Source organism: Chanodichthys erythropterus, chromosome 22 (assembly GCF_024489055.1).
Source record: "Chanodichthys erythropterus isolate Z2021 chromosome 22, ASM2448905v1, whole genome shotgun sequence".
NCBI classification, from domain to species: Eukaryota; Metazoa; Chordata; class Actinopteri; order Cypriniformes; family Xenocyprididae; genus Chanodichthys; species Chanodichthys erythropterus.
The window spans coordinates 17,082,552-17,203,841 of NC_090242.1; the positions used below are offsets into that span (position 1 = coordinate 17,082,552).

The 121,290-nt window shown below is 36.7% G+C and overlaps 8 protein-coding genes across 12 annotated transcripts in view; all 8 read right to left on the reverse strand.

The window, feature by feature from the left end:
- arrdc1b (arrestin domain containing 1b) overlaps positions 1 to 6,623 on the reverse strand; it is a 47,126-nt gene extending 40,503 nt beyond the window's left edge. The window contains exon 1 of one of the 2 annotated variants that reach the window (XM_067376328.1): positions 6,422 to 6,623. In XM_067376328.1, the coding sequence (XP_067232429.1) occupies positions 6,422 to 6,539 (118 nt within the window). In that variant the 5' untranslated portion in view covers positions 6,540 to 6,623. The remainder of the gene's footprint in view (positions 1 to 6,421) is intronic. The other variant, XM_067376327.1, reaches the window with a different exon arrangement.
- Positions 6,624 to 10,251: 3,628 nt separating this feature from the next.
- LOC137012239 (glutamine synthetase-like) lies at positions 10,252 to 13,637 on the reverse strand. Its single transcript, XM_067375373.1, has 6 exons — positions 13,469 to 13,637; positions 13,240 to 13,383; positions 12,916 to 13,062; positions 11,883 to 12,010; positions 10,724 to 10,923; positions 10,252 to 10,597 (listed from the first exon to the last, which is right to left on the reverse strand). The coding sequence occupies exons 1-6, from the start codon at positions 13,635 to 13,637 to the stop codon at positions 10,252 to 10,254; spliced, it is 1,134 nt and encodes a 377-aa protein (XP_067231474.1).
- Positions 13,638 to 25,729: 12,092 nt separating this feature from the next.
- On the reverse strand, positions 25,730 to 29,851 carry LOC137012517 (glutamine synthetase-like). The gene is made up of 6 exons (XM_067375801.1): positions 29,683 to 29,851; positions 29,417 to 29,578; positions 28,684 to 28,830; positions 27,931 to 28,058; positions 26,180 to 26,379; positions 25,730 to 26,042 (listed from the first exon to the last, which is right to left on the reverse strand). Exons 1-6 carry the CDS (start codon positions 29,849 to 29,851, stop codon positions 25,730 to 25,732), a joined length of 1,119 nt encoding a protein of 372 aa, XP_067231902.1.
- Positions 29,852 to 51,919: 22,068 nt separating this feature from the next.
- On the reverse strand, positions 51,920 to 71,756 carry mamdc4 (MAM domain containing 4). Its single transcript, XM_067376162.1, has 28 exons — positions 71,614 to 71,756; positions 69,809 to 69,904; positions 69,551 to 69,712; positions 68,116 to 68,241; positions 67,073 to 67,306; positions 66,256 to 66,381; positions 65,931 to 66,086; positions 64,996 to 65,096; positions 64,680 to 64,835; positions 64,469 to 64,559; positions 64,231 to 64,347; positions 64,044 to 64,145; positions 63,824 to 63,961; positions 63,604 to 63,743; positions 63,401 to 63,503; positions 61,559 to 61,663; positions 61,320 to 61,451; positions 61,049 to 61,176; positions 60,597 to 60,810; positions 60,296 to 60,433; positions 57,152 to 57,276; positions 56,821 to 56,911; positions 54,741 to 54,890; positions 54,496 to 54,621; positions 54,034 to 54,158; positions 53,842 to 53,941; positions 53,533 to 53,720; positions 51,920 to 52,869 (listed from the first exon to the last, which is right to left on the reverse strand). Exons 1-28 carry the CDS (start codon positions 71,666 to 71,668, stop codon positions 52,831 to 52,833), a joined length of 3,564 nt encoding a protein of 1,187 aa, XP_067232263.1. The 5' UTR covers positions 71,669 to 71,756; the 3' UTR covers positions 51,920 to 52,830.
- Positions 71,757 to 72,107: 351 nt separating this feature from the next.
- Positions 72,108 to 74,316, reverse strand: phpt1 (phosphohistidine phosphatase 1). Its single transcript, XM_067376277.1, has 3 exons — positions 74,086 to 74,316; positions 73,129 to 73,256; positions 72,108 to 73,045 (listed from the first exon to the last, which is right to left on the reverse strand). Exons 1-3 carry the CDS (start codon positions 74,300 to 74,302, stop codon positions 72,953 to 72,955), a joined length of 438 nt encoding a protein of 145 aa, XP_067232378.1. The 5' UTR covers positions 74,303 to 74,316; the 3' UTR covers positions 72,108 to 72,952.
- A 2,199-nt stretch (positions 74,317 to 76,515) lies between these two features.
- On the reverse strand, positions 76,516 to 81,458 carry noc4l (nucleolar complex associated 4 homolog). The gene is made up of 15 exons (XM_067376161.1): positions 81,305 to 81,458; positions 81,068 to 81,188; positions 80,799 to 80,905; positions 80,511 to 80,618; positions 80,274 to 80,423; positions 80,041 to 80,143; positions 79,347 to 79,381; positions 79,209 to 79,259; positions 79,001 to 79,112; positions 78,621 to 78,681; positions 78,418 to 78,528; positions 78,139 to 78,302; positions 77,129 to 77,211; positions 76,861 to 76,974; positions 76,516 to 76,739 (listed from the first exon to the last, which is right to left on the reverse strand). Exons 1-15 carry the CDS (start codon positions 81,443 to 81,445, stop codon positions 76,623 to 76,625), a joined length of 1,578 nt encoding a protein of 525 aa, XP_067232262.1. The 5' UTR covers positions 81,446 to 81,458; the 3' UTR covers positions 76,516 to 76,622.
- An 889-nt stretch (positions 81,459 to 82,347) lies between these two features.
- On the reverse strand, positions 82,348 to 85,857 carry pus1 (pseudouridine synthase 1). 3 transcript variants are annotated; one of them, XM_067376504.1, is made up of 6 exons: positions 85,585 to 85,857; positions 85,284 to 85,451; positions 85,068 to 85,205; positions 83,834 to 83,936; positions 82,762 to 83,444; positions 82,348 to 82,458 (listed from the first exon to the last, which is right to left on the reverse strand). In XM_067376504.1, exons 1-6 carry the CDS (start codon positions 85,648 to 85,650, stop codon positions 82,426 to 82,428), a joined length of 1,191 nt encoding a protein of 396 aa, XP_067232605.1. In that variant the 5' UTR covers positions 85,651 to 85,857; the 3' UTR covers positions 82,348 to 82,425. The 3 variants fall into 3 exon arrangements, with proteins under 3 accessions (XP_067232605.1, XP_067232606.1, XP_067232607.1); XM_067376505.1 differs by having other exon boundaries at positions 85,284 to 85,501; XM_067376506.1 differs by having other exon boundaries at positions 85,284 to 85,492; positions 85,581 to 85,857.
- A 2,505-nt stretch (positions 85,858 to 88,362) lies between these two features.
- ulk1b (unc-51 like autophagy activating kinase 1) lies at positions 88,363 to 111,796 on the reverse strand. 2 transcript variants are annotated; one of them, XM_067375917.1, is made up of 28 exons: positions 111,196 to 111,796; positions 110,696 to 110,788; positions 110,565 to 110,606; positions 105,714 to 105,746; positions 105,202 to 105,238; positions 102,774 to 102,947; positions 102,572 to 102,645; positions 102,393 to 102,494; positions 102,196 to 102,254; positions 101,998 to 102,080; positions 101,810 to 101,860; positions 100,096 to 100,184; positions 99,474 to 99,642; positions 99,292 to 99,352; positions 98,509 to 98,598; positions 97,385 to 97,519; positions 96,360 to 96,502; positions 96,152 to 96,229; positions 95,708 to 95,937; positions 95,106 to 95,248; positions 94,716 to 94,831; positions 94,028 to 94,150; positions 93,756 to 93,940; positions 93,487 to 93,665; positions 93,151 to 93,269; positions 92,335 to 92,492; positions 91,070 to 91,205; positions 88,363 to 90,974 (listed from the first exon to the last, which is right to left on the reverse strand). In XM_067375917.1, the coding sequence occupies exons 1-28, from the start codon at positions 111,283 to 111,285 to the stop codon at positions 90,919 to 90,921; spliced, it is 3,048 nt and encodes a 1,015-aa protein (XP_067232018.1). In that variant the 5' UTR covers positions 111,286 to 111,796; the 3' UTR covers positions 88,363 to 90,918. The 2 variants fall into 2 exon arrangements, with proteins under 2 accessions (XP_067232018.1, XP_067232017.1); XM_067375916.1 differs by having other exon boundaries at positions 93,756 to 93,943.
- Positions 111,797 to 121,290: the final 9,494 nt, after the last annotated feature.

Below are 121,290 nucleotides of genomic sequence, written 5' to 3' on the forward strand. Positions count from 1 at the left end.
CCACGATGATGCAATGGCATGAACCCATTTAAAGACTTAAACGGATTGGCAGCTCTAATAATCTATTAATTTAAATCTAATTTTGGCTAATGATTAATAGTAATACAAATTAGTGCAAGTACTTTTATAAAATTATAAGCTTAACTTGTCTGTCTTAAATTCCATTGTAAATGCCTCACTGTAACCATTGTTGCTGTTGTTTTTTTGTTTTTGTTTTTAAAGAAAAGGAAGGGAAAAGTTTTGGTAATCATCATTATGCCACAAACACTGTCAGCTGAACCCAGAATAATCCTATAATACAATGGCTGAATCCAAAAAAATAAATAATGGTTGAAAAATGACCAGAAATGTTCAGAAGACATTCAGTAAAATTATGATACTTTCACAAAGACACTTTATTTCAATCCATGACTGCAGTGTGCAAAGTGTTAATTAAAAGGTAGTTACATTTTGAAAAACAGCCCCCAAGTCTAGACACATTAGGGGCTGGATGCCCCAGAGTATATTCTCACCGTGACTCAGAACATTTGCTATTTGCAGCTGGCAGAAGCGGTCATGGAGTTCTTGTTAACTCTACGATATCCTATATACCTGCTGAGACACGCAGTAACGTCAGAGTTTATACCCTTGAATGAACACAGAAATGTTTAACTCAAAAGTGCAATGAGACAACAAGGGCTGGCCTTGGTTTGAATGGAAAGGTTCATTACTTTTTTTTCATTATGAATCTGAAATTAAAACTGAATATGTGGTCAGGATGAATTTATGTCACATCAAGAGGTTTCTAGGTGCTCAATGATGTATTCTCATATTGGAACATAACTGAACATGAATGAGATTTGAGATTTGACAAAGAGTAAGATTTTGAGCAATTAAAACAGGGTGAAATATAGTGCAAAAGTCATCAGACTACTTTCATAGACACTTTTTGTCCTTTTTGGACTTCTCCAAAATATCTTTAACTTTAAAAACCATACTAGTTTGTCCACTAAACTTCCATTTGAAGCTAAACATATCATGTTTTGTCCTTCGAAGGTTCTCAGAAACTCTCTAACCTGCTCTAAACTCATCCTGGAGGTATTGAGTGAATACTCAAAAAACACCTTCTTTCATAAAGTGTGTTCTATTAATAAATAATGGTGTTTGAGGCCTGAGATTCCCGTTATGAAAGGGACAAACAGCTGCAGGCTGAACTTAATATTTGTGTTCAATAGTGTGGCAAATATTTAAACACAAACAAGGGCGTATGTGCCATACTGCCTGTAATTGTGGTGAATGCCCTGTTATAATAAGGGATAGGCAGTGAGCCTATATTCACAAACACTCACACAGAGCCAGCGTGAGACAGAGTGGCATCATGTTGATATCAGTGGTGTTGCCTTACAAGACAGTCAGCCCATTGCTAATGAATAGACGAGCTTGTCTACATGAGTGTTTTTTGAGACACAGAAAGACAAAAGGCTCTGGAGCATTACAAACAAGCTTATCATAACCATTAATATACACTTGATACCACCAGACTGGATGTATTAAAGCATTTAAGTTGAACATGATACCATGCTCGCATATCTAACATTTGTTAGATAGGTAGGTGGTAGTTGGTAGCTACCAATATCAGTACAATTTCGAGGTTCTCAGTACTAATTTTAGGACCAGAGCAAAGCTGTTGAATAAAGGACTTTTTTGTCTCGTCTGTGGTTACCATTGTCAATCATCACAGTTTTCGCTTCAAATGTGCATTTAAATACAGTTGTTAATCCAGAAACTTTGCAGTGTTAAAAACTAAACTTGTATTCAGATTGAGAATGGGTAATAAACAATAAGCAAGAGAACTAAGCCTATCAATCTCTAAAGCACAAGCTCACTGAATTCTGCACTCTTGCTATCTTAATTGTACAATAAAACTCTGACACTTAGTTGGTTATAATGAAAGGATTGAAAAAAACAAAACGTCATGCACTTTCAGCAGTGTTAGGTGGATTCTGACACCTCTGATAGGCTATTGCATTCACACGCTCAACAGATATGGTTGCGATTGGCTACAATGCTCAACGCTTGTACAAACATGCTGTAAATAGAAACCTTTGATACACAGAGCACTCAAAAAACATGAACAAGAGCATTTAAAAAAAAGCATCTATGAGCAGGTATCGAATATACCTTGTACTCGGTAATACTGGTATCCTTTTTTATACTACCAACTAATACCGGTAGTACAGTATGTTTTATAGCCATATTTCCTATTTAAAAGGAATTTGGACAGAGGACTGCACCATTACTCCAAATTTCATTTTGGAGATTTAATTCATTAAATATATGCAGTGCATGTTTCAGGATGAAGCGTAACACTGCGTTTATTTACACGCGTGCAGCTCATGATTGGGTGATTTCAGTATGTAATGCGGCTAGGTTTGAAGTAAATGCTGCTCCACACAAACTCATCTCTGGATCACCTCTGAGTTTGTTTCGCTTTAACATGCATTTAGGAAGTCAACATGTGCCAACCATCTTCCCAAACTTGTAATAAGAAGCGCTTATTAACTGCCTATTCTCAACAAAAAACAAGCTTTAAGGGCAAATTGATTTTTACCCAAATTGTGCATTGGACAGGACATAATCTAAGGTCTTTTTGTAATAGCTAACAGTCTATCCACATCCAGGCAAAATTTCTGGTTGTCTACTGCTGCTATTCTAGAGAATTTGGTTGGGCAGAAATTTGCATACTCCCCTGCAACAAAATGAGGCATCGTCTAATTTCCTAGAAGAAAAAAAAAATAAATTAAAATGCATCTACGTCAGCTAAAAGTTGTCAAAGTTGCTACCATATACATTTTGTTTTCATTGGGCTTTCAGTATCCTGTGCAAAAAACAATTTTCAAGCATGATGGGACAAATTTCAATGTTTACATCCTAAACAAAACACCAAGGATATTTTCTCTCCAGAAATCACACAGGTCTCAAAGGGTCGAATAATAAGCTTCACAGTGCAAATTCATGTACAGGTACTTATGACTGTAGAGTTTTACACTACAATACTAAAACAGTTTCTAACTAAAGTTTCTAACCATTTCAGATTCAAGCAATCATGTCTTCTTTGGGGTTTTCTGTAACTGACTGATTAAAAACAGTCTAAAGCCCTTCTTTCATAGTTAAGAAGGATTATACTTGTCTTCTGCCAAAGCTGAGACTGTCTTGCCTGTTCAGTCTGCTAACCAGTAACCCTATACATCGGGTGTGATGTAAATAAGAGGAAGGAACACCAATGGAAGGGTGTTTGTCTATGCACTCAAAAAAGACATTCACATCACAATTTTCATCAAATAAGTTAGGCAGAGCAAGGCTGAAAAAAATTCCACTGTTTCTCACAATCATCAGGTCCATGACAGGACTCTTTATCAAAGCGGCCAGACTAAAAAAAAAAAAAGAAAAAAAGACAGATAACACCGCCAAAGCATGAGTCAGCTGCTTTTTAATAAAACATACTGAGCAATGTGAACTGAAAAGCACAGCTGTTCACGACTTCCACTTTGCAGCAAGACTCTAATGAAAGTATCTAGTTCTATGCTGAGCACACTCTTAAAAATGAAGGTCTTTATTGGCATCTATGGTTCCACAAAGGACATTTAACATCCATGGAACAAAAAGTTCTTTATAACGGAAAAAATGTTCTTTAGATTATTCAAATGTTCTTCACACTAAAAAAAATGGTTCTTTTAAGAAGTGTTCACTGAAAAGTTCTTTGAGGAACCCAAAATGGTTATTTTATGGCATCACTTTGAGAAAACCCTTTTGGAACCCTTTTTTAATTTTAAGAGTGCAGGATAATATGATGTTGATTAGGCACAAGTTTTAACAGAAACAGAAAGCATGACTTAAAAAGCATGGCTTATTTGGATTTGGTCGTTTTAACATCTAATTAAAGAAACAGGAACTAAATAGTCATTTCTAAAGTAATAAATTGTCTTGTTCTAAAAAAAAAAAAAATTTCATCATTTACGTAACTTCATGAAGGTGATGTTCTTCCATGGGACATAAAAGGAGAAGTTAGACACAATATATTTACATTTTGGATGAACGATTCCTTTAACACCCATGACTCAAATCATCTAGCCATTTTGTTATGCTACACTCTTAAAAATAAGGTTTCAAAAGGGTTTTGTCAGAGATACCAATGAAGAACCACAGGGAAGAACCATTTTGGGTTCCCCGAAGAAACTTTAATTGAACAGTTCTTAAAAGAACCACTTTTTACTTAATGTGAAGAACATTTTAATAATCTGAAGAACCTTTTTTTCACTCTAAATAACCTTTTGCATAAAGTTTTGTTCCATGGAGGCATCTGTGGTTCCATGAAGAACCTCAGAATTTTTTAAAAGTGCAATGCACAATGCCTGCTGGAGGGAATGTCACATTAGAGGAGTGTTTTTTAAACATTAAAAGGATAGTTCACCCAAAAATTTGTTCTACTGAACACAAAAGAAGATATTTTGAAGAATATGGGTAACCAAACAGGTCCACTGACTTTCATAGTATGGGAAAAAAAAATACTATGGAAGTCAATGTCCTTGGACCTGTTTGGTTACCCATATTCTTCAAAATATCTTCTGTTGTGTTCAGCAGGCAATATGCATTACACTTTTAAAAATTCAGAGGTTCTTCATGGAACCACAGTAGATAAACCATGAAGAATCTCCATTGAACAAAAACATTGTACAATAGGTTCTTTATAATGGAAAAAGGTTCTTCAGGTTATTAAAATGTTCTTCATATCAAGAAAAAAGTGGTTCATGGGCCTCACTGACTTCCATAGTATGGAAAAAAAAAAATACTATGAAAGTCAAAGTCCATGGGCCTGTTTGGTTACCCATATTCTTCAAGATATCTTCTTTTGTGTTCAGCAGAAGAAAGAATTCCATACAGGTTTGGAACAACTTGAGGGCGGTCCAAGCAAATTCCCAAAATACTAACATGGGACATGCAGGAAGACCTAATAAATTAAAGTGAAAATGACTAATCATACCGGTCACATGACCTCATCCTGTACAACAGTGGTGTCATCTGTCACGCATTCCACCGATAAACACAACAGCGGGCAAAAACATCATGCCAATCCACAGTGTGATTGAACGCAATAAGACTCTCACTGTTGACAGGAACAACAGAGAGGAACAGAAACATGACCACAGAGCGTCAATCATTTTTCATAAGTGTCACACTAAGGGTGGGGTCCTATAGAGTGGAGTGGAAATGCACAACAATTTCATGCATCAGATTAGTCTCCAGACTGAATGCATGCAAACAATAATGGAAAATAACCCAACTGAAAATAAGGGTTGTTTCATTGGAATCTCTTTCTTTCTCTCATGTTTCTATCTGTACTGTAAGTCTCGCCTACACACTAAAGCCCAACAGTTCAGTGAAAACACTTACAATGCATTCTTTGTACACATTCACACAATGTGAAAAGTACCTTGTCTAACCTACTTTCTTATCTCTTTCCCCAATGACACGCACTATGCAAAAATTTCATTAGTGGGGGGAAGAAAGGGTGTTGTGAAAACTGGGTCTTGACCAGGGCTTGACATTAACTTTTTTTGCTCACCACCCACTGTGGCTAATGGTTATCAAAAGTTACTAGCCACTCAGCATTGTCACTGACCACGTACAATAGATACAATGGGGAAAAACTGCCATCTATCTATCTATACATAGGTTGTATAGGTGATGTTAGTATGAGTCATACTGTATGATACTGTATGACTAAACGCTGGTATAATACAGTTAACTTCTTGAAGCACTCTTTTTTTTATGATAATTGTTGGTATTTTACGCGTTCTTTCGTTTTGGTTTACGTAGGCTACACTTCGTTTCGAAGCGTTTTAAGACGTAAAGTTAAGTTTAGCAGTTTTTGAACGCAAGAAACCGTCCTGGACGTATCGTTTCGCCTACTACTTAAGAGTGGGCATATTTTTGGACGTTTTAAGATGGAAACCAAGTGATGAAAAACATCAAAACACACCTGTTGAAACGCAAAGGATATATATAGGCTATACGTTTCATCGATCCAGAAGCGGTTTTGTGCAATGGGACCGAAACCAGCATTACAAAAGAAACAGGATGTACATTGACGTTCATGACAACAAGAGTCTAGACGTCGATACCCTCTGATCACACGTCCTTTTTTTCCTTAAAACGCACATCTGAAGCAGTATTGCACTGTATATGAAATGGATCAGCAACGGATGCTGAATGTCAACATGCAACGTTCATATTGCGACACGTTCATGTTAACATGCATTATTTTAACACCCTCTTTTTACTTGAACTGGGGAAACCCAAGAGCTCACCATCTGTGCTGTTCTTTCAAATCATTTTTCCTAATATAACCACATGTAGCCCAAGACATGCAAGCGTCGCTTACCTTTAAACTGTAAGGAGTGGCTTGTTTTAATTCTCACAGTTCCTGATATGGATTCGCCGGGGTTGTAGACCACTTTGTTATTAGTGAAAGTAATCTCGAATTCCTGAAGCTTCCCCATGTCTTTCAGAAGCACCACTCACACACTCGCGAGGATGAGGTTGTCGGTAAAACTAACGGGTAAAATCGTCCAGTTTCACGTCCCACCTGCGGCTCTCATCTCTCCGCCCATTCACGAGCGCTGACGTCATCGGGATTGTCAGTCAGGCTCCCCCTGTTCTTCATGATCCTCGAGGTAGTTGCAAAATTAATCGTATGATACTTATGTATTTAGTTTTTTGGGGAATCTTCTTGAAAGTTTGTCACCAGCATCCAAAATATTAAATAAAATTTAAAAAAATAATAATTTTGTTGGAATCAGATTTGGGCCAAAAACAAACAAACAACAATAACAACAAAAGGTTTATATAATTTTCAACAGCAGAAATGTAATTACTATAGTAGGCCTAGGCTATTGAAAAACATGTTCAGTGTTGCATCAATTTAAAAAAAAAAAAAAAAAAAAAAAGCCACACCTTGAATACATAGTAAGTCTGCGCATTTCCCCTAATCTTTTTATTGTATTTCCGGTTTACTGTAAAGCATAGTAATACACATCAAGTGAAGTGAAAAACAGTCAATAACAGATTGTCTCAATATAGGCCTAAACCCACCCACAACCCATATTTACAGTTTTTCTCAGTCGCTTTGGTACATTTCTCAGATCAGAATTGAAATTCTCACAACTACCTGTTCAATTCTCACATCATTGTGTCACTTGTGCACATCAAAAAAGCATATTCTCATTTTCTTTTCCATGCAAATGATTATGTACAATTCTCTGTTGTTTCCTACATTATCAGTTGCTTATGTCATGTTGATCAAAATGTATTATATTGGGTCTCTGTTGAATAGTCTCACCCCCCACAACATTTAGGCACAAGTCTTTACATGCAAAATGGTTGAACAAGTTATCATAATATTTCAAGCATATTTCTATACTTTCTATATTTCCATTAGACTTTTTCTAAATCTGTCCTGAATTGGTAAATTGCTCCCAGGTGAATCTTGACGACATGACATGACTCAATAACAACATGACTCAATGACTCAATGACATGTTCTGTCAATAAAATACAGTACAAACAGAAAGAGAGTAAATTTGAATCTTTTCCATTCTCTTGCAATTACACTCACACATACACTAAGATGTAACTTATAATTGACAATAATTGTCATCAAAACTTTAGCCATAGTTTCCATCAGAACGTCCCTCCAGAGTAAACAGTTATATTGAGAACATGACTAAACAATTTGACTTTCTTATCCGTACACAATGACACAAGGACTTGTCATTCTGATGGCACTGACATGTTCATTGACACAGATATTTACTTTTGAGAGATGAACTAAGGATTTTGAGTAAGAGAGTGGCTTTTGCAGGTTATCCATGGTGTTTTGCTATTTGTACAAATTGTTTTGAGAAATGCACTTACTGTTTTGCAAATTGTGAGTTTGATTCGAGAAATGTACCAAAGCGACTGAGAAAAACTGTAAAATCAAGATTATTCCAATATAGATAGATAGATAGATAGATAGACAGACATAGATAGGTAGACAGATAGACAGACAGATGGATAGATGGATAGATAGATAGACAGACAGACATAGATAGATAGACAGAAAGACAGATAGATAGACAGACAGACAGACAGATAGACAGATAGATAGATAGATAGATAGATAGATAGATAGATAGATAGATAGATAGATAGATAGATAGATAGATAGATAGATAGATAGATAGATAGATAGATAGATAGAGTGGAATAATCTTGATTGTCAGTCAGGCTCACCCTGTTCTTTATGATCCTGAAATTTCATAGAATTTCATATTTTCCTGTTTACACGCTGCAAAGTTACACCATGAAGCACCACAAACATATACAACATAATTCTGAATTTAAAAGCATGTTTTAAAGCATTTGTATTTAGTCTCTCTGGCATGTATTCAAGAAATTATTTGATCTCTATTGTAATTCTAATGTATTTTTTTAATAATTAGAGCTTGACAAACAAAAAATGAGTGTCACGTCATTGACCCACATGCTGTGATCTAAATGTGCAAACAGCACCACACTGTGCTTTCTCTACAACCAACAAGTAAAATCAGCAGAACACAGCAGAGATCCATAACTCCATCTGTCTAGCGAGCGACACAAGCACTGATAAAACTGAACAGACATCCCTTTTGCCATTGTTCTGGGAATAATAAATTCACCTCATGACGGGGAATGAACACACTCCCGCGCTCCACACATCACTCATCTGCTGAAAATAGAAGCCACTTTAAATCCATCTCCTGTGCATGCTGACAGTCTTGTTCTGAGAGGTCTGCTTTGTGCAGTCCATATTCAATTAGGGCCTAATGGAGAAAAATAGCAATTTTATTAAAACCATTCGAATGCATGAGTTTTAAAAGAATTGTGTCAGATTGGTATTTGTTCGAATACACTTGTGTGAAAGATGGAGAAGGTCAGTCATTGATTTATTGTAGGGCCTAGGCATTATCGGCATCTACAAGATCCGTATAGTCTAAATAACATTGCAAGAATTAGCTGTTATAAAATATGAAACAATAAATGATACATTTTAAGTTCATGCTTTAAACAAGCGAATCGTCTAACTGAATAAGGGAACATACATTCAAAGATATAGGCAAGGCCTACTCTTGAAAAGACAAGTAGCCTATTAATATAATTTACAAATTTATTCTGAGGTACATATATCTTGTTTAATGGATGTATATATATTTTTTACTAGAAAATAACACTAAGATATTGATTAATAAAATTGCGTTATTAAACATTTGAATAAAAAAGGTTTCTTCTCCTGAATCCTGAACATTTGCCTATTACGCCCTCTTATGGACAGCCAGAAAAAAGGCAATCAGACCAAACGACATTTGTGTACTTTTCCTTTTCTTTTTTGAATATAAAATTACCCAAAGTTTTTGGAGGGAATTGGCAGAATTTATTTTTAATTTAGTAATACTGCTTTTCATTAAAGGATATTATTGTGTACTATGAAAACAATGTTAACAAAGGCCCTGAATGCATTCATTTAATTATATTACTGTCAAAATTGTACATACATAAACAAAAATGCTTAAATTCATCCCCAGTATTTAAGGTATTTTTTAGTGGAATTTGATTGTTTTATGTCTTCTCTGAAATTAAATAACAAAAAGTCATTAACATTTAAAATTTTATGATATTATTTTCGGAGCCCCCGTTATGTCACAATGCACTATTTTATGCTATGCTGTATACTTGTTCTATTTTAAATTTACTTTTTAAATGTAAATAAACTTTACAATAATCTCTCATTAGTTAACGTTAGTTAATGCAATCAGCATTTATTAATCTTTGTTAGTGTTAGTTAATAAAAATTCAACTGTTCATTGTTAGTTCATGTTAGCTCAGATACAACTTTTGATTTTAGTAATGTATTAGTAAATGTTGAAATTAAAATGAACTAAAATCAATAAATGCCTTAGAAGTATTTTTCTGTGTCAGTTAATGTTATGTAATTAGCTAATTTATGAAACTTTTGTATTTGTAACTATTGTAAGTGTTACCAGACCATGTTTCATTAAGTTCATTAGTGAAAGAATTCAAGCCACATTTTAGTGCATATATAGTTTTATTTTATATTGATCTTTATTTTATTGATTTTTATTTTAAGTCTTAAATTGAAAGAAATATCAAGTATATGCAATATTAGATGAGTATTCATTCTAACATTAAACAACCATTATTTTTGTTTCCAAAATTCCATTTAAATTCTTCCTCCTCTTCCAGCATGCATGTGCGGGCAATTGCGCAGGTCACAACATATGGGTCACAGTTGGCGGCAGGACGGCGGTCCTCAAAGTAACCACGTTTGTTCTGAGCCACCCGTAGGGGAATACGGACACTCACCCTGCGGTTAGCAACACCTGCTGAGAAATCATGGATGCTGGAGAACACCCGAAGACCCGTGAGGCGCTGCTTGTTATTCTCGCAACAACTTGGGTCGTAGACTCGAATATGCTCTGCATGACGCTTACTCAGTTTCTCAATGGCTTTCTCAATGTGCCTGATGCAGAGAGGAGGAGGATGGAAGTCAGATGACATGTTAATATCACAGTAACAGCACTCACAATCTCCTGTCTTTAGTGTCTCTGAGTTTTATGATTGTTTGTATGCATAAGTCAGTACATACTCAATTCCTCCTTCTTCTCTCATTTGCACTGTGCTCACATTGATGTGGCAACCAGCTCCATTCCAGTCTCCTGTCATGGGTTTTGGATCCAGGGTGGCCACCACTCCAAAATCTTCACACACCCTGTGTAGCAGGAAACGTGCCATCCACAGATGATCTCCCATCTCAATTCCTTCACATGGACCCACCTGAAACTCCCACTGCAGACAGAGTAAGCTATCCTCATTGGTCATCCAGAACATAGATAGGCCTATACATAAAAGAGATCTAATGACATTGTTTTATTTCACAACTGATACAATAAGTAGAAAAGCATGAATATTGGTTGAGAGTCTCCACAAATATTGGCACCCTTGGTAAATATGAGCAGAACTGGAAAAAATTGTTTTTGCAATTTTTCCTCTTAGTCTTTTATTCAAAATTTTCACAAAAATCTAAAGTTTAATTACGGTCAAATAGTTGAAAGAAAAAAATTTGTGAACAGCTTCCGTTGGCATTTGGACGTAGAACATGCACTATATTCACTGCGTCAACTGCATACAAGACTGACAGGGAAGAGGGAAAATAATTGAATAAAGTCATTATCTTTGTTTTGTTTTTGTGCATAAAAAGTATTCTCGTGGCTTCGTAACGTTGAATCACTGTAGACTATTATAACAACATTTTCACTACTTCTCTGGACCTTGAACGTGGTAATTTTGTTACTTTCTATTGGAGATAAGAAAAAAAAACACTTGGATTTCATCAGAAATATCTTAATTTGTGTTCCGAAAATGAATGAAGGTCTTACGGGTGTGGAACGACATGAGGATGAGTAATTAATGACAGAAATTTCATTTTTGGGTGAACTAACACTTTAATACGAGGTGTAAACTGGGCCAAGATGAATGGGAATAAATTTAGATTTTTAAATTTAGATTTTTGAATTTAGATTTTTAGAAAATTTAGATTTTTACTGATTAGAGTTTGTAGAGGTGCTAATAATTTTGGGGGAAAAAAACATATATTTTTTAAATTTATTCTGCAATTATATTTTGTGTAAATTAACTTTTATGAATATTTTGAATGAAAGACTAAAAGAAGAAATGACAAAAACAAATATTTTCAGTAATGTGGAGCCCACTGTATCTGTAATACCTAATAACTTCATGGTAGTTACCTGAGAGGGCATGGTCTCTGCATTAGTGCCACTGATTTTGATGCCCGCATACAGACAGGCTTTATAATGACACTCCATAATGTCTCTGCCAAAGGCTCTGTCAGCACCAACACTGCAGTAATATGGACCTGAAAGAAGAGAGACACAAAATTTAAATTTCTATGATTCAGAAAAAATGATAGACACATGTACAGTTGAACATAAGCCATAAAAGAATGTGCTACATACTAATACTTAACCAATATCTGTTCCTCAGCATCTTAAGACATGTATTTTAATTTCAAGTAATAAAAACCATCTGCTTAAACAACCACACAAAGATACAGTACTTTTAAATGTTTTGTGAATGGTGTGATGAATAACAACATTTCATTGTTTGTCTGTTTAAGCAGACTGTGTTTATGACTTACTTGTAGGCCAGAACCTCAACACATTTTATGACCAATTTATGCAGAAATCCATGATAAAATTAAACACATTCTTTTTCCTACAGCTGAAGTGAATGAGAAAGCAGTTAGGCCTACTATGGTTCCTGTCATATTGGTGAGAGTGAAAAACTCCCACAAAGTTCAGAGGGAAAATGACAGTAGACGACCCTCTACTATTTCCTATTATTCGTCGTTACCCATGGATATTTGTTGTTTATTTATTTGAGTTACTTTTTTTAAACTTCTAAGGGTTTATTTTATGAAAATGACCATCTGAACTCTTCCACAGAATTTTAGGTTCTACCGCATTGCGATACTTTATGACAGAATAGATTAAACATAAACTGGACTGGGGCAAATATACTTATAGTACATACATACATACTTACATACATACACACACAATAGCATATATTTGCTCCAGTTCATATATATATATACTTTATATTATTTTTGACTGAATTGTTTGATGTTTAGATCAATGGTTGGTCTCAACCACATTTACAGTTATGTTAGAGAGGAATTACAGTATTACTGTTTATACTTCAAATTGCACCCTCACCCTAGACTGTAGATGTAACAACTCATGCTAATATTTAGATAACCTTGTGGTTTGGGGAAGCCAAGTCTGGGCCAGCCATAAGGGTGTCCGTCCACTCCCAGGAGAGTATATTCCTGCTCCATACCAAACCAAGGGTGGAGATCTTTGACCTTCTCCATGACCTTGTTACAGCTGTTACGATGATTCGATTCTAGGATTTAAAAAAAAACAAGGCACGAGGATGAATGTAAATATGTAGATGTTGTAAAACTTGTCACTGTGTCGGCATATGCTCTACCAGTCGAGCAATGGGGAAGTAAGAGATAAATAACCCAATGTGTGCCAATATCTTGAAAGTATTTTTACACATCATTTCAGTCCATTTTACCTGCAGGTTCCCGGTTGTGGTTGAGCACCTCACAAAGAATCAGTTTGTTAGGGTCCAATAGGAAGGGGTCCCTGAACATGCAGATGGGAACCAGTAGCATCTCAGCACAGGATCCTTGCTGACTGAAATCCCATTCTGGTATATCTACCAAAAAGAAGTAAAACAAAACAATAAGCATGAAGCATGAAAAACACAAGAAACCTCATTATATAGATATTTCCGTAGTTACCGGCTATGATTTTTGGCTCATAATCCATGGTTCGAGTCTTGCTAAACAGGTCCACACCACAACTATCGATCCAGACATAAGTGACTTGACAGAAGTCTCCTTGGGGAAGGCTGAGATATCTCTGCCGCAAGACCTTGTTAAGTTGTGAGCTTTCAGATACGCAAGACATCCTGGACCGGATATAATGCAGCAAATCCCAGTGAAAATATGAATATTTTGGTATGTTGATCGTTTTTTAACTCTCTCCTGTTTTTCCAAAGCTGTGACTGGTGTGACAACTAAACAGATCCACATCTGCTATCACCTGAAGGAGGTCCTCAAATTTTACCTACAACCTTAGAGTTGTAAGACTGGTTTTCCTGCTAAAATAGAAATAAAACAATAAAAATCACTAATCTGGAGAGAAAATCTCAAAGAAAGGGCTTAGGACACCGCCTTGCCCAAATTTCTCTCCTCGCTTGTGCATCCCCCACTACCTACTCCCTCTCCTTTCCACCTGACTCAAGTCACTGAAAGTCCACTAAGAATGTCTATATACCGCATATGATTCCTTTTCATGTTTGGTATCATTTTAAATGTATCAGCGCAATTGGTAAAATGCTCTCAATTTTGCAGAAGTCACTTATATTATAAGAAAGATTGAAAACTTAAAAGAATTCTGTTCTCGTGTTATGGGTGGTGTCCCTTCAAGATATCTGATAATCATTGCTCCTCTCCTCGAAACCATGTGAAACCCTTTGGGACACATCAACAGGCCCTTTACAATTCCAAAAATATTTGTGTAGTAAATAATTACAACTCTTTTGTTCTGGTCTGGGTATTTAAGGGAAACTGGTAGAACAGTCAGGGGGACCAGAAACCCATGCATTGCTGTGTCAGTTTCTTCAGTCGTGCACTCAGAACTCACACACCATTGTATGTCTCTTCACTGTCAGGTGTGCATTACTTTGTATTTTAGGGGTTTAAGCACAAAGTGCTGAAACCCTATTGTTTTAGTAAAGATTATTGTATCCATTAGTGATCCTATTATTTTTAGTATTCTTCAGTCTTCTTCTTCCTCTCAAGAATTCTATGGCCGCCCATAGAACCGCTTGTGGGAAAGTTATGAAATTTGGCACATAGATAGAAGAGGGTCCAAACATTAACCACAGCAATTTTGGAGTCTCTTTATACCATTGGAATTCTCGGCTCAAGACGAACAATTAATCATTTCTTATATTTCGAATTTTATGCTTACTTTTTTTAACTCCTCATTGGCTGTTTGTCTGATTTGCTTGAAAATTGACATGCATATGATTTATAAATCGAGGGAACTAAGTAGTAAATCGAGGGAATGTATGAATTAGTGGTGGGCATAGATAAAAAATTTTAATCTAGATTAATCTCATTGTAATTTTGGAATTAATGTAGATTAATCTAGATTAAAATGGCTCATTTGAATTCTGCCGAAGACATTCAGAATATGTGAGCTACTCAAATAATGACTAAAAGTAATCCGCCATTTTGTCCGACAAAGCAGTCCGGAGTTAGAAGATTAACTTCGGTGGAGTTAAGCTTGAAAAATTGTGTATATTGACGTCTTTCCGCGTTTGAAACAACATTGATTCTCATATTCATTCATGTTTATTTGATGCTATAAATGGACTCGTAGTAAGAGATGATCAGTTTACGAGCCTCTTGAGCTGAGGCGCTACACTAAACTACTACCACGGCTTGTCGGACAAAGCAAAAGTAACTAAGGGGGGGGGTCTTTGCGAAGGGTCAATTCGGCTAGGTATACATCCGCGCTAAAATATCAAGGTGAAAGTCATCATAGCTTGCGTAATATAGACCCAGCTCCCAACCCAACTTTGAGAATAGATTAATGGCGATATTTTTTTTATCGTCCGATAAGAGTCTCGCGTTAACGCAGCACGTTAACGCCGTTAACGGCCCACCACTAGTATAAATAAGTCGTGCGCACGATTTAGCCTGCTATTTTTTTTCTGCATGCCATGTCCGGGGCTCTGTACATTTGCATTTAAAGGGAGACACACAAAAATTGAATGTTTTCACCCAAATAAGTTTGCACATGACGTCACAGGTGGTGCGAAACGCAGATGGAGGGCAGGAAGTCATTTTCTATATAGGAATGTTTTTAGCATTGTTTATGGTTGCTCTAATCTATGAAACGGAAAAATCACAATGAGCCTTTATCGTGTACCAAAAGTTCTTGTTCATCAGGGGGAAAAAAAGTTAGAAATTGCCTGAAAAACACAGAAAAAAGTGGCTTGTAATCCTGTGTCTGCAGTTGGAACTAACCAAGTCACATAATGCTTGTGCAATGGCCACTTTGTCAAAAAAGAACACAACTCGCATATGCAACCACTAACATAAAAATAGCACACCTCCAAAGTATTGCATGCTTTTACTCATTTTCTGAAATTAAAAAACATCCACACCTCAAACCATGACCAGATATCATTTAACAATTTGACAAAAAAAGATATGAGCAATCAGCATATGGATCTCAACAATGGTGACAACAAAATATTCAGACAATCAGATCAACTCTGGAAAAAACCACATCAAAAAAATAAAAGCAAATAGTTAGAATTAAAGAAAAAAATAGGATAATTCAACTGCATAATTTGTTCATGCTGTGATGCACGCTGGGAGTTTTGTACTATTGTTCCCAGCATGCACTGCGATATGACACTTTTGATTGTCACCATTGTTGAGATTAATTTTTTTTTTATAATTGTTTATATTTTTTTCATTTTCATTTTGTAGTAATACAGGGCTTGTAATGTTAATGTATCACACTGCAAAAAAAGCTTAGTGTTTCTGCCTTGTTTTCAGTCTAAATAATTAAGAAATCTTAAATCAAGATTCTTTTTCTTGTTTACTAAATTTTTTTTAGATTTTTTGTTTAAAACAAGCAAAATTATCTTGTTTCTTGTTCAGATGTAGTCAGTTCAGATGTGGAGTTGTTTAATCCTCCTCTGCTGAGATCTTGAAAGATTTGATTTATATAATAAGACTTGGTAATGCATATTTATAAGTTTGTTGAACATATAAGCCAGTGGCCTCAAACTCACTTCCTGGAGGGCCACAGCCAGCTCCAACTCACACCCACTTGGAGGTTGCTAATAATCCCGAAGACCTTGATCAGCTGGATCAGGTGTGTTTGACTAGGGTTGGAACAAAACTGTGTAGAGCTGTGACTCTGAATTGAGTTTGAGAACACTGATATAAGCAGTACATACATCGATATATAAGGCACTATACTTTCTATGTGTTCTGAGTTTTAAATTTATATATATATATATATATATATATATATATATATATATATATATATATATATATATATATATATATATATTATACATTTAACTAAGAAGAACACAAGCTCACCAACACATACTAAACCATTCAACAAAAAGTGTTGTAATCTTTCACATCTTTACCTAAACACCAAGTATTTCAACCTACCCACAGGCTCTACTCTTCAGCACAATGGTAACCCAAAAAACTCAGACATACCAGAAACCATTTTAAATTCCAAAATAATAGAACATTAAACACTAACAGATTTCCTCCTATATTAATATTGAGCAAAACACATGAAATAACACAACTTTATGAAGTTTACATATAATGCTATTTTGTCTTCATGTCTAAATATCGTATCAATATATAACCATATATGATCAATGTATATATTGCAGTATATTGAAACATATAAGCACTAGTTCCCCATACATGGAAATGTATTATTTAATATATCACATTATACTTTGCAGTATATTCCCATATGATGCTACGTAAGAGGGTCTATGGTTGGAAAGATGCCTCAGGTTGACCGCCTGAAGCGGCCTTCAACCTGAAACTTTCACTCTATAGTCCCCTAAACATTCCCAGAACGTCCTGAATGTTCCCTGAAGGTCCACCAAATAACGTTCCCCACCCTTAAAAGAACTCCACATTGTGACAGTCTCTGAAATGTTCTGGGAACGTTACTAGGTGACAGGTTACCCTGCTAGAAATTTTACGTTCCCAGAACATTCTCAGAACGTCCACTGGTATTAAGGACGTTGTCTAGTAACGTTCCCAGAACATAAAAGAGAACGTCCCCCTAAACTCACACAACGTTTTTAAATGCCCAACAGAGGACCATGTTGGAATGTTCAGTTAATGTCCCAAATATCCTCATTTTAACGTTCTTATATGGCCATAAAATTAACCAAATTGGAATGTCCCCTTTAAATCATATAAGGAACCTTCAACTGCAGCACTTTCATTACCAAAAGAGGACGTTTTATATCCCAAATGTTCTGTAAAATTTCAGTCCTAAAATGCTAACTCGCTTCCAGGTTTTGCCTACAAAAATGCGTCATCCCTGAGGTACTCTATTGCGACATTATACTTCACCTGAGTGACAATGTTGTCAAAAGCATTCACACAGATTTGTGAAAACAACTAAAAATGCTGTATTATGCTGCCAAGCCAGTAGTTGGCGATGTCACTTTGTAAACACACTCAACGGGTTATAGACTGAATGTGTAATAGAGTGCCCCAGGGATGACGCATTTTTGTAGGCAAAACCATAGACAGTAAAAGAAATGGACACAGCGACCCCATTGGAACTCAATTGAGTCAAGTGAAGCCCATTTTTAGCGATTTTTAGCACTTCTGTTACTGACGCGCAGACTCACACTAAGCTTGATGACGTCCGCAACCTGTCTGACAGATGTAAATCTTCTAGTAGCTGTGCCTGCCATCGTTAATCTTGCAGAGACGGCGAGCTTGAGCGGGGAGTTCTTTGGCGTGAGTGACCAGGAGTAAGTATTCTGATTAATTATTTTGTATAGTATTTTAAAATGTAACGCCAGTACGCCATATTAAGATAATCTCCCCGATTGTCTGCGAGCTTCTCCTCCTGTCTGTACGGTAATTTCTGTACTGTGCGACAGAGAGTCGAGTGGTTATGACGCAATCGTTAGCTTATTTTTACAAAAACTGTTTCTACGGGGCCATAATGTAACATAGAAGGTAATGGAGCCCTTTATACATTGTCGTGTATGTTTAGAAATAAATTATGGACAAATGGAGTCTTTAAACGCCTCAGATGTAAAGTTATTCACTGTCAAAGTGACGCCAAAATGAATGGGAGTCAATGGGGATGCTAACGCAAGTGAAGTTCTGCTACAAGATGGCAGCACGCGGCCGACTTCAACTTCCGGTCGACTTCCTTGGGCACTGGGCAAAACCCGGAAGCGAGTTAGCATTTTTGGACTTCCGGTTCCAACGCTGTAAAGTCTATGGGTTTTTTGAATGGGTTTTTGCTAAATCGCCTGAAATAAGGTCTGTGGTTAACAAAGCCTCTAAATACTTTCACGTTTTTATCTATGATATAAAACACACCAGTTATAACCCACTTGTGATTTTTTAAACTTTTACTGTGTCTTAAAATCAGCGGTTGCTAACAAATTAAAAGGGACTACTTCCTTTGGCGGGGACTTTAGACGTCATCATTAAAAACGGGACATTTGGACAGCATTTCTCATGAAAAAGTGAATAAGTATTCATACACAACACAGATCATAATTAGTGAGCATATTTGTAAATAAAGTTGTTTTTTAAATACAGTTTGAGGACGCTTGGTGGTGACTACGTTGATCCGCGACCATGGTGTGCTGTAGTCCGTTTATAGCCTACTGTTAGCCTTTTATATCTGACGACTTCATTTAGGCTTCAAAATCTATAAATGTTGTGTTAACTTGTAAAGATAATCTTGATGGATAAAACGTGTAAGTGTCATAACCCTTTGTTAAACACAGAGCTTATTTTCTGTGATTTTCCAAAAGTCTATGGGAAAAATGCAGAGGCTTTCAACCGAGGGACTGTAGGTTGGCCTACAAAAACGCGTCATCCCCGGGGCACTCTATAAACTGTACTGTATAAAAGGTTAATATAAACCTCAGAATATAAGGGTTGTAACCCTGGTGAAATCTAGTCCCTACAGCACATTCACATACCGCCCAACGCCCCAGTACAGTTGCCATAAACTGTACTGAATAAAGGGTTAAAATAAATCTCACAAAATAAGGGGTGTAACCCTGGGGCAAAAATAATCCCTACATTAGTTAGTTAGTACGGAGCCCCGGACATGACATGCAGGAAAAAATAGTAGGATAAATCGTGCACATAATTTACTAATTCGTTCCCTCGATTTACTAAAACGTGTGCACGATTTACTATTTAATTCCCTCGATTTATGCACATGATTAATAAATCGAGGGTACGAAATAGTAAAACGTGGGCACAATTTAGTAAACCGAGAGAACGAATTAGTAAATCGTACACACGATTTATTTTTTTTTTCTTGCATGTCATGTGCAGGGCTCCGTACAATGGGTCTCATTCATGAAACATTCGTAAATATACGAGTAAATATGTGAGTGATTTGCGCGTAAACAGACTTTCCCGAAAACTCTCCTCCTAATTCACAAATACTTCGTAAACGTCAGAAGTGATAGTGAAATGTGTGTGTGTGTGTGTGTGTGTGTGTGTGTGTGTGTGTGTGTGTGTGTGTGTGTGTGTGTGTGTGTGTGTGCTTTTGTTTATATTACATTGTGGGGACCAAATGTCCCCATGATGTAATATAAACCTGAGTTCACCTACATCGTGGGGACCAGCCAGCGGTCCCCACAATGTAAATGGGTTTATAAATCATATAGAATGAGTTTTTGTGAAAAAGTAAAAGTTTGCACAGTTTCCTGTGAGGGTTAGGTTTAGGGGTAGGGGCAGGGTAGGGGGATAGAATGTACAGTTTGTTCAGTGTAAAATGCATTGAAGTCTATGGAAAGTCCCCACAATTCACAAAAACAAACATGTGTGTGTGTGTGTGTGTGTGTTAATGAATCCAATCAGTTGTATATGGGACGCGCGTACACGCTCATTCTCAATTACCATAAATCCAGCCCATTAAATCCGACTGACAACTATATATGGGCATCATATTATGACACCAAACGAAGGATTTTGGCCATTTGGGGCCATTAGTTTGCCCAGCCCTATTGAATCAATTAATTATTTGATTAAAGTGCTCCGTTTGCAGATGCTATTACTGGCTCTCACAATAAAAGTAAAAAGAAAAAAAGTATGTATATATAATATATTTTTAAAATGCTGTGTAAATATGTACCTTATTAAGGTGAATTAAAATGCAGCCTTATTAATGAGCAAAACGTTCGGTTGTTAAACGCACTATTTACGCGTGGCTGGGAGCAGGTGTAGATTTCTTTCGTACCAACTAAAATTTGGAAAATACGAACATTTTAATGAATCCGAAAATTTACACCAGAACCACTTTACACATGATTTACACAAAAATTCGTTCTGCTCGTGTTTCATGAATGAGACCCATTGATGGTAAAACTAAGTAAAACTTTTAAATATTAAACTAAAACCACCAGTAGGTGGCAGCAGGTCACTGTTTTTATGAGTGAGTCATCGAGTCATTCATTCAGTAATGAAGCAAGTGGCTGTGAATGAATCATTGAATCTCACGATTCGTTCAAAGCCGCAGAATTGTTCGCGAAACACAGACGTGTGTTGTAGTTCTGCTGTGGTTTTCCTTAGAACCAGGGCCGTGCAGAGACCTTTGGAGGGGCAGGTGCTCAAAGTATAAAAGGGGCACATGGAACAAGGCTTTAGCGCTGCTCAAAATATCAATACAGCAATATATTGTGATGCATTCCTTGCTGATTCAGTGTATTGATACAGCAGCAAATGCTGTGATGCAGTTTTGAAAAAGAAACAGAATGGGAAAGTTTAAAAGTTAAAAAAATATTTTCTTTCCACCTAATAATAACTCTGGGATTAGAAAGTTGTCTTAAGTTGTCCCAACCTGATGGCTTTTTCTTCTCTGTTTTACAGAATAATTAAGAACAGCTGTTATAGTAAAAATTATAGAAAACTTTATAGTAAAATCGACATGGCCCATGTTTCGTACAGTACAATATAGTTTTATTATCTGATTAAAAAAAAAAAAAAACATTAATTATAGGATGATGGTGGCCATGTAAGGGGTAAGAGTGAGAAATCATCAAAAATATAAATAAAGAAACTAAAATGTGTGTGTGTGTGTGTGTGTGTGTGTGTGTGTTCATTCTGATGGCACCCACTAAAAATCACAGTGTAGCATTAATCTTATAAGTGGAGGATGAGTGGTTGTAGGCACTTATAACAGAAGTTTCCTGTTGGACATGTCCCTAAAAATGTTAATGACATCATTGTCACTAGGGTCACATATCCTTCACACTGCACTTTGATGTCAGGTCAGGTATATTATTCATTTTATATTGACATTGATATTTTTACATTTATTTCCAGAGAGATATTATTGAGTTTACAGGCTAAAGTGGTCTTGCTGTTGTAAACAATGTTGCTATTGTAGGAAAACAAAAATGTGTGTCACATTTAAAATATAATTATATTTTAATTCATTTCTGAATTGTTTTTATTTTTATAATGATAATTCAGAGAATGAGAAAATTTGAATAAGTCTTACCAGTGTTGTGATAATTATTTTTAAGGCACTGTACGTTTAAAATATATATATATATATATATATATATATATATATATATATATATATATATATATATATATATATATATATATATTGTAATATAATAATAGTTTAGTCAAATAACATAAAAACAGAACAGACCCCTCGATGCCTGCCTGTGAAACTTTTCTCCCTCAAACAGCACGCTAACGTTACTACTACACTACAGACTACACAACGCAATATAAACAACATATCTGAATGTTCTCACATCACATCGTTCTTGTAAAATAATAATAAGTAAATAAACTTCAAAATCACTTCGCTGAGAATGAAACACCATTTACCAGCTGCCGCGGTGTTGAAAATATCCCCTGGCAATTAAAAATGCGCGTGCGGCGTGGGGAATCGTCCCGGTCGGATGAGGTTGTCGTCGTCAGGTAAAATGTCATCATGTGGGTCATTTTATTTACGGCTAAATTATTATTAATACATTTTACTAATATTTAGACATTCACAAAAGGTCATAATAGAGGAAATTTTTGCTTTGACAAAAGGGCACTTTGAGCACCAAGGGGCAAAGGGGCACACACACACCCAGCGCCCCCCCCCCCTGCACGTGCCTGCTACACATTGACATGTTTTTCATGCTGCTAAGAAGACCATCGGCCACTTACACACTGCGAAGTTTCAGGAGTGTCAAACGCATTAAATTATGCAGAAATAAAGTTATTTCGGGGTTCTTTTACACGCAGAGTCTCAAAAGCATTTGATAGCGTGCGCGAACACAGGTGTTCGACACATGCGCACTAGAAAGATTCATTATTGTCCAGTCTCTGCGTTTTTTTTTTTTTTCGCTCCAAAACTTAAGATAAAATGTCTTTGTACTCATTTAAAATAGAGTTGCTGGTATCTGTAATGCCCTCACACGAGCGCTAGTCAAACAGGTGGCTATCCTGTTTGTTCCCAGCTAACAGAATTTTGTTAAAGGTCCTAAAGAGGAGAGAAACCAAAGACTGTAGGCGTTTCTCAATGTCAAGGATACTTCCTTGGCAGGACTGGTCCTTCCAAGTCACTTCCATCAGAGTCTAGGAGAGGCTCCTCTTTAGCATTCAGAGAACACGTAAATGGAACAGACTAGCAAGTGCACGTCATTGCGTCATTACCCCCCGGTAAACAGCTGCTTGTTTTCTACACGGAGACGTATGAACGCCTCCGTTTGTTCCTTGGTCCCTGTTAAAAAATACGAGAAAGCTATGAATAACGCTGTGAATGGTATAATGGTATAATATTAACGTTAAATTACTTTAGACAACTTAACTAGTTATTTATAAAGGATGCCGGTGATGGCAAACAAGCTAACAACAGTCCGGTTCAGTTAGCCATCAATAACGTAATTTATATTTGTATAATTTATAATATCAATACGGTAGTAATTTGTACTGGCATTTAAATGTTAAACTTTATTTATCTGACATATTTACTACTGTTATAACAAATGTTTGGTAACGTAAATATACTTACATTTGAAGGCATATTGCCCGCTAACGTCCAACATTTTTTTAAAATTTTTTTGAACAAGATCGCAAAGCTGCGTGCATAGGATTGTGGGTGATTTGAGAGCGCGAAGAGCTAGTGGATTGGTTGTTACTCCTGTCTCCGGACAAAAACATTGAATGCAAAAACATTGAATGCAGCGCTCTAAATATTCAGTGTTGGTTCTGGGATCGTAAAAAACGTCCAGTTTTCTTGATGTTAGAGGAACGTTTTTGTAAGGTAGCCTATAATGTTCCTCAAACATTCTTTCAACCTAATTTTGATCTAAAATTCAACATTCTAGGAACATTGATTTGCAACATTCCAAGAACATAATGTCTAATTTTCTTGTTAGTAGAATGTTATTTAAAGGTTAGAATAAATGTTCCTGAAACATTCTTTCAACTTAATTTTGATTTAAAATTCAACATTGTAGGAACGTTGATTTGTAACATTCCAAGAACATGAAAATGTACAGTTTCCTTAATGTTAGTAGAATGTTATTTAAAAGTTAGTATGATGTTCCTGAAACATTCTTTCAATCATTCAAGCACATGCTGTGAACAAGCACTGAAAGAAAGAGAAATAAGAATACAAACTACAACTTTCTTCAGCCACGGCCTTAGATGAACTGAAGATAAAAGACATTGAATTTCTGGAGACCTGATTAAACAACTCCACAAACAGCATTACCAGCTTCACTTATTACTAACCAGACTGACTTTATTTCTGTCACACGTCTACAGAAGCTCTTACTGAGAATTAACAGGTTTAGATGTTTCGTTTGAGGTCACCATCATGGAGGTTGGTTGTTGCTTTGGTTGAGCTCTTTACCCCTGACAATTATAGAGTTAATTCTTTATCAGCAATGATATGTTTTCAGAAAACAGTTTTGCATTGACAAAGTAGATCAATATCTTTGTTCTAATATCATACAAATGTCTGCATTAAACTTGTAGTAGCTGTCTTTACTTTTCATATTGAAATGTTACGTGAAGTAAATAATACACTCAAATGTGATATAAACAAGTTTTAACACGGATTTAGAAGCTAAAAATGACGCACTCATCAAACAAACCTCAACAATTGGTGACAATTTTTTATTTATTTTTTGTTGCAATTTTGTATGCTGGCATAAAGGTGTCACCATTGTTACGTTTCATATGCCGGATGTTGATGTCTGTGAGTGTATGACTGATACCAAATGTTTTAAACAAATAGTTATCAATGACAGTGTTGTAAATGATATTTTTCACATTGGTTGAGTTTGATGCAGTATTTCAATTTCTTAAATTAGCAATTACAGACAAAAGCAGTTGTTTAAACCATTTCAATGCAGTCTGTTATTAGACCCTAAACTTCTGTTAATTTGTAATAAGAACTTCTGTAGATGTGTGACAAAAATAAAATCTGTCTGGTTAGTAATAAGTGAAGCTGGTAATGCTGTTTGTGAAATTGTTTAATCAGATCTTCATAGATTTAATGTCTTTTATCTTCAGCTCATCTAAGGCCGTGGCTGAAGAAAGTTTGTGTTTTTATTTCACTTTCTTTCAGTGTTTGTTCACAGCAGGTATTTGAATGATTGAAAGAATGTTTCAGGAACATCATACTAACCTTTAAATAACATTCTACTAACATTAAAGAAACTGGACAATTTATGTTCTTGGAATGTTACAGATCAACGTTCCTAGAATGTTGAATTTTAGATCAAAATTAAGTTGAAAGAACGTTTGAGGAACATTATACCTTATAAAAACGTTCCTGGAACTGGTTTAAATGGAAAATTTTTTGTAAAATGTGAACCCTTGGAAATTTGCATATTATAAAAGCCTGTTCATATTGTTGCACATATTGTTGAACATCTGCATTGCTGTGGCAATTAACTTGGAATGTGGTCTTTTGATTTTTCTTTTCGTGATGAGTAGAAAGACAGGTCAGAGTCAATGCTGTTAACCCTGGACAGGTTATAAAGAGATCTATACAGGCAAACTAAGGTGTATGATCATTTGGTACAGCATATCAAGCCTGTCTGCAAATCATGAGCCATTAAACATTCTTTTCATTAAACATTCTTTTTTAATTTAAGTATAGAGTATGATTTACATACAAATATAACAGGTTAATGTGTCCTCTACCCAATATTCTAAACCACTTCCAAAAGTGTGTCATTCCAGTTCATGGACATCTTCCTCCTCTTCCAGCATGCATGTGCGGGCCATTGCACAGGTCACGGCATATGGGTCACAGTTGGCAGCAGGACGGCGGTCCTCAAAGTAACCACGTTTTTCCTGACCCACCTGACGAGGGATACGGACACTCGCCCCTCGGTTAGCAACACCTGCTGAGAAATCGTGGATGCTGGCGGTCTCGTGACGACCCGTGAGACGACGTTTGTTATCTTCTCCGCCGTGTGGGTCGTAGACTCGAATATGCTCTGCATGTTGCTTTCCTAGTTTCCCAATGGCTTTCTCAATGTGCCTGATGCAGAGAGGAGGAGGATGGAAGTCAGAACACATGGCAATATCAACGTAACACAACTCACTCTCTCTGTTTTATAGATGTCTTTAGTCTCTCTGACCTTTATGACTTGTGTGTATGTAAAAGTCAGTACATACTCAATTCCTCCTTCTTCTCTCATTTGCTCTGTGCTCACATTGATGTGGCAACCAGCTCCATTCCAGTCTCCTGTCATGGGTTTTGGATCCAGGGTGGCCACCACTCCAAAATCTTCACACACCCTGTGTAGCAGGAAACGTGCCATCCACAGATGATCTCCCATCTCAATTCCTTCACATGGACCCACCTGAAACTCCCACTGCAGACAGAGTAAGCTATCCTCATTGGCCATCCAGTATAGGTATAGACAATAGATCTACAGTTTTTTCACCATGGATACAATGATAATCTTTTTTTTTTTTTTTTGGTAACTGATATGCAGAAGTAGAAAAGTGTGAATACTTGTTCCCACATTTATCTGTCTACTGTATCTGTAAAGCTATTTTTTCTTTAATGTCTTACAAAAAAGGCTCTTCGGAATTATTATTATGAAATCTTTTCTTTAAAGTGCAAATCTCTTGCAGTAAGTCATTAGCTGACAACAGGACATGCATGAGTTAATGTACTGCATCAGCAACTACACAGTTACTGCAGCCTTTAAATAAAGCAACATGCAGCGGAACATCAGTGCTTCTGGATCATCACTGACTGAAGAAATCTCAGATAACAGAAACATTAAACACTAACAGATCTCTCTAGATCTCTGCATCTTCACTTATTACAAACCACTCTGAATTTATTTCTTTCATACAAATCTTCTTATTGAGCTGTTGATGTTTTATCAAAATTTATAAATGTCACCGTTACGGAGGTAAGTGCTTGCTTTAGTTGGGCTCCTGACCCTTGATGTTTTGACTTTACTTTTTCTGTGGTTGTTGTAACCTTTGTTACAAAAAAAAAAAAAATCTGATCAAATGGGTTTGGTTGTTCATTGTTGGTTATTTTATCATCATACAGCATCCATATTCATTGATCTCTGAATACATTATTTCTTTCATGTTGTTGTAGACCTATGATAATACATAAAATCCTGTCCTGCTTTGATATTTTGAACGTTTTTTTCATTGTTCAGACAGCATCATGTAGACTCACACAAACATCGAGATTCTGCATATGAACCTCGAACAATGGTGACAAAAGTTTCAGATAAACAGATCTCTGAACATCACAAAACAAGCTACTAAAGTCACAAAAAAGATTTTTGTTTATTGTCACAATTGTTGAGGTTCATATGCTGATTCATAATGTCTGTGTGAGTCTAAAAAGACAATACTCAAAACTCTGTCTATAATAAATTAAAAAAAAATTAAACTTGTAAAAAACTAAGTGTTAATTAATGCAAAAATAGCAGTAAACACACTCATAGTTTAGACTCTGGAGAGGATCAGTGAACCAGGAAACTCCATAATGATCAAATCTAAATAACCAAATTCACCTGATCAGAATTTTTCTTGCATTTTTTGCTATAGTGATCATGTTTTGAAAACACAGTTAAAACAGCCAGACAAAATCTAATGTTAAAATATCAAGAATCAAGAGCCCATCTAAAGCAAACGCTCGCCTCCATAACGGTGACTTCAAACTTGATTATTTTCTATAAACCCACGTAGATGGCGACATTCTCATGTCCTTGTGCAACGTTCTCTAAAAGTACTCTATGATGAAAATTCTGAACCTTTACAGAACGTTCGGGATGTTCCTAAAACGTCCTCTTTTGGTAATGAAAGAGCTGCAGTTTAAGGTTCCTTATATGACTTTAGGGGGACGTTCCATTTTGGTTATTTTATGGTAATAACTTCATGGTAGTTACCTGAGAGGGCATGACCTCTGCATTAGTGCCACTGATTTTGATGCCAGCATACAGACAGGCTTTATAATGACACTCAACAATATCTCTGCCAAAGGCTCTGTCAGCACCAACACTGCAGTAATATGGACCTGAAAGAAGAGAGGCAAAGAGTGTTTTCTCATTGGCTAATAGAGTGTGTGCCAAAAAATCCCTCACAGCACTTTTAAAACTAAAGATCATTCTCATTGCATTTTATAAGGTGTTACCCTGCTAGAAATTTTACCCAGAACATTCTCAGAACTCAGAAACTGGTGTTAAGGACGTTGCCTAGCAACATTCCCAGTACGTTCAGAGACGGTCACGATGTGGAGTTCTTTTAAGGTTTGGGGAACATTATTTGGTGGACCTTTAGGGAACATTCAGGACGTTCTCTGAACGTTTAGGGGACTAGGACGTTCTGTTAACTTCCCAAATGTCCTCTTTGTAACGTTCTTGCATGACCATAAAATAACCAAAATAGAACGTCCCTCTAAACTCAAATCGGGAATGTTATTAAATGACCAATATTGGACAGTGTGGGAACGTTCTGTTAATGTCCCAAACGTTCTGTAAAGGTTTGGAATTTTCATCACCTTTTGAGAACTTTTAGGGAACGTTGCGCAACGTCCTGAGAATGTTGCCTTCTACGTGGGTACAAATTAGCATTATGTTTATACTTTATGTTGCACCCTCACCAACTGTAAATGTAACAACTCATGATAATATTCAGATGACCTTGTGGTTTGGGGAAGCCAAGTCTGGGCCAACCATAAGGGTGTCCATCCACTCCAAATAGAGTATATTCCTGCTCCATACCAAACCAAGGGTGTAGATTTTTGACCTTCTCCATGACTTTATTACAGCTGTTACGATGATTCGATTCTATGAGAACACATAAAAGTAAAAGGGATTAGATCATTTAGATCATCTTTAAAAGATATTACATTATCTTTCTGTCACAGTGCGACACCTGCATGAAATGCTTCTATATAGTGTTTTTATATAAGCAGTGTTAGTCATCAAGACCTGATGTGTGCAACAAACAAACCCATTAACATCTTAAACATTTTTCAGTTTAAAAAATATTGTGCTTGTAGAACTTAAAATGCAAACGAGGCAACAGATGATATTTTGATAATGATATTTTGCAATCATTTTGAGTTGAAGAACAAACTCATCCTGATATCACAAGACAATAAGTTGATAAATGTGACCTTGACAATTTAGCAAACTGTTAAACAATGCATCATTAATGCACCAGTGCATGCTGGAAAGTGGGTGAATGAGACTGAATAATATTTGTTTTCTCAATAAAGGCCTACTTCAACTAAAAATGCATAAATCCAATTTACCTGTTATATTAGTTTGAATTTAAAAAATCTCCTCTTAGATGCATTGTGTTCCTCTTGAATGTGGTTCAAAACAGTAAGTTTAAAAAAAAAAAAAAATAGCATTTTCCCAATCATACCTGCAGGTTCCCGGGTGTGCTTGAGCACTTCACACAGGACCAGTTTGTTAGGGTCCAAAAGGAAGGGATCCCTGAACATGCAGACGGGAATCAGTAGCATGTCGCTGTTGCGTCCTTCAGACTGACCTGTGCTGGAACCATCGAAGTTCCATTCTGGCAGATCTGAAGAACAAGAAAAAACAGCATTAACCAGAAGCTAGAGATAATTTGGCCAAAGACCAAAAGGTGAAAGTGAAACTGCTCAATCAAAAACAAAACTTTGCTACCAGTTATGCTCTTTGGCTCAGAATCCATGGTTCGAGTCTTGCTGCGCAGACCCTCCCCAGAGCCATCAATCCAGACGTATGTGACCTGACAGAAGTGTCCCTGAGGCAGACTGAGATATTGCTGCCGCAGGGCCTTGTTGAGACTAGAGCTGTCAGATACGTAAGACATGCTGGACCAGATTTACAGTAAATAATGTACCTGGAGAAACAAAACAAGTAGAACAGCGACTATGCTGTCAAAATCCAGCATACACATATTATAAATTAAAAAACAAACAAACTCTGAAACAGTTAGCTATTTTTTACAGTGTGATATAATGATAGTATTTAGACTGCTAACTCTTTTTTATTTACATTTTTAAGTTATTATATTTTTTGATTACACAGTGGATAATAAAAGCCAATCATAATTTTACTGCTCAATAAAGCACCATAATATAGGCTACTACTTACTCAGACAGGTGTATATGATGTAATCGTTTCTCTCCACACATGAAGACTGATGACCTGCGTGCTGAAACAGTCAAGTTTAAGGAAGCTGAAGTTATGTCCTGTTAGAGATGTGACGTAAGGTAGGCGTGATTTCCAGATGACAAAACAAAATAGTCGTTACACCCTAAAGCATTAATTGCTGAGATACTGCTGCTGAGATTTATTATTATTTTAAAAAATTCATTCATTGGTTGATTTTTTTTTACATTACTAATAGATCTTGATAAGCTGAATATACAAATATAGATTTCTCTTGAGGCAATTAAGACTTGTGCATGACCAGTATTTTCAGTGACGAATACAATCTACTCAACAGTTTTCTCACCTCAGCTCTCCTGCAATTACACACTATATGCTTAATGAGAGTTTTTTTTTTTTTTCCACTGACATCAGTGCAATAAAGGCACAGAGGAACAGAGCTTTTTTACTTTGATATGAACAGACACTTGCTGAATATTAAAGCTGATTCAAACCCTTGCTAACATGCTCATAAAGCAAACTACATAGAAAGTGCTTGTTTGCATCTTATGTAGATTCACCAATCACAGTAGTTCATAGAACAGACATAACACCTAAATACACTTACATGAACAACCTCTTCGAATGAGTTTGGCTGTTAATTCATTGAAGGGAATTCTTAATCCTACAACATAGAGTCACAAACAGGCAAAACCAGATGCTAAGCATAAACAGGGTGTTTATGAAAATAAATAAAGTGAAACAATTTAACAAGTGAAACAATTTTCCTGTTGAAACTGTAGTACCAGCTACCAGCTTTTGCGTAAGAATGGGAGCAAATCCCTGCATCCATGTTCTAAAGCTTTTCAGAAGTTATTAAAGAGCATTAATCTTTTTAAAATGTCAGTGTTTTTTAAATAAAATGTTTTATACATACAAGTACATAAGGATTCCATGTTTGGGTGTCTGCATACTTTTGGCAAAATGTTGACCATAAAAATGTAAAATGTGATGCAACCTGTTCATCCTTGTAAGGCCCGCCTAATAGGTCCAATGACGGTTTCCCACAGGACGGGGAAGGTTTAAGCGTGTATGCCTTTTCAGCGTCTCTGTGAAGTTCACTTAATTTCACTCGTTTAATCTGACTCCAATTTCAAATGATTCTTATTCTAAGGGTTGTGTCTCCAATTAGAAATTAATCATTTGTTATGTATTAATTTAGATATTCGATTATTCTGATTACCTTATATCTTAAATTATTTCGTTCACTGCAGTCCCAGTATCGCTTTAGAAGAGTTACTTCGGCCGATTTGAGCACTCTTCCCGGACACAAACTCGTCAGTCTGACCTTAAACATTGGATGCAGGGTAAATATCTACCTTTAAGTCGGTCGCGCTCTGCTTACTCGTAACAAAAAGCATAGTTTTGATATATTTACGAAAACTGCAACTTATTTAAGGCAGTGATTGTCAGAAATCGAAATGGACTTAATTGACGTGCCCTATGCTCCATCTATTAAACCTTTCGTATGAACAATCCTGAACACAGATTTGAGGTAATACCTTCGCTTTGATCTACTAGAAATAATGGATTAAGAATAATACAGAATCAACCAAATATAACATTTTATTTGTCAAGTAAAAATATATCATGCCAATTACATTACAATTAGACAATTAGAAGCCAATTCAGAAATGATAAATGCATAACATCGATTACTCAAAGAAATGCATATACACAGGGATGGGTGAATGTCCTCAGACATTCACCCATCTCTGGGGGGCCTCTCCTACAGATGATCCCCCCTGACTGCTTTGCTCTTTACCTTTTATACCAGAACCAGAACAAAAGGATCGTAAATGTTTATTACACCAACACCTGTTTTGGGGGAGAGGAGAAGAGACACCACCCAAAAAGAGGACAGAATTTTCCTTAATTTTCCATCTTCTTCATAATTCTAGTGACTGCTATGAAATTGAGACCGTTTTACCAATCGCACTGAGACAAATTAAATGATATCAAACATGAAAAGGGAAAATAGATAAACAAGTTACATTATATGTTTTGAATAACTTTCAGTGACTTGAGGCAGGGGGAAGGAGAGTTTGTGTGTGTGGTGGGGGGAGGCGCTGTCCTTTTGGGGTTAGGGCGAGGCGTTGTCCATTGCTACTTCTTTGAGATCTTCTTTCCAGATTAAAGTTTTATTACTTTATTGCAGGACGCTTGATCTCAGTTTTTGTTTAGCAGGAAAATCAAGCCTTACAGATGGCCCCTGGCCCCTTGGGGCAAATTCAATGAGTCCCTGAGGGGCCACTTTTGAACATTTCCTGCTTCCAGAGTGTCCATAGGCTGTCACCTAGCAGCGTCAGCTGATTGGTGAATGAGTCAAGTCGTTACCTGAAATAATCAACATTAAGGCAAGTTGAACATTAAGATGAAAGTACTGCAGGATGCATCTCTGTGACACACAGTCCCTTTAGTTGTGTACTGTGCTGACTGGATGCTGTAGCAGCTGGAGATGTCTGTGATCCTCTTGGTCAGGTTTGCTTCCACCTGCACTTGGCTGTGGTGGTATTCTGACTGTAGAATGACTGGTTGTACCAAGTCTGTTGTGTTGGTCAGCACGAGCAGAACGTGTCAGGAAAGTCTCATTGCACTTTTCGGAAACACCTGTGTCCGCCCCAGGTTTAATTGATCCTGTGAGAAATCCTCGGTTACCTTTAAGTAGAAGGTTTGGTTTGCCGGGCAGGTCAAATCTCCATGGGTGAAGGATTCATTCCACTGATAATGCTCCATTGCGTGCAGGACACCTGAACAACTTCTGAGTGACCATTCAATACTTGAACACTGATGAATTTGGTGTCATTGTAAGATGAGGAAAAGGGTTGTTGGAGAAACAGAATAACACAAAATAACACATGATGAACATATCAAAAGTGCGAATGGTAAACAAGGTCTCTCTTTCAGAGTGTGTTTGTTTGTGTGTGTTTCAGAGTGAGCAGGTCTCATTTAATCACCAGATTCTTCACTATCATATATGATAGTGGAATTTAGACTTGGTCTGGATGAGTTAAAGGTAAGTAGCAAAGAGTCTAAATAACAGGTATATTTACCAGTGGTATGCATAATTAAATATATCACATACTTAAACATGGAAATACACAATTTCATAATTACAATTATAAAACTGTCTCTAATAGTTGTTTTAACTGCACATCCTTAATGCAAAACTAAGGTTTCATTCAAGTCAATTAGAGAATGGAATTTACAGAAACAGAGATTTAAAATCTTTTGTTTAGCTTTTTCAACCATCATCTGTGCATTTGATGTACAGGCTAAGTCACACTCAAGAATACGAATCTGACTGGAAATTACGTAACAGATTGACAGAAATGCCTGCATTTCAATTCTAGCTGTTTATTTTAATTTGTCATTAGTCATATGTTGGAAACTAGGGGGCCCTCCTAGTTTGCAACAATGCCAAGGACTGAAAAAGACCAGTTACATCACTGAATAGGTCTCATTTAGATTTCGAATTTGTAATTTGAATGATCAGAAATTCCATTAATTGATGTGTGACTAAAGTCATGCACATGTCCTGCATATTACAGTGCTTCCATTATACCCCAAATTGACACAGTTAAAAGGAAAATAAATTATGACAATAATTTCCCTTGTCCTATATGTATGAAGGTGAATGATATGTTAGGTTTGCCTTATGTGAATAATTTTAGCCTAGATAGTCTTATGATCTATGCTAGGGAGAGATGTTGTGAGTTTGTAGTGTGTGTTCTGTATGTTTGTGTAGAAGATGGGTGGTGTCTATATTACCATAATTGTGTTGCATAATTTAGTTCCAGTTCTACACTGGGAGGCCATGTCTCTATTAGTGTCATGAGATGTGGATGGCCCCGTGAAGTTTCTACACCCCCATCTCCTGCGTGTAAAGTTGTGTATTATGGCCCTTAAAATGGCAGCTGTCAATCCTGAAAAGGAAACAGACACACAGGAAAAACAGTTTATCTTGAACCTTTAAACAAATTATGTTAAGATAGATAGTGCTATCTTAATTTTTCTTAAATGGTCTTATCCAGGCAGTTGTTGCAAATGGCTTTAATCTGTTAAGATTGTATGCCATTAGAAGAAAATGTGTTTTAGATTACAGAGACATAGATCATTATTATGATTTTGTTTCTGCAAAGAAAAGGCCAGATAAAACTGAATGTTAGTGGTCAGATCTGACTGCTGGTGTTAAGCGTTGTCAGAGAATCTTACACCTTGAGTTGCTATTGCAGCTGTGCTTACACACACTGTTGTGTTGTGAGTTTTATCACACCCGGGTTTCCTGGGGGAATCTCACACTTATCAGATCTGTGATTAGGACACCAGATCACCTTTTGTGGTGCTGTGCTGTTTGTTTAGCAATTGGCTTTTATGGTGTCATTCAAATACTTGACCATTTGGACCTCTGTGGTCTGTAAAAACAGAAGAGTCTCTGCCTGATATTAACATTTCACACAACTTTAATTACATGTCCAGTAAAATAACTTCCCTGATCAGATCCCATATGATCTAGCGCTCTCAGAGAGGAGTTTGCTAACACTTGTCCACTTTGTTTATGGTGGTTGCAAAGGAAAATCAAAACTTGTACATCCTCTTGTCACTGGGTTACAGATCAATAGAATCGATTTTTTTTTTTTTAATTCAGGTTTTGATCTTGAATGGATTTAGCCTATTCAAGATATGACAATCGGGTTGATTGTTTTAGTTAATAAATACTGGGCGTTGTAATTTTCTCATTAAAGATTCTTGCACAGATAGTAGATAAAGAAGTTATTTTCCATTAATTTGATTCCTTCCTTCCATTTTTCTTTCTTAACAGTTTAATGCAATTGTGAAGCACATTGTAGCCTTATGGCAATTCTATGCTCCTGTACATGGTGTAACTGCAGCTATATGGAAGATAGCTGAGTGTTCCACTTAGGAGACTAACAAATTTAACACAGACACACATGTTGTACAATTTCAGTACTAGTTATTCCAACTTACACAAGACACATGGCCTAGAATGCATAACATCTTCTACACCCTTAAACCTAAGTGTGTCACGCATCACTTACAGTAAAGCAGTCATGTGTTTTAAAGAATAAACTCAACTAGTCTAGGTGCACATGTAGTAGCACAAACAACTAGAATGTGTGTTCTATGAGAACAATGTGTTTAACACAATTACAAATTTGAATCCTTCCATTGATTCCTCATAATTCTCTCAGCACTAATAGTGCTTCCAACTTCTGTCTACATTCTGGTTCCATCTTACTACATTCTAATTCCTTCTGCTCCTCTCCAAAATCCTTTCTTCTTCCAAACCATTGCTTGAATCATCATGAGATTAAAGGCCATCCTTGGCCATCATAATATAATATATCATGATGTGATCATAATATAAATTATATTATATTAAAATAGTATAAATTAAAAATAATTTTATTTGCTGGTATCAAAGGGTCTTGGCTGAGTAATTTGTGAAGAGTGACTTGTTATCACCTCACTGATCTTTTAGAAGGCATCTGGCCCTGCAGCTACAGCTGTGATGGCATTGCACTGTGTTCACAGCAACAGGCTAAACTGGAAACAGTTACAGACTTTGATACTGTGAATATTGGGTCAAATCATTTGCTCAATTAAGATTTTTGTGACTACAATATAGAATTGGACACAATTTTCTTATTTTTGGGCTAAGATGTCATCAATTACACTCCTCTGAGAATCTATTTGGATATGAAAAGAAAGGTTGGACAAACACGGGTCTGATTGAGAGCACAAAGATTAATTGTTGGTCTGTTTGTTTTTTCAGTTTCTTTTGAGACACTGAACAACATACAAGAGTGCAGTAATTTTTTAATTCTGAACTAAGACCAAGGTAAAAGATATGTTTTATAAGACTGAGCATATCCAGTACTGTTTACAAGATTTATGACATCAGTCGTAAACTTTCTTAGCACCTCTTGAAATTTCTTTTATGAAACAAAGACAAGCTGGGCATTTCCTCTGATTGGGTGAAACCCTCAAGCTTGGTTACAAATCTCTCAGTGACATCATAATTATCATTATACACATCAATTTTAACATTTAGTGTATTTTCCCAGATGCAGTCTCTAGGACTTCTGCATGGCAGCAGTTCTCCAGGACTGAGACAGAATTATGCCCAAATCTTTTCTTTTGAAAACTTTTTAGTTTTACATTGTTTTGTCCAGCTTTACATTCCACACACAAAGGATTCCAGTGAGAGATTTTTCTCCCTTGTTATCTTTTGGCTTATCCAATCACAAGATTTTTTCACAACGTGACCATTTGCTTATTTTCAGCATTGCAACGTCGTTGCAGCAAGACAAATAAACATGTAGCTGGGCATTCTTTACCTCAGAATTTACAGCCCTCTGTTGAATACCAGAATAAAATTTGGATGATGTTATTCCAATTTAAGGTTAATCTCTTGTTGCGTGAGCAAACAAGGAGATCTTTAAAGTTTTAAGCAAGGGATATCATTTCTCACCTACGCTGCTGCTATCATGTCCCTGATAACATGTGGTTGTATAATTCTCCAGCCCCACCGGATTTCGGTCTCCGGTCTTAAATCTATGGGTATGCCGACCCATTCTACAAATGTGTAGGATGCAATTATCTTTCCCTCAACACTTCTAAAAGGCAAATAAGAATGGACTTACCACAGCTGAAGAAAGAGAAGATGATCAAGCCTCTTACTTGTTGCAAATCCCAATTTTCCACTGAAAAGACACTCGCCAACAAGATATGGGAGATCACGGAGGGAACGTCACCACTTTGTAAGGCCCGCCTAATAGGTCCAATGACGGTTTCCCACAGGACGGGGAAGGTTTAAGCGTGTATGCCTTTTCAGCGTCTCTGTGAAGTTCACTTAATTTCACTCGTTTAATCTGACTCCAATTTCAAATGATTCTTATTCTAAGGGTTGTGTCTCCAATTAGAAATTAATCATTTGTTATGTATTAATTTAGATATTCGATTATTCTGATTACCTTATATCTTAAATTATTTCGTTCACTGCAGTCCCAGTATCGCTTTAGAAGAGTTACTTCGGCCGATTTGAGCACTCTTCCCGGACACAAACTCGTCAGTCTGACCTTAAACATTGGATGCAGGGTAAATATCTACCTTTAAGTCGGTCGCGCTCTGCTTACTCGTAACAAAAAGCATAGTTTTGATATATTTACGAAAACTGCAACTTATTTAAGGCAGTGATTGTCAGAAATCGAAATGGACTTAATTGACGTGCCCTATGCTCCATCTATTAAACCTTTCGTATGAACAATCCTGAACACAGATTTGAGGTAATACCTTCGCTTTGATCTACTAGAAATAATGGATTAAGAATAATACAGAATCAACCAAATATAACATTTTATTTGTCAAGTAAAAATATATCATGCCAATTACATTACAATTAGACAATTAGAAGCCAATTCAGAAATGATAAATGCATAACATCGATTACTCAAAGAAATGCATATACACAGGGATGGGTGAATGTCCTCAGACATTCACCCATCTCTGGGGGCCTCTCCTACAGATGATCCCCCTGACTGCTTTGCTCTTTACCTTTTATACCAGAACCAGAACAAAAGGATCGTAAATGTTTATTACACCAACACCTGTTTTGGGGGAGAGGAGAAGAGACACCACCCAAAAAGAGGACAGAATTTTCCTTAATTTTCCATCTTCTTCATAATTCTAGTGACTGCTATGAAATTGAGACCGTTTTACCAATCGCACTGAGACAAATTAAATGATATCAAACATGAAAAGGGAAAATAGATAAACAAGTTACATTATATGTTTTGAATAACTTTCAGTGACTTGAGGCAGGGGGAAGGAGAGTTTGTGTGTGTGGTGGGGGGAGGCGCTGTCCTTTTGGGGTTAGGGCGAGGCGTTGTCCATTGCTACTTCTTTGAGATCTTCTTTCCAGATTAAAGTTTTATTACTTTATTGCAGGACGCTTGATCTCAGTTTTTGTTTAGCAGGAAAATCAAGCCTTACATCCTGTTTCAGAACATTTCCGAGCAGAAAACAAAAGCAAATGTAACAATGGCACAAGATAATCATGGTGACATGTAACCTTAAAATAAAATAATAAAGTAACCTATCTCCTGAACCATCAGCATTCCAACTGAGTCTTGTTCTGGGCGTTTCTTACTAAGAAAACAATAAAAGCCAAACTAAAAGTAAACATTCGATGGGTCATTTTTGAGTATGTGTCATTTTGAGTAGAAAATGAACTCCATAAAATGGCAAGTTACTAAACCTAACAACAAAAGCAATGACAAAACAGCTGAAAATCAACCTCGTTAATTATTCAAGGCCCAGTGCATTATGGGAACACCAGTGTAAGAACTGTGGACGAACCAGACAAATGAATCATTTAGATGATTCTTTCAAAACATAATTCTAATTCAGAATTGAGGTTCCGGCTCCGGACCGTCTGCAGATAAAGCCAGGCTGATTACTTTTACGACACATGCTTCCTGATAGCAGAAGCGACATACCAAAGGGTCACCCAAGAAGACAGAGAGACAATCCAGACCCTTTTGTTTCCTTAATTCACAAGAAAGCCAAAGAGACTGTTGAACAAATAAAACTGCATCAAAATTGTTCCAACAATTTTAATGGACTTATCAAACATCTTTTAACTACATACATTTTGCATTATGTGTCCACAAGTACTACCTGTAAACAGTTAGGCTTTAGAAACACTCACAATTCATGTAAATGTGTTAACTCTTGACTGAATGATTGAAAGTATGCCTTATTTGGACTTGATTCTTTCCCCCTTTCCTATATCCTTACTTGAATGAAATCTGTTTAAAATGTATTGTATTCCATTTAATAGCAATTATGTTAAAATGGCACTCTGCTAAAGCAGAGACAGACCGGGATGTAACACTTAGGTTTTATTGGGGGCAGAGGAAGGCCCTCTTGAAACGGGTCAATGTCTGATTGGCCAAGACTCCTCTGAGGTGTGACAAACAACTCAGTTTAAATGATCATATGGCAAGATAGTGAACGAGGGAAGTTGGTTAGTAAACGAACTGGGTTTGGTTAGTTCTGGTAAGAGAAACCATGACCAGAGTACCAAGAACAATGGAGTAACAAGAAGAACAGACCAGCCGCTCATTCAAGCCATCCAACCTTCACTCACTTTTCTTTTCTTTACTTAATTTTCCTTTACCGCTGAAAGTCTCGTGTCCTAAGTTTCGCCGCAAAGTTCAACCAACGACTTTTGCCGCTTCAACTCCAGCGAAAAAGAGACTTCCTTCATTGTTCCACACGGACCTGATCTGGACCAATCATTGAATTGGGAAACCCCTTTCTGCACGACGAGGGAAATTCACCTTTAAGTCAACGAAAGCAAGTACCTCCAGACCAAAACTGAACTGGTGCATAAATGAATGATTCATGGTTCGTTCTGGTCCTTGAAATGCATTGATAGGAATTCGGTTAATCAGATCTCTCTCTCTCTCTCTCTCTCTCTCTCTCTCACTCTCTCTCTCTCTCTCTCTCTCTCTCTCTTTCAAAACTCTTTCTCTCTCATTTCCTTCTTACTGCAACGCGTATGAATGTGTGTGTGTGTGTGTGTGTGTATGTGCGTGCCTTTGTGTTAGATTAGTTTGTGTTAGAATAAATAAAATCTCTTGTAGATTTTAAAAGGAAAGTGTCTTGTATTATGTGCTTTATGATTTAATGTCTTAAACTGTGATCAAGTTACCGTGCTCTAATCAGTGTTTTCACGATTGTTGGATATTTATATCCGTTACAAGTTATTACGGCTCGAGCAAATGAACGCTGGACGAATCAGTTGCTCGGTCGTAATCTAAACAACTCTTTATAATTCCCTAAATATTTCATTTGAGCTAATTTTACTTCCTAGGGTGTTTTCCCTACAGTAATGGTGGAGAATTCGGGGCATGAATAAACAAAGGTTATGAGCTTAAACCACTGTCAACTTAAAAGTGTGCATTTGATAATTCCAGTCAGAATATGTCAGACGATGCGCATTTTGGTCACTAATTGCTGGCTTGTTAGATGCTGATAAAGTGATGGCTTGAATTGACATCTCTACTGTAACTGAAAGAGTCTACTCTTGACACATTTTAGCATATGTTCAAATGGTATCAGTGTAAAGCTAATCTGATTTTAGCGAAGAAATCCTAATCTCAGCATTAGAGCGTAAACCTGTGTTGACGAAGGAATCTCAGCTCAGCGGCATGTAAACTGTACCAGAATTGATTATTCTGCTTTGGTTGGAGAAATACCAATTGCAGTATTGCTTAACCTGTTTCTGATGAATGAATCTCAGTACAGTGTTATATAAATGTAGATTTGGGTAATGCTCCCCTGTTATAGTTAAGATTGATGTCATTCATCTAAACTTTGCCTGCACCTACAACAAGCATAGCTACCTTTTGACCAAAACTGTGTTTCACTCGCTGAAAGGAATATCAGTATACCTGCACCAGACGGACTTAACTAAATATGCTTAAACAAGCTTTGACTTACAGCAAACTGCGTAATTACCCTTTAAACAAGTACAAGACGTTGTTTAAAGTAGAGAGAAGAGTTTACATGAGTAAAATTTGCAAATGCCAAAACATATTTGCAGTTTACTGAATGTAATATCAAGTTTTTGAAAATCTGAAAGTATAAGCGTCACATTGTAACTCTATACGTAACTTGTTTGAAATGAGCAGACAGTCTCAATAAACGGTTTGAATTGCCCTGATGTGCATTGGTTCCCATGACAACGACTTGTCACAGGAAGTGCTAACTCATCACCCTGTGATGCCATATTGTAAACAAACCAGGCTAGGTGGCTAAGCTAACCTCACCTAGCAGCCCTGCACCTCAGGCTAAGCTAACTAATAGCTTCTACAGTTAGTGGTTAGCATCATTTACGTGAAGCCTTTAACTATAGCTTGTGTGTATGCAGTGTGAACTGATCTAAACCAATTTCCCTTAACCACATTCCTGGTTTTCTGATTTCTCTTTCCTTACCTTTAATTCTTCTCAGCTAATTTCACCTGCACTTAGGTGCATTTCTCCCTGAACACTGTTCAGCTAAATCTGCAGTTACTAGGGTAATTAAATCTAAATTTAATTACATGTAAACTGTTTAACTAAAGAAGAATTCTAGGATTTATTGAGATATTTCAATAACACTTTGACTAAACTTCTGGGAGGGACACACACATGGTGTGGTCCTGAACACGCTGCAGCTGTGACCAACTATAGAGTGATTTCCAAAGCTAATCTAATTGTTAATCACTAGTGCTATTGACTATTCCCAATACCAGGTCATTCTGCTGTTTTAATCACTTCTTTAAATATTTTATTGATTTTAATTATAATAGCAGTCAGCTATTTGTTTTTACTAGTATTATTTCTTTCATCTATGTGATTTATTTACATTTTCCTGTTTAGTCTTGTGTGGTTTAATTTCCCAATATAATCACAAGCAACTAGACATACTCTCCTTCTTGATTTTGTTTATTTACAACAGTTGCTTCAATTTTATGAGCCAGTTACAAAGGAATCTGAATGATTGCTATGGCATAATTTTGAGCACCACTAATAAGCACAATCTAATAGGAAAGCTCTCCTCTTCCTTTCTCTTTCTCTTTTCCATTTGTTCGGAGGTCAAGCCTGTTGTGAGCCATCAGTAAGAAATACTAAGAAATAATCTGACCACAAGAACCATCTTAAGTCATTTGTTGAACCTAGCTGTATTATATACACCTGGCTGCTCACTGTGCCTTTAGCCCCAAATTCTGTTTGATCTTGCAGTAGTCTCTTGCCCTTACTCTCACCACAAGTGTGCCTAAATGTTGCAGATGCTCAGCCTAACTGCCCAGATGGCAGACCAAAAGGACTGGCTATGTGTCGTGAGGAACACCCTCCTAACCAGTGCTGCTGAGCAATTACGGCACCAGAGCCAAAAGCAACTGGACAAAGATGGAAGAGAAGTAAAGGCAGATGACTCAAACCAGAGGTGTGATCACAATGATCTGACTGAAGTCAACTTTTTCTTGGCCCACATCCTCGCTGTTTTGAAACAGGAGGTGAACAACCTCAAACTCCAGATCACAGAGACTCACAAGGAGCTTATGCATGCTAAAAGCCACATAGACCAGCTAGAGATGGAGGCTCGGGACAGACACAAGGACCCTGACAGAATAGAGACACAGAAGAAAAGAGAACTGAGACTCTCTTACCTGCAGCAAACAGAACCACTGCAGGAGAAACGTCTCACTTCACCGCATGGAGTCAGCAGAAGAACCTCCCCCAGCCAAGCACAGAGTGTCACGGTTGCACACAAGAACAAGATGGTAGATCCAAGTGCAGCATAAGTATTTATTGGGGAGTCCAGAAACGTAATTCCAAGGCAGGCAAGAGGTCAAAATCCAGATAATCAGTCCACAAAACAACAAGCCAGAGATACAAAACAGTGCACGTAACAAATACAACACTGAGGACAAAATACCACAACTGAGGACAGAAACAACTGAGATTAAATAGACAGACACTAATGAACAAACACAAAACAGCTGGGTGCAAAGACAATGAGATAATGAGTCCAGGAGTGAGTATGGTTATTGTAGTCCAATAGGTGAAAACAAGAGTCCAAGATGGAGTGCCCTCTAGTGGCTGATAGGGCACTCTCACTGGTGATCATGACATTACCCCCCCTCAAAGGAGCGGCTACCAGACGCTCCACCAGACAACAAAAATGAAAAACACAAAAACTCAGGAGGGAGGTGGACAGGAGGAGGATCAGGGGGAGGGATGGTGGGCCAGGACCAGAGCCCTCAACCGAAGGCCAGGGGGGAGCTGGTGGAACAGACCACGGGGGCTCTAAGAGGGTCGGGGTCCTGGCTGAATGCCAGGGCGGCACTGGAGGAACTGACCAGGCGTGTTCCCTGGGGTCTGGAGTCCTGGCTGGTTGCCAGGGCGGCGCTGGAGGAACTGACCAGGTGGGTTCCAGCGGTTCCAACGGCCGGGGCAGTGGCAGCAGGGCAGGAAGCCTGGACGACGGCGGCAGGACAGAAGGCTTGGTTGACGGCGGCAGGACTGAATATCTGGGCGGTGGCGGCAGGGCAGAAGGCTTGGACGGCGGCGGCAGGGCAGACCAAGGGTGCTCCGTGACCGTATCAGGGAGAGCGGGCAGCTCGGTGACGACCTCCGTGGCCGTATCAGGGAGAGCGGGCAGCTCGGTGACGGCCTCCGTGGCCGTATCAGGGAGAGCGGGCAGCTCGGTGACGACCTCCGTGGCCGTATCAGGGAGAGCGGGCAGCTCGGTGACGGCCTCCGTGGCCGTATCAGGGAGAGCGGACAGCTCGATGAAGGCAGCGGGCTCGGGCTGCTCCGGGACGGCAGCGGGCTCGGGCTGCTCCGGGATGGCAGCGGGCTCGGGCTGCTCCGGGACGGCAGCGGGCTCGGGCTGCTCCGGGACGGCAGCGGGCTCGGGCTGCTCTGGCGACGGCGGCAGGGCAAGGTGCTTCGGAGGCGCCGGCAGGGCAAGGTGCTTCGGTGGCGCCGGCAGGGAAAGGCGCTTGGAGAACCCACGATCAACCACTAGAGTGGTCTCCAGGCCTTGTAGGATGGAGGAAGCCCTTTTCCTCCTTCTCCTCCACTTATGAGGGTGAGGCGGTGGCTTACCCAAAATGGCCTCACTGGCTGGAGCGGACTTACTGACTGGAGCGTACTCTGGAGTGGACTTACTGACTGGAGCAGGCTCTGGATTGGACTCACTGACTGGAGCGGACTCTGGAGTGGACTCACTGACTGGAGCGGACTCACTGACTGAAGCGGGCTCAGGAGTGGACTCACTGACTGGAACGGGCTCTGGAGTGGACTCACTGACTGGAACGGGCTCTGGAGTGGACTCACTAACTGGAGCGGACTCTGGAGTGGACTCACTGACTGGAGCGGGCTCTGGAGTGGACTCACTGACTAGAGCGGGTTCTGGAGTGGACTCACTGGATGGAGCAGCCTCCCTGACTGGAGTGGGCTCTGGAATGGACTCACTGCCTGGAGTGGGCTCACAGGCTGGAGCAGACTCCGGGAAGGCCTCCAGACCTTGAAGGATGACTGAAGCCTTCCTCCTCCTCTTCCTCCTCTTACGTGAGTGAGGCACTGAACCTGTGCCCACCTCCTCTGTAGACTCTGGAGTGAATTCACAGGCTGGAGCGGGCTCTGGAGTGGACTCACTGGCCGGAGCGGACTCACTGGCTGGAGCGGACTCACTGGCTGGAGCGGGCACTGGAGTGAACTCACTGGCTGGAGCGGACTCACTAGCTGGAGCGGGCTCTGGAGCGGACTCACTGGCTGGAGCGGACTCACTGGCTGGAGCGGACTCACTGGCTGGAGCGGACTCTGGAGCGGACTCACTAGCTGGAGCGGGCTCTGGAGCGGACCCACTGACTGGAGCGGACTCACTGACTGGAACCTTTCTCCTCCTCTTCCCTTTCCTCTGTGTGGGAAGCGAAGATTCAGCGTCCACCTCTTTAGTGGCCTCAGGAACGGATTCATGGGCTGGAGTGCATTCTGGCTGACTATCTGTTGCCCACTGGGCTCTATGAGAGAGATAGCTAACAAAACCCCAGAAGTCCAAGATTTGAAGACCCTTCATCTCCCATTGGGGCAACGGGTCATCCAGACCTGCATTTAAAATCTCCTTAAGCGCCTCATCATTGTAGCCCAGCCCCACCGTCCTCGTCCAGAAGGACTGGGCAAAGCACCCTACCTCCCAGCCGTCCTGACGTTGGGCCGTCAATGCCCGAACTCGAGCCATCCGTTCCCTCGTGGTGGCTGGCGGAGAAATCCGGAAGCTCATGCTGCTGGATCTGTTAATGGTGGTTTGTTCTGTCACGGTTGCACACAAGAACAAGATGGTAGATCCAAGTGCAGCATAAGTATTTATTGGGGAGTCCAGAAACGTAATTCCAAGGCAGGCAAGAGGTCAAAATCCAGATAATCAGTCCACAAAACAACAAGCCAGAGATACAAAACAGTGCACGTAACAAATACAACAAACCACAACTGAGGACAGAAACAACTGAGATTAAATAGACAGACACTAATGAACAAACACAAAACAGCTGGGTGCAAAGACAATGAGATAATGAGTCCAGGAGTGAGTATGGTTATTGTAGTCCAATAGGTGAAAACAAGAGTCCAAGATGGAGTGACCCAGGTACCAGACCTACCACAGGGAGAAGCCAGGGATGGGAGCGTCCTCTCCCTGCAGACACAGCAGGATCTCCAACAGCAGGCAGCCCAAGGACGACTGGACACGCTTGCATCGGACCTGCAGGAGCTTCTAACGCTAGTAAGATAGCTCCTTGAACAGTTCTTACCTGAGGAGTACTCAGCAGTTCAAGCTTCTGACCACTCACACAACACCAGCTCAGAGACCTGAGCTTGTCTACTGTCTACATCAACCGCAATGGAACGACCACCACTCCAGGAGACACATACAACCAGAGCCCATCACAGCCTTCCAGCCTTGTGTGCCAGTGGTGTGTCTGATCTCTCTACACCTTCAACGTCGTTCGCTGTTGTCCATAGAAAGAACAACAACGATCGAAAGGGGGGGATGTAGCGTCTGGACCAATCAGCCACACAATTATTCATGGTATTCAATGAATTACCCATAAACTCACTCTCACTATCAAAGTTCTCTGAACTCATCCCCCTAAAACTGTAACCAGCATCCCAATGTTGCTAGAACAAAGGCCAACCTAGGTGTCCTTTTACAGTTATATGGTACTTTTATGATCCAGAAGAATTCTGGAGAGACTAGTGACTCATTCTTCCTGAGAAGGACAAATAAACTCTCTTAATCCTATGTATTCTCTATATAACCACTTGGGAAATGTATAAACATGTATCCAAGTTTCCCATCTCATGACTTTCCTTTTATAGGCTTTATTCTATGTATTAATTCTCTCTTTTGAACTATTTTGGTATTAATGTTCCATAGTTGCAAATGTATAGTTAACTGAGATCACATTGGCAGCATGCTTGGTATCTACGGACTCCAACTTTCATTTCCTATTTGGTAATTTATGTTTCATGTTACTAACTCTGTGACACATTAGTATTATAAGAATCTAGAAGGTTATTCTCTCATTCATCCAATCCAGTGTCTTATGCTAATATCTTGCTACAGAACAAAGACTTGTAAAACTTCCCTCTGAAAGGGGAACTCCTTATTGGCTCAGACACCTCAAGAGGGTGTGACATCTTCACCCCTTATATTCACTGATCACAAGGAACCCCCTCTCTTCCTGCTCGTCCTTCTCTTCTTTTCTTTTACTGACAAATGCTGACGTCAAGATGATGCTGTAAGAAGCTAGAAGCTTCTAAGGAACCCCAAGCTTGTGCCAGGCCTCGGCCTAGACCTTCCATTCACCAAAGATCCTCTGAATCCAACTGGTTCTCTTCATCAAGGCAATATCAGCAAAGATTCAATGGAAGCCTCCACAAATTGCATCAGGACCGTTTTAATTCAACTTGGAGAGACATGCAAGTATCAAACTTAGTCTCATTATCGGATACATTGAGTATCCTTACCCCTTTTAAAGAAGGGCCTGTTAAAACTAAACTGATGGTTTGCTCAAGGTTGTTGATCTGCTGAATGTCCAACAATGCTGTAACTTCTTGCTTCCTGTACTCTGCTTTCTCTCTATCTCTTGGTAAACTGTATGCATGTATGTGTGTGAATGTTAGAGTAGTTTAAGTGTTTAGTCTAGTTAATAAAGTCTTGTTCATGTCACACGTAAGGTTGTCCGTGTTTTGCTCTCATGTACTGGAGTCCCTATTCATGTCGGTCCTGACTACAGGCTTTTAGTAGAATAAGATTGTTATTTCCCATAACCTGGAAATGAACATTTCTCAGTTAATAAACAATTAACACTGTGCGTTCATTGAACAACAGGTTAATTGATTGTAATATTAAGTTTATTACATTAAGTTAATTTTATTAACTGATTAAAATATTAATAATTAATTATAACTAGTTATGATTAATTATTCATATTTATTTTGAGCTAATTTGCTACACCAGTATCAGAAAAGTTCAGTTGGTTTTTAGGTAATTTTATTTCAATCATGACAATTCTCTGAAGATTTTTAGCATGGTAATGGATATGACAATGTTAATGTATTTGGTCTTGGTGGAATTGATCTCCTGAATTGCTGCTGCTGTAGATTATTGCTGCTGCTGCTGCAGAGCAAGTACAGTAACTTGCTACTGCCAATACATACTCCGATACGCTGCCGAGAGTAAGACATAGGGCTGCTGCACAAATAGCATATATCAATAACCCACAGCAGATCTATACAGGTGGAGCTGGGGAAGGTGGAGGGTTTTAGAGGAACTCTGAAGCGCGCTGCAGACTGCTATAGTGAATGTAACCAGACATTTAAATGTGTGAGCAACAAGCTCATTGGCTGCATAAGTGACATGAACCAATCAGCTTGTGCCAAGTAGTTAATGCTGTAATTATCATCAGCCTGCACCATCTAGTGTTTTATGACTGAACTGTGTAAAACATTGATAAGCCTGAATTGAGTACTAATATAGAATTTACTTTGTTTTGAATGTTTTACTGAATGTTTTTCTAAATTCTTACCTGAACTAACTTTTTCATGTAGAAATTATATAATTTTTTTGTAGTATTTACTTCATTTACTAGTATTAACAGCATTGTTTTTATCAGTGTTCCTCAAATGTGAAAAAAAAAAAAAAAAAATCGCTACTAACATGAAATGCATGTTTAATTAAAGTACACTGGTTAAGCACTTTTAACATCTAAAACAAGAAATTGCATGTTTTAAACAGTATAATGGCAGAAAAAAACATGCAAATTATATTTTCAAACCTGTTTGACATTTACCAAATGCTTTCATGCTAGAACAGTCCATTTTCAGCAATCCAGGATTAAAATCCATGCTTAAGTGCACAGTGATATCAGATTGTGATTGTTCAGAGCTCCCAAATCCCCTCAGGTTTGGACTGAACATTGTGTGTTCGGCTACCACAACTCATATAAAGGCAATACTCAGTTTAAGGAAATAAAATAGCAGCTTTCAAATTACACAAACATCCTTAAAGGAACAGGTAATCCAAAAATGAAAATAATTTACTCACCCTCATGCTGTTTTAAACCTTTATGACTTTCTGTCTAAAGCCTGTTCCTTACATAAAGCTACTGTATGCATTCAGAAGACTTGGAATACTGCATGAGACATTTGGATTGCTTTTAACACAACCCTAGAGGATGAATCAATGTCTTCTGAAGTGAAACATCATCTGTAAGAAAAAAGTATTTGTAACTTTTTTTTTTTAGCTATAATACTTTGCTTCCAGTCTATTGTCATACGAGTGCTCAAGCTGAACTTGTGAACGTGCCTATGCAGTTGGTCGGAAGTAATGATTTATAGTTAAAAGAGTTTAAAATATTAGTATTTTTCTTAAACACACATCATTTCACTTCAGAAGATCCATCCACTGGGGTCATACGGATTACCATCACGATTGCTGTGTGTGGTTTTTCATGCGTCAACCAAGTGGCACCTATTCAGTTGCATTATATGGACTCAGAGATGGAATATTTTCATAAAAATCTTACAAAAGTCATACATCTGGATGGCATGAGGGTGAGTGAATGAGAGTGGGTGAACTATCCCTTTAAGAAAAGATATTCAGAATTACAGTGAGAAGGAAAACTGTAAACTTTGTGCATCACAGCTGCGGTTACTATATAATCATGAACGGCAGTGAGCGGTCCAGCATAGCTTCAGTGAGTGATCACAGTGCAGAATGGATGATATTGATCATATGTCCACAGCAGCCCTCATGTCACGCTTTCCTGACAATACGTCCAGTTTTCTTCGAGTCTCTTCTCCGGACCGGCTGGCTACTGACTCGCCACGTTCCATGACAGACATGGGGACTGTGGGTAAGAATAAGAACCACACAGTTATGAATGAAGGCATACACACACATGCCCATATTTAATTAGCTGTCTAAATAGGGGGTGTTGATTAAAAACAAAACATTTATGGAAATACTGTCTCCTATGAGACATTTATAGGCTGATTTCCCAGAAAAAGCAACAGTGTGAATATTATGGTAGGATTTACGTTGCTTCAGTCATATTTAGTGATATTTATTTAGATGTAAGGTAACCTAAATGTGCTTGTGGTAACAAAAACAAACATTTTAAAGGGTTAGTTCACCCAAAAATTTTAATTCTGCTTCCCAAAAAAAAAAAAAAAGACTTATTTAGTGATGGCCGATTTCAAAACACTGCTTCATGAAGCATCGGAGCACAGATGAATCAGTGTATCGAATCTACTGTTCAGAGCGCCAAAGTCACGTGATTTCAACCGTTGGCAGTTTGACATGCGATCTGAATCATGATTCGATACACTGATTCATTTGTGCTCCGAATCTTCCAGTGTTTTTAAATTGGCCATCACTAAATAAGTCGTTATTTTGGGGGTTTTTTGGCGCAGCAAAAATATTCTCGTCGCTTTATAATATTAATATTGAACCACTGTACTCACATGAACAGACTTAAATATGTTTTTAGTACCTATATGGATCTTGAGAGAGGAAATGTGATTGCTCCCTATGGAGGCCTCACAGAGCCATCGGATTTCAACTAAAATATCTTAATTTGTGTTCCGAAGATTAAGAAAAGGTCTTACAGGTGTGGAACGGCATGAGGGTGAGTAATAAATGACAGAATTTTCATTTTTGGGTGAACTAACCCTTTAAGACACAGGCCTACAGAATAACTCTTAAAGGGATAGTTCATCCAAAAATGAAAATTCTGTCATCATTTACTCACCCTTAGGTTGTTCCAAACCTGTATACGTTTCTTTTTTCTGTTGAACACAAAAGAAGATATTTTGAAGAATGTGGGAAACTGGGGCACCATTGACTGCCATAGTACTTATTTTCCTACTAAGGAAGTCAATGGTGTCTCAAAGCGACCTGGTTACAAACTTTCATCAAAATATCTTCCTCTGTGCTCAGCAGAAGAAAAAAATTTATACAGATTTGGAACAACTTGAGGGTGAGTAAATGATGACAGATTTTTCATTTTTGGGTGAACTATCCCTTTAAATAGGTTTGGTCACACTTGCTGAACATTTTTAGTAAATGTGCGAAGTAAACACAGCACATATACATCTTACCTGGAGGACCACGTTAGGCGTTTATGTGGCTTGGCTGCTTGTCTCCTGTACTGCATCAGTCCACACACCAGCTCGTGAGCTATCATCACGTAAAGTAAGAATATGAGCACACCAGGGTCCATCCTGCCGGTAAGTGCAAGTATTCGCTATCTGACAGGTCTTTGCACAGCGATGCAGTTTGCACGGAATTTAGCTAACGTACAGCATTACTGTCGATGAATCTCAGTCACGCGCTCGTCTGTTATCCCTCCACGAGTCACCGCTCGTGTCTCGCGCTTCAAAAATTATAAATTAACAGCGACATTTTACTCCCCATCGCTGAGTTTATAATCCGACCTTTAATTTTGACACAGCAACGCTTTTTATCTTTTACTGCTGGCGTACTGTGAGGATGTTGCTTGAAATATCCTATTGAGCTTTTCGACAGACGGATCGGGAGGATGATGTTGCCGTGGAGACTTCGCCGTTGCTAAGAGACCTCGTAATTCAGTTTCGCTTTAGCTTCTGTCAGTAGCCTAATGCCGAGTTCGAAAAAGAAAATATATATCATCACTGACGTGTGTATGAAAACCCCCCACTAAACATTGTTTCATGCTATTCAAAGGATTTGTGTGTGTGTAAACAACGACATTAACAAGTTAACCGCTACTTTTACTGGGAGCAACGTTTACACTTTACTTAAAGGGTTAGTTCACCCAAAAATGAAAATTCTGTCATTTATTCCTTACCCTCATGCCGTTCCACACCCGTAAGACCTTTGTTCATCTTCGGAACACAAATTAAGATATTTTAGTTGAAATCCGATGGCTCCATGAGGCTTCCATATAGGGAGCAATGACATTTCCTCTCTCAAGATCCATAAATGTACTAAAAACATACTTAAATCGGTTCATGTGAGTACAGTGGTTCAATATTAATATTATAAAGCGACGAGAATATTTTTGATGTGCCAAAAAAAAAAAAAAGAAAAAAAAAGACGACTTATATAGTGATGGCCGATTTCAAAACACTGCTTCATGAAGCCTCGGAGCATAAATGAATCAGCGTGTCGAATCATGATTCGGATATATGCCAACGGCTGAAATCACGTGACTTTGGCGCTCTGAACAGTAGATTCGATACACTGATTAATTTGTGCTCCGATGCTTCCTGAAGCAGTGTTTTGAAATCGGCCATCACTAAATAAGTCGTTATTTTGTTTTTGTTTTGGCGCACCAAAAATATTCTTGTCGCTTTATAATATTTAATATTGAGCCACTGTACTCACATGAACCGATTTAAATATGTTTTTAGTACATTAATGGATCTTGAGAGAGGAAGTGTCATTGCTCCCTATGCAGGCCTCACGGAGCCATCGGATTTTAATAAAATATCTTAATTTGTGTTCCGAAGATGAACGAAGGTCTTACAGGTGTGGAACGGCATGAGGGTGAGTAATAAATGACAGAATTTTTGGGTGAACTAACCCTTTAATGCATACAAAATCCATTACTTATTTTATTAATATATAATTTTTTTGAAATATAATATAAATATAATTTTTGTAGTACATAAGACAATCAGACAGAAAGTAGTAGACAATCAGTGTACAAAAAACCTTATGAATAAATGAACTGTAAATATTTTTAAGGTAGTCATACATATACAGACACAGATTGAAATAAACAATTATGAAATTAAGATGAGTTTAATAATATTTATTTTAAATGCATGACACTTTTTAAAATAAATAATGTAATTTTACATTTTAAAATATGCAACATGTAACATTATTTATTAAAAATTATACTTAATTGTCTCTTCATTTTAAAACCCCTCTTATCATTACAAAAGAGACCTCAAATGGTTAATTTAGTTCACATTTTACCTCTACCATAACAAAAACTGTGCATTGTACCCATTAAAATGTAGTGCATTATTTTGGAACCTCTGTTATTCTGCAATAGAGAGAATCCATTAAATGGAAGCCTATCCACAGGCTAGATCTTTCTCACTGATGGCCATGATGAACCCAAACCACTTAAACCACAAAAACAATTGTTGATTGCTTGCTTTTTAACATCTGTTCTGTTTATTGTATCATATATTAAATTATATTGTATTGGACTACTTGTAAATTTGATCCTGTTACAGCATATAGTCTATATCAACAGCTAAGTGAAATTAGTAATTGTAAGAAGCAGATTTCTGGATTATTTCACCCCAATATTTCACTCATAGTAAAGACAACCCTGTATCTTTTGGTTAGCATTAGTTTTGGCATGTTGGGTGTGTTTTTGCATGTGTTATGACCGGGCAAGCCCTGCCATGACGACACAAGCAGTTCTCCTGCTGTGATGTCGACTGTTTTGCTTGAAGGCTGCCAGTTTGTGGCGCAGTCACCACAAAAACCTCCTATGGCCCTGTATTCTCATGCACCTCCTCCAGACGTTCCTGTAACAAGCAAACACACAAAAAGAGATTTAAATATTACAGCACAGTTTACAGTAAACCAATATGACTTTCTTTCATCTGTGGATTACAAAACGTGTATTTTTGAAGAATTTGCGGTTGTTCTTTTCCATGCAATTACAATGAATGGAGCTTTCAAGCTTTAAAATATTATGCAAGAGCACCAAAAAAGTATCCATATCATAATAAGCCTTCAAGCCATATAATAGCATCTGGGTGTGAAACATACCAAATTTAAAATGTATTCCTTTGTTTTCTACAACAGAAATAAAGTCATAAAGGTTTGGAACAAGAGGGTGAGTAAATTATTGAAGCTTGTTTCATGCCAGTGAATTACAAAACAAAACAAAAAAACTCACAATTGCGAGTTTATATCTCGCAATACTGACTTCTTTTCTCATAATTGTGAGATTTAAACTCACAAATTGCAAGTTATAAAGTCCAATTCTGAGGAAAAAAAGACTCAGAATTGCAAGTTTATATCTGTGTGAGAAAAAGTCCCAATTACTATTTTTATGTTGTATTCAGTAGCAGAAACAAGCTTACATAGCAAATAATGTCTGAATTTTAATTTTGTTGGTGGACTATCCCTTTAAGGTTAAAGCTTTTACACAAAACAAAAACATGTACAGCCAGGAAACTTACAGCATCATACAATTCATTGTCAAAGCCAGTGCAGCTTATATGAGATATGCTTGAAGACCGAATTGAGGCATTGGCCTTTGGTTTAGTCCTCAGGTAGAACACCAGCAAGGCAGCGAGAATCAATAAGAGCAGAATGACGAATACAACGGAGGCCACAATGGTTCCTGTGTTGTTAGATGATGATGGGGCTGAAAATATAAAGATGTCCTTCACATATATTTCTTTCCAATTCACACATAATTAAATGTATATATGACACTAAGGTAAAAACAAAGTTTGAACAATTCTTGCTAGAAGAAGAACTCTTACTTTTGTCAGTCGTCTGGCCAGCACAGTTCACCCCAATCGTGTACCGTATGTCATCCAGGGCAAGAACACCCTTCTCTCCTTTAAATCCTTCTAGTACAATCTGCCTCCCATTAAATCACACACAATCAGTATAATCACACTTAAATTCATGCAGAACCAATAAGAACAGAGAATAAAGTAGAGTTTGGTCACCTGGTACTCGGTTTCTGACGTGATATTGACACTAAAGTAGTCCCAGTTTCCACCTCCCTCATGCAGCGTCAGCAATTCTTGTCTGGATTTTTCAGACAGCCTCCACACTGTGAGTTTGCTGTCATCTTCAGAAAAGAGAAATATAAATGATTATTATTAAATTATATTTTTTTTTAATCCAAAGCAACTTACAGTGCATTTTTACAGGATATGTAATAGCTGGATGCTAGTTTTAAGTAAACAGAAAGTCAAAAGAACAGCATTTATTTTAAATAAAAAATCTTCTGTGACATTATAAATGTCACTTTTGATCAATTTAATGTGCCCTTACTAAATGAAAGTATTAATTTCCTTAAAAAAGAGCGGTAGTGTACATCACTGACATACAAACTTAGGCTTATCAAAGACTAAATAACTGAGATAATAAACAACTAAAACTAAACATTTGATGATATGGCATACATATGGTTGGCTGATAAACCCAGAAGCTCATGCAGGTTCCTTTGGTTGGTGCCAGGTGAGGGCTCAGGAGCCAGGCATTCTGGGTAGCGGTGTCCCGATGGGAATTAGGAAGGACCAGGAAGTGTCCTAGAGTCATAAAAGGAGACTAAATAAATGAATTGGTGACAATGAGGACTTACATTCTATTTACATTCTCTGCTTAGCTACAAACACTGTTTATTTTGAGTGTAAATCGCATAAATCACCTTCTTCTGTGTGCAGTGTGTGGTCATATGGTGGAGTGCTGTAGAACATCTCTGCTTGTGCACTGGTCAGGTCCCAGTCTAACCAGTCTACAGATGGGTTCTGAGTGTTGGACCACCCACACAAACCTTTCTCGAAATCACAGACACCATCTGAAATTCACACACAAATACAAATAACCAAACAACCATCATGAAAGAAGAAGATCAATCTAAGTTATTTTACAGATCTTGTAATAATAACAGCAACAATGACAATGTAATAAGTATAAAAAGTATTATATATATATATATATATATATATATATATATGAACAATTATATATATTTATTCAGTTACATGTATTTATTTATTATTAATTAATAAAGATTATATATAAACTATTGTTCAAAAGTTTGGGGTCAGTAAGATTTTTTTTTTTTATTCATTCAGCAAGAACGCATCAAATTGATCAAAAGTGACAATAAAGACATTTATAATGTTACAAAAGATTTCTATTTTAAGTAAATGCTGTTCTTTTGAACTTTCAACATATTACAATGATTTCTGAAAGATCATGTGACACTGAAGACTGGAGTACTGATGCTGTAAATTCAGCTTTGCTATCACAGAATATATTAAATTAGAAAAAAATTATTTTAAATCGTATTAGTTTCATAATATTACTTTTTTACTGTATTTTTTTATTAAATAAATGCAGCTTTAGTGAAAAAAGAGACCTCTTTCAAAAATATTAAAAAACATTACCAACCCCAAACTTTAAACTGTACTTTATGTGTGTGTATTTATATATATATATATATATATATATATATATATATATATATATATATATATATATATATATATATATATATAAATTACAGTCCAAAAGTTTGGAACCAATAAGATTTTTAATGTTTTTAAAAGAAGTTTCATCTGCTCACCAAGGCTAAATTTATTTAATTAAAAATACAGTAAAAACAGTAATATTGTGAAATATTATTACAATTTAAAATAACTGTTTTCTATTTGAATATATTTCACAAATTAATTTATTCATGTGATGGCAAAGCTGAATTTTCAGCATCATTACTCCAGTCTTCAGTGTCACATGATCCTTCAGAAATCATTCTAATATGCTGATCTGCTGCTCAAGAAACATTTAATGTGTACAATTGTACAAAATATTTGTGTACAATATTTTTTTTTTTTCAGGATTATTTGATGAATAGAAAGTTCAAAAATCTGAAATTTAATCTTTTGTAACATTATAAATGTCTTTACTGCCACTTTTGATTGATTTAATGCATCCTTGCTGAATAAAATTATTCATTTCTTTCATTTCTTTTCAAAAAAATAAAAATAAAAATTCTTACTGACCCCAAACTTTTGAACGGTAGTGTATAATGCTACAGAAGCTTTGTATTTCAGATAAATGCTGTTCTTTTGAACTTTCTATTCATCAAGGAATCCTGAAAAAAAAGTACACAACTGTTTTCAACATTGAAAATAATCATAAATGTTTATTGAGCAGCAAATCAGCATATTAGAATGATTTCTGAAGGATCATGTGACACTGAAGACTGGAGTAATGATGCTGAAAATTCAGCTTTGCATCACAGGAATAAATTACTTTGTCAAATATATTTAAATAGTACACAGTTATTTTAAATTGTAATAATATTTCACAATATGACTGTTTTTTACTGTATTTTTAATGAAATAAATGTAGCCTTGGTGAGCAGACGAAACTTCTTTTAAAAACATTAAAAATCTTAGTGGTTCCAAACTTTTGGACTGTACTGTATATAAACAAAATGTTGAAAGCCCATTTTATTTCCAATATTCAACAAGAAAAAACAAAGAAAAAAGTAGGACAGGACTTTATTTTATCATGAAAAGTGGTTTATAGATGACAGGTGTGTGAAGGGGAAGGTGCATCCGAAAAGGAAAGTCATTTCAGGGCTGGAGTAAGATCATGATAATTTTTTCCTTTTGGAATAATGTGCACCGATTCATTCACACACTCAGGAATGAGTATTGTAAAAAATTAAATGAGGTTAATTTTGATTTCATGTTGACTTTGGTTTTATTTCAAACCTGTTGTGGGGCAGCTGTGGGTCGAGTAGGTGATGTCATCAATGGCAATAAAACTGAATATGCCTCCTTCACCCTTCACCTCAAACTGCAACTGAAACACAAAGATGCATAAAACCTTTACACACAGCCAGAGTCACGCTAAGACCATTTATTAAGCATAACAAGCTAACAACTCAGACAGCAACACAATGTGGCCCAGATCTGGCCCACATGTGGATTACACGCGGACCAGATGTGGGCCGGATCTGGGCCGACACTATGTTGTGTAAGGGAAAGCAGGCGTAACTGCGTTACTCATTTACATAACAAGCTAAGGCAGAAGATCACTTACCTGCCAGTCCCCATGTGAGCTGACATTTCCTTGGCCATGTCGCCAGGCATGTCCCTGCCTCACACTGCTGGAGAATAACTGTATCCTGTCTCCCTCAGATGGCTTCACATAAACATTCAGTGTGCCTGTGTGAGGATAAACATACGGTATTTACTTGAAAATGAATAGGTGTTTGGGCATTATGGGCAGAATATCAGTAATTAAAATGACTATACTCCCTAAATTAAACTATTTATTTACAATGACTCCAGCACTACCCACCCTCACCTGGTTTAAATCACTAGATTCAATTATCACTAAATTCTATTGGAAAAATAAGACCCCGAGAATCTACCGCACGCATTATGATAAATCTATAAAAAAAAATATTTGACTCTTTTTCTTTTCTTAGAATGGATTAACTTAAAGTGCTGTAAAAAAAAAAATTGGAAAAAAATATTATTTTAAGGTACTTTATGATACGTTGCCATATGGCAACAACGTACAATAGTGGAAAAACTTAGAATAAGTGTAAGTGTATATAGTTCATATTTTTCCTCAGAAATGTTGTTTGTATTGAATCAATTAGTGCTATTATAAGTTTTAGCAGTAATTATAAACAACACCTTATACTTATTTTCCAACATCTTGTGTTTTTCCATTCTCTTTTGCTGAATAATGCTTTATATTCTTTAAATTTCACCTTTTTTCTGTATGAAACTTCAAAAAGCATTTTTTTTTTCCAAAGGTGAGACACATGTAGACATCACATTTGGTGCTCTTCACACTTACAGTACACTTACATCCACTTACACCTGCCTTTTTGAGACACCATTGTAGGACAGTGGTAGGTCTGGGCCAGTATACATGGCTGTGATGGCATATCTCTGATGTTGATTTAATCCATAATACAAATGCCATGGCAGTCCTTAACATATGACTAATCAACATTATATCACTAGCATTAATGTTTTTATTGTTATAGCTTAACAGACTGCAGCTGATCTTTGCTAGCTATCTAACCTATTATAATAATGCCATTCCATTATTGCGCAGTGTTGCCATATGGCAACACAGACATTTTCTCGATTTACCAAAAACTAATTTCATAAAAACTTTTTTGAGTGGTGAATATGTCATCATACCTTACCTGAGATGATGTTAACATTTTTTTTGTGAATGTGACATGGGCGGATCCTTGTTTGTTACTGACATTTTAGTTTGCTTTCAGCAACTACCGACAAGAGATGGCAGTCTGTCAGATATCCCGTCACAGAAAAAAATTGCATGTCATGTGACTTAACCAAAGCACATCATTGGCTAAATTAAGGTCTTCTCTTACGAATAAAAAAAACTAGAATGTTCTCTTAAAGAGACGGTGGCAAGGAAATGAACATAAAGAGTATGTTGCCATATGGCAACACTATGCGGTAGAGGGTTAAACTGACTACATTACAGAAACCAAAAACACAAGGAGGACTGGAAGCACCACATTTCTACCACTACTTTCTGGCCAATCAGCTCCAAAATATACACAGATGGATTCATCCTAACCCATCAGAAAGCACATGGCTAGATGTTGAACAGTCAATTTGTAAGGACATTAACATTTCAGATTTACCTTTCTATAATCAGACAATCAAAAAGCATCACTGTTTTAAAACGCCGACAATAGCGGCTGCTCTGACAGCCTAGTGGAAATTTCATCAAATCACAAACACCGTTCTGTCACCATCTAAATACACCCCGATTTGGAATAACCCAGACTTCATAGTCAACAAGAAGCCACTCAACTTACGCACATGGATAGATAAGGGCATCACACAACTTCAGCACATCCTCCTTAATAACAACTTGGCACCATTTTCCCACTTGGTCCAGAAATACGGCATTGGGAGTAATTGTTTTTTGGAATATTTACAAATAAAATCATCTATTTAATCAAAAATCGATATTCAGACAATCAATCTAGAACTGCCCCCTCCAATCTCAGAGCTAATTAATATAACCTCCCCAAAAAAACTACTTTCCAAAATATATAGAATAATATCCAAATCAGACAACACATTAAGCTTACCCAGTGCTAAATGGGAATCAGATTTATCTATTGCTCCCAATGCCGCTTTCTGGACACAAATCTGCAAAAATATCTATTTCATGACAAAAAACGCCAACTTGCAACTTATACAGTATAAAGTACTTCATAGATCTCATCTTACTGGACAGAAATTATTTAAAATGGGTTTTACTTCAGAAACATGCTCACATTGCACACAAAACACCCCAGACACCTATTTACACGCTATTTGGGACTGCACTTCGGTTAAAAAACTCTGGAAAAATGTTACTGACTCACTGTCCAAATTCATGAGATGTCACATCCCGCTGTCTCCCTCCCTCTGTATATTAGGTGATATATCCATAATCAATTTAAGCAGTACAATTACTCCTATTGCCAAGAAAACTATCCTCATGAACTGGAAATCAAGGAACTCCATACACATTACAACTTGGAAAAATTTACTAATAGAATACATCTCCATGGAAAACTTGTCTACCTCCACTCACAATAATACACCAGAATTACATCCTTCTTGGTCATCTCTCTTAAACTTCATACAGTCATGAATCCACTGACCTTCTTCTGAAGGACGTCTGAAGCCATCCTCAATGTTATACCATAAATATTCACACAAGGGGGAGGGGGGTCAGGAAGAGTTATGAACACTTTCTAATATCAAATATAAATGAAATACTTTTAAGATTACATTTAAATCTCTCTCTCTCTTTCTCTTTCTCTATCCCTTCCTTTCTCTGCTTCTGGACCCTGGCTAGCTATGGCGTGCTAGTCCCTGCCATGTGAGGTTCTGATTAGTTGGGGGTGAGTGGGTGTGGGTTCAGGGGCCTTGGGCTTTCACTCCCCGGCTTGTACCTTCACCTGGGATTTATTGTCTCCGGCTGGTTTGGCACATGTCTCGCTATTTTAATGCACTACATATTAATTAAGATGCACACATGCATTCATTTGGATTCATTCATTTCATTATTTTGCATTTAATGTCTCAACTGTAAATATTGTAATTGTCTGTTTGCATAATAAAAAAAAAAAAAAAAAAAAAAAAAATTAATAGGTGTGCAAACACATATGAGATAATGTTTTCTTACCTGGATTGTCTCCTCCTGTGTGGTACCAGAACTGTACACATTCTGTGTGAGTCAAACCTCTGCGCACAGGGGAGGTCAAGGTGGTCACACTACCCTGGGGAAGGACATCCACACTGCTGTCGGCCAGCATGTAGAAACCTAGTCACAACATACTATATATCATTCATTTCATAATCCAGCTAAAATAAAAACATAGCTAGTAATCTATATCTTAAACAGGTTATGCAAGATCGCGAACACTGCCGCTGCAACGGTATAGTGAATTCTCCCCAATTTACTTTCATTTTCAAATTTTCCTCACCCTTTTCTGTTCCCAGGCTGTGGTCGGTCTCGGGTCCAGATTTGTCTAATGCCCAGCTCCGGTGTGTCCACCTGGCTCTTCCAGAACTGGTATAGCCACAAGTCTGACTCTCAAATGAGCACATAGAGGGCAAAGTACATGGTCCCGTCACAAATGCCACATCATCTAAAGCCAGCTGACCATCAAAACCAGAGCGGGTTGCCTCAAACACCAGCTACATAAACGAGAAGAGTGAATGAAAAACAAAGATGATAAGAAAATTAAATGAAGATTAAAGCAATTCTCTTTAAAAGTAAAAATGTTAAACATCAGAATTTTCAGTCAGAAAAGAGTTAATAGAACAAGTTTATTCACTAATAATCTTCTAAGCAAATGTATGTGGCCATTTACACAGTCATTATGTGTTTTGCTGACAATTATGCTTTAGTCATGTAAACAACTTTTGTGTGCACCTGGAAAGCAGAGAGCTGAGGAGGCACGGGGCAATGGCCCTCATGCCAGACGTTACCATGGGCACCGCTGCGCATCCACAACAGCTCTTCTGAGCCATCAGCAAATAGCAGCTTTACACTGAGAGCGCCTTGGATAGAGAACATGAATGATTAAACAAAGAAATTATAATGAAGTGTAAAGTTTGAGTCAGTTTTTCAGCACAAGCTGTTCACTGAAAATGGCTGAGAAACTCATATTCTCTGAAGCTGGGAATAAGGTGTTCAGATCCACCTGTGTTTGGCCCATAGAGTTTGTAGAAGAAGGACAGACAGTACTCGGTGTTACTTTGCTGTCTGACTGAGAGGAGGCGTCCGGAAAGACCTCGCAGTGAAGTGTCCCACATTTCCACCACCAGACTCCTACCTGAGAAAGAGAGCGATAAGTGAAGAAAGATGTTTTTGTGATTATGATATAATAACATAATCAAATATAATTCACTCAAAATAAAACTACATCAAAAGTATCCTGACCAACATGGACAGTGTGGTCCATTCCACTATGAAGCTTCCAGTCATAATTATCTGTTTGGTCCTGGTACCACCCGCACAAATTTACCTCAAAATTACATGATACATCTGTTAGAGGGAAAACAAGAGATGATGATGCCAAGAGGGAATTTAAAAAAAACATTTAAAGGGTTAGTTCACCCAAAAATGTCGTTCCACACCCGTAAGACCTTTGTTCATCTTCAGAACACAAATGAAGATTTTTTCATAAAATCCCATGGCTCAGTGAGGCCTGCATTGCCAGCAAGATAATTAGCACTTTCATATGCCCAGAAAGCTACTAAAGACGTATTTAAAACAGTTCATGTGACTACAATGGTTCAACCTCAAAATTATGAAGCGACAAGAATACTTTTTGTGTGCCAAAAAAAAAAAAAACTCACGACTTACAATATCTAGTGATGGGCGATTTAAAGGTGCCCTAGAACTTTTTGTAAAAAGATGTAATATAAGTCTAAGGTGTCCCCTGAATGTGTCTGTGAAGTTTCAGCTCAAAATACCCCATAGATTTTTTTTAATTCATTTTTTTAACTGCCTATTTTGGGGCATCATTATAAATGAGACGATTCAGGGCTACTGGCCCTTTAATTCTCCTGCTCCACGCCCACGGAGCTGGCGCTTGCCTCGAACAGTGCATAAACAACGTTTACAAAGCTAATATAACCCTCAAATGGATCTTTACAAAGTGTTCGTCATGCATGCTTCGGATTATGCGAGTAAAGTATTTATTTGGATGTTTACATTGATTCTGAATGGATTTGAGGCTGTGCTCCGTGGCTAACGGCTAATGCTACACTGTTGGAGAGATTTATAAAGAATGAAGTTGTGTTTATGAATTATACAGACTTCAAGTGTTTAAAAATGAAAATAGCGACGGCTCTTGTCACTGTGAATACAGTAATAAACGATGGTAACTTTTACCACATTTAACAGTACATTAGCAACATGCTAACGAAACATTTAGAAAGACAATTTACAAATATCACTAAAAATATCATGTTATCATATATCACTGTTACGTAACAGTCGGTGTTATGTTGAGATTCGCCTGTTTTTCGGAGGTCTTTTAAACAAATGAGATTTATATAAGAAGGAGGAAACAATGGTGTTTGAGACTCACTGTATGTCATTTCCATGTACTGAACTCTTGTTATTTAACTATGCCAAGATAAATTCAATTTTTCATTCGAGGGCACCTTTAAAAAAAATGCTTCTTGCAACGAAGCTTTACGAATCTTTTGTTTCGAATCAGTGGTTCGGAGCGCGTATCAAACTGCCAAAGTCACGCCCCCCAGTGGTGAACCATTGAAATTTCAAAACGCTTATGACGCAACGAAGCCTCGTTTACTGAAATTCACGCGACTTTCAGTTTGATACGCGCTTCGAACCACTGATTCGTAAAGCTTCGAAGCTTCATGAAGCAGTGTTTTGAAATGGCCTATCACTAGATATTGTTGAATAAAGTCGTTATTTTGTTTTTTTTGCCGCAAAAAAATTATTCTCGTCGCTTCATAACATTAAGGTTGAACCACTGTAGTCACATGAACTGTTTTAAATACGTCTTTAGTAGCTTTCTGGGCAAAAAAATTGTTAATTGTCTTGCTGTCAATGCAGGCCTCACTGAGCCATCGGATTTTATGAAAAATATCTTAATTTGTGTTCTGAAGATGAACGAAGGTCTTACTGGCGTGAAACGACATGAGGGTGAGTAATTAATGACAGAAATTTATTTTTTGGGTGAATCAACCCTTTAAAGACAATAAAAAAAAGCAAGTAAAATAAAATTGATTATTCATATCCACTCACCACCAGAGGGGATAAACATAGGAGAACAGTAAACAAAGTACACATCCTTCACTGCAATCTGGTTACTTGGGGAGAGCTCTTCAGCACGGGCCCTGAACTCTAACTGAGAAAGACAATAGATAGATAGACAGACAAACAGACAAAATAACAGAGAGATAGATGATAAGATATATGACAGACAGACAGATAGATAGATCGTCTACCTGAAAACGATTATCTCTTGCTCCAACATAGACTTCCTCCTTTAGCCATGTCCCTGATGTCTCATTGGTCCTTCCAGCAAACTCCCACAGCACAGGATGAGTCCCTAAGACACTGTCTACAACATACACTGCCAGATCACCTGCAGAGAGACAAAGAGAATAGTCTAACATCATACTGACTAACAGAGGGGAGACAGGTGTATTACAGCTGATGTTGTACCAATGTGTGGGTTACTGCCACTGAGACTGTAGGAGAACTGAAGGGTGCACGCTGGACCTGATGGACCCAATAGAGGGGTACGAGTTTGGGCTTCACTTAACTGCTGCCCGGGAGCACCAGTCACAAACAGGAACTCCTCTAATGACACACACATACACAAATTAAAGCAAATTATCAAGCATTTTCTTAACTCCATCATAAATAAAAAAAAATTTTTAACCTTGGATGATGGTGTCATTATAGTCCACTTTTATCTCCCAGGCCTGGCTCCCTATACTGGTGTCTGTCCAGCCAGAGCTTCCCATCTCATATGAGAAGTCCCCTATACACAACATTAACATAGACCCCCAATGTGTGATTAAGATACATAGTTGTATCATATACATGTTTGTATAGGTGGTACTCACCACACTGAGCTTCATCTTCTCCAGCAGGACAATCCTGATGAAAGTCGCAGATTTTCAGACTGTCCTCGATACAAGGGTCAGCGGGAGGCTTTGGAAATTGTGGAATGGGCATTGATTCTGTATGCCAGGAAATGAAAGAGAGACACTTTATTGAATTGTTTTTTAAGTTACAAACAAATAGTCAAACGGAGAGTTGTGGTCTATAATTGACGTAGGCAAGCATAAAAACAGAGAGTACCATTGGATAAGACGCACTCAGGGGACAACACAATATCATCAATAGCGATCCCTCCATAAGCATGGTCTCGAATGGCAGCAACGAATAGTATCTGATTGGGGAAAGTTCAATACATCAGACAGCTTTTATGACTGCAGTGCAATAAAAATAAATAAATAGAAAACTTCTGTGATCAGAGTGATGATGTCAGAGGAGCAATGAGTTCATGTACCTGGAACGTGGTATTGACGACAAACTCCACCTCAGCCTTTACCCACAAGTCCCCGAGAGCACCTCCACGTTCCCACACAGGATAAATCTGCGTTCCGGCCACCAACACAGACAGTCCACCAGACACTTGGCCAAACTGATGTGTGTACATTATCATCTGTAATTATGAACAGTGGGTGTAAAATGTAACGCCATAACCACTGTAGACATTCAGACACCCCCTAATCCTCATTATGCAGTTACAATCCTGATAAAACGAGTGCCTTTTTTTTCAAGTTACTGCGTCTTATAATAAGCATGTGGTAGTATATACATACCCGACAAGGATGCGTGTCATTGGTTGGTGCAAGGGGAGGGCTTTGAAAAGACGTCCAATCACTCCTCAGGATGTCCGGCTTGGTTACATACAAGAAATATCCTGAAGAGTAATTATTAATTGATGCTTATTTTGAGAGTTCAATGCAGTCAGTGTTGTCTTTAATAAAAACTAAAATGAAAACATTTTTGTAAACAGCAATAAAAATTAAAACATAACTAGGGAAGTACTAAAAAAAAATACTAAATACTAAAAAAACTAAATAAAATACATTTCCATGACTCTAAAACTGACTAAAGTAAAATAAAATAAAATAAAAGTTTTTGATACACTATCATTCAAATGTTTAGGGTTGGTAAGATGTTTTAATGTTTTGAAAAAACTCTATTATGTTCACCAAGGCTGCATTTATTTGATCAAAAATACAGTAAAATATTGTGAAATATTATTATGATTTAAAATGTATTCTTGTAATGGCAAAGCTGAATTTTCAGCATCATTGCCCCAGTCTTCAGTGTCACTTGATCCTTCAGAAATCATTCTAATATGCTGATTTGGTGCTCAAGAAACATTTCTTATTATTAAAAATATTGAAAACAGTTGTGCAGCTTAATATTTTGTGGAAACTGCGATACAGAATTCTTTGTTGAATATAAAATTCAAAAGAAAAGCATTTATTGGAAACAGAAATCTTTTGTAACATTATAATTGCCTTTTCTGTCACACCTGATCACTTTAATGCATTCTTGCTAAATAAAAGTATTAATTTCAACAGTACTGTACATGACATATTAAAACCTGAAACCATTATAACCCACCTGCATTAAACATTGAAATACAACTAGACGAAATAGAAATAAAAAACAAAATAAATAAATAATAATAAATGAAAAATATGAAACTAAAATAACCCTGCTCAGATTGGCCCACACATACCTTTCATCGTATTAGTTGAGTGATCTCTGCCAGGTCCTTTAAGAGGCTCAGAAAATGATATATTCATCTGATTGGTCCTTGTCCATTTAAGGGATGATAACGTCCTTATGTCCCATCCACAAAGACCATCCTCAAAGCTACAGCTCATGTTCTGCTCTGTTCATAAGTAAGTATACACACCAATATAACAAACATAATCAGTGATTATGACTCCAGACCAGCAGTGGGCGATCTAACACAAGAATTAAATGCACTGAAGACTAAATCAATTGAATGAACCATCGATACATCACTGATTTCTCTCACTAGATTCATGGTCTCTCACCACAGTTCTCTTCATCCGTTCCATCACCACAGTCATCCGTGCCATCACACACTTTATAGTCCTCCACACATCCCTCCCGCTTACACTTCACATAACCAGGACCGCATGTTCCACTTTCAGGGGGAACTGAAAGATAGAGAGAAAATAAACATCCTTATTACTCTAAAGAGTGTTTCCCAGAAGCACCAGGCTCATTTGTGAGTGAGAGGGCACCCTTTTTAGATTTTTAAGTAAAGCGGATTTTAAAAGCAATGAATGAATCAATAAAATAAAATAAAATAAAATAAAATAAAATAAAATAAAATAAAATAAAATAAAATAAAATAAAATAAAATAAAATAAAATAAAATAAAATAAAATAAAATAATAAAGGAGCCTGGATGACCACTGTTGCCACCTCAATAAAATAATTTGCAAAAAATTTAGGGCAATTACGTCACTAAAAATATACACTAACATTCAAAAGATTTTAAAATGTTTTAGAAAGAAGTCTCTTATGCTCAAATAGGATTTTCCCATTTTTTAAAATGGAAAAGCATATTTAGAAATGTGCATTTCCACTCTGCGTTGTGCCTAATAACTGCCCTTAGCTGTTGTAAATTCACTGTAAACCGTGGCTTCTTGGGGCTTAATAAAATAAAATAAAATAAAATAAAATAAAATAAAATAAAATAAAATAAAATAAAATAAAATAAAATAAAATAAAATAAAATAAAATAAAATAAATAAAATAAAAATATTGTTATTCCAGCTTTTCTTGTGTAAATGTAAAAAAATATTATGTGAATTAATTGAACCTTTTTCCATTTCTTCTTACCTGGCAGGGCACAATCTAGAAATTCCATCTGATCGATTGACACATCTCCCTGCTTCCCTTCACTGCGTGTGGAATGAAGCTTTATATGGAAAGCGCCCGGGATACGGCCCAGATAGATGGTGGCCTCCCTCCAGCCTCGGACACTGGAGCTCTCTGGCCTCCAAACCACAGCTTCCTCACCGTCAGTTTGCCACACTGACCCCCATAGAGGTGTGTCACCCAGCCCTGTGTGACCTAACACACACACACACACACACACACACACACACACACACGTTTGTTTCTGTGAATTGTGAGGACATTCCATAGGTGTAATGGTTTTTATACCGTACAAACCGTATTTTCTATCCCCCTACCCCTAAACCTAACCATCACAGGAAACTGCACATTTTTACTTTCTCACAAAAATGATTTATAAGCCTTTTGAAAAATGGGGAATGGGGTAAAATGGGGTAATGTCCTCATAAGTCACCCTCTCCTTGTAATACCTATGTCATACCCATGTCATTATACAAATTGGTGTCCCGATATGTCACAAAAACACGCACACACACACACACATGTTTGTTTTTGTGAATTGTGGGGACTTTCCATAGGCCGCAATGCATTTTATACTGTACAAACCGTACTTTCTATCCCCCTACCCTACCCCTAACCCTAAACCTAATCATCACAGGAAACTGTGCACACCTTTATTTTCTCACAAAAACAGTATTTTCTCACATTAAAAGTATTTTTATTAATTAATTTACATTGTGGGGACCGGTGGCTGGTCCCCACGATGTAGGTGAACTCAAGTTTATATTACATCGTGGGGACATTTGGTCCCCACAATGTAATATAAACAAACTCACACCTACACACACACACACACACACACACACACACACACACACACACACACACACACACACACACACACACACACACACAGTGAATTCACAAATGTCCTTTTCCTCTAAGTAATCTTCATTTAGTTCTACTCTTCTGGTTGATTAGTCCACCTTTAATGCAGATTTGAATGTGATAGTTTGTGTGTGAACCTGAGTCCCAGATGAAGTATCTGAGCCGAAGGCGACAAGTAGGAGATGATTGTCTTATTGTAGGAGACACAAGCACAGCAGTCCTGGGAGAATCTGAAGTCACAGCTGTCACTGCCATGAACCAGCCTGAAAACACAGAAACATTACATGAAGAGAAACCTTGATAACATTTACAATAAGATTCAATTCGTTAACATTAGTAAATGTATCATGATCTAACAATGAATAACTTTTACAGCATTTAATAATCTATTGCCGGTTTCACAGACTAAAATGTATGTTTGAGTTGTCTTAACTGAAAGCAACTTGCAGTGATCTTAAAAATGTCAATGCCATTGTTTTGTCTCAAAATGCACACCAGTAATGCCCTGTCTGTGAAACGAGGCCTTTGTTAATGCTTTTTCCACCCTGCAAATATTTGCATCTATATTTGTATATAGTAAATGTACTATGAACGAGTATAAAATATTAATGAATAATATTATATTTAGAAATTAACATGCTTTATCAATAAAAACTGTAAAATTAAAAAATTAGTTCATGCTACCTAATGCTTGCGGTCATGAACTAAAATTGATACTGAAGCATTTTTAAACAAAACTATTTTAAACCTAAGTTGTAATTCTTGTATAATTAAACAAGCAATAGATTATTTATTTAAATTAAATACATGCAAAAACATGACCAATTTCATCACTTAAATAATGCTCACCAATGCCACATTAATTTGATCAAAAATACAGTAAAAATGACTTATATATTTTAATGTTTAAAAATGTAATTTATTCCTGTGATAGTAAAGCTGAATTTTCAGCATAATTACTCCAGTCTTCAGTGTCACATGATCCTTCTGAAATCATTCTAATATGATGATTTGCTGCTCAAGAAACATTTCTTATTATTATCAATGTTAAAAACAGTGCTGTTTTTGTAAATGTTTGTGGAAACCATGATACATTTTTTCAGTGTTCTCTTATTAATAGAAAGACCAAAAGAACAGCATTTATTTGAAACATATTTTTTTGTAACATTAAAAAAAATCTTTACTGTCCCTTTTAATCAATTGAATGCATCCTCACTAAATAAAAGTATTAATTTCTTTAAAACTTTCTGATCACAAATTTTTGAACAGTGGTGCAAATATTCCTTTATACATTTTTCTAAATTTTAATCAAAAATAATCATTTTGAAGAATTTTTTTTTTTTTTTTTTTTTTTTTTTTATCTGTATATTACCAGTGTATGCATTGTGTAAAAATTAAACTAATCACTCCTAAATATGCATTTCCATTTTTAAAATCAATGATCTGAATTGAAACGGCACAGAATTCAGTTCAAGTGAAGTTTGAATTAACACAAGATCTATCACTGGATTTTGAAAGGCTTTATAAATATAACCAGCTCCTGCAGGAAGGATAAGCTGAACTGTCATGTACCTGTGGAAGTGCCGGTGGTGTGGTCTGAGGACGGCCCACTGTCAGGAAGCATGTTCCCTCTCTGCTGTCTCTGCCACACGTACCCAACTTCAATTGACTTGTCAGTCCATCCACACTTCCCCTCGTGCTCAAAATCACACACAAACTCCCGTCCTCGATAACCTGATATTCAACCGATAAACAAAAACAATGTAATGAAAAGAGGGACACAAATACATTCCAGAAGGTATATGAATACCCAGAAGTTCAGTATCTTACCACAGTCTTGCTCATCACTACAGTCTTTAAGGTCACAAACAAAATCACATGTGTTTTCTGTGGAGATCCTGCAGTCCTCTCGCTCCAGTGCGACAGCTGCCGAAAATGAGTCATGATGAAGAATTGGTCTTTCACAGTTGTGTGTATAAAATCCACAACATCGACATCACAGTGCTATTACTGTACGGTTATAGAGACACAGTGAAAGCTTTTAGCAATTATGTAATTCAAATAAAGCATTATCACATGATTTAGTTCTAAACGAGTAAATATAAAGAGCCAAATCTTAGTAAAACATAACAGTGTTTTCGCTGGGAGTTTATCGCTGCACTAATAATGAGGAAGCTATTAACGTTCAGAAAATTTAAAATGTTTTTGAAAGAAGTCTCTTCTGCTCAGCAAGGGTGCATTTAATCGAAAATACAGTAAAGACAGTAATACTGTGAAATATTATTACAATTGTATATAAAAGTTTTCTAATTGAAAATGTAAATTATTGCGGAGTTTTCAGCATCATTACTCCAGTCTTCAGTGTCACGTGATCCTTCAGAACTCATTCTAATATGCTGATCTGCTGCTCAAGAAACATTTCTTATTACCATATTATCAATGTTAAATACAGCTGTGCTGCATAATGCATTTTTTTCAGGATTCTGTGAGGAACAGAAAGTTATAGAGAAAGTATTCATCTTAAAGGTGCTAAAGAGGATGTTTTGTTGCATACATTTTTGCAATATTACTTGAAACTGTCTTTACTAACTGATAAAAGACTATTTATTAGGTTCACTGAAAGGAATAATATTAATATACATCATATGTGGACGAGGTAGAGCCTTAAAAACATCAGCCAATCGTTTATGCGATCATCGCGTAAACGATTGGCCCTCTGGCTTGTCAATCACTGCCATGACGTTCCTTGTGAGAGACAAGCGTGCTCCAGTAACTTCCCACACTCCACAGGCGCCGCATGCAATGTTTTTGTCAGGAGACAGGAGTAACAACTGCAGATTACCTGCGGTGAGTCCAACATAATGAATCCACTAACACGATACAGCGAATGCCGGTGGTAAACACTCGTGTTCCAATACTCGTGGCACGAGTTTTGGGAGGCGTTCCCTCGAAATGAGCTGTGAAGGATACTCATTTCAAAAACTCACTTAACAGTCTTTGGTTTCTCAGTCAGTCAATTAAAAGATCCTCTTTAGCACCTTTAATGAATGAATACCCCACCCCCAACTTTTGAACAGTATATGTAAGCATGTCCAATTTAGTCTGAGTTAAGGCTTCATGTGGGTCAAGAAATAAAAACCACATTAATTAGAAATTTAGAAATCTTCCTGTTCAAGTCGTCACAAAGGTCTGTCTATTTAGTAATCACACACACAGTCAAAGGTCTCTGATACACAAGTGTCAGATATGAAGCTGCATTCCTGTATACAAGGACAAAATTTCATATACAATGCAGAAAAGCAATTCAGTAATATACTGTATTCTCAAGCACCTATGGTCATGCTTATGAAGCGATGATGGGTTTAAAAGAAAACAGACTTAATTTCATTTATTTACAGTAATAAAGGTTTAATACTGATTTAACTTATGATCTAGCTTATGCATAAATATTAATAACATCATTAAAAATATTCACCATCAAAATGTACAATCAAAAGCACTAAAAATACAAATAAACTGAAACAAGAAAAACACCCCCACTAATGTTCAATAGTACAAAAATGGCATTCAATGCTTGAAGAAGTCAACCTAAAAACTTTTACAACAAGGAAAGGAATAAAAACACCAAATCTCACCCCTCTGACAGACAAGCATGAGACATGCAAGGAGAATCCAGTGACAGACAGCCATGAATCCAGTCTTTACTTTTGACACCAGAAGACAGAACAAGAGCTCTTCTTCAGCATACAGTGAACAAAAGCACTGCACTGCTGCCAAATATGAACTGTTCTGAACTTCACCTGCGTCACTCCCTCTTGAATCCACATAGAGATAATACCTGGACTTTACATTTTAACCTCCAGATGAGTGCCAGATCCTTCCTTTAAAGCTCCTCGACGCTTTTGAAGATATGCAGCACAGACAGCTCAGTTTATTTTGGCCTCAACACCAGATACTTTACCTGACAATGTTACTATTTAGCCAAAATGAATGGCACATTCTGGTCTTACTAACAGTAGCATATTGTAAACCATTTCTAGGGTTCGGTCAGTGAGCCTTCACAGATGAGCAAAGAAACAAAAAATAAAATAAAATGAAAAGAGGCAGCAAATGCAGTACTAGAGCCAAAAATAAATTCATTTATTAAATATGTTGTTGTGCAATCCATTTCTGTTCATTTGCACTAAACAATTTAAATGCAAGTGATACAAGAAGATTTTGATTCTTAATCATCAGGCTTGAAAATAAAAAACAAAGTGGTGACGATGCAGTTAATAACATTCTCAGGATGTCGTTATGTAATAATGTTTCTAGTCAAGAAAGTTATTGCATATCCTAATGGCATATTCTAATAAAAATGCTGACAAACGGATGTGAAGTGGATCATCAAGTTTATCAGGCAAGGTTTACGACCTCCGGATCAGGTTTGAGGGTCCAAATTTATAGTATGTTGCTTTAGAAATCATTAAATCACAAGATTCATTTTATATGTTGTAGTTAAGCACAGTAATTTCCCTTAATGAAAATTTTGCCATACTTTGATATAGCAGGTTGTATCCCAACATTTTAAATACATGACAAAAAAAGGGAATTTATAGGAGCACTTTATTATCATTTCAGGATGTCATTGTTGCACTATATAACATTTTATGGTTTGAATGAAGTACTTAACCTTTCCCACTAACCTGTTCTGTGCTTTATTTCATCATTTCCTATGTTTGCCATTTAAAGACCGATGGTCATAAACGTAAGTGCATTCTTCTCTCTTTGTTGCCATGTGTTGATGTACACATGAAGTTAAAAACCAATCAAAAATAATGAGGATGACCTCTCCTCTAGTTTCAGAGTAAACGTTTTTTACCCATCCGCATCAGAAACATACTAGGAGTTCTGTTCTTTCTCAGCCTTGGCACATCAGGAGTCCTAGAATATCGAGTCCTCCTACTGAGCTGTCATATTGCCCATGTAACCCACTCAATACCCTTCATCTGCCCAGGTCACTTCATAGTCTGGGTATTGGGTTTTTATCTTCTCTGTGGAAACAGAATGGTTTGCTCTCCCGAATCCCTGGAATAAAAAAAGACAAGAACTGATCACTGGATCATTTCCAGCAAAGGATATATTATTTATCACGGGAATATCATGCATACCATGGAATAACCGTAGACGTGGATCTTCTTTGCGTCACGGTCATGTTTGATTCTTCCACCTCCGAGACACTCACAATCCAATCCTCCCCCTCTCTCCAGTTCTCCAGCCACACGGTCATAGATATCAGCTTGAGGAGATACAACGTTATGAATGTTTTTATTAGGTAGATACAAAGAAACGTTTGACCTCCTATCAAATGTGCAGTGAAATGTTCCTAAAAACTGTAACATGTCTGCAATGATATGGTAATAAACTATTTTGTATTTTACTAACTCAAGTGCTTCACTGCAGTTAATATGTTAATAAAACGCAATTATATTGATGTTCATCATTGCATTTTTGTTGTAAAAAAAAAGTGTAAAATAATCGGTAAATAGATGTAAGAAAGAAAAAGCCAATCAGAACCTTGTTATGCAAATAGACGTAAAAATTAGACCAATCACAAGTCAATATGTTGAATATTCTATCTGGTGAGGATTTTGATTCATTCCAGTGACGCGAATCTTTTGAATCAGTTCACTAAGAAGATTCGCTGATTGGCCATTTCTGCAGGTGAAGACTGCCTTCTTGGGATATTATATTAATAATATTATAAAATAATATTATTGTGTCACCTGAATAAAACTGAAAAATGCGATGCAACGCATATATGTGAACAAGAACGATTCGTACGCTTAAAAGATTCGTTAAAAAACAGATTCGTTTAAGAAACACTACTATTCTTTTCTATAAAACATGCAAAGTAAGTCAATAATAGATATTATTTACTCAAATTTATATCAAAACTAAGCGATTTAATATTCCCCCTAAACAAAATCTGCGAAAATATTTGTCAGCTGACGTTGAACTACAGCCTTAATGCTATTTTAAAATGTATTTTCTGTCATATTCACAAATAAATGTGCACACTCTTCCTCCTGTCATTCATTCAAACAAACACATGAATGTATCCCTACCATGATATTCGGCCCATGCGTATCCTCTCACAATATCAACATATGAATCATCGTCTGTGCTGTGAACCCGTATGAGGACGTATTTGAAGACACCATTGGGATCTAAATCAACCTCTGGGATTTTAGCGAGACGCTCAGCTGACATTATTGCAAAAACAGCACTGAAAAATCCCAACACGACAGCAAAGTTTAGAACAGCAACAGAAAAGAGCTGCATTTACCACTGCTGTGTTTTGGCGTACTGGAATGAATGTGTTCATCTTAGCGACACCTACCGGACTGGAGCAAAACGACAGGCTGCAGCAGCATAGCATTGAAACAACACAGAATACGCCTATTAATATCACAATGCTATGGTATTTTTTATGCAAAACGAGGTTGAATGTTTTAATTATAGGTACGTTTTATTTACACATATGTAGATTTGATCCAAGTTTTTGCAGCATTTAAAAAAAGTATTTCAATCCTGTCCTGCAAAGTTTAGCTTTTATATATTTCAGTATTTATTATTTGTTAGTACTTAATTTTTTTATATACATTATTTATTGTCTCTTTTAATGTATGCTGCTTGGATTTATTGTTGGTGTGCTTAATAACAATGATAATGCCTGCATGTTATGTGAAGATTTGTTATGTAAGAAAAAGGTAAAAAATTAAAAGAAAAATCACCATAGAACATACCATAGGAACTACAGATACTCTCCCTACATTAAAACATTGGTAATATGGTATTAGCCAGAACTGCATTAAAAACGACATACATACATGGTTGAAATATTAGCTAATCAAATAAAATGACTATGACAGCTGCTAAAAGTACCGTGATACTTGCATGTTTGTACCATTGTATTCTTTTAATCACATTATATATATAATATATATTATATATATATATATATATATATATATATTTATATTGAAGCTGTGGCGGCTGGTGCAAAAATCTTTTGGTGGGGAGCAATTTTTTATTTTTTTTTTAATATATAAATGCAGGAATTAATAGGCTAATTGTTAAATAATCATTTAACAAGTGATATAATCATGTATCATTATTGATTATCTAAAAAGTGGAAAATTCAATATTTAAAGCATGCCATAGGGCTGGGATCTAAAAATATATATCCGTATTTAATTTGTTTTTTTTTTTTTAAATTCACATTCTGCCCAAGATTGTCCTAGAAACAATGTTCATATTAAAGGCTATAAAAACCAAACATGAATGTAACTGTGTACTATATGATATATTATGTGCAAAAAAGGGGGTCAAATCACATTAGGCCTAGGCTATATTCTAATATTCTAACTTTACAATCTAAAAACAAAATGTTTTTTAAAGCAGAAGTTAAATACACTAAACTAAAAATGAAAATAAATAAAAACAATAGAACAGACTAATTATTATTATGTTGATTACCCTATTAACAGTCACTTTACACAGTTAGTGCTATTGTACAAATACACTGTTGTATTTTAGAAATTCTACATATGGCATAATTATGTTCGCCAACAAAAACAAATTTTCAACAACAAATATTTTTAGCAAAATGTATTTGACTCAGATTGAACTCCGTCTGTCTGGCGTGCATACTCGCGGCGGCGCTCGTTCACGGAAGTTTGTGCTTGCTGAAGGCTGGTCCACGCCTGGCTGCAAAATGGAAATATTTTCTCGACTTTCTAACATTTGCAGATGGAGAATATACCTGTGAAATGTAAACATTGACTGAGGAAATTATTGGATGTCACTTCAGCTTAAAAAAATATTATTAATAGCGGTATGTTTGTTTGCACCAATCGCCGCACAAGTTAAGGTTACGTATGATGACGAAAGCACGTTAGTACGAGCCCTCCCGGAACCCATAGAGAATGCATTGCAGTGCCTGCAGTTCGAAAAAAAAAGTTTTTTGAATGGAAGTCTATGGGAGCACTCGGGGCAAATCTCGACCAGGCTGAAATCGCCCAAAAAGAGGCGGTACTCCACAGAGCGTGACTCGACGCTGATTGGACTATATCCAGAGCATGATCCAGAGGCAGAACATACAGCCTAGCAGTGACAGCTAGCGTAACTCTGTGGTTGAATGTGATTGAAAAATCCGTCCCTTTTTCACTTTGGTGGTGCGTCGCCCTATTGCCCTAATGAAGAAACCGCCCCTTTATTGAAGTTCTACAGTGTTACTGTCTGATATAATTTTACTATGAAACTAAGGGACTTCTTAGACTTTTTAAGTAGTAACAATTGTTCTATACTACTTTGGTTGTGATAAGAATGGTTACAATGAAAAAAAACGGGGAAATGGTTTAATCTATAAACTGTGAAACATACACTCTTTAAGTGTACTGCTATTTTAGAGAGAGATTCTGTCTGTGCAATACTCACTAGAGCCCACAAAACATTCAACACATGCTTATTCATACAAATGTTTATTTCTCCAGACTGGGGAAACACTGCCATAGTTGATGCCCAAACATTTTTATACATAGAATACATAAAAAAATAAAAAAAAGACGGACAGAGAATGACTATCTGCAAATAAGAGGGTTTAATCTAGAGTAAAGTGCACTCCGAGCACCTCTCTAGAGCTCTTCAGGAGCCCTGTGGCGGTATCAAACTCTAGCGGTATCGTCTTCCTTTCAGCCTTGAGTTCTCGCTCCATTAGCTGCATTACAAATGTGGAGGGCATAATGATTAGTTGAACAATTTTACACCACAGGGTAAACATCACTATCAAAATTCACAAATCATGTTCTAGTAGTTTATGGATAAATGTTACTAATTACCTCAAAAGTAGAGAGCTCTAGCAGCTCACTGATGTCCTCCTCTTGTTGAGAAAGTGGCTCATTGATCATCATGGCGGCCTTGGCCACATCTGGATGGTAATGCTTCTGTAATGTCTAAGAAAGATTTGCCTTTTTTAATGGGTATGTTTTTAGATATTCAAAGGTTAATTCATTGTTGAGTTTGTGAATGTTGAGTCTGTCAAAATGTCAATCAAAAAGGACAGCTCCAAACCAGTAGAAATATGAATAGTCTTGGATTTGGTCTTACCTTGATCTCCCACAGGCTGCTCTCCAGAGCATGGCACTGAGCCGGTTCTTTCTCTTCCATCACATATGGGTCATCACAAGGCTCTGATTTAAAGCATTAACAGGAACAATTATTTATAATAAATACAGAAAAAAAATAACAATGGTTCCTGTATACAGTACACCTTTTAAATTATGATTAAAATTAAGAGGATTTGTTAAAAAAAATACATTTATATAATTTAAATAAACAAAAAATGAATAAAAAATAATAAAAATAAATAAATTATAAAATTGATAGATAAATTAATAAAATACATTTTGTATAATTTAAAAATGTTATAAATAAATTAAAGAAGATAAACAAAATTACAAAATAATTATATAAATGATTAAAATGGATAAATAAAATACATATTTATACAATCTAAATAAACAAATGGAATAAACAAATAAAAATAAACAAATTATAAATAAAGAAAAATATAAAATAATTGATAAAATTAATAATATAAACAAAAATTGAATAAAAATAAAACAAAATAATAAATACAAAATAATATAAGAATAAACAAATTATATAATATATATATATATATATATATATATATATATATATATATATATATATACACACACACACACACACAAAGTAATAAATACAATTATATATTTTACATAAATAAAAACTGATGTAAATTTTATATAATTTAAATAAACAAAAAAATATGAACAACAAATAAATAGATACAAATACACAAATAAGTATATATAAAGTATAAAGAAAAATAAAGTAAATAAGTGAACATATATAGTAAATAATACAAATAAAATAAATAAAATTGATACATAAAATATTTATATAATAAAATAGTGAATAATATAATGAATAAATAAATGAAAATTTATAATAAATAAGTACCAAATAATAAATAAATGTATTTATTTACAGCTATATAATAACCAATATTAAACAAATAATAAATAAAATAAAAATACATGAATAAAAATAATTAAATAATAATTAGATACCTTCAGCAGCACTGGGTCTGTGGATGAGAACTTTGCATGAGGGGTGCCGGCGAATGAGATTACAAATGAATGGCAGAACTATGAGGAGAGCTGTAGGTGGCGCTGTGAGAGACAGACGAGCAAGACGCTTCACAAACGCTGCCACAAGGTAGACTGGAAGATGTCTGTTAGAGAGTTCAGATCATACGGGTTACAACTGTATTTAAGAACAAAACATGACACTGATATACTGCTTATATAGATCTTTAGCGAAAATACAAGTATTAAGATTTAACTTACGTTGAAGACAGGAAAATGTTTGCCAGGTGGAAAAAACGTGCTCTGTACTTGACATGGAAGATAGTGGGATCCAGCAGACTGTACAGCTTTTTATAAAAATCTGGGTAATCCCTACACAACAAAAACATATATTGCTTTTTAAAAAAATATGAAGGTGTGGATGTAGATCAGAGATTAGCTTTTGAAATGGTTTTAATACTTACAAATTATGTTCATGAATGAGGACGAACAAGCCATTCAGAGCCAACAAACTGATCGCTCCACCTGAGTCAAACACAGACAGAATAGTGTATTACAAAATATATATATATATATATATTTTTATAAATAGTAATTACAATCAATTAAGATTATGCATATATATTCAAACTAGTCAAATAATCATTCATTTTTCATCTATGAGTTATTGGGCCTGTTACACTAAACAACCAATGAGTCTAACTGCATTAAATAAGAATCAATAACACTAAAGGAAGGAATAAAAACATACTGATGATCCAAAAGAAATCAAATGCATGTTTTTATGAATAAAAAGGCAAAGCACAAATAAAGTAAAGCATTCCCTGCTACACCCTGAACTCACCAATGTCATAGGCGGCGCTCAGGAAGTCAATCATCAGTGTGGGATCACTCATCTGTGGCAGTATGGATTCATGAAGGATGACTAGGATCTTCTTGTACATGCTGCTAGGTAACTATGGGAACCAACAACACAGTCAAAAAACCTCAGGAAAGGTCTTTATACAAAAAGGAGCAGGTAATGAGAATATATAGAAATAGGGTTGTTTTACCTTGTACTTGAGAAACACCAACCACATCTGCTCAAAAGCTCGTTTATGCTCCTGCAGGAAAAAATGTCAGAATAAACTTTGGAAAGAATAAATATCAGTGCAGAAATTTTTACTTAAAAAATATGAGTTTGTATTTACCTTTAATCTGGCTGCTTTCCAGTCTTCGTGTTTGGCTTATAAAATCAAAGATAAATGTATTTATAAGGGACACAGTGTTGTAGGTACAATACCATGAAGAAATCTCTTCTGCTCACTAAGGCTAAAATCATTTGATTAAAAATACAGCAATTTGTGAAATATTATTGCATTTTAAAAATAACTTTTCTATTTTAAAAAAAAAAGTTATAATGTAATTTTCACTAGAATGGATTAAATACAGAGGACAAATTCCGAGTCTGGGCCTTCATGTCATGTGATTTTCACTGTCACTTAAAGTGTCCTTGCTGAATAAAAGTATTAATTTCTATTATTTAAGAAAAAATCTTACCCCAAACTTTTAAATGGTCTATCACAATTTCCACAAAAATATTAAGCAGCACAACTGTTTTCAACATATACAATAAAATGAAATATTTCTTGAGCAGCAAATCAGCATATTAGAATAATTTTTGAAGGATCATGTGACTCTGAAGTCTGGAGTAATGATGCTGAAAATATAGCTGTGTCGTCAAATTACATTTTAAAATATTGTAATAATTTTTCACAACTGTTTTTACTGTATTTGTAATTAAATAAATGCAGCCTTGGTGAGCAGAAGAGACTTCTTTCAAAATAATAGAAAATACTAATTATTCCAAACTTTTGACTGCCAGTGTAAACAAAACAAACTTACTTTCTTGTTTGACAATGAAATTGGTCATTTCTGATGCTTGGCTGGGTATGTTGATGGTTGAGAGGAGTGTGAACACATTATTCTGATATACAGGAATCACAGCCTAAAAAAAACATATTCAATTAGAAAATAAGCCTGTTTAATCGCTAAACAGAATAAATATGAAAAAAAAAAAAAAAATTCAAAAAGTCATCAAAATGCAAACATTATAGAAAAAACTGCACCACTCTCACCCTTTTGTTTCTCTCCATGACTCTGGTTATGTTGTCTCGTACTGAACTCATGACGTAGTAGCGCACATCATCCTTCTCCATAAACTCTTGAAACCTGGAGATGAGCAGTGACATGTCCTCTTTCTCCGAGAGAAGATGCTTCACCAGGGCCTGTGCACATGAGAGCGAGACGCTTTATACCTATATGGAGTCAGTAAGTAACACACATCAATATCAGTTGTTATAAAGGAAACGGACCAGCATGAGCTCCATGGGAAAGTTGTAGTGTTCACTCCAGTCCAGATTCTGGAGAGGGTGTTTGCCTTCCGCTGCGACAAACTTCATCAGGGCGCAGAGGGACGCCTCCTGAAAATAAATAAATAATGGAAATCAATTACATTACAGTGTTTATTTAATAAATAATACTACAATAACACTTGTCTGTAAACAGTTGTATTTGTTTTTATTCATATTTACTGTAAATGCACATGTAAACTTGAATAAAAAGTAACGAATTCATCATGCTACTTGAATTAACTTACTCACCTTCACTTGGAAAGCTTCATGGCCTATATTTTCCAGCAGAAGTTCCACACAGCTGTTGTAACGGTGTCTCATAAATATTTGGTACTTTTCTTCAGCACTGCGATCACCTGGAAAGAGAACGACTGACTTTACCGAACCACAGAAAGTACAAAAATATAAGCTTTCCTCTTAGTAAACTACAGAACAATACACTGGAAAGTCAGGTGTCAGACATTAACTTTGTATATCCCTTGTGAGGTAAATCACAAACACCAACAACAGTATTTTACCATGCATGAGGTCCTCTTCTTTAGGCAGCACACCAACATATAGATCTCCTCTGTCTAACAACTCACAGAAAATCCTGCTGCAAGCATTAGTGGCGAAAATGATTTCCTTTTCCTTTTCGGACTGTAAGTGGGGGAAAAAAATGGATGTTTATTGATTAATATAATTAATTAATAGAACTGAACAGAACATAACGTGTCGAATTCATGAGACTACACTATGAACTAAGAACCACATACCTGCAAATATTCAATGACGTCGAATATGTCGTTAGCATGTTTCCTGTTTTGAATTATACTATCTGTTTTAGTATTTATAGTTTTCTTATATGAAACCTGGCTGCTTTCTCCTTTCACGTTGCTGTCCCTGGACGGCGCCATGATTGTTGCTCTAAGAAAGTGTTGGCGTGTTCCTGACAGAGGGTGAGGTCGCCCCTAGTGGTCAGCGGTGTTACCATGAAAAGGAATAAACTGGTTGCATCCAAATAATAATGAATTAATTTTAACTTTTCACTCTTTTTTTCTTTTCTCAAAACCAATGACTGTTAAACTTTTCAGTCAGTGTCATTATTAATAACGTTGTCATTATTATTATGCCGTCGAAAGCACTGTATGCGGGTCATAATTGTCACGTGACACCCGTTACTTTTCACTGCGCCCATCATGCTGGACCAATCATAATGGTATGTGATTACCGAGTAAGGGATTTTATTTAATACTTTTACACGGTTTTCAGGTCCGATTTCCAGATGTCTATCAAAGGCCGATTAGTGAATGCATTGAATTTAGAAGATGACACTTTCTAAAAAAAAAAAAAAACAAACCCTTAATATTTGAATGTGACTCAAAGGAGGATTCGGCTGTCTGAGCCATAGACATTCGCCCCCTAGAGGAAAACCCGTTGACATGCAGCAAATGTTTCTAATTCACAAATGTAAAATTCATGAAACTGTTACAATCTACTAATATAGGTCCAAGAACTGAACTTTCATATTATATATATATATATACACACACACACACACACACACACACACACACACACACACACACACACACACACACACACACACACACATATATATATATGTATATATATGTGTGTGTGTATATATATACACACACACACACATTATATATATATATATATATATATATATATATATATATATATATATATATATATATATATATATTATTTTGTTCCCTGGCAAATACAAGCTGTTTAACAGCATTCAACAAATGAAAACTTAAACAAGCCTTAATAAAATGAATATTTTATTTTTTGGAACAGAATATTAGCACACAAGTAAAAATCAAAATAAAAAATGTAACAAAAAGAATGTCTTCATCTCAGTGATTCAGTCAGATGCGTTTCCATCTTCGTCATCATCCTAAAAAAGGCAACAAATATAGTGTTTATAATTCATAATAATTTTCAATGATCTGAGAGAGAGAGAGATTTATATAAATTTAATATAAATATAAACCAGCAAAACATTTCCCACTTAGGGCAGAAACTTATCTTCCTAAAAATATAAAATATTTGTTTTGATCTCAATTATATTTTTAGGAACATAGGTTTCTGCCCTAAGTGGACAGTTTTGCTTACTTATGCAATTCTGCTTTATGTAAAATTGAATGAATCTCTCTCTCTATGTAAATATATACACACACACCAGGAAAACAATACCCACTTTGCGCTCTTGGTTTCCTGCCGTGGCTTCAAAATCGTGGATGTACAGTGTAGCCATCCAGTTCACCATGGACTTCTCAAGGAGCTCAGTCTCCACGATGCTCGGATAAATGTGCTTTTCCTTGAAAGCAGCAATGGCTTCTTCTTCTTCAGTCCATTCCAGAGTCTCATGGATGCCATCTCCTCCAAAGCGTTTGTTGTAGCGGTCAAAGTGCACCCTCTCCAGCACTAACCCGAGCCCAGGAGCCTTGGGAATGTCAACCTTCTCCTCTCCCCAGCTCCTCTCGATCACCCCTTCATCCACATATCCTTTCACCACAGCGATCACAAGGCCGATCATCTTCCGGATCTGGTGCATCATGAAGCTCTGGCCTCTTACTGTGATGACGGCAAACTCAGCTTCCTGTCTCACAAAGGGCTCTCCGCAGGACATGTGGGTGATGTAGCGCTTGGCGCTGGGGTCCCGAGGACCTTTTTGCGAAGTGAAATTGTGGAAGTTGTGGGTGCCTTTGTACAGGCCAAACAAATGGTTGACCTTCTGAAGGGTCTCTGAATTCACACGGAATGACGTGTCCTCCTGGTTATAGTCCTTCGGGGAGAAAGACACAGTGGGAAGCATGTAGGAATACGTTCTGGCATCGCAGTTGTTTTTGGAGTTGAAGCCACCCGTGACTCTCTTGTATCCTGCAAATTCGAGATGTAAATGTGATGCACAGATTTCTGCCAGGGTTGATATTAACTAAAACTAATAAAAATGATTCTGTTTATTCAGAGAAAAAAAAAGCTGAAATAAAATCAAATATAAATACTAGAATATTAAATGAAAATTAGAAATAAAAATAAGTACTAACTAAGCTAAAAACATATTAAACCTAAATAGAAATATTAAAAGAAATAAAATGACAAAAGCACCAAACAAAATTACAAAAAAACATACTCTAAAATTAAAATTAAAACATAAAAATAAAAGTGCACAATATTAATAAATGCAATAATAATATGTAAATTACACACACACACACAAAAAAACATATTTCTAGGAAATATGTAAATAAGAAACCTCAAGGTTAGACCTAAAATTCTTATGTGAGATGGCAGATGAGCGTTAATTTTGTCCAGGACGTTCTCAATCATCCACAGCTTCAGAGATACAACTTGACCTGCAGCAGAAACACCCTGTCAATGAGAATAAATCAGCAATTATATTTAAATAATAACAATAATAATAATAATAATAATATTATATAACTATGTTATACTATATATATATAACTATATTGTATACATTATATACTATATTATATATATATTTTTATTAGATATTTTAATTATTTTGTACTATTTTAAATATCTTTTTTTTATTATGTATAGTATTATTTTACTTCTTTTTTACTATGTTAATTATTGTGCATCCTTGATTTTTATTTTTGTTGATTATTTAATTCTTTGTTCTAGCCAGGAAGAATAATAATCTTCAAAATGTATCAAATCAGTGTTAAACATGTCTATACATTTTTTATTAAAGGGACAGTCAACCCAAAAATGATCAATTACTCACCCTGACGTGGTTCCACACCCCTAAGACCTTCGTTCATCTTCGGAACACAAATTAAGATATAATTAAGATAACCACCACTTTCAATTTTATGAAGTGACGAGAATACTTTTTGTGCGCAAAAAACAAACAAAACAAAAATAACAACTTTATTCAACAATTTCTTCTCTACCCTGTCAGTCATGTACACAGTTGACGCAGTGAACGCAGTTCAGCACTTCTGTGTTTTTGTCCGAATGCTCCTGCGTCAGCATCACATGCATGCGTCGTGCTGCTCACATGAACAGCGTCGGCCAATATTGAGCCGGCGTTCTGATATAGAATCTAGAAGTACTGAACATAAACAGTGTAAGAGAATGACACATTTTGTTGAATAAAGTCGTTATTTTTGTTGTTTTTGCGCACAAAAAGTATTCTTGTCACTTCATAAAATTAAGGTTGAACCACTGTAGTCACGTAGTCATGTCTTTAGTACCTTTCCGGACCTTGAAAGTAGTGGTTAAATTGCTGTCTATGGACGAATCAGATACCTCTCGGATTTCATCAAAAATATCTTAATTTGTGTTCTGAAGATGAACGACATAAGGGTGATTAATTAATGACAGAATTTTCATTTTTAGGTGAATGAACCCTTTCATTTTTAACATCAGTTAACATTTATTTCAAGTAGTGAAAATGTTTTTATGGTTTTTAACAACAGTAATTCTGACTATAATAAAATGCTCCCCAAAGCACCAGGTTAAAGAGTTCACCTTATCCGTTCGCGCACACCGCTGGAAAGACATCTTCTTCATGTCATCTCCATGGCCCTCTGGAATACATCCTGCTCTGATAAGAGCAGTGACCAGCTCATCCTCAATAGTTCTGAACTGAGAGTTCTTTGCATTTCTCTGGATGAACAGGATAAGTATTGATACTCTGACAACATGGTAATATGAAAATCACTGTGCTGCAACATCAAAACTCACTTGCATCCCATAATACCCTTTGCCTGAATATGCCATCAGCAGGGCCACCTTTTTCTTAGGGTATTTCTTCTCATCTTGATCTGTTTTAAGCTTCTTGTCTTCATGCTCAGTCTCAGTGTGTGAATCATCTGCTGGCCTTTTCAAAGCTTTGACTGAATCCTCAGTCATCTTGCAGGACATGCAAAATACACGGGATTTTAATATTGGATCTGGCCACCCTGAAGAGCATACAGTTAGCGGTGAACATTAAATAAGCGTTCATCAATCACTTTACAGCAGAACGCATAGTTAAAAAACGTACCTTTGATTTTGAGAACTGGGATAAATGACGTGATAAAATATTAATAATCCGACAGGACCTCAGCATGTCATTAGCAACTCTCCAGTGAGGATCTCACAAATGTCTTTTGTACCAAATAGACTCGATTGCTCTTACGCTAACTGGCTTTACTTACAACAAACATGTTATTAATCTAGACAAATTATTTCTGACAGCAGTATGATCTATCTTCACTGCAACAACTTATTTACTTCCCCTGAACCATGAATACACCCACGTGGAGTGGCTGCTGAACTTTCACATCTCGCTGAATATCGCGTGAACTAAATTGGGTTGCCAGGTTTTCAAAAAAGTCACCAGGAGGGGAGCCATGTTTTTACAATTTCCCTCAGTGTGTCACCTTTGCTTGTGCATCAGAGCCTTCCACAGGAGCCCTACATCAGCATCATCCAAGGAAGTCAATGCAATACAAACCATTTCTGTTGTCAACTAGAGGCTGATTGGTAAATGTTGTGTCGTTGGGTATGACAGTGACCCTTATCCAGGCATCACCGAAGATGTTGATACCGAAAGCTGTGCTTTAGTCAGAACAATGCACAGGGTTGGGGACAAGGCCAATGAAGGATGATGTGATCTGGTACACGCACAAGAATGTCTCTGAACTCAAACCAGGGACATTAAGGGTGCGTTCACACTTGTAGTTCGGTTCGTTTGGTTCATTTGGTCCGGACCAAAGAAGAAGAAGAAGAAGAAGAAGAAAAAAAAAAACATTTAGTCCTGGTCCAGTTAGCGTTCACATTGGCAATTTTATCACCGAACCAAAAGATACCGAACCTTAAGGCATAGGGATACATTCACGACGTGACTGGGTCGGATTTTATGACGTATTGCCTATTTTGAGAAGGAACTTACCGAACATCCAAAACAGTGCTGTTTGCTGAGGTAAATGCGCTCGTTGTGTGTGCGTAGCGGTGCGTAGCCTGCATGTGATGGTATTTTGGCCAGCTGGGAACTCGTGAAGAGCTTATAAAATGTGTAGCCTAAAGTAGTAAAAACAGTGGCGGGAATCCTTCCGTCACACACACACAAATGATCTGCTGCGTGGAGACGCGCGTCTGATGCCTGTGATGGGCAAACTCGCGACTATGACATAAAACCGACATGCGTGAGGATTCTGTCCTTTTTAGGGTCTCGTCTTCCTGTTTTTGGTTCGGTTACATGTCTTTGGTCCGGGTTGCGTTCATATATCATTCGAACCGCACCAGAGTTCGTTTGGAAGCGGACCGAGACCCATCTTTTCAGCGATCTCGGTCCGCTTGTTTGGTGCGCACCAGAGTTCGGATGGCAGCGTTCACATATGTTCAAATGATCTGCACTAACCGAGCAATCGCACCAGGGTTCGTTGTAATCGAACCAAACATGACAAGTGTGAACGCACCCTAAGGCACATGATGCTTACTGACTCAGTTTGGAAGGAGCTCTGCTCTGGTTTTAATTAGTTACCTGTACATGTATTAAAAGCCTAAATGTTACAATGAGAATACTTCTCAGTCTGAAATGAGAAATAATTGGGCATGGTACAAAAATTTGATGAAACTGTTAGTGTTATGGGTTTGTGTTAGTTTAGTATATTATAAGGTTCGTGCCACATCAACTTTAGGAGATAATATTTTTTATACATGAAAAACAGTTTGAATTCTTTACTGCAAAGCTGATATCTTTTACACACGTAATACCTTCTGTTTCTTGTACTGTTGTTCTGTACAGTAGCCTGTTTTTGATTTCACGGCACTTTAACATTGTGTCCGTACCGACACAAGATGTCACTGTAGCTCTACTTTAATATTATTATTATTATTTTCATATTTTTATTTGCAAAAAAAAATATTTTAACACTTAAGTTGAGATGATTTACACTTTGAAATGTATCAATCTGTCATAAAAAGCTAAATATTTTAACTTTAGTGTGTATGGAAACAAATGACATCTAAGGTTACTGTCTAAATTTTACATGGCATAGAGAAAAACATGAAATCCCCTATTTTGTATATTACTTTTTAATATCTCTATTAGCAAAACTGCACAAAATTTGTAAAAGCTTTTGAAATATATTCAATTTTTATAGACATTAAAAAAGGAAAAATATATATAATGAATGTTATTGTAACATTGCGGTAAGGACATTTTGTAAGAAGAAGAGTTTATATATATATATATATATATATATATATATATATATATATATATATATATATATATATATATATATATATATATAAACATAAACATGAAACATGTTCCAGGATAAAATATGGAATAAATCTTTGTTGACCTTTTTATATATATTACAGAATGGTTAAAATTCACAGGGGGTTGATTTTTTTTTTTTTAATTTGAGAGTTAAAAGTGCCCGCAGTTGCAGAAACATTATATATATATATATATATATATATATATATATATATATATATATATATATATATATACATACATACATACATATGTGCTAACTTTACATATGCAATTCCAATGAACATATTTAGCTCATATTTAGTTTCATTAAAATGTATAAAATTAAGAATACATTTAAAATCTAATATATATTTAACATTTAAGTCAGTTTCATGAAAATGTATGCTATTTAATTTAATACATAAATTAATAAATATAAATTCAAATATAATTGTAAAATTTTTAAATACATACCCTTAATTATTATAATTCACAAATTAAAATATTTACCAGACTACAGATCACAGAAAACATTCCACCCACCCAAAACCTCAAAAAGATAAAAATGGGACCGTACAACCAAATAAAGGCAATATTTATTTCAGTTTTCCTCTATTATTGGTGCTGTACTGTTTAAAGCAAAGAGTAACAACTTACATTTGACATGAAAGAGTGTGTACAGGTCTTTTTACAGAACAAACAACTGTAAATGTTTATCAACAGTCACAATTGGGAACGTTCATATCTTTGGTGGGGAGAGGGTGACGGAAAACAAATCTCCATGCGTTCATTTAATGTACAACTTTAAAGCGATAATTTACAATCCATATTTACACATGAAACAGAGATCAAGGTAAAACAGATGTACGTTATTAATGACTGGAAAACATCAGTGTAGTGATGCAGAACGGGTGAGCTCACATATAGCAAGTTTTAGTGTCTGCGGAACAATGACAAAGTGATGCTTTAATCAGAGATGACAAACACTTCATGCTGTACACATGATTTAAAATGTCACAATACATCCAATGTCCATTTTAGGTGGCGATTAACATTTGATGTATTAAACACGTTTTTTATTTTATGCAGCGTAAAAAGCACAACACAAATACACTGCATGTGAAAAACACCTTAATGCAGCATAATTGTTCAGACAGAAAATAAAAAAGCTATTTGTCTTTTAACAAAGTTGTTAAAATTGCAATTTAAGTGGTATGTATTAGAGGAAGAAAATACATGTTACTATAATGGCAACTGGCCTTTGGAACTCAAAACCAAAATAATAGCTTATGCCTCACTATCATGACAACGCACTTCAGTTTATTCAAAGAAAACTAGTATGTATGATATTTAAACACACAAATACATTCACACACACATAATAGAAGCAAAACTAAATCCTTCCCACAGCATCTTTACCCAGTCAAATTCAACCAATCAAATCACTAAACAAATGTACAAAATGAAAGAAAAGAAATATAACAGAGCAAAATATTTTTTCAGTGTTTCAGTTTTTGCTTTTTTTCTTTAAAGGCACATTTTAAAAATGCTTTAAATATTTTCAACACATAAACACACTGTTCATTTACAGCACAAATGAAATAAAGACTAAAAAGCACTGACTATATAACTCTAATGTGGCGTTCACACTAAATGGTCCGCTCGTTTTTGAATGTCTTCTGCTTACCTAACTAAAGAGCTCTCAAACAGTGCAGCAAGCTAGAATAGACTACTATCTTAAGACCTGTCCTTTATATACCTGTGTCAGATTATGCACAGCTCACATCAACAACAGGAATAACTATGCATGCACAACCCAAAGGAAGTACATTCTGTCCCAGGAAAAAAAAATAAAAAAAAACACTAAAATGGGCATTAAAGTCAGTTTAATCTAGGTGGAACCAGGAACAGGACTGATCACCAGGGAATACATATGATTCCAATTAGAGGTATAATCAAGAGTTCCTTATAAATTCTGATGCCAACCTAATATTGAGCGGGCCAGCGTTAATACCGCCATTATCTAAACTAGACAGATCTTTTTTGGCATAATATTTCTGACTAAATAACACTTAAAATCCTCTGTGATGGCGCAGGAACTTTGTGTTGCTCTCAGTTTAAGCCCTAATGCGACATAAACCTAAAAAGCCGAACTACATTCAGACAAAATGATTGCCAAACACAAAATAAAAACACAATATTTGCCATTTAAAAAAGAAGAAACTGAACAGGTCATAAGAGCTGTCCACACAACGCACACAATATTAATTTCTTAGACATTTTAAGGAGGAAACAGGGTTTGACATGCTCTTGGTAAACATTCACTAAAGTGCTACAAATGATTTTGCTGGCTTTATACACAGTTTCCTTCTGTGAAACGATGAGAAAGTCTTTGAAATAATTGGCTAAATGAATGGCTTGTAATTTGGTCATTGAATTTCTGATTAATCTCTCCTGTGAGGGAGAATTTGGGCCTTTTATAACATTCACATGGTGCACAAAAATCCCTGTTTTGCTGGTCTGCAACATTTATCTAGCAATTATAACTTTTAATTGGACACTTGGATTTCAACCAAACAACCAAAATGACTTCAATCACACAAATCACCCGCAAATACACAAAATACATCACTAATAATCATCTTAAAAGTGTTTTTATAACGTCTCCACTAGTTAACGTAGTGAATGGGCAGATAACTACATACAAACTAAGGAAAATGTAATGTTTTTGGGTGGGTAAACCTTGTCTCAAATTAACTCAGATTGCACACCCCATTGATAACATGGATATTTGAGCCAACAAGTGCATCGAGAAACACCTTGTACTACATTTTAAACTCAGTGAGAGAAGTTGTGGAAACCGGATTCATCTGGACTGCAGCGCAGACACAGGTATTTTTCTGTCCTTCCGTGTCTGTGATGACGTAAAGTGGCAACACATCCGCATTTGTGTATCTTTCCACCATTATGACATCAGCTGTCAATCAAATTACCTTGGTCCAATTAGAGGGCCACTCCCTCCCCCAGAGCAGTTAAAGAGATGGAAATGGAAAAAGATGGAGAAAGTTGCTCAGGGAGGAAACGGTAATCTTGACGATGTAACAGCAGCGTGGTGGAGAGACTTTACACACAGAGGCCTGACTGCAAGGCGGTGAGACGGCGTTCGATGCATTGCTTACCTGTAGGGAAACATCACATGCAAATGATCTTAAAAAGATATCTTTAATGTTAACACACAAGTCTGTCGGTAGCTTGAATGTGAGGTTTTACTCACACTTGCTAACGCTGAGGATGTCAGCCTGTTCTGTGAGGAGCAGAGAAAGACCCTCCATGAGCAGCAACGCCTTATAGTAGCGCTGAACTGATGCTTCCCCTTGATGAAACATCTCATCCAGAGCAGCCGTCTGCACCTGTAAGACCAGACAACTTCTCTAATACACTTGACAGACAGTAGCTTTAAGCTAAAATTCTCAAGACATAAGAAATAGGCTGACCACATAGAAAATACAAGGCGACAAATATTTTACAGCTCAGCATTAGAGCTGCACGATTCTGGATAAATTTAGAATCACGTTTCTTATCGTGATTACGATTCTCCCTCGATTTTGAATATACAACCAAACAAAATAATACGTCATTCACTAGAGGTTCTGAAAAAATTTTAATTACTCCATGTAAAAAAATATTTAATACATTTTTATTATTTAATTAAAAAATGTTTAATTTAAAAAAAAAAATAAATAAAAAATTTTAAAATCAGTTTGAATGAATGATTCAGTGACTCTCTCAGAAATACTTCACTTGTTTCATTACTGAATGTATCAGCATTTTTGAACGAATCTCTTTTTCAAAGGTCACTTGTTGCCACCTACTGGTGTAACAATGTAATTGATACTTGTTGTAATCTTTATTTGAAGTGTCATGTTACTCTGTGATAATGTAAATTATTATTAACACAAAATAAATAAATAAATAAATAATGAGCAGTTTCATACCTATACAGGACAATTGCTCTCTCTGGGTCAGCGGTAGCGCCAACGCAAATTTGAATGTTCCACTGTGATTATACTTGTTAAATTTTTAATAGACATAGCCAAATCATTGTCATTTAGGAATAAGATCGGGTGGGTGTTTGAATTGAGATCGCAAACTTTTAACAATTAGTCATGCAGCTATACAGAGCTAAATAAATAAATAAAACCGAAAGAGAGAGAAATAAAAAAAAAAATCCATAAAATTTTCCAGGGCCCAGAAGTAACACTTTAAAAATAAAATTCCATGATATTTCAAGGTCACACTCTTAAAAATAAAGGTTGTTTATTGGCATCTATGGTTCCTTGAAGAACATTTAACTTCCATGGAACCTTTCCACTTCACAAAAGGTTCTTTATAGTGGAAAAGGGTGCTTTAGATTGTTTAAATGTTCTTCACATTTAGTAAAAATGGTTCTTTTAAGAACTGTTACTAAAACTTCTTTGGGGAACGCATGGTTCCTCTATGTCATGGCTGTGAACTATTTTTAAGAGTGTACTTTCTTACCATCTGTACGGTGTGGCTGAAGAGGAGCCTCTCTGCGGTGATGCTGTTAATGTGGTCCATGAGTTTGTGTTTACGGGAGAAGAATCGCTCCAGCTGAGCGCTCAGAGAGCGGCAGGACATCACGCTGGACTTATACAGGTCATTCAGCCTCCTAACCACTGAAAAACATCAACGTGCAAACACCTCTTCAGTTACTGTTGTTGGTATCCAGCCATTTTTTATTGCTACGTGGCTTAATGTTTTCCACCATCAGTATAGCTACTGTATTATATTCATGTTCATGTTACTTTGCTTCACAACCATGTGGTCCTTTACAGGTGTCTGAATGATGTCACATCCAATGAAGTCACATCCAATTGTAATACCATTTGCACTATGATGTTATGCCAGAATAAAAAATATATACATTTATTACATTTTAAGATATTTTAATCACAGATGAAACGGCTGTATTGGCATTTGTACAGTTAAACTGAATGACCTTTTGACACTTCAAAATCTTTAAAATACATTTACATGTAGCAAAATAGCAAAAAGAGATCTAGTTGTACTACCTTACATACTTTGAATGTCATATCTTTGTTTTTTTTAAAATTATTATTAATGCCTTTAGACCAATCACATCATTGATCCATTTAGATGAGGGAAAGTTTATTGCCAAAATATCATAACAATCGCATTATGAGAGTGCATGTAAATGTAGTCAATTAATTTAATGCCTATTGAGAAAATAAATGGGAGCTACACTTAAAAAGTGGATGGCCTCAGTTGTGCTTTACTATGATAGAGAGACGAAATTGTGTCTGAATTGCTGACCTTGTTTGACGGTGGTAGACGGGTAGAGTTTTCCCTGCTTGATGCCTTCCATGGCTGTTTGTATTGAAGATGACAGAAGCTCTGCAGTCTTCATGTATAGCACCAACTGCTCAGCATAACTGACAACACAAATATACACATTAATACCACTCTACGCAGAACCTGAGTCTTTTAATTGCTATATTAGTTGACTTTCACATTAAAGGATATTATACAACACAACACTACACCACAATGTCCTTCTGCTCTCAAAATGTATAAAACAAATGCAACTGTGATCCATTACTAGAGAGGTTAATAGTTGTGAGAGACTAGCTATGGTGGACATCTCCTTACCTCCACTCTCGGCTCAAAGAGCTGATCTGGTCGGCCACCAGGGTTTGTTGCTGAAGCAGGCCGGTGGAAGAGAGGTCGGCCTGGGCAGCCTCTCCACCCCGGGCTTCTGCCACATCCACCATACATCGAGCAAAGTCCAGCGTGAACCTGAGCCTGCGCAAAGTCTCTGTGTGTTCCTGCTGCAGTGGAGAGAGAAGCGTGGTGTTAGATTTGAATATAAACTAGGTAGCATGACTATCAAAGCAAAATGCAGTCAATTTTGTGCTTACCTCCATTAGGGTCTCCTCTGGTAGTTCAGGGGCTTCAAAAGTCACGGCTCCTTCTAGGTTGGCTGAGATGGGGTCAGTGAAACCGTAGCGGGGACTGGAGGGCCCCTCGTAGCCGTCCATGTAAATGCCTGTTTGTGGGTAGCGGCTTGTGAGGGACCCTACTGGACTAATGGAGCTTGATGAGCCTGCTGTGAGACACTCAGGTCAGTGCTACCCTTTAGACAAATCAATGAAGAAGCCCAAAATTGGAGAAAAAAAAAAAAAAAAAATACCTGAAAATTTTCTTGAGCGAGAACTCTGAGGTGGTGTTCCTCCACTGGGTGGAGAACCCACAGTGAACACTACTCGAGCAGGGCTACCTGAGCCCACCACAATGCCTCCACCACCAGGTGGTGCTGTGAGAAGGAAAACAAGATCGAGTTATATGAAGACTGCATATAACTTGACGTTAAAAATACTATTTTATTACAAGACGAAGACCAATTACATACTGATGTTCCCTTTCAGAAATCATTTTACACATTTACACTACAGTGTTTGGTGTCAAGATTTCTTTTTTTTTTTTAAAATTAATACTTTTATTCAGTAAGGATGCATTAAACTGATCAAAAACATAATTTATGTTTGTTGAACTTTCAATTCATCAAATAATCCAGAAAAACAGCACAACTGTTTTTAATATTTATGATAATAATAATAATAATAATAATAAGAAGAAGAAGAATTCAGCAAATCATCATATTAGACTGATTTCTGAAGGATCATGTGACACTGGAGATTAGAGTAATGATGCTGAAAATTCATCTTTGCCATCACAAGAAATAAATTACATTTTAAAATATATTAAAATATTTAAAAAATCATTTATCCAATGTATAAATAATGTAAAAATGTAAACAATGTATTTAACAAGTATAGTTAAATTGGGATCACCCATTATTAATGTGTCAGTGAGCTCACCTGTGATGTCTATGCCTCTGTCAGAATTGAGATTCTCATTGCTGCCTCTTTCTCCTCTCTGCCCCCCAAAAGCCGCCATAAGGAGCACATCAGATAGCCGGCTAGTACTCTGAGACCTGTCCCGAGAAGAAAAGATGTTTAATAAATAAAAAAATAGGAAGAAAAATAAAGTAGTGAAGGACAGGGTTTTGTTGTTAAATTTCAGCTTGTCTCCAGGTTTCCAACATCAGTAATAGCTCTGTTCAAAAACTAGGAGAGCTGCCTAGCTTTTTCAAGAGTGTCTAAGTTATTTAAGAGGTTATTTCTTTACAATGCTGCCTATACAGACAGCGAGGCAGCTTATTAGGGTTTGGAATGGAGCTAAAATCCAACCAACTCTTCTTCTCTTACCTCCCAAAGCCTTTCCTCTCCTCAGGCTGGTAGACAGGTGACAAACTAGCCTCTCCCTGAGCTGGTCTGAGGCCCTGGTGGGTCAGAAATGTAACCATGTTTGGGGAACTTGGGGGCTTGGGAAACTCAAATGGGGGCATGGCCTGGGATGGAAAAATAATAATTTTTACATTATTTGTTTGCATTTATTACACAGCCAGCACATACATGCACCACAGTTCAAAAGTTTTGGAACAGGAACATTTTTGTTGTTGTTGTTTTAAGAAATAAGCTTTTATTCAGCAAAGAGGCAACAAAATTGATAAAATAAAAAATAAACTGATTTCAATGTAAAATGCATGCTGTCCTTTTGAAATAAAGGATCATGTGACACTGAAGACTGGAGTAATGATGCTGAAAATTTGGCTTTGCCAATTAAATTAAAACAATTATTTTAAATTGTAATATTTCACAATTAAATAAACATTAAATAAACACATCATTGGTGAGCATAAGAGGCTTCTTTAAAAAAAAAACATGAAAAAAAATCTAACCAATCCCAAACTTTTGAAGAAGTGTATATTGGAAGCTCATGGACACACAAACAGAAAGAATGATCTTACTCTGGAAGGAGAACCCAGGATGGTTGGTAAGGGGTTGCGTTGCATAAGTTCACTGAGCCTGGGTGAGGAGTGCAGGGTCCTAAAGGGCATCATGTTTCCCTGAGGGGCTACCACTGGGTCTGAATGCTGCTTCCTGATCTTCTGCCTGCACCCACCAGCCGCCTCCAGCAAACAGGGGGCGCTGTTGAGCCGCGTACCCAGACCTTGCTGTTGTGGCCGAGCCTTGGTTTCTAAACGGGCACAACCAGGAAAAGGGAAAGAGTCATCATCCAAAAACACACAAAACAAAAAACTAATGGATAACATGTATATTCTGGGGAGAGTTGAAAGCAACATTTTTCCATCTTTCTTGACATGCTACATTTACAAAAGGGAAAATAACTGGGCTATGACATTCCTTTAAAAAACAACAAAAGAGTGGAAACAGAAGAAAAATGATTTTACCTCCACCCCGAGAGCCCCTGTGAACCATTTCTGCACTCGCTGGACAAACTTGGCCTGGCAACTCAGGAATGGTGCCCACTTTTGAGACAAAAGCAGAGCAGAGAGGGAGAGAGAGAGCATGAGAGTGTTCAGAAACACAAGGATTCCTAAATCATCTTTAGCTACAGTGACATGACTAAGGCTTTGGGCCAAAGAAAGTGGCACTCACCCTGTGGAGAGAGCTGGAAGGGTTTTGTGCCTCCTGTGGACAGCCGGCGAGAAGTGAGAGCAGAACCAGGCTGAGGAGGAGAAGGCCCTGTCCTCCCACAGGCCAGAAAACTCCCGCTACTGCACCTCTGGACCGTGGCAGACCTGTGAAAGAAAGAAAGAAAGAAAGAAAGAAAGAAAGAAAGAAAGAAAGAAAGAAAGAAAGAAAGAAAGAAAGAAAGAAAGAAAGAAAGAAAGAAAGAAAGAAAGAAAGAGCAGTGAATAAATGTCTTTTAAATTCCACTGAAACTTAACTAAAATGAAATTAATATTTAGGTACAAAATATAAATTTGAGTAAAAAGAAATTAAAAACAATTCATGTAGTGCTGCATTGGTAATTTTTAATATATTTCATTTTCTGTATGAATTACCCATAACATTTTATTATACAAAAAAGAAGTATTTCCAGGAAAATATATTTAATTATATGTAATATACAATTCAAAAGACCATATCAAAAAATAATTTTCCAAAATATTTTACTTAAAATAATCTGAATATTTATATTTTTATATTTTTTTTGTCTCAGAAGTTGATGACTTAATTTACAGCATTGAACTTTAAAAAAAAAAATTGAGAAGTTTAAAAAAATAAGTCTTATCAGTTGAGAAAAAAAATATTTTACATATGAGAGCATAATTAATGATGCAATTATTTATGTTTTGCTGCAAAACTTGTGTGGGACCAAAGAAATGTCTCTGTTGTGTAACTGTGATTTTCTTTTAAATAAATTCAGTAAATTGCTCTTCCTGTCATTCCAAATCAAATTCCTTTTCAACTATTCAACTTGATGGTTTATTCCTGTTCAACTTTCTGTGGTGCATGGCCAATTCAATAGAGTGCAACAGTGCCCGCCCACTTTTTTTGAGACGTTGGATCCGGAAGTATTTTTTCATTGATTTCTTCCATAGGGATTTCAATAAATTCTTCATTAAAGCAATTTCAAGAGGGAATGTTAGGAAATATTAGAATGTGCTTTCACTCACCGTGGAGAGCCCTCTTGACCTGGGAACTGGAGGTTTTGCTCCATGCGCTGGTAGTTGTGAATCTGTGTGGGGACTGGAATGGGTATAGACTGCCCATAGTTGCCATAGTTACTCCCAGAAAACTCACTCGGCCTGCTGAGAATGAAGCGGAAATAAAACGTAAATGGAGAGCCAAAGAAATAGAATAATTGAACAAATAGAGAGAGAGGGAGACAGACAGAGAATAACGGTAAAACATAAAAGCACTGACATCAGCATATCCTCCAGCTGCCATTGATAAAATAAAAACATTTAAAATCTCACAGGACATTTCAGAATAGGAACTACAAAACAGTCAGAGGCAGAGGCTGGGGGAGCTCTGTGGTTGCCTATTGTGTGTGGCTGTGAGTTTCATGGACTGTGTTTAATAATGAAGGAGAACAGGACAATCTGTGCCCATCAAAGATGCAATCCTCATGGTAATCTAGGACTCATTTCCCTTGTGGTGAAGGCCCCAATCTTCAATGACCCAAAAAATCAAACAGTGAAAAATTAACTTTAGCTAGGCTTGGCTGCTACATGTCGAAATGTGAAAACCTGAAAATGGCCCATGGTTTCTACTCATAATTTGCATGTAAGGATGTGCAAAACTATTTATTTTAATATATATACACTGGTGGGATGTCTAATTCTTAATGCTTTCAACACTCTGATTAATATATATTTTTAATTTACTATATAATTTCCTTTGAACTCATAACATACAATCACACTTTTTGACTCTTACATATGCAAAGAGTAGCAATATAATTAGTGAATGCGTGAATTATTTCTTTGTGATAATTTGTTATAACTTGTTTTTGAAAAGTCTTTTTTTTTTGTAAATCCATATTTTATGCTTCAATGAGTAGACTAGAAAAAAATAGAAACTAGTTTTTACTATACTTAAATTATGCACCATTTAATTTTATACTATTTTTAAATTATACAAGTATTTATAGCACCACCACACAAATCTCTTGCTTACTAATATATATATATATATATATATATATATATATATATATATATATATATATATATATATATATATATATATATATATATATATATATAATATTTTGTTCATCCTGCTGTGTTCTTACCCGCTGGGTCCTGGAGAGCTGCTGTAGGAGGGAGAGCGCGGAGGGGTCTTAACTTGACTGCACTGACCTCCGGACGCCAGAAGAGAACTCCTAAAGCAGGACAGAGATGGAGAATGTTAGGAGTAGATTCATTCCAGACGTTACTCTAGAAGATGTCAGCGTGGTAAATTAGTGAGAGAATTTAAATCCATTAAATCATATCAAAAACTGAAAATCTTATTATTCCAGCTGTACAAACAATTATACACTATCATTCAAAAGTTGGATGCATTAAATTGACTTTAAAAAAATGACAGTAAAGACATTTAAAGACATATAAAAGATTTCCATTTCAAATAAATTCTGTTCTGTTTAATTTTCTATTAAGCAAAGAATCCTGAAAACAGTATCACAGTGCATCACAACTGTTTTCAACATTGATAATAATAAGAATATCAAAATGATTTCTGAAGGATTGAGTTACAAGCCGGATTTAAACCTACATCAGCTGCATGAGCATCAAACGGTCAATGCAGTTTGTGGGCATTATTAGAGTTTAAATTCATTTGACAGATTTGGTAATTGTAACAAATGTCTTTTCCCTAGGAGTCAAACCCATAACCTTGGCGTTTCTAGCACCATGCTGTCAGTTGGGCTAGAGGAATGGCTTATTGCTTATTGAGTGGTGTACTGTAGTAGTGTTTATTTAAACCGGCGCACTAAAACAGTGTTTATAATAAACAGTATTGAGTTGTAAGCAAATGACAGATTAATTGGTCAAGTAGCAAACGGTTTTTCTCTTACCCACTATACATTAGACTGTCCTGTATAATCTTTCCTGTCGGCATGTCACAGGTAAGCTCACCTACAAAGACAGACAGGGAGGGAAAAAGGCGATAAATACCCAGCATCCCTACTTTATCAGGACAGAGACTATTTTTTTTTTTTTTTTGAGTGTGGAGAAAGGAAAGTTCTTGCAGGCTTACTGGGGAAATGAGCTGGAACCATGACAAAATCATCAGTGTCACAGGACGAGTTCTTGCTACTGCTGCCACCTCCGCCACCTCCCGAGTCCTTCAGCAGATATCCTGGAGAATCCTGGGTAGGGGAGGCTAACGCCTTTGCACGGACCTGCTGGATCTCTGCAAGGGATTGCTAAAAAAAATAAGAGAAGACGAGGACAAACATTACAACATAAAGATCCTTTGTATCCTGAGTGGTTAATAAACAGTACAAAAACTACATTAAAGTAAAAACTATTCCTAACCATTTATAGACCTCAAATAACAGAATGTGACATTATGATTTCCTTGCTTTTTAAGCACTGACCTCTATGCAGCATTCTGATACCATGGGACCCATAAAATGCCACAAAATACAAGGCTGATTAACATGTGGCTCCTATCATGGATTAGTGTTACGAGCCACCATAAAATGTTAAGAAAGTGTGTCTTTGTTTGATGAGGCAGCTGCTTGCTGTGCTTATTTATCTTCATGTCTGTGGCAAACTCCTGACACTTCAACACTTATCAGTGCAAGAGACACAATGAACTGCCATTGATCTTTCTAATGAAATATGTGCGCACACACACACACACACACACTTACAGGAGGAGAGGCCAGGTGTGAAGTAGACGAACTGCTGCATGAGCTTGCAGAGGCTGAATTGGGAAAGCAAGTCACAGTCACTGGAGCAGCTGTGAAGATAGACACACACACATACACTTAATATCCTGGAAGACGGATGGTACTTTCCATAAGTACAGTAAACCACGGTGTCTGATTACTTGAAACAGCCCACTTTAGAAGTCTTTTTCAACCTTCTAAATAGAATTCAACAAATACAGTTATATAAAGTCATAATTTTGACATAATCTACCAAGTTTATATCAAATCATAGTAAAAAAAAAAGAAAGAATAATTTAACTAATTTTAATTACAAAAAAATAATATTTAGCTCTGTCCAACATTTCACAACTCTGTAACTCGATCAATTAAATCAACCAACCGATCACTCACTCAATCAACTATGTACTTTGACACATTTGGTCAATTCAATTTTGATGTAGGGCTGGGTGATACGGCAAAAATTATGATCACAAGATTTTTTTCCAAAATTGACTGATATTGGTGAACAATGACTGAAGTCTGGAGAAACCAGAGGATTCATTAAGTACATTTTAGAATATAGTTTAATGACAAAAACAGAACACCAATGTAAACTTTTAACTGCGCAAACATGCTTTTTCTGCCTTAAAACAACAGAAGTTAGGATGCTTTGTAGCTTATTAAAAATAGTGGCAGAAAACATCTCAAATATTTAATTTAATTCACTGTTAGATAAAATATAGTTTAAAAACATTACCTATGCACTGGCTTTACAACCTATGAAATGATTTAGAGGTAGAAATTTGAGTAAAGAGTGCAAAATTTTATTTATTTGTAAATCAGTCATTATGCTACACAGATTAACACACAACTGTATTTTCATACTCTCAGTGTCATCGCTGGAAAGGTACCTTTCCAGGTGATGTAAAAAGATTTGTTGGTGTTTTCGCCTTGGTCGGAACCGACGAACGACATATTTTGCAGACCGTCTGGGCCGGTTCACACAGAACGCGTTTTTCCATTCCATTCTGCTACTTTTCTAGTGTTTTTTATTTTTTATTTAAACAAGCTAGATGGACGTGTTTGACCTCTGCGCTAACGTGTTGGGAACCTAAAAATATGGCGTTCAAGTTAAAAGATGTTCAACTTTTTAAAAATGTGTCTAAAAAGCATGCATTTTTGTTGTTGTTGTTCCTCTGACCTTCATCTTGCATTTTTACCACAAAAACACACTCAGTGTGAACCAGCAGTTAAATCCGCACTCTGTGGCTTTTAAGGAACCCAAACCACCTCCATATAATTGATGTTGAGCTACCTGTTTTTCAACAATGTCTTCTGCTTTAGAAAGCAATGCAAGTTCAGTTTCACTTTTGTTTCCCTTGCCGGCTCCCTGCAGACTGGCTGTTGTTGCGTTTATTTCCGCTGTGTGGTAGACTGGTAGTATAATCCATATTGAGTAAAAATGTCCAGAGCTTATCATCGTTATTGACATTTATAGCTGTCTTGATATGATACGGTTTATCGCCCAGCCCTATTTTGATGTTTATTTAATATTTATTGATAGAAAAGAATCAGGTCTTTAAACCAAATTTTAGTACCAAGGATGCAAACCTGATAGGAAATAAAACAGCTTAAACAAGTTTAAGCTTGTCTTTTACTGACAATTTAAAAAAAGAGTAAAAGTACTGTTTAAAATGGCAGTGTAATAACTCACACTTCTTCATAGAGGAGCTTGCCTCCAAGAAGGGGTGTCTGAAGAATTCATCTATAAAAACAGAAATATTTCACAATCAGCTCAAAAAGACAGCACAGTGAATAACAGAACCATGGCCAAAACTAAACTTATAAATAACAAACATCAATGCATCAAAAATAGTGGGCATAGACACTCAGGATACTGACCGAAGTCCATACGGTCCTTATGGTTCCTCTGCAGGAGGCCAAGCAGCAGGTGTCTGAGATGGCTGGAAGTTTCTCTGGGAATGCTGTTGAGAGAGACAGAAAGAGAGGGACTTTTACACAAGGTTTATCAGAATCTGTATTCCAAGACTAATCTGAAAAGTGTTGTTAGCCATTCAAGTCAATAAGCTAAGCACTTACTTTGGGCTAAGAGTTTTATTTTTCTCGTAAAACAAACGGAGGTCCTGGGGACTGCTGGCCTGATGGACAGACAATTAAATTAAACTTAATGTGCTAAAAGTAATTTTCACAATGGCATGGATGCATTCTATCTCACACTTGACAATAACAACTATATAGCTAAATCAAAGTGCATATGCTCACAGAATGGTACGTACCTGAAATGGAGCCTTTCCAGTCAGGCACTGAAACACAATGGTCCCTATACTCCACAGGTCAGCCTTGGCATCATAATTTTGTGACATGATAACTTCAGGTGCCTGATGAACAGATTTTCAGTCACAATGAAGCACAGATATGTGCAAAGTCTGAGATAAAGAAAATGTACTATTCATACCATGTACATTGGAGACCCACAGAGTGTGGCGGCCATCATGTTGTTCTGGAGGTACCGTGCAAAGCCAAAGTCAGCTGAAGAGACCAAAATAAGATCTTAGAAACTGTGCCGGTGAAGCAATGCACTCTAGATAATGAGTTTCTAAAGCAGCGAGCTGAGAATGTAATATACACCACATGCATAAATACAGGCACAAACTCACCTATCTTGATACAGGCATTGTTGGAGTGGGACTTTCGGCCAGCAGGATGGGACAACAGGATGTTCTGGGGTTTCAAATCTCTGTGGATGATCCCTTTAGCCTGAAGGACCCTCATGGCCCCAGCGATCTGCTGCAGGAATACTCGGATGGTGTCTTCACTTAAAGTGCCCTTAGCTGAAAGAGCATTAGAGTACAAATGAGTTCATCAGATGAGTTCATACATATTGAAAATGCAATAAATTTAAAAAGATTTTGCTGGTGATAATATGATTAAAATGTTTCAATAAAACATATACGATGTATTTACTTTCATAAAATGAGTCAAAAAAAGGCAAATAAGTAAAAATATTTACTATGCATTAATATACAGGTACATATAAATACAATTAAATAAATATAATTTTCAGCTGTGTTCATTTGGTGAAAAACAGTGTTGAAAATATACATTATGATGGCATTATTAGCAATGTTGAAAACAGTTTGCTGCTTTAATATATTTGTAGCAACTGTGAAACATTTTTTTTCCCCAGGATTCTTTTATAGATAGGTCAAAAGAACAGAATTGATTTGAAAAATAGAAATCTTTTGTAAAATTATAAATGACTTTCACTTTTTATCATTTTAATTTAATGCAACCTTGCTAAATAAAAGTATTAAATTCTTTAAAATATACCCAATATACTCACAGCAAAGTTCTTTTTCGTTTTTTAGATGAATATGTAAATATGAGCTGTGCACTTTTTTCTAACAATAAACACAACAAAAATGACAGCAGTGAGAAAACAGCAGTCAAGAAAGCATCTGATCATAGCGATGTGGGTATATTTGCACCAGTTCTGCAATTCAGTACTCCAGTAAAGTCACATAACGTTTATTTATAGAACACGTTATAAAATAGATTGCTTTAAAGCAAGCAGCTTTACAGTATTAAACATGAAAAACATGTCAGTGTCTCTCTCAATTAAAATTACACCTTCAGTTTCTACTATAAAGCATATATTAATGTTTTTACTTGAGGACGTCTAACCTTGATGGACTGAATAGAAGAAATGAACCAGAGATTACTTTCTTTCTATGTCAAAAAAGGTGGAGTCTCAGAGCCACACCCACCTATTACGTCATCACTACAGACCAACGGTAGTTCGATGGTTCAATAGATAACTATGGTCGCAAGTTACATTGAATTTCAACGACGGAACATATGACAATAGCTTCGGGAAATGCACCCCTAAGCAAACTTTTCCAGAAATTTTGCTTTGTGTTCTAAAGGAACACAAAACGAACTTTGTTTTGGCCTGATTTTGTTCAAAATGATATCACATCAGTTCATTCTTTTATTTTGCTTGAAATATATTGGCGCATTGAGACATTTCAGAACAAATACATACAGGGTTTCTCCATATATATTTTTCTGTTTTTGTTGTCAGACAATATGAAATGGTGAATGAAATGCGGCCCATTAAGACTTCACACAGGGCTCCACATTAAGCCTTGTCATTCATTTGTATGAGTAAAACAGTTGCTTGTCTGGAAAAAATAAATAAATGTGTAAATATAAAATGTAAAATTTCTGAAGCAATATCCTTTCAGAATACTGCAGCTTTGACATTTAAATCTGCATATTGGTGAATCAAAAAATTTAATTGGAATAAGACACTAAGGGCTGTTACCAATCAAATGAATGGCTTTTAATGCTTTTTAATGCCCCATGGATACCCTGTGCATAAATAGCATACCATAAAAAGGCGAAAAATTGTATATCACTTAGCCCTGACTCCAGTCCACTTGTAACCAGTTACCAATTTTACAGGCAAATTGAATGCAAATTCAATATGCAATCCTTCCAGAGTGCAATGCATATCAACTAAGACAGCACTGCGAAGTCTATAAATTCAAATGACTTACTACACATTGCATTTATAAGCAATGCAATATACTGTAGTGATTCACCCATTTCTTCTCATCCTCTCTGTCTGATCTGAACTGATGTCAAGATTCCATAAAGAACAAACGTGGTTTTGTCTGGATTTTTCAGAGCAACTACTTCCACTGAAAATGCACTCACACCCTGCAGTCAACAGTTACAGCTTCCTCCGACCCGCTTTAAACAAAACATACATACACAAACACACACACACCCTAAACCCATCTGTCCTAACTTCCTGAGTTCGGCTTTGCATGCTTTTGAAATGAACCAATATCATTTCTTTCATCACGCAAGCAAATGATTGCAGCAATTAAAGATAGGATGAGCTTCTCTACTCTAAAAAAGCAGATGTTCTTTTTGCAAGTTCCTGAATTGATTCCAATCTTAAACTACATAATTATTTAAGAATGAACATGAAATGTACTAAAGAAGGCTGTGCAGTGAGCTTAAAAAAACAAAACAAATGAGGTCAAAGCATGATAAATGAAATGTCCCACTTACAGTGCAAGTAGTCAGCCAGGTCTCCCCCATTGCAGTACTGCAATTAAAGAAAAAACATTGATCTTTTTACTTTGAATAACAGCGCCACACAACAATGCTGTATGACAAAACCTGCATCTGAATGGGGCTTAGTTCTTTGCATGGGGAGAGATGATTCAGATGCATATTAAAATAAGCCACTCAGAAAAGATAGGCCGTTATTTCCCTTTGTCCACTGCTGATGGGTTTCCCAGTGGCCCCATTGCTTTCCCATGGAGCTTTTCTGAGAACTGACATGGTAGCGTGGCCTTAACAGGAAGTTGAATTTCATAGTGATTTTAAAAACTTTACAAATCCTCACTGTGTTGCACAAAACACCCTAAAATCAGGTCTGTATCTGTCTAAAGCTGTTGCGTTATTAACAGCTGCAGCTGTCATCCATTGGCCCCAGGGCACGGCTAATAGCAGGCATTACCAGGTACAAGACAGACAAGATGAACAACAAAAGACACTGGGAAAACAGGCCTACTTACCTCCATCACTAGGTACACAGAGCTTGCCGTTTCCTAGAAAGAGACACGAGTAATGAGATTCAACACTGGGACAGACGGGTGGCCATGACAGCAAATTAACTCATGTACTTTAATATATACATTCAAAATTTGTGCATAACATTGTTAATTTGTCGAGACTTGTGTGAGAAAATGGACATTGGAAGGGGTATTGTGTGTTGTAAGTGCAGTGGTCTGACACTAATCCACATATGGCGTGAGTGTGTTTTCTCTGCACTGGATCATAATGGGCTAATACAGACCAGAGGGAGGGCAAAGGTCATAAGCTTTGTTAACACTGTGCATTTCCAATGTGCTAACTGTGTGATGGCGTGACACATTTCTATTCAAGTTAGCCACAGCGCACACCATTAAAGCTCGCTCAAACACAAGAAAGTACTGATAATGCTGAGGCTGTGAAATGTGAGTGGTGCTTACAACGATGCTAGGGTGTTGTGAGTGATCACCACAGTGTTACTAAGCAGCAGCTGTGGTTGTGTGATTGTTAGGGTGTTCGGGAGAGGGTGAGGGGGGTTCTTACTGGCTAAAGACAAAAGGGCCCATCCCCGGGCATCTATAGTCCACAGAGCAGCACAAGTTCTGTCAAAAGCTTACTACTGTTGAGTATCGAATTGAGTGGAGGTTAACCAACATAACAATTCTGGCTGATACCGATAAGCTGATGATTCCAGATTGAAATAAAAAAAATTAAAAATAAAAACAATAGAAAAACTAAACAAATAATGTTAAATGCTACAAATAAATTTAGTTATCACAATAATAATGTGCAATATTAAATAATTTTGAGATTTACCATAGATTACTTAGTGTTATTATTAAATTAAAGGGTTAGTTCACCCAAAAATGAAAATTCTGTCATTTATTACTTACCCTCATGCCGTTCCACACCCGTAACACCTTCATTAATCTTCGGAACACAAATTAAGATATTTTAGTTGAAATCCAATTGTTCCGTGAGGCCTCCATAGGGAGCAATGACACTTCCTCTCTCAAGATCGGAGCACAAATTAATCAGTGTTTCGAATCATGATTCAGATCACGTGTCTTTGGCGCTCCGAACAGCAGATTCGACACACTGATTCATTTATGCTCCAAAGCTTCCTGAAGCAGTGTTTTGAAATCAACCATCACTAACCAACCACACACTTTTTTTTTGTGCACCAAAAATATTTTTTTGTCGCTTTATAATATTAATATTGAACCACTGTACTCACATGAACTGATTTAAATATGTTTTTAGTACCTTTATGGATCTTGAGAGAGGAAGTGTCATTGCTCCCTATGGAGGCCTCACGGAGCCATCGGATTTCAACTAAAATATCTTAATTTGTGTTCCGAAGATTAACGAAGGTCTTACGGGTGTGGAACGGCATGAGGGTGAGTAATAAATTAGAGAATTTTCATTTTTGGGTGAACTAACCCTTTAACCCTGCTTTCAAAGATTAACAAGATTAAGTGTTAAATGACAGCAAATTCAATCTGAATGTAAAAATAAGAAATGAGAATGCACAATTTTATATAATCCAAATAGTTTTTTTTTTTTTTTTTATTGTACAATTTGTTTTACTATAAAGGTTATAGTTAAGTAAACATACAATTGTGCATGTTCCTTTCATGTTCCAGTTGTCAAAAGTACTGACTTTGATTCCAGAACGTGAAGATACCAGCATTTCACCCAAGCATTTTGAGTGCTCTTGAGCGGATTCTTAAACACCTCTGATTGGCCAATATCTCAACAGATATGTCTGTGATTGGCTGCAATGATCATCGCTTCAAAAACATGTTGTAAATGGACATCTTTGACGCTTTTCACCAAGCGCTTGCACAGATACACATGGATGGGAGCATTTGAAAGCAGGCGTCTATCAGCAGATCGGTCTATCAGTGGATATATTAGGGATCCGCTGATAGACGCCTGCTTTTAAACGCTCCCGTGTTTCAGTTCAGACTTGGTACCGTTTCAGTACCGACTTGGTACCGAATTTTGACCACCCTGCTCCTTTCCATTATTTTGTATAATGTCAACTGATAACTTTGAATTAATATATCGGCTTATAATTACTATTTATGTCATGCACATTCTTTCTTCTGCAGAACAGACTTTCTTCTGCAGACATTTTGGAGAATGTTTGTTTTAGGTAACAATTGTGTTCTATGGACCAAAAAAAAAAAAAAACCCCACTAACACTGTGTCTACACTGGATGCGAGTGGCGCAACACATGAAAAGACAATAGAATCCATTATAATCAGTGATATTGTCTACACTGGATGCAGCACGACACGACAAGAAATCCCCAACAGTAAATGGATTCCACAAATTACACAATTTTCACTTTTGGGTGAACTATACCTTTAAGTGTGTGCTTTCTATGAACCAATAAAAATGATGTTTTAGATAATGTTTTTGAACCTGGTGATCCTAAAACAATAAAGCAGCAATGCCAGTCTGTAGGTTTTAGGGCAATGATTAACATACATAAACACACAGGCTAAGACTAGCTATTAAAACAGAACTATCCTCAGTGCACATGAACAGACTAAACTAAGCAAATTCTCTTAAAACTATGCCAGATAGGCTTCTCCGAAATGGTGAAAGCAATAAATATTCAACTTTCCAGACAATTGCTATCAGTCCCACAGGACAGGTTGTTTGCACTATCAGGTCAGACTTTACAGCACCATAATCCTGTTATTCCCCAAGCCCATGTCCGATGTCCTGTCGAAACCCCCCCCCCCCCCCCCCCAAAAAAAAACAGAAAAAACAGAGCAGCCCACTTAGAATGTCCTTATCACTTAGCAACATATGACACCACCCCTACCCCCCCTTCCTGCAACCAATCAGCCAGATCGGCTGATCCATAACTGGCCTATGCTGCTGACTCAGCGATGCCGAAGTTTTACTTTCTGCCACTGAAGATAGAGCTCTGTGGCTGTGTAGTCAGACAGAAACTAGACCAAACATCACTGTTTAATGACAACTAGCGCTTGAACGAGCTTGGCGATTCAGCTGGGAAATGCCAACAAGCCCAACATCACTCACAGACTGCTTGGTGCCTAGATGACTGATGTTCATGTGGGTGATAAAGTGAGCTTTGCTTATGAAAACAGCAAACCCGTGAGATCTGCTAATGTTGAATTTAACCACAGATGCAGCAGGGACCCTACTGAACTGGTTCTGGGAAGACTTTTGTTATTTTATACACAATTACTTTGTTGCTCATCCTGTTTAAACCACAACCACTATATTTTACATGGTACAGTTGACCTGAAATGCTACTGAATCTGTTAAGATCCTATATGTACACACATTTAACTGTAGGAAGTCAATGGTTATATTTCTCTTCGATTTTAAAAACCAAATTGCTCTGATGCACTAAAAATAATCTCTGACTGAAAGCTTGTTTCTGTGTTTGAGAGGGAGAGATGACCAGATGACCTGCACAAACAAGCTCAAGTTTGTTACATGTGGCAAAGAGCCAAGCAGCTTGCAGACTTTTCCCTCCAGTGTAGCGCAAGGAGAATAATTTAAAATTTAATGGCATTCACCTCTCAGATAGTCAACACCACAGCAGAAAGTGGTGTGACTATCCAGGAGACGTGAGAAGAGGTCAGATCAGAGAAGCATGTGGCTGAAATATGCTGAAACACTTGAGCTGTAGCTCTTAAAAGCAACACCAGAGTGCGAGCCTTTGTTCACAAAACTGTCATGAATGAAGTGGAGACAAAAGCAACATAAAACCTCAGTGTAAACTATAAAAAAAAAAATAGTACCATGGCACTACGTAAACCACATGGATATGGCAATTATTCAGACACTTGGTATGTATAAAGGTTAAATGGTACAAAGAAAAAATACTTAAATTAAAATCAATGAAATAGCAAGCAAAATTATTTTATATAAATAACATTCATCTTAAAAAATGTATCAACTAATAATTATTATCCTATTTTTTAAGTAACACAGGGATGATCTAATCAAACAAATTACTATGCTTATTAGTTCAACAGTCAATAACAAAGACTGCATTAAAGGAGACACAAAGCATTTACAACTGGATAGAGGTAATTTATATGTCTTTTGTAATGCTCATTTTAACTTACACCAGTGAAACACGCCTGACACATTAACCTCACGATGACCTTAGGGCAGAGCAAATAGCAAGAACCCAGGTGTTTGAAAAACGTGTCAGTGAAACCATTTCACCAATCTGGCCACACGGGTTTCACTCGCACTATTTCAAGAAAAGCATTCACTGAGTGCCAATGAACTTTGAATGCCGAATAGAGTGAGTAAACAATAAAAAAAGAACACATAACACATTTTTATCTCTCTTCCTGTATAAAAACAATGTTTGACATTTGAAACTGCAATGCACATGTTCTCAGAATTAAACAATAAGATATTTTATCTAATAGAAAGATACACACACACACACACACACACACACACACACACACACACACACACACACACACACACACACACACACACACACACACACACAAAGACTTCAATACCCACAATGCCTTTCAACAGAGCGTTAAAAGCAAGTTCACAAGTGCACATGTCATGTCAACAGAAGAACATGTGACTGCTTTTAACCAATCAATGCAAGGAAGCTATAGCACAGACTCTGGGACGGTAAAATACAACACTGAACCCGTTTTAGTCCATAATAACTAGTAAAATATTTGTAACGAATACCATTTGAACTAGTAAAGTTTTAACAAAAGCACTTTCTCAAGACGGATCCAATGAAAACTGATCATCTAAATGTCTGCAATGCAATTCCATGTACAAATCCTCCTACCTGGAAGTCGTGCAATGCAACAATGTTCTCATGTTTCAGTTCCTAGAGAAAACAAATACAAATTCATTTGCACACAAATGCTCGATTTTGTGTTTGAAATTAAATGCATTGACAATACAACCAAAACATACCTTCAATATCTTGATCTCTTTCCCCAGAAGAGTCTGAGATTTGGCCAAATTCTTCTTATTTATGCATTTGACTGCAACTTCCCAGTCATGCTTCTGAAAATGTAATTGATTTAAGTGGTTGAACATAATCATCTTGTAGTTTATGTTGTGTTAAATCTATTGTAACATGTCTGTGCATGTCTGCGGTCAGCTTGAGTGCACAGATGCTTTGTTTCAATCTCTCTGGATAATTGTCATTTATAAAAAATGCCAATGTCACATTTTAAGCTTGGATATATATGTAACGGGCTTTTAAAGCATCCCACATCTTTCTATTATAGATGACTGGGTATTTAATCTCTTATTCTCGCCTCCATCTGTTGTGCTCGAGGCCTTTAAGGTGGTATGTCAGCTCTACAACCAGTAGGTAAACAAAAACTATATTCCTATTAACACACAATGCCACCAATGTATGCAAATGGAAATGATTCAATATACATTTTCAAATTATATTTTCTCACCTCTCGATGCCTGCCTTTGAATACCACTGCGAAGGCACCGTGTCCTATAAGGTCCTTCCTGCTGAACTCGAATTTCCCGACAGTCTCCATCTCCCACCTGATCCCAAATATTGCAGCCTGACTATTTATGTGAAATAAAGCTGGCCCACAAATATCCTCTTTCTGCTTCCCTCTTCTCCTCTGTCTGGACGAGGCAGCTGGAAAGTTGAACCCCACTTCTGCGTGCCATCGGCAGCCTTTCCATACAAATACTCCTCTCCTCTTTCATGATATCCTGGAGGTGAAGAGATCTACTCCTTTAAATTATGACAGTTCCCCATGTCGGCAAACCGCTTGTCGTAATTGTTAAATAAAACCAAACTGCGCTAAAAAAAATACCACCTTAAAACGGCAGAGATGGGTTTGTTTGTGTACATCCGATGTTGTCAGCTACGCTAACATCCTTGAGTTCGTGTTCGGGATTACATCAGGCTCGCGATTGTATACAACACGGTTGTCTTTTCCTGAAATATCCCTGAGATATCTGAAAAGCTCGAGCAAGATTTGTCTTTTGGTCTCAACAAAGACCTCAGTTTAGTCGAGGTCTGCAGAGCGTTGCGCATGCGCGCAACCATTTCACTGAGGCTCAGCGTTGACGTCAAGGAAGGGCTGTCACAGTGACACAGAAATAAACAAATTAGCAAACTAACCTGATATCAAGTTACAAAGTTATGAGTAGGAAAAATGTTGAAATAATGTCGAGTTTTGTAATATTTATATTAATATGAGACTGCAAGACAGTAGCCTATATTTATTGCAAGCAACATAATTAATCAATTTTAATAATTTGCAGGTAACCGAGAAGGCAGGTAGCAACAAATGAGTTGCAGCTTGGCACAGGTGATAGAAAGAACATCATTGAACAATTCTCTGCTTGTTTAGACCTACAGATCAAAATACAAGAAGCTATTCATCCAAATGTGACAGTAGTAGCCTATATAAGTAAATCCAAAGTAGCCTTAAGGATTAGTTCACTTTCAAATTAAAATTTCCTGATAATTTACTCACCCTCATGTCATACAAGATGTTCATTGTCTTTCTTTCTTCAGTCGAAAAGAAATTAAGGTTTTTGATGAAAACATTCCAGGATTTTTCTCCTTATAGTGGACTTCAATGGCCTCCAAACGGTTGAGGGTGAAAATTACAGTTTCAGTGCAGCTTCAAAATGTTCTACGCGATCCCAGACAAGGAATAAGGGTCTTATCTAGAGAAATCATCGCTCATTTTCTAAAAAAAAAAAAATAAATTATATACGTTTTAACAATAAATGCTCATCTTGAACTAGCTCTCTTCTTCTCTATTAGAACTGCTAAGTGTATTATGCCCTCCTCAGGTCAAAGTTTGAACTAATTGTTATATACTTGCACTAGAATGTTGTATATGACAATTTAGTTCAAACTTTGACCTTCTAATTGAGAAGAAGAAGGTCTAGAGCTAGTTCAAGATGAGCATTTATGGTTAAAATGTATAAAATTTTCAATTTTTTTTTTTTTTAGAAAATGAGCGATGGTTTCTCTAGATAAGACCCTTATTCCTCGTCTGGGATTGCTGTAAACTGTAATTTTGACCTTCAACCATTTGGAGGCCACTGAAGTCCACTATAAGGAGAAAAATCCTGGAATGTTTTCATCAAAACCCTTAATTTCTTTTCTACTAAAGAGAGAAAGACATGGACATCTTGGATGACATGGGGGTGAATAAATTATCAGGAAATTTTAATTTGAAAGTGAACTAATCCTTTAACAAATAATTAATTAGAAACACACAAAAACCTGTTTACTGTTGGAATTCAGTCAACATTACTGCTTTTACTTTAACAGTAGCCTAAATTAGTGATTACTGTAGATACCCACTTTAACCCTCTACTGCATAGTGTTGCCATATGGCAACATACTCTGTGTTCATTTCCTTGCCACTGTCTCTTTAAGAGAACATTCTAGTTTTTTTGTTGTTGTTGTTGTTGGTAAGAGAAGACCTTAGTTTAGCAAATGATGTGCTTTGGTTAAGTCACATGACATGCATTTTTTTCTGTGGCGCGATTTTCTGACAGACTGCCATCTCTTGTATGTAGTTGCTGAGAGCAAATTAAAACGTCAGTAACAAACAAGGACCCGCCCATGTCACATTCGCAAAAAATTGTTAACATCATCTCAGGTAAGGTATGATGACATATTCACCACTCAAAAAAGTTTTTATGAAATTAGTTTTTGGTAAATCGAGAAAATGTCTGTGTTGCCATATGGCAACACTGCGCAATAATGGAATGACTTTATTATAATAGGTTAGATAGCTAGCAAAGATCAGCTGCAGTCTGTTAAGCTATAACAATAAAAACATTAATGCTAGTGATATAATGTTGATTAGTCATATGTTAAGGACTGCCATGGCATTTGTATTATGGATTAAATCAACATCAGAGATCTGCCATCACAGCCATGTAAACTGGCCCAGACCTACCACTGTCCTACAATGGTGTCTCAAAAAGGCAGGTGTAAGTGGATGTAAGTGTACTGTAAGTGTGAAGAGCACCAAATGTGATGACTACATGTGTCTCACCTCTAAAAAAAATGCTTTTTTAAGTTTCGTACAGAAAAAAGGTGAAGTTTCAAGGATTATGGGGGTTCATGTTCATAACCTTCCTCTCATAAGATTGCGTAATGTTGAATTTTCATGAACTGCAATGTTTTTGGTTTTATGTCAATGTTTTATGATACATGATGAACAGTATTAGATTTGTTTTGAACTGTCTACATTTGCAGTTTAAATAATATTCATGAAAAATGTAATGAAACTTAAAGAATATAAAGCATTATTCAGCAAAAGAAAATGGAAAAGCACAAGATGTTGGAAAATAAGAAGGTATTGAATTATAATTACTGCTAAAGCTTATAATAGCACCAATTGATTCAATACAAACAACATTTCTGAGGAAAAATATTAACTATATACACTTACACTTATTCCAAGTTATTTCCACTATTGTACGTTGTTGCCATATGGCAACATATCATAAAGTACCTTAAAATAATATTTTTTTCCAAAATTCTTTTTACAGCACTTTAACTTAAGCCATTCTAAGAAAAGAAAAAGAGTCTTTTTTTTTTTTAATAGATTTATCATAATGCGTGCGGTAGAGGGTTAAATAACAACTCAAACTTACATATTGTAGAGTTCTTCCAGTATTAGACAGCTGAAATAGCAAAAAGTACTGTGATAATGCAAATATCATTTACAAGATAAGATATAAACAAAACAAGTGAATAGCAGTTCACTTTGTGGCTGTAAAATGTTTGTATTTGTTTATACTTCATTTATACATCGAAACTTTACAAAAAAATAGTAGGCTTTCTAGACCACAAACTTTTAAGACAGCTCATATATGCATAAGAGGTCTGCTTTGATCTTCACAGCGGGAGGGCAGTGTTTCTATGTGAATATGAAACTGTCTGGGTATTTCAGAGAGCCTGTTTATTTATTTTTTATTTTTTAATTTCAGAAAGAAACAGAAACAGTTGAAAGAAATGACCTTTTTACCATCATTTGGCTGCAGAGTATGAGAGCTGTGAGTTCACTGCAAATATAACACAGAGAAGAGAACTGAACACATAAGTCAAGGATACGTTTTTGTTTCATCAAAACTTAAACTTCTCATTTCAGCATGGTACTACTTTGGTATTTTTTGAAGCACCCTGGAGGGTAAAAAAAGGTAATTAATACTTTTATTCAGCAAGAACACATTAAATTGGTCAAAAGTGTCAGCAAAGACTTCTGCATTGTTACAAAAATGTCAATTTTCTTTTGAATTTTCTATTCATCAAAAATAATTTGTTTTAGTTTCCACAAAAAAAAAAAAAAAAAAACTCAGTACAAGTGTTTTCAACATTGATGATAATAATAATAATAACAAAAAGAAATTTCTTGAGCAGCAGATGAAGACTGGAGTAATGCTGCTGGAAATTCAGCTTTGCCATCACAGGAATAAATTACATTTTAAAATATATTCAAATAGAAAATATTGACTTTAAATTGTAAAAATAATTCATAATTTTACTTTGCTTTAATTGTATTTTTGATCCAATAAATGCAGCCTTGGTGAGTCTTCAAAAACATTAAAAAATCTTAGCGACCCCAAATATTTCCATGAAATATTTTCCCTAATCTTATGAGAACTGAAAATAAACTTAATAATCGTCCTCCACGAAAAATGTCACATACGTTTGGGTTCTCAGAGACCCCAGAATAAAATATGAATAAATTCAATGAATTTTCACATGCTAACAATTTGGGTCACCCTAAACAGAAACAACATTAAAGGAGGAAACCATGTCTACTTTGTGATAAAAGCTTATAATAGCGGAATTGGAACTATTAGACAATGAAAATTATTTATATTACTCCATTATCTCAGTGGGACCCCATTCATAACATTATCAGAACTTGTGGGTTAAAATGTTACAAATGCTACCACAAGATGGCGCTGCAGGCTTTCGAAAGAGTCTGAGCTTTGGGGACAACAGAATCTTCGATGCACGAGCGTAATTTGGCAGCTGGAATCGGTCTGGGGACGAGTCATTTGTAAGATCCAGCTGAGAGCACTTAGCGTCCAGCATTGTGACCCATTTTAACAAGGTTTCTTCAGATTCTTTCATGTGTTGCATCTGATATGTTTGGCTCTTGCCCTGAATGGTGAGGCAGTAGCAAAACATGATGGTAAATGCCTTCAAATGGCTCTTTTATGCTGGTTCTTTTCACTCTTGTTGCTTCTGATCTCAAAAACATCCCCGTTTGTCCACGTTTATGGATACAGTCCAGGCAAATTTGATTCTAGTCAAAGGTCTTTTATGACTTTAGAGAAAAATGCTTCAATTGAACATGGTGAGCCTTGTGGAAATTAAGGTTGGAGAGAAATTATGATGTCACAGATGTCAGACCTCTCCACTGTCATTTCTCCTGTAGGAAAGTAATGTCGCAGATATATGTTGGAGATCAAAGTGCTGCCGCTCCAACTTAAAAGAGCTCTGAGCAGCAAATCCATAGTGTTCATGAGACACCTGTCAAGCTTATCAAATGTAACAGCAGAGGAGCTTAGCTCATGACAGACAAACCGTCACTCACACAGCCACTGAGCTGAACTGCTCCTCATATATGTTAGAGCCAAAAGGTTATCAGAAACTGTCAGAGTTGGGTACGGAGACATTCAGGTGGGTGACTGTTCATTTCGGAAACTGTCTATCATCACTACTATCAATACCAGCACAGGACCCGGGGCTCTGTGCGCACTTGGCTTGGCATACGGCGGCTTTGTGAATTGCAGTAGCCCAAGGGAGAATGGATTGGTTCTGCCTGAACCATATGGTGGATTCCCCTGCTGTGGCTCAGTCCAAAGCCCTACAGCACCAGTGGATGAAGAGTGACACTCTTGCTGCTCATATTGACATACAATGTGTTCAAAACACATGGAGCTACAACGACTAGAGGAATGGGTAAGAGGGGGCCGGTGCTGCTTTGGAAGATAGATTTATATTTTAGTGTGTAAAAAGATGATGAAGTAAAACAAAAGAAGAACTGAAGTTGAAATTCAAAAAAACAGAAGATCAAAAAGCATTTTTAGATACCCTTTCTGAAAGTGAAAGACAGACAGATAGATATAGACAGATAGATAGATACCCTATCTGAAAGTGACAGACAGACAGATAGATATAGATAGATAAATACCGATCCGAAAGTGACAGACAGACAGATATAGATAGATAAATACCCGATCCGAAAGTGACAGACAGACAGATAGATATAGATAGATAAATACCCGATCCGAAAGTGACAGACAGACAGATAGATATAGATAGATAAATACCCGATCCGAAAGTGACAGACAGATAGATACCCTTTCTGAAAGTGAAAGATAGACAGATCTGAAGTGACCGATAGATAGACAGATAGATAGATACCCTATCTCAGTGGTTCTCAAACTTTTTCCCCAGTGGGCCGCACAATGATCCAAGTGCAAGTCTCACGGTCCGCATATAATTTACATATGACGTCACCAATGCAAACCAATCAGATTTAATGTTATGGTATTAGCAGATAATACTATTATTATACCAAGATATTGCACACAATAAATAACAAATAAAAACTAACTTACTGACATTAGCTTTACAATAATTATCAGTAATGCTCAATGAACACACAAACTGTATATACATCACTTTAAGTTGCTATTTAATTCTGTATGACTGTATGACTCTCTTCAACAGCATCGCAATAGCCACCAAACAATCACATAAACGCCTTAATAGGCAAATGTTACTCAGCTCTTTTTACAAACAACACTGAGCGCACTGTAGGCTAATTACAATCTGACGATATCAAGCTTTCTGTCATGTCGCAATCCCTCGCGCAGCATCGGATCCGCGAGCGCGCGCAGAGTTGGGCTCATTCCAGCCGCGGGTGCGCTGATGCGGTTATTTTTACTGATTTAAAATACACCAAACAAACACATTGAATTCACAGTTCAGTCTTTTGAAATTGTAGGTTTTGCTTGTCAAGTACTTTACTACAGAGCAAACAGGAAGGCTGCCCATCTCGCTCATTAGGGTGACCAGACGTCCCGTTTTTCCCGGGACAGTCCCGTATTTCAGCTCTATTTTTAGTGTCCCGACTTATTAAGAAAAAAATAATGTTTTGTCCCGTATTTCATCTTTCAACTGGGTGATGGAGTTCTGTCACACAAGAACAGCCTAATCAATTCGTCATAGAACAAAGTTACCATTCAATCACAATTCGTTATCGATTAGTGAAGGCGGGATAGGCGGAATCACGCTGAATAACACAGACCAGAAGCCTCTCTCTCACGCACTCTCTCTCTCTCTTTCGCGCGATCAGTTCTCCTCGCGCCTGAATGGTCAAATGCACACATAGTTTTTCAAAATGTCCATCGTGATATTGGCATGAATCCTTTTTAATTTGTGATAATTTTGCACAGGTTAGGGACAACACAAATTATAAAAACACATTTTATTACATAAACAGTTTATACATAGAAAAAAACTTACATTTTTGATTCATCAAAATATCCAGCATTAGCAGCTATCTGACCTAAACTGGGTTCTAATTATTTCATTGTATTCTAAACTTAATTGGCAATCAATTGTTGAAGCTATTAAGGTGTGCTGACCCAAAAAACTTTTACAAACCTGGGCCAAGTTTAAACCAGTAACCAGGCATCACAGCTGGCAAAGGGGCATGTCTGACTTTGACATGTATATACTGCCATTATTATGTAATGAAATGAAATGAACACTGAATAATGAAATTATTATTGCTGGATAATGTCAAGTTACTGTAATGTATTTGCACCAAAAAATTATAAGGATTTATGCTGATATCATAAATATATATATATATATATATATATATATATATATATATATATATATATATATATATATATATATATATATATCATATATATATATATATATGTATATATATGTATATATATAATATAGTGAAATAAAATTTCTTATATCATGGTCATATTGCGCACTCGTCCCGTATTCCACCATGAGAAATCTGGTCACCCTATCATTAGGCCTAACAGCAAACTGATTCTTCCATTCTTCTTACCTTTGCTGCTGATGCTGCGACTCTTCTTGTTTGCATGTGTTCCTTCATTTTATCTTCTACATTTAGTTTTCTCCTTTAATAACAAATTCGACCATTTTGAGGCTTAAATTTACAAAATTAATGGCTACTGTTTGAATTCTTCCTAAGCGCGCACTTGTGTTTGTTTCGTTAACTGAGTGATTGCGTCATTAGCCTATTGCCTGATGTCTGAAAATCATAAATGCTCACCAAAATTATTTTATATGACAAATAAAGCATTATAGCTCATTTATATGTATTTAATTCACTTTAATTTAAAATTTAAAACAAAAATAAATTGTATGCTATTTATTATTATTATTATTATTATTATTGTGGTCGGCATATCGCGGGCCGCATTTACATTTGTGACGGGCCGCAGGTTGAGAACCACTGCTCCACACCCATTCAAACGCTGCGTCGCGCGACTCGTGTCCAATTACATCAAAAGTATATGCTCACTGGATGTCATGGCAACTGAATCACGGAGGTAAACTTAAAATATCTCGCCTTCGCTTTAATTTCGGACCATCTCCAAAAAGACATAAAACAACAAATTCCGAATTGAATTCCCTCCGGGTCCGGATCCGAACCGGAGTCCGGACTTTGAGAAGTGCAGCCCTATCTGAAAGTGAAAGACAGACAGACAGACAGACAGACAGACAGACAGACAGATAGATAGATAGATAGATAGATAGATAGATAGATAGATAGATAGATAGATAGATAGATAGATAGATAGATAGATAGATAGATAGATACCCTTTCTGAAAGTGAAAGATAGACAGATCTGAAAGTGACAGACAGATAGAAAGATAGATAGTTAGGCTACCCTATCTGAAAGTGACAGATATATAGATAGATAGATACCCTATCTGAAAGTGACAGACAGATAGATAGATGTATCTGAAAGTGAAAGATAGACAGACAGATCTGAAAGTGACAGATAGATAGATAGATAGATACATACCCTATATGAAAATGATAGATAGATAGATAGATAGATACCCTTTCTGAAAGTGAAAGATAGACAGATCTGAAAGTGACAGACAGATAGATAGATAGATAGATAGATAGATAGATAGATAGATAGATAGATAGATAGATAGATAGATAGATAGATAGATAGATAGATAGATAGATAGATATGAAAGTGACAGGCTAGATAGTTTAGGCTAGTTTATATTTTGCCATTTACTTGTGGAAAACACTTTATTTCTCATGATGCATTATGCATGCAGTGTTCTTTGTATTATAATCTAATTCCGATTCAATTTAAACTCGCTACAGTTTTTCTCAGTTTTGATTTTTGCCCAACACAGGTCAGATCGACATGATGTACCCGGTAAACTTGGCTGTAGGACTTGCTGAAGCACGGGCGTAGAACCAGCCTGACTGTTTTTTACCAAACCAAGCCAAACCTATATTGAAACTTCAGGGTGTACTTCACAGGATCCCAGCACACAGTTCCTGGGCTGAATCAATGTGGTTTCAGCCACTGGCACATGATCACTCTGCTCACCGGGCACAGACGGTCTCCAGGCAGCCGGTAATTAACAGCACTGCAACCTTTGATGAAACATTTTACCGCTCAAAGTGTTTCGGTTATCTCCACCAGAGGATAACGAACATATCATTCAGAGTCATTGGTTTTGCTTGCAGCATTTTTTAAAACATCTTTGTGTCGGCACCCACACGCATACACTCATGCAGACGCAAAGTCTACTGCTTTTTTCACCATATATGGTGCGGAATGGGCTCGTTACCAAGGTGATGGTTAGTTTCCATATTATGAAATATATGCGCTATCCTCGATTTACAGTGAGATAGGCACAAAATAACAAAGTTACAGCAGAATACATGTCCTATGTCTTCACACAAACAAACAAGAATATCATACCAACAGAGTTCTGAACGTTAAGTCAGTTCTGATTGGTGGCGTGATGATATTTTAGTATCGCTGGGTGCATGTGGTGGTGGGTGCATAAAACAGCGGTGCGATGCGGTTCCTGCCGTCGTGTGACAGCAGCTGTCATGTCTGTGGGGGAAAAGCCGCGTGGAGCTCGCATTTAGACTAGAGTTGTGTCATGAAATTACTGCAGTCATCACGCAAGCTTACTTATACTTATTTATTTTTCTACAAAAATATTTCACCTTATAAAAGACAGCTTAGAATGTACATTGTTTTTTGCAACTGCCATAGAAGTTTATACCTTAAATATATATTTATATATAGGCCTAGTATATAAGCATTTCTTTCCATATATGATCAGAGTGCACTCCAGTATGAGTCAAACATCCTCCCAGTCTAAGTATTTTCTCTTAATGTCCTCCGCTCTCTCTGACTGGGAAAACTGTTGGAAATAACTGTTTAAACAAAGCTGTGAAATGTTTCTAGCTGTGGTGATC

Excerpts from the sequence above, each read along its gene's own strand:
- ulk1b (XM_067375916.1), bottom strand. The coding sequence starts at position 111,285 with ATGGAGACTGTCGGGAAATTCGAGTTCAGCAGGAAGGACCTTATAGGA. Across the intron at positions 102,495-102,571 it reads GTGGGTCTCCAATGTACATG|GCACCTGAAGTTATCATGTC; the intron begins GTATGAATAGTA and ends TCTGTTCATCAG. Across the intron at positions 95,938-96,151 it reads CAGGGGCTCTCGGGGTGGAG|AAACCAAGGCTCGGCCACAA; the intron begins GTAAAATCATTT and ends GTGCCCGTTTAG.
- LOC137012239 (XM_067375373.1), bottom strand. The coding sequence starts at position 13,637 with ATGTCTTGCGTATCTGAAAGCTCACAACTTAACAAGGTCTTGCGGCAG. Across the intron at positions 13,384-13,468 it reads TGAGCCAAAAATCATAGCCG|ATATACCAGAATGGGATTTC; the intron begins GTAACTACGGAA and ends TCTTTTTGGTAG. Across the intron at positions 12,011-12,915 it reads TGGCTTCCCCAAACCACAAG|GTCCATATTACTGCAGTGTT; the intron begins GTTATCTAAATA and ends CTCTTCTTTCAG.
- LOC137012517 (XM_067375801.1), bottom strand. The coding sequence starts at position 29,851 with ATGTCTTACGTATCTGACAGCTCTAGTCTCAACAAGGCCCTGCGGCAG. Across the intron at positions 28,831-29,416 it reads GCACACCCGGGAACCTGCAG|AATCGAATCATCGTAACAGC; the intron begins GTATGATTGGGA and ends GTGTTCTCATAG. Across the intron at positions 26,043-26,179 it reads AGAGAAGAAGGAGGAATTGA|GCACATTGAGAAAGCCATTG; the intron begins GTATGTACTGAC and ends TCTCTGCATCAG.
- noc4l (XM_067376161.1), bottom strand. The coding sequence starts at position 81,445 with ATGGCGCCGTCCAGGGACAGCAACGTGAAAGGAGAAAGCAGCCAGGTT. Across the intron at positions 79,382-80,040 it reads TTTCATTGTCAAACAAGAAA|CCAAACACGAAGACTGGAAA; the intron begins GTAAGTTTGTTT and ends TGATTTTATAAG. Across the intron at positions 78,303-78,417 it reads AACATTTTCCTGTCTTCAAC|ACATCTTCCAGTCTACCTTG; the intron begins GTAAGTTAAATC and ends ACTCTCTAACAG.
- phpt1 (XM_067376277.1), bottom strand. The coding sequence starts at position 74,302 with ATGCAGCTCTTTTCTGTTGCTGTTCTAAACTTTGCTGTCGTGTTGGGA. Across the intron at positions 73,257-74,085 it reads CGCATGGGCCGAATATCATG|CTGATATCTATGACCGTGTG; the intron begins GTAGGGATACAT and ends TATCTCCTCAAG. Across the intron at positions 73,046-73,128 it reads ACGTCTACGGTTATTCCATG|GGATTCGGGAGAGCAAACCA; the intron begins GTATGCATGATA and ends TTTTTATTCCAG.
- pus1 (XM_067376506.1), bottom strand. The coding sequence starts at position 85,650 with ATGCTGAGGTCCTGTCGGATTATTAATATTTTATCACGTCATTTATCC. Across the intron at positions 83,937-85,067 it reads GGTGTGCGCGAACGGATAAG|GGTGTTTCTGCTGCAGGTCA; the intron begins GTGAACTCTTTA and ends TCTCATTGACAG. Across the intron at positions 83,445-83,833 it reads ATCTCACATAAGAATTTTAG|GATACAAGAGAGTCACGGGT; the intron begins GTCTAACCTTGA and ends TCGAATTTGCAG.
- mamdc4 (XM_067376162.1), bottom strand. The coding sequence starts at position 71,668 with ATGGCTGTCTGTCACTGGATTCTCCTTGCATGTCTCATGCTTGTCTGT. Across the intron at positions 67,307-68,115 it reads ATACTTCATCTGGGACTCAG|GTCACACAGGGCTGGGTGAC; the intron begins GTTCACACACAA and ends TGTGTGTGTTAG. Across the intron at positions 54,891-56,820 it reads CCACAGCTGCCCCACAACAG|ATGGTGTCTGTGATTTCGAG; the intron begins GTTTGAAATAAA and ends TGTGAATTTCAG.